Source organism: Callospermophilus lateralis, unplaced genomic scaffold, assembly GCF_048772815.1.
Source record: "Callospermophilus lateralis isolate mCalLat2 unplaced genomic scaffold, mCalLat2.hap1 Scaffold_73, whole genome shotgun sequence".
NCBI classification, from domain to species: domain Eukaryota; kingdom Metazoa; phylum Chordata; class Mammalia; order Rodentia; family Sciuridae; genus Callospermophilus; species Callospermophilus lateralis.
In genome coordinates, this window is record NW_027515346.1 from 5,364,887 (window position 1) to 5,509,065 (window position 144,179).

The 144,179-nt window shown below is 38.2% G+C and overlaps 1 non-coding gene and 1 pseudogene across 1 annotated transcript; both read right to left on the reverse strand.

Moving 5' to 3' along the window:
- Positions 1–6,264: 6,264 nt before the first annotated feature.
- Positions 6,265–115,222, reverse strand: LOC143637807 (short transient receptor potential channel 7-like; annotated as a pseudogene).
- Positions 20,653–20,755, reverse strand: LOC143640908 (U6 spliceosomal RNA). Its single transcript, XR_013155194.1, has one exon. It is a non-coding gene; the product is annotated as a U6 spliceosomal RNA (small nuclear RNA).
- Positions 115,223–144,179: the final 28,957 nt, after the last annotated feature.

A 144,179-nucleotide genomic window follows, 5' to 3' on the forward strand; every position in this document is an offset into this window, starting at 1 on the left:
TACGTCACTGCCTGCTGGAGATAATTGTTTCCTCCCCTGTTTCTCGCTCCGCACACTCCCACCCTCCTGAAATACCTCACTGCCTGCCATTTCTGATCTTTCTTCATGTAATTGCTCTAAAACTTCTTGTCCTTTAGTAAGTGCTTCCTGACATCTGCCATCTGTGAGGTAACTACGGATCATCTTCCAAAGGGGTATCACCCCACCCTCTAATATGCCCTGCTCAGAAGCAAAGTCAAGATCTGTGCCTAACTTATCCCATCTAGGTATAGTGAGGCTGCCAGAAAATGCGAACCATGGGGCAACAATATCTGCCTTCTGTAAAAATCTCTGTAAAGTACTACGTTTCACTTTTAGGCCCTTGGAACGTAACAGGTTATCTAGGGCCAGGAGAAGCGGACTTGAAGATATGGCACCCATGACACAACAAAAGACACACAACAAACAAAAGTAAAAGTAAGAGCGAAAGTACACAGTGCAGCTGCAATAAAATTTAATGCTCTCTCTGGCTTTACAGAGGAGCTGCCGCTTTAATAGCGGGTCCCAATTACCTAGGACTGATCTCCGCTTTGATAGCGGGTCCCAATTAATCTGGGACTGATCTCCGCTTTACCTGCGGGTCCCACTTACCTGGGACTAACTGGTGCACCACCCCTGACTGCTGAAAGTTCTGGTTCCCGGGTTTTCAGCACCACTTGTCGCGACCCCTTGCCCGCAAGGAAGACGCAACTCAGGAATCTTCTTTCAGCAGTTTATTCAGGCCTTGATTAAAGTATCTTTTAGTGACCTTCCTCTCTCTCTCTCTCCCCGAGCGCCCAAGCACAGCCTAATAAAGCCTCCCACGTACCAATCTTAAGCCCCCGCGTGGATCTTTCTTATAGGGTGGCAAGGGATAGCGTGCCAACTCTCCACAAAAGAATTTGTTTATCACAGGCCACAGTGGAAGCCGGCGCCATCTTCTAATGGCGGCCAAAATCTACAACAATGGCTTACCACACTTCCTCAGCTCCAAGAAACTGGAGACATAATCCAAGTTAAGTCATCCTTGGACTCTGGTGTTTACTGTCTCTTTCACTGTGAGTTTTCACTTCATAGCAAGGCTGTCTGATGATGGAGATGCTGCATAGGATAAGGTGGATGGGGGTGTGTGAGCTCTCCACCTCGATTTCTTTTCTTTTCCTTTACTTTTCTGTTGCCTTCATATTTTATTCCCTATATTTCCTGCATGCCCGAATCCTAAATAGTTCTGCCTTGAGCTAGCTAGAGCTCTCACCCGGCTTTGGGTCCAGTCCTATCTCTACCACCTACCAGTCAGGTGACCCGAAAACCATGCCATCCTACAGGAGACCTCTATGGCAATATTGTCAAATATAGTTGGCTATCGGATGAGAGCATTTTAACCCAACCTCACTCTGTGGATCTATCTTAGTAATGTATGTCCTAGGGGATCCTCAGCTGGAAGTCCCAGGGCCATTTTGAGAAATACTCATCAACCAGTGCTTCTTCTCTCCAGGCTGCCTTCTAGGGACACTGCTATGTACTCCTTGCTCAGCCTAAGGGCATTTCTACAATTCAGTCTGTTCATTTGCTGCTACTCTTCACCCAGGCTAGTTGAGCCTTCAGTTCTTAGGGGATCCCATTGGAAGATACCCCTGTTCTACTTAAACTTTTTTTTTTTTTTGGTGGTGCTGGGGATTGAACCCAGGGCCTTGTGCATGTGAGGCAAGCACTCAACCAACTGAGCTATATTCCCAGCCCCTCTACTTAAGCTGTGTCTATTAGAAGAAGGTAATGAATTCTGCCTTAATTGTTGTTCCAGTTAAATGAGATAAAGTATGTGAAAGTGCCCAGATACCTGTAAGACTGGAATTTCTAAGGGGAAGTTATCAATTACCAGTGGGTAATATCTTAATCAGCTTTCTGTCACTATAATAAAATACCTGAGATGATTAACTTATACAAGAAAAGGTTTATTTTGGCTCACAGTTTTGGAAGTTCCAGTTCATGAATGATTGGACTCAGTTTTTTGGGCCTGTGTCAAGTCTGCACAGCATGGCAGGAGGAAGGCAGTGCAGAACAACTTACTTTATGAGCCATGGAGAAAAGGGAAAGAGGCAGGGTCTGGGATCCCACAATCCCCTTTGAGGGCACATCCCCAGTGACCTAAGGACTCCCACTAGAACTCCTGTCCTAAAGATTCTACCACCTCTCAATAGTGCCATCCTGGAGACCAAGTCTTTAACACATGGGCCATTGAGAGGCATTCAACAAACTATAGCAGAGAGTAACCCACTGATTTCCTTGTGACATCTCCTTTCTTTTGCCCACCCCACTCTTATTAAAAAGCTTCTGCACAGAAAAGGAAACAAGAATGTGAAGAGGGAACCTACAGAATAGGAGAAAATCTTTGCTAGATACTGTTCTGCAGAGGATTAATATCTAGAATATATAAAGAACTCCAAAAACTTAGCACCAAAACTCCTCCAAATAACCTAATGAACACTTCTGAAAATAAGAAATACAAATGGCCAACAAATATATGAAAAACCGTTTCACATCATTAACAATTAGGGAAATGGAAATCAAAACTACACTGAGATTTCATCTTACTTGAGTTAGAATGGGGACCTTCAAGAATACAAATATAATAAAAGTTGGAGAGAATGTGGAGAAAAAGGAACACTTACATTACTGGAGGGGTTGTAAATTAGTACCACCACCAGGTAAATCAGTATGGAAGTTCCTTAGAAAACTAGGTATGGAACCACTATATGACTAGGCTATAGTTTTCATGGTGTTTATCCTAAAGAATTAAAGTCATCATACAATGATGATAAATGCATAGCCATATTTGTAGCAGCATAATTCACAATAGTAAAACTATGGAACCAGTATAGGTGTCTATCAATGAATGAAAGAAAAAAGAAAATGTGGTATGCACACATAATGGAATTTTATTCAGCCATAAAAATGAAATTTTGTCATTTGCAGGAAAATGGATGGAACTTGAGAAAATGATGTTAAGCAATACAAGTCAAAACCAGGATCATGTTAATGGTCATATGTTTTCTCTTATATATGAAAGCTCTTTTTCCTCTCAACAAGAAAAAAGCTTTTTTTTTCTTTTTTCTCTGTAGAGAGAAAAGAGGAGAAGAAATGTGGGGGTTATCTCATGAAAATAGAAGGGAGATCAGTAGAGTAAAGGAAAGGGATGAGGGAGATGGAAGAAGGGAGAGAAAGGAGAAATACTGAAGAATAATATTGACCCAATTATGGTATTATATTGTGTGTATATGCATATACAACAACGAATCCCACCACTATACATAACTATAGTGCACCAATAAAAATGTGGTGCATTTTATTTTAATGTAATGTGGTTCAATATATTTCAGAGGAGAAAAAAATCTCTTAGAAATCCACTTCTCTGTCCCAGGATCATTCTGTTCTCTACAGTGGGGCTGCAAGGTTCTCAGAGTGGGAATTCCGAAACCCATCCTGTCCTTCATGTGCTGTGACCTGTGACTGAGCTGAAGCCAGGGTTAACTGGTCGCATTCAGCTTGTTCATCCTCCCATAAGATGGCTGAAGCTAGTTTTCAGGGCAGGGCAGAGGTTCTACTAGTGTCTAGAAACAGGGTTTCTAAGTGGAGCACAGCTGACCTGGGTAGGTGGAAACCCTGAATGCAGTTTCATTAACACCTGCTCACTTGCATTTGTTAGATATTATTGGTTGAGGCATCAGGCCTGAGGATTCAGGAGTAGATCATTTTGGGGGAATGCATGGGTAAGAAATTCTCTCCTATAAATGGACTGAGTATGATGTGAAAAGTTCCTGAACCATCTTAAGCCCCTGTGTTTTAGTTATCTATTATGGGGTAGCCTATTACCACAAAACTAAGGGGTCTGAAGTAACAGCACTACTATTTCTCATGGTTCTGTAGTTGGAAAGGCCCAGCTGGGCAGCTCTTCTGTTCCACATAGCTGAATCACTCTTGTGGCTGCTCTAAACTGGAGGCTCAATGAGGCTGGAAAGTATGTGAGGCCTCTGGTCCTCTGAGGTTTCTCTCCATATGCCTCTGCACATTCAGTAGTGTAGTTGAACTCCATTACAACATGGCAGGTGGCATGCTGTAGAACATGATCCAGTGGGCATGTATTTATGAAGCCAATGCTTGTGCTATATTTGCTAATGCCCAATAAATTAAAGCAAGTCCCATGACCATGCTTAGTGGCCATGCAGGAGGAAGTGCACAGTGCATGTATCATCTCTCACTGGGGCCACAGATGCAATAGTTCAGCACAACTGTATTTTCCTTTCTTGTAAAATCATGCCAGCTCTTCACAGAACAGAATGGTGGTCATGCTGGGCACATAGAGCATCTGCTCCCAGAGAGCGAATCTCTTTTAACTGGGACCAGTGTACTGGCCCCACCAATCCTGAACTTAGAGGCCTATGGTGTGACACAGAGAGGCCACCCAAGTCCAGACTTCCCTACTCTGCACTAGTAGTGGTTTGTTCCTGTGGGTAACCATAGCTCATAAGGAGGAGACATCAAGGTCTGGGCCATGTTCAGATTCTGTGCGATTTTCTCTTTTCCATAGAGCATCCTCACATGATTCTGCCTTTTGCTCACGGTTTTCTGGTGTGCATTACAGTGAGTCCTACAGGAGTCTCTGCCCATCAAGAAGGCGAAGCCATTGACATCTGCTATATATGTCCTCAGGTGGCATCCAAGTGGGCTTATGTGGGAACACTTATGGGCCCACTTTCCCCCTCCTCCTCTTTTTTTGTGCCTCTGTGTTGGAGGCTTGGGCCCAGTCCTATTCTCACCTCCAACTCCACCTCCTTATTTCTGCCCATGCAGCAGAGACCAGAGGTAGTCAGCTACATTCCATGGGCTTGGGGAACATTTTCAGTCTCTGAGAGTTGACCTATGGCTTTCAGGCTGGGTGCAGAACAATAATTCCCTTGGTTTCTTCACATGTCTGGGTTAAGCTGTTAGCTCCCTTTTTCAGAAAGTATCCCTATGTTTTGCCTCAAGCTGAATTTTCCATATCATATGTTTGCAGGGGAGGGCAGATCAAAGGTCTTTAAGAATCAGGAAAATGGTATTTCTACCCTTTGGGAAAAACACTGAGAATCTACAGAGTGACTAGAATACTTATCTGTAGCATCCTCACACTGCATTCTTAGCACAAGGGAAGTCACTTGACTCTGAACTCAGGCTTGGAGACTAAGAGGTTCAGGGGGCCTAGGGCACAGAAAATCCTGTGGATTTCAGAAGGAGCAGGGTCATGAGATGACACTCTATAATCTTTGCTGAAGCACAGAATATGCATTCTCCTCATGCTCATGTCACCAACAATGAGAATTCTGTGAACAGCTTTATGTGAAGCTGCATCTGAAAAAAAACAGCCTGGTGTCAGAGAGACAGCATGCTCCCCTTCCACAGGGCTGGCCAGGATTCAGGGGCATTGAGGTTAGTTCTGTGGATTGGGAAGGCACCAGGGGCTCTTCCTTGCTGCAGTGTCCTTTGTGTGGTTGATTTGAGCAGAGCATAAAATCCTGGAGTTGTATTTTGTCTATCATTAAAATGATCCAAAAAGCCATTTCCTTTCTTTCTCAGGTCTGGGGTGGTCTCTGCTCTCCCCCTAGTATCTAAGTCAGTGGTATAGCTGTTGGGATTCATGCTGCTCCAAATGATCCATGCTCATGGAAAGCAGGAGAAGTTCCCAGAAATCCAATATTAGGTTGCATTTATGTAACTGAAATAGTTCCACATCGCCAAACTGAACCTAAGAAATAAAGCTATGTATTTCCTATTTATAGCAGCAACCTCACCGGCTAGAAATTGGTTATTCTCGAAGTGTTTACTGGCTATTTCTGAAGTCTCTGAGGGTTCACCCTCACCAATAAGCACAATAGCTGTGGTCACCATGCCAGCATCCTTGTCCCACCTTTCCTTTGTATTCTTGTTGGCCACATTCTTATCTGCTGCCTCCATAGCGGTGGAGAGATACCTCACAGGAATGCCCAATGTGCTAGTTCTGGATCTTTCCAAAGCTGTAGCCTGGGCAGAGTAGGAAGACTCTTCTCCCAGGTATGGAGGGGCTGTTGTCCCTGGGTCCTATAGCAGTCCTGCCAGGCCCCATGCCTTGGTTATTCTCTCTTAAGCAGTTTAACCTGGACCTCCTCATTGTCCAGAATCTCACTGCATCTCAAGACTAACAGTCCTGGCAGATTTTGGCCTTGACACTTCTAATCACAGAAGCTGAAGACCAGACCCAAGGAAAGGGTGAGGAAAAGAAGCCCCAGAATCACATCTGTGTTCATCAGGAGTCTGAGGAGGTAAGTAACAGAAAACCAATTCAAATTAGCTTAAGAAAAAATGGAGTTTATTTGGTGGTGAACTGAAAGGTCGTCTGGAACAGATCACAGGGTTTAAGAAAGATCCAGTAGGAAGCATAGCATCAGGGGTGAGCTTGACCCAGGGTCAACATTATGCTATACCCTTTCCTTACCTCTCTTTTCTTCTCCCTCCTCCTCCTATCTCCTCTTCTCCCTTCTATTTTTCCTTGCTATTTGATGTCATTTATGGACAGTCACTCTCTGGATGGCAGGAGGTCTACTGTGAACCAGATGTACACTCTCTTGTTCTGCAATTCTGTGGCCACAGTCCATGTCATTTGATAAAACTATAAGTGCTTTGAGGGATAAACTGTTTCTTAATTGTACAATTAAATCCTCCTCACTGCACAGCTGGCTTCTGAAATATGGATGGAAAGATTTAATTAGATACCTGTGTCTGGAAGATGCTAAGTCTGTAATTGCTCCCTGTGGGAAGGTGGCACCAGGGACATGTCACTTCAGCCTAAAGGAATGCTCAGGACACCTTTAAATTCACATCTGACAAGAAATGATCAGTTTGGATGAAACTCCTGATGGAGGAGAAGTGGGAGGTAGGAAAAGAATGGCCTGAACTTTTATAATCTAGTACCTGTAGTTAGCATTCATCACTAGCTCATGAGCTGGTTCAAATGAATACAGAGATTTAGCATTCTTTTCTAGAAGTAATGCAAGAATTACAAGCTCAGAGGGTTTTTTTTTTTCTCCAATTTTTCTAACATACTGGGCTAGCTGGCAGTCTAAGGGCAGGTGCCCACTGAAGACAACAATATCTATCTTGTTGCTTAAGAACCATACCTGGGAGTCATGCTGGGTGCTCCAGCATGTCCACCCCAGCATCAGTTCTTGGTTGGTTGTCCAGAATGTACACTTATCCTGTCTGCTTTTCTCCACTGTCCTGCTCACATCCCTTATGCCCAAACGACTGTCAAATTCTCTTCACTGATCTCCTGTGTCTTTTCATTAAAGCATAAATATGATTTTATCATCGCTTCTCCCAGCAAAATTCCCGTCCTGCCCCTCGGACCTTCTTAGATTACTATAATACACTCTGCATCCATAGTGGCCAGATGCTGCCTTTCCACTGCCCTCATCTCCCTCTGCTCTCTCTTCCAGCCACTAACCTATCAAGCTTCTCCAATGGATCTCTACAAATGCTCTGCCTCTGCCTGGAAGTCCTCCATGGCTGCCCTTTTCTTATCCATGAGGTCTTGGCCAAGAGTCCTCTACTTGAAGATGCCCTTTCAATTAGGTTTTCCCTAGTTTTCTCTATTTTAAACCCTATTGTTTTCCTCTAGGCTCTTTAGCCAATTTGATGGCATATCCTTATCTGTGTGTTTATTCATTAATTGTCTCTCCTGTCACTAGCCAGCCTGGAGGTGCTGTAAGTTATGAACCACATCTGTACTCTCAGTAAGCAGCACAGTACCTGGCATGTAGCAGGCACTCAAAAAATATTTGATCAGTAAAGGAAGGAAGGTAGGGAGCTGTGCTCTGAGGGCATGACATAGCCATGTGACTAAATCTGTGTCTTTGTGGTGTCTGCTCCTGCCCATGCTTAGGAAAAGGGTGGTTACCTGGTATCTGGTGGGCTTGCTGAAAGTCCTATTTGCTGTCAGGTTTTCAGAATTCCTCATGCCAGCCTGGTCCCGAGTCTTCTGGGGAAAAAAAACAAACAAACATATATACACTTATGGCAGGATTTGAATGAACAATATCCACATATGGGGTGACTCTATAGAAACTTTCTGGAAGCCGTTTTGTACCTGCTGCTTGGCTTTATAGAGCCATGGGAAATTTAGTTCTGTGGGATGTTCACAAGGGTTAAAGAATGTTGTCTGGTCAACCAGATTTGGGAAGCTCTAAGTTAAAGTTATGTGGGTATCTTTTCTCAAGGATTCCTCAGAGCTTCTGATAATGGTCATTGAGAATCTACAGGAGGGGAGAGTGGGTAGGGAAACTTGCCCAGAGACCATTCTTTAGATACTTTCTGGGGAAAGCTATTCCATTTCCAATCCACTGAAGAGTCCCTGGTCACTGGGGTCATGGCTCAGCCAGGCTGCAGGCAGCAGGCAGTGTGCTAGGTCCCCAGCAGAGCACTCTCCAAGGGAGGAGGGACAGTACTGCAGGTAGCCTCTGATGAGTTGGGCCTTTGTGGATGTGTCCAGTAGATTCTAAAAGACACTAGCCCCTCACAGCTCCAGGCTTCCCTTGCGTAAGGGGCCACTATCCAAATTGAAGATACACAATTCCCTCCCCCACCTGATGCTTTTTCTAGCCTCATAAACCAGATACTACCTACCCTGAATTTGGAATTCAGCATGCCCATTTCAAGGTCATTTTCACAGCTTTTGGCCTTAGATTTGCAGAGTTTTATGAGGCACATCTTGATTTTCATCATGAGATAATAAAATGATTTAGTATTTGGCACTAGATTAAAAGGAGCAGGTAGAGTTCTTTCAGAGTTTTGCTCGGGCAAATTTCCATTCCACGTCTGCATCCTCCTGTGGAACAAAAGGATCAATGATATGCCATCAAAGGCCAGGACCTAACAACGGAGCTCAGTGTGACAAACAGAGATACAGTCTACGCATTCTGAGTACAGACTTCTAAACAGGACTTGTGAGCTCTTGTGGATGTTCACTGTCTCTACAGATAGCATAAAGATGGGGCTTGTTCTCTCTAAGACCACCTGCATTCATCAGTCTTAAAGCTCTCCACCTACCTCCCTGAAATTCTTCATGGTGGAAGAGCCTTGGCCAGTGTATGCTACCCTCCCCTATTTCCTATGGAGTGTTTTCACCAACATTCTCCCCTTGCAGCTTACCAAAAAACTTTTCTCCCTGCCACGTCGTCTTGCTATCGATTAATTTTTATAGTTCTGTTAGCAGATTCACCAACTAGTGCAGCATCAAGGTATTTATTGATTGTTTACAGAAGTGCTGCCCAATAGAAATGTATTGTGAATTCACAATATGTAAACTGTGGAACCAACCTAAATGCCCTTCAGTAGATGATTGGATAAAGAAAATGTGGTGTATATACACAGTGGAATATTATTCAGCATTAAAAGAGAATTAAGTCATGGCATTTGCATGCAAATGGATGGAGGTAGAGAATATAATGCTAAGTGAAGTGAGCCAATTCCAAAAAGCCAAATACTGAATGTTTTGTCTAACATAAGCATGCTGATTCACAATGGGCTTGTAGAGGGGAGCATGGGAGGATTAGACAAACTCTAGATAAGGCAAAGAGGTGGGAGGGGAAAGGAGGGGACATGGGGGTAGAAAACATGGTGGAATGAGATGGATATCATTATCCTAAGTACATGTATGAAGACATGAATGGTGTGACTCTACTTAGTGTACAACCAGAGATATTAAAATTGTGCTCTATGTGTATTATGATTTGTAATTCATTCTGCTGTCATATATAACAAATTAGAATAAATTTTAAAAAAAGAATTTGAAAAAAATGTATCATGATCCATGAAAGTGAGCCATTTAAAGTTTAAATTTTCTACAGGCCTTATTATAAAAACAAAATTCAACAGGTAAAATTATTTTCACTGATATACTTTATTTAATCTAATAGATTTAAAATATTGTCATTTCAACAATTAATCATTATAGAAATATTGCTGGGTGGTAGAATGTATGCTTATCATGCCCAACAGCTGGGTGTAATCTCTGGCAACACCAGAAAAAAAAATCATGAGAGAGCTTTCCATTTTCTTTGCATACAAAGTTTTGAAATCTGGCATGGATTTTATACTTAGAGCACATCTCAGTCTGGACCAGCTTCATTTCAAGTGCTCTTTAGATAAATGTGATTAGTGAGTTACCACATTGGGCAACAAAGTGTATATTAAAAAAGCATATTTCTTATTGGTCAGAGCAGTTCTGGGGGCGGCATGTTAAGAGATCTAGCATATGTCACTCAAGGAGAACAAAACCAGACCATGGTTTGTAGGAGGTGATCCAGCTGCATTCTTTTTCTGGGGGAGAGGGTGGGTTAGATTAAAAATGAGTATTTTTTTCTGACTTGGTGTCAATCCCAGAATGCTCAGTGGCTCCCTGAAGGGTAGTGGTGTATTTTTTCCTATAGATAGGCTCCTGAAACCTCTCTCCTAAGAGAGAAGTTAAAGGACAGGGAAAAAAGGATAGGATTTGAGGTGTTTTTTTTTAAATATACATTTTTTATTTATAATTATTCATGATCTCACTCATTTGAGGATAGGGTTTAGAATCAGAAACCATAGATCTTGTTTCAAAATCCTTTATTAGCTGTGTGAATTTGGGTGAGTCTTAAGCTTGCTTATACAGAAAATGAAGACATCACAGTTTCCTCACAGGGTCTTTGGGTGGGCATACTTGGTTCCATAGGCAATAGCTACTCTCCAAAGGGCTGTGAGGCCAGCAAGTGTCCACAGAAGACTTCTGGGATGTACCATGGAGGTATGAGGTTATAACCAGTAGGCTCAACCTCTTTGCTTTTATTGAGGGTCAACACCTGGCCTAGTCTACTCAGCATCATCCTATATGGATCTTTAGACTGGAAGCTTTGTGAGGGCTGGGTCACTCGTTGTCTAACAGTATACTGGAACACCTTTACTGAGAGGATGGGTGGTATAGTGCTAAGAGCATGGGCTGTCGAATCTGCTTGGGTTCAAATCCTGCTTCTGCACCTCTCTAGCTGTGAAAAATGGCAGCTGATTCTAGGCCTCAGTTACCTCATTTGTAAAATGAGAATAATAGTACTTTACTGTGCAGTTTGCCTGGGCACGAATAACTGAGCCGCCATAAAGTCTTGTAGGTTCAAACAGCAACTACTTTATTTCAACTCTCACCGGCACTGCACATGTGCTTTTCCACCAACGCCACCCATGTGGCCCTTCCAGCAACCCCCCCAAACCGGAAATCCCTCCCCCAGCACTTCCCAACCCATGGGAAATCTCCGGGAATCTCCACGAGAACTTCAAAGTAGCGGGCGCCCGAGGCAGCAAGAGCCGCCCCATTGCCTGAAAGTAAAGGTCAAATATACAATACAATCAATCCAGCATCACAGCAATTATATATAGCTTAACTCAAATCATCATCTCAATTGTTCTCTGGCTTCACCTTTCAAAAATTCCCTCTGTCAAATGCCAACCGTCATTCTGACCAGCGATGGCTCTCAACATCTCCCCTCTTCTGTTTAATAAAACAACAAGCAATGTGGCTTAGGGACTGTGTCTGTTAGGTTGTCCAATACTATATATGGTTATTACCTGTCATCAGATGAGCTGACCTCAAGGTGTCAGCCTCCTGTCTTAGGTTTGTACCACTGCAATTGGATCTTATCTGTCACTGACTACTGGTCCAGCATACAGCCGTACTTGTGGATAGGCCTTTGCACCAGTGGGGGTGTGAGGTTCTTTGCCTCACCTCTGTTGGCCCCCAAATTTGGCCTTGGTGGCAGCAGAAGGGAAGAGGATGCAAAATGCCATGACACCAAGCCAAATGACAGCTCTTTTTGGAAGAATTGTACCACCGGTGACACCATCATCAAAGATACTACAGCACTACCACAATTTGCTGCACCAACAGATAGTTCACATTGTGTACAAGTGATACATAGTACAGGAAAGTTCTGCAAGCAGTTCAAAGCAGAGGAATCTATTAATATGTTCATTTCCTCCCAAAGTAAATTAACTCCTTGATTGAGCATCACTTGTTCAGTTACATTATTCATTGATCCATCAGTTTATACAGTTTGTTGTGATAGCTATTGCAGAAGGTGTAGTTTGGTTTTATCTTTGTCTTCAGTGGCACTGGAATGAATATAAGAATACTGGCAATGATGGCTAAAAAATTTGTAATATTCCAGCAGGCACTAAAAGAAAGCAATTTTCTAAACAATTTAGTATCCTGAATAGATTTAGATATAATGAAATGGAAAGGGAAAGTAAACAAACAGATCTGTTAACCTCCTTATTTGTTCACATATTAAAACAATCCTCAACAGCTGTTTACCCAATTTAAATTAAACCATTTAAATCACGTGAATAATAAAAATATTTGGATCCATTTATTCATGAGCATTCCTCATATATGATATATGGACGTATGCACATACAGACATACAACACAAAACACAAGTGTGTACACATAACATACAACACATAAAGCAATAGTAAAGGCCTTGTAGCTTTACACAGGTGAAATTTCCACTGCAATGTTTAAAAACTCCACACTCAAAAAATAGAACTGATCAGAAAAACATTAATCTAGGTCTGTATGAGCTCAAAAAATAAAATAGAACTTTATGATGTGAGAAAGGGCAATAATAAAATAGATATTGAAAAAGACATCCTGGTTACCAACTGGGTTTGAGCCTTTTTTTAATATCCAATCCTTTTTTCTGTAACTTGCATTTTGGGTCTGAAGGTATTCCCACAAGCAAACCCCAAGGGTTTTTACGTTTGAAATAGGCTTTAATGGTGTTCATTATTCATTAGCCTCCAGGTGTTGGAGAAACACTGTTTCAGATGTAAGAGTAGCAAAGCTGGAGCTCTGAATACCAACTGTTATGTATTTGAGTCAAATCATCTGCTTTTTGGTCTATAGAAATCACTTTAGTTAGTCTCTCTGGAACCCAAATTGGCTGCTGTTCTCCCTGTGGAAACACACAAACAGAACCCCGACTCCAGACTATCACTGGGTCAGGACCTTTCCATTGTCCTGTTAAAATATCCTTCCAAAGTACCTTAGGCTTATGTACATTTTTGGGATACATATGTCTTTCTGCAGCACTAAGCCCTGATGAATCCAAATTTTAAAAGTTTAGAGTAAAAAGGGTTATTTTAAGTTTATCTTTGGGGAATACATACCCCTTTCCAATTACCTCTTTTTGCTTTAGTAAGCACATTTTAATAGTTTGATGAGCTCAGTCCTATAGGATTGACTCCAAGATTAACTTGTGATAAAAAGGTCACACAATTTTGACATAGTTTTATTATTTGTCTACCTTGTTCCTTAGTTATTTTAAAATGCATTTGTAAAGTATTAGCATTGACATGGAACTTTTTATGAAAATTTATAACTTCTTCTATTGTAGAGAAAATATGTATGTCATGCGTAGTTTTATCTGCTAAATCATTGCCCAAATTAAGGGCTCCAGGCAATCCTGTATGTGCCCTGACATGCCCTATAAAAAATGGATCTTTTCTGTCCCAGATTAGGCTTTGTATAGTGGAAAAAAAGAGAAAATAGTAGAGGAAGGGGAGATCCTACCAGCATCTTCAAGAGATACTATAGCATTAACAATATACTGAATATCAAAAAATAAATTAAATACAGAATCGTTAAACATCACAAAAGCTTGTAATACTGCATTAGGCTCTACATTTTGAGCTGATTGTTACTAAAAATGTAAAACTTTGATCAGGGGTAACTACTGCTGCTGTACCATTACTTGTCCCATCAGTGAATATATTTGGAGCATTCATGATAGATGGTTTTCTTGTCATTTTTGGAAAAACTACAGGATATGAAGACCAAAAAGACAACAAAGGATTAGATGGTAAGTGATTATCAAATGAGACATTAGATTTACACTGATTATTGCCCAAGTATTTAACTCATTAGCTAACTCATCAATTTGATCCATAGTATAAGGAGTAATAATTTTTTGGGGAGTAATTTGCTGCTTTTATTCCTTTGCGTATTAATTGTCCTACAGTCTCAGGATAACTAGTAAGACTAGTGTTAGGAGAATAAAATAAATGTGTCCACAATAATGGACCTTCTTGCCAAAATACTCCTGTAGGAATATTTTTTGTTGGTATTACAAGAAATAATAAAGGCAAACTTATATCAATTCTATTTAAATGCATATTTTCCATATATGCTTCAATAATTTTTAATGACATTTTTGCTTCAGGTGCTAACATGCAAGGTGAATTTGGATCTGATGTGCTGGGAGCCATCAGCCAAGTAGGTATGACAAATTCCTTGCCAGCTTACTCCCATGCTGTCTAGTGAAAGGACTTCTGAAAGGTAACCTTGCTCAAGGACCAGGGCAGGATCCGTGTTTAGGGTGTTCCCCCTTTAGAATAGGGCGGTTTAGCATAATAGGAGATTTGGGTGTTCCCCTTTAGAATAGGGCAGTTTAGCATAATAGGAGATTAGGGTGTTCCCCCTTTAGAATAGGGCGTATCCTGCTGCTGAGTTCCTCTTGAGTGCTTAGGGTCAGACAGTATATTTTGGGAGACAGAAGCCCATGCGGAGTGGATTTGGGCAGAGTAGTGGATTTGGAAGTGGATTTGGGCAGAGAACGTGGATTCCCCCAGAAGGTGTTTGTAGACGGCCGGTGTGAGATCGGGAATAAAGATTTGCTGTTTGAATCTACAAGCTGTGTGGAGACTCGTGATTTGTGCCCAGCCAGGGACTGCGGCATTTGGTGGCTCGTACGGGGGAACATCTGAAAAGAAGGTAAGTGAAATTGCTCGCCCCTGAGGAAGAGCGAAAGAATGGGTGAGCATTTCAAAAAGCAATGTGTTTTTGTTTTGATATATTTTGTTTTTATTTCAAGTTGCCTGTTCCTAGAACTTTCTCAGGCAAAATGGGGAAAATGGTTGACTCAAAGTTTGAAGTTGTTCACCCCCAAGGAAGAGAAATTGTTAGAGAAAGGAGGCACCCCAGTAAGACCAAGAATAATTAGGACATATGTTGATAAAATACCATCATGGTATCCTGTAGAAGGATTTTTCTTCAACAAGAAAGAGATGGCTAGTTCTGTTTACTACATTTGTCTAAGATCTTGGTTTCTACAAAGTTCTAATTAATTTACAAAATTAAAGTGTTAAAATATCAACCACTAAATATGAAATCAAGTACTCTTTACTTATTAAGTTCCATAAGGTAATATATTAATCATTATGTGTGTTTTCATAAATTGGTGAATGGAAAAAAGTTTAATATTGCTTTGGTCTATGTCTTTGCTGAAACAAGGTTACTAAGTGTTAAGATTATATCAGGTGTAATTTACATACAAAGAGTATAAGAAGTTTCAGTTGGGTTTCAATTATGGTATTATAGTACCATAAAAAACATGAAAGTATTTCATCTTATTAAAGTGGAGTAATTTGTCTAAATCAGAAATTTTATAAGGGTTATTTCAGAATGTGAATTTATAAAAAGGGTTAATGGTTAAAAAAGAGATATAAAAAGATTCAAGATGTGAAAATATATTTTAATATAAAGGTTAAAAAAAAGAAATGTTTCTAGATGAGATAATCTCTGTGTGGTAAAGTAAAAAGTTGTAAAATGCCATTTAAAAAGATTTTGAGGAAACTAAACTTACTTTAAAAGCTTGAGAAAGGAAAAAAAAGGTATTTGTACATGGCAGATTGAGACAAAGCTTCTTAATGGAGTAAAAAAGGCCTTTGGTTGAAGGGCAGCCATGTAAACTAATATTAAGTGATTTAAACAGAGTCTAAGCCTCGTTTAAAAGAGTGAAGCTATAGGTGGTGAAAAAGTACATTTAAAAGTACAGTATAGATGATAATTAAAAGGCTTTAAAAGGTTAATTTGAAGGTGGTTAAGATGCCTTCATGACGGAGGAAAGATTGCGTCATTCGAAGCCTAGTTAATCTTATAAATTGGAAAGGGGTATATATCCCCCAAAGATAAACTTAAAATAACCCTTTTTACTCTAAACTTTTTAAATTTGGATTCATCAGGACTTAGTGCTGCGGAAGGACATATGTATCCAAAAAATGTACATAAGACTAAAGTACTTTGGAAAGATATTCTAACAGGACAATGGAAAGATCCTGACCCAGTTGATTTTCTGGAGTCAGGGGTTCTGTTTGTTTTTCCACAGGAGAACAGCAACCGATTTGGATTCCAGAAAGACTAACTAAAACGATTTCTACAGATCGAAAAGAAGATGATTTGACTCAAATCCATAACAGCTGATATCCAGAACTCCAGCTTGGCCATTCTTACATCTGCGACTGTGATTAACCAGGATGCTTTTCTCAATATCTATCTTATTATTGCATTTTTCCACATCATAAGGTTCTATTTTTATTTTTTGAGCTCATACAAACCTAGGTTAATGTTTTTCTGATCAGTTTTATTTTTTGACTGGAGTTTTTAAACATTGCAATGGAGATTTCACCTAGGTAAAGCTACAAGGCCTTTATTATTATCTTATGTGTTGTACATTTGTTTGCACATTTGTGTTTTGTGTTGTATGTCTGTGTGTGCGTATTTCATATATGAGGAGCACTCATGAGAAAATGGATCCGAATTATTTTTTTTATTCACGTGATTTAAATGGCTTAATTTAAATTAAGTAAACAGCTGTTAAGGATTGTTTTTAAAGGTGGTTAACAGATCTGCTTGTTTACTAATTTAAATCAGGTAAACAGCTGTTAAGGATTGTTTTTTAAGGAGGTTAACAGATCTGTTTGTTTACTTTCACCTTTCCTTTTCATTATATTTAATAATTCTTTTCATGTTAATGTCTTTTTAGCATCATTGCCAGAATTCCTATCTTCATCCCAATGAATATAACTCAACAAGTATGCTCAATCAAGGAGTCAACTTACTTTGGGAGGAAACGGACTTTGGGAAGAGACGGACAGATTGATAGATTCCTCCCCTTTGAACTGCTTACAGAACTTGCCTGGACTATGTAACTACGTTTAGTGCAGCAAATTGTGGTAATGCTGGCATATCTTTGCTGATGGTGTCACCAGTGATCTTTGCTGATGGTGTCACCAATGATGCAATTTTTCCAAAGGAACTGTCAATTGGCTTGGTGTCGTGGCATTTCTGTATCCTCCTCCCTTATGCTAGTGATGGCCTAAAATTTGGGGGCCAATGGCTATATGCTGGACCGGTAGTCAGTGACGGGTATGATCCAATTGCAGTGGTATCAACCTAAGACAGGAGGCTGACGCCTAAAGGTCAGTTGCCTAAAGGTCAGTTTCCCGATGACGGGTAAGAACCATATGTTGAATTGGACAACCTACCAGGCACGGTCCTTAAGCCACATTAACCTCACTCCCCCACTGGCACCAAGGCCAAATTTGGGGGCCAACAGAGGTGAGGCAAAGAACCTCACCCCAACTGGTGCATAGACCCATCCACAAGTATGGCTGTATGCTGAACCTGTAGTCAGTGACGGGTATGATCCAGTTGCAGTGGTATCAACCTAAGACAGGAGGCTGATGCCTAAAGGTCAGTTTTCCAATGACGGGTAAGAGCCATATGTTGAACTGGACAACCTACCAGGCATGGTCCTTAAGCCACATTACTTGTTGTTTAATTAATCAGAAGGGGGGAGATGCTGGGAGCCATCAGCCAAGTAGGTATGACAAATTCCTTGCCAGCTTACTCCCATGCTGTCTAGTGGAAGGACTTCTGAAAGGTGACCTTGCTCAAGGACCAGGGCAGGATCCATGTTTAGGGTGTTCCCCCTTTAGAATAGGGCAGTTTAGCATAATAGGAGATTAGGGTGTTCCCCCTTTAGAATAGGGCGTATCCTGCTGCTGAGTTCCTCTTGAGTGCTTAGGGTCAGACAGTATATTTTGGGAGACAGAAGCCCATGCGGAGTGGATTTGGGCAGAGTAGTGGATTTGGAAGTGGATTTGGGCAGAGAACGTGGATTCCCCCAGAAGGTGTTTGTAGACGGCCGGTGTGAGATCGGGAATAAAGAATTGCTGTTTGAATCTACAAGCTGTGTGGAGACTCGTGATTTGTGCCCAGCCAGAGACTGCGGCACTGATGGACCTTTTAGGATATCAAATAAAGGTCCCAACTCTCCTGTTGGTATGCCTAGATAAGGCCTTATCCAATTTATGTCTCCTAATAACTTTTGAAAGTCGTTAAGTGATTTGAGTTGATCTACTTGTATATGAATTTTTGGTGGATGGACTATGGTTGTGAATAATAGAACTCCTACATAATTAATTGGAAGATTTAATTGTACTTTATCTATTGCTATCTCTAGATTATAATTTTTTTTAAAAGTTTGTAAGTGTGGTATAACATTCTAGCAATGTGTTTTTATCTTTAGGCGCTAACAATACATCATCCATATATTGATATATTTGTAGTTCAGGATTTTGATTTCTAAGTGGCTGGATTACTTTGTTAACATAAATTTGACACATAGTTGGGTTCTTAGCCATCCCTTGAGGGAGTACTTTCCATTCATATCTCTCATCAGGACCTTCATGATTTACTGCAGGGATAGTAAATGCAAAATGTAGACTATCCTCAATATGAATTGGAATTGAAAAAAAACAATCTTTAATATCAATAGCTAAAACATACCAGGTTTTTGGCAAAACAGACAATTGGGGAATCCCCGATTGAGCTGGTCCCATAATAACCATCTCATTATTAATGGCTCTTAAATCTTGCAATAATCTCCATTTACCAGATTTCTTTTTGATGACAAAAATGGGAGTATTATGGGGAGATACAGAAGGTTGTATATGTCCCTTCACTAATTGTTGTTTGACCAGGTCATGGGCTGCTTGTATCTTTTCTTTAATCAGGGGCCACTGAGGAACCCATACTGGTCTTTCTGATTTCCAAGTAATTTTTATTGTCTCAGTGACCCATCTGAAAACCTAATCCATGTCTATTTATTCCTTGATCTATTTGAATTGGTGCTTCTCTACCTTGTTCTTGTTCTCCTAATCTTTTTCTTTCCTAGAACCTTGTCTAGCCCTAATAGTGGGTGAATTTTGATTGATGTTATTTGTTAATGTCAAACCTAATTGATCTAGTAAATCTTGTTCCCATAAATTTATAGGAAGATGATCCAATACATATGGCTGTAGAGTTACTTAACATCTCTCATGATCCTTCCAATCTAATACCATTGAACTTCTATGGGAATTAGGCCTCAAAGCATTTGAGTGGCTCGTTGTAATGGGCAATGTTTTGGCCATTCTTGATGAGATATGATGCTAAAGTCTGTACCTGTATCAAATAGCCCATTAAATTCATGTCCTTGAATATTTAGTTTTACATGGGGTGAGAATCTAAATTTAAAGACAGTGTAGCCCAATCTACACCTGTGGAGCCTAATCCCCTGGGTCCTCTTTGTACAGTAAGACTGGAATATTTTCATGCAGGTTGGGTATTGTTAATAACTGTGCTATTCTATCTCCTGGTGAAATTACTGATATACCTCTTGGAGAACTAGCTATAATTTTTATTTCACCTTCATAATCGGGATCAATTTCCCCAGGACTTATCATAAGTCCTTCTAGTGTAGAAAAACTGTCCCAATAATAAGCCTACTGTTCCTTGGGGAAGAGGTCCTTTTACTCCTGTGGGAATGATTTGAACTTTCATCTCTGGAGTTAGTACTGCTCTGGTGGAGGCGTAGATGTCCAACCCTGCACTCCCTCTGATTTCTTTGATGAGGGATCTAATGGATAATGTGTCCTGTGAACTACCCTGATGGTATTGCTGGGTTCCTCCATTGCCCCGTATATTTGTGGTTGTGGGCCCCAGAGCATTAGCCCCCCCCTGTCCATTTTTTGGCAATGGAGCCCAATGCTTTTCTCCATGATATCATGGTTAAATACCTGGTCCTTTTCTATTTTTTGATAACGGAGTACCCTCTATGGTGGTTTGAGAATGGCACTCATTAGCCCAATGTCTCCTTTCATGGAATCATGGGCAAATACCCAGTATTCTACTCCTTTGATACCTAGCTTTTTTAAACCCTCCTCCTATGGGGCAACTCCTTTTAAAATGTCCTGTTTCTTCACAATTGTAGCATGTTTTTGGCTTGGCATCTAAAGCCTGTTTTACTGCAGCTGCCAGGACTTTCCCTTGTTCATTAATGTCTCTACATAATTTGATATTTATGTGTTTAAATCTCCATGTTTCCATGGTCTAATGGCCTCCTTGCACCATATGTTTGCTTGCTCAAAGGCTAGCTGTTTAATTAATGGCATTGCTTGTTCTGTATTCCCAAATACTCTGGTAGCTGTTTGAATAAGCATATCTACAAATTCAGTGTAAGGTTCATTAGCTCCGTGTATTAGCTTAGATAATTGACCTTGTAATTATGACCATATCCTTGTAAAGTCTTCCATGCCCTAACTGCATCTGCAGCAATTTGTGAATACATAGCAGGATTATATGCAATTTGTTGCAGCTGACCATCATAAGGTCCTTTTCCTAACAACATACCTAGATTTCTCTGAGGATAACCAGCTACTGCATTTCACCTAGTTGTCTCTGTGCAAAATTCCTCATTGGTGCAGGGGCCATGCTAATCTTCTCTGTATCGTTCAAATTTTAGTATATGTGCTGCCGAAGCAAGAGGGAAGATCGGAGGGGAGGGGAGGGGGATAGTAGGGGATAGGAAATGTAGCAGAATACAACAGTCACTAATATGGCATTATGTAAAAAGGTGAGTGTGTAACCAATGTGATTCTGCAATTTGTATTTGGGGTAAAAATGGGAGTTCAAAACCCAATTGAGTCAAATGTATGAAAGATGATATATCATGAGCTTTGTAATGTTTTGAACAACCAATAAAAAAGAAAAAGAAAAAAAAATCCTCATTGGCAACCTTTCATAATAGGTATTGTCCTCCATTTAGCACAGCTTTACACATACTAGTCCAATCTGCTGGTGTCATGTTCAAGTTGGTAATGGATTCGACCAAGCTTATGGTGAAGGGTGCTTGAGGACCATAGGTTGTTACATCCCCTTTTAGCTGCTTCACTGTTTTGAAATCTAAAACATAGTGATTTCGCTGCCCTCCTGCCACCTCAAATAAAGGGCATGCTAATCTTTGAGGTCCTGTCTCATGTTCCCATCTATCAACTACGGGGGTTGAGGGCCACTCAGCATATTTTGTCTCCATTGGCGGAGCTTTTGGTTGGACACTTATGCCATCTGGTGATACAAAGGTGTTAGTAGCAGCCTCCTGTTGTAACTTTTCCCCTGATCACTTTTTCTGCTCTAAACTTTCTTCCACTTTCTGACTATCTCGAGAGGACTCCTCTTTTTCCTGATCTAATATGTCTTCTACCATAATGTGAACTGAAAGATTTGGACTAGGCAAACAAAATCGTATCATCATCCACAATGGCAATGTGCCAGCTGGCAGAGTTCCTGGGTTTTTCTTTTCCCTGTCCCTTATATCTTCACCATGATAATCCCATTGTGATATATTCAACAACTCCTCCTTAAAAAGCCATGGGCTACTTTTTTGTATTGTATCAACATATGCCCTGACTGTTTTTGGTTTTACTGGGGTGCCTCCTTCCTCTAACAATTTACTTAACATTCTTTTGGGTTTTTTTTTTGCTAATTTCTGACCCCATATTTCTGCTACAAGGATAACACAACTCAAACAGATAACTCAAAAGCAAACCAAAGCAAAATGAAACAAAAACAGAACAAAAAACCCTACCAATTTTTCTGTTTTTTTAAAATGTGTATTCGTGATCTATCTCTATCTCTTCTTCAGGCCTGAGCAAATTCAAACCTTGAGCCAAACATTTTTCCTAGTTTGCCTGAGAAAGTTCTAGGGATAGGCAGCTTGAAACAAAAACAAAACAAATCAAAAGAAGAACACATTGTTTTTTGAAATGGTCACCCATTCTCTTGCCTTCCCTCAGGGATGAGCAATTTACCTTATCACTTACCCTCAGGCATTCCCCTTATGGGCCACCAAATGCCACAGTCTTGCTGGACACTAATAACTGAGCCACCACAAAGCTTTGTAGGTTCAAACAGCAACTACTTTATTTCAACTCTCACCGGCACTGAACACACGCTTTTTCGCCAACGCCACCCATGCAGCCCTTCCAGCAACCCCCCACACCGGAAATCCCTCCTCCGGCACTTCTCCAACCAATGGAAACTCTCCAGGAATTCCTATGAGAACTCCAAAGTAGCACGAGAACTCCAAAGTAGCAGGCGCCCAAGGCAGCATGAGCCACCACATTGTCAGACAGAAAAGGTCAAATATACAATACAATCAATCCAGCATCATAGCAATTATATATAGCTTAACTCAAATCATCATCTCAATGGTTTGCTGGTATCACCTTTCAAACATTCCCTCTGGCAAATGCCAGGGATCATTCTGACCAGCGGAGGCTCTCAACACTTAATTCATAGGTATTTGTGAGATGAAGGAAATTAATACAAAAAAAGACATTTAACAGTGCCAGCCACTGAGTAAGCTCTCAGGTAATATTATTTTAATTTCCATAGCCCATCACAGGCCTAGTCTTCAACCTTCAGTTATTTAGCAAACATTTATTGAGCACCTACCCTGGGCCTGACAAGTGCTAGGGAAGAACACACCCTGGTGGAACATCTGGTATGGCCAATGGCACATTTGTTAAAATACCTTTGATGGAGAGATGTGCTAGATCAGTGGAAGGATTTCATACTGGCCCTGACCTGACCTAAGCCTGGGAAGGCTGCCCCATGGCTGATGTTAGAGCTGAGCAGTTCTCAGCCAGATTAAATAGGGATGCTTGGGATAGATAATGAGTATGAGTTAACAAGTGGGAGAGGCAGAGAGAAGCATAAACAACTCTGGAGAAGGTTGGCAATAAAGAACAGGGGAAATAAAAGCTGAGAGCTCAAAGTAAAAATCCAGGGAGAATTTTTATAGTTGTTGTTGTTCTTTTTTTAAAAAAAAGATCAAGGGACATGTTTAAATGCTGACAGGAAGGATTAGGTAGAAAGAAAGAGGGTGAAGACACAGGCCAGGCTTGGCAGATATATCATGCAGAGGAGGAATAAGAGTGCAGGAGGCAGGAGGGAGGGAGCCCCAGCCAGGCAGGGCCACTCATGGTGGAGAAGGCCCTTCCTGCTCGGATGGGAGGGTCGGGTGTCAGGTGCAGGTGCATAAGAGTTTCACCTGGAAGGATTTGCAGCTATTCATTTCATCAGAGCTAAATGTGGCCAAGAATCACTGGCATTTGTCATAGTTCAGTGAGGTAGGTGGTTACGTGTGCTCTCCCCTGGCGGAGGAGAAGTTCAGAGCTCCCAGGGGACATGTGGTGCTGCAGTGTGTTCTCTCCATCTCAGGCACCATTCATGCAAGGGAAAAGACAGCACAGCTGTGAGCTGGCCCATTACTGTGCTAAGTTGAGGGGCATCTTTCAGCCAATCATGGGAATTCCCATGCCTCAGTTATTAGGACTGAAGCAGACTTGCTTGCTTGTTAGGATGGCACATACCACCCTGTGACTACTGCAACATGCCAGAGGAGCTGCTGAACTCCACCTGGCAGCGCCAGGAATGGCTTCATGGAAGGGGTCCCCTTAGGGAGGATTTTGGAGGATAACTAGAAGGCATTCCATCCCCCTTACCAGTGTTTACACTTGACACCCAGGTGGTCTACCACTCACTGGGGAAGCAGCATGAGGAGGTAACACAGGAGCACCTATGAGCAAGGGTTTGGAGTAGGTCAACTAATTTTCTGGAGCCTTGTTCCCCTCATCTGTACATTAAGGATCCTATCAACTCAGTACTATGAGGAAGATGAAATAAAATCTGATATTCAGTGCTCATCATGGCACCTGGCACATAGTGGGTGTTGATGAATGCTTGTTAAATGACTAAATGAACACAAGTTTACAATAACCACAAGTTGGAACAAATGAGCTCACATAAGGATCAGGGTTAGAACTAGGAATGATCAGATCATGCCTGAGAAATTACTCTTAGGTTTTGTTCCCCAGGTGGTATGTGCCAAGAATGTTGCTTCCTTATTTAGCTAAGCCCCCGCACAATGTGGTGACCAGTCAGGCATGTTAGCCATAACAGCTATCTGTTCTGGCTGGGTAAGAGGCTGGGACCAAACCTGAGCTGCAGAGACTCTGCTTGCAGTCACTGGTGACCACCAGGACTTCAACTGTTTTCTGGGCATTCTTGCAGCAGAGCAGACTGGCAAAGTGCTTTTACTGCAGTTCTAATGCCACAAGGAGCAGTGTCTATCACAAATCAGCTGCCTACTATGTGTCAGGATAGTCATCCTCAAGTGAGGGCAGTACCTCTCTCCCAAGAGAAGTGTGTGGGGCTGTCTGTGGTCATCACAATAACTAGGTAGGAGTATTTCTGGGATGCTTAATATTCTGCAATGCCCCAGACAATTCCACACCATGGAAATTGCCCTGCTGAAGAAGCCAATAGTGTTACTGTTGAGAAATGCTAAGTGAAACTTAAATTGAGAAATATTGAGAAAACTAAATTAGCTCTTACACTTACATTAGCTGTAATTTTAACTACAGCCCTGTAGAGTAGATATTATTATTGCCATTTTTAAGGTTGGATTTGGGGTATGGGGTACTTTTCAGAGCCTAGTAAGTGCAGTTAGCAAGGATATTGCATAGCAATTCTTGGCACCCCAAGGGAGATGGAAGAGGAAGAATTTTATTCTTCATTTTCAAAGCTAGATTCTGTTAAATAATTATAATAATAGAGAGCAAGCAAGAAACCTTAAGTAAGGGAAGCAGGGCCACAAAGTTTCATGTAGCACATTCTAAATTACATTTGGAAATATAACAACATTATAGATTTTATGTTCTCATCAAGGCCATAACTCAAAAGTTCATGAAAGACAACAAAGGAGAACAAATTATGTGTTTTCCAATATATCTGTCACTCTCCATGGATAAGTAACACATTTGAATAACATGAAATAGGATGTGACTTCTTCTATTAAACAGACACTAAAAAGGATTTTTTCCTGCCCACCTATTTAGCATTTTCAACCTCAGCTATAACTATAAAAGCTACACCAATAATCTATTAAGATAGATTTAGCTGTTGTCAGATCCTAGTGACCAGGTCAGAACTTTTAGTGAAAAATATCCTGTCTGGAATGACCTGTAAAAGTTATAATGGGTGTAAAACAGCAGCACTATGATGATTTAGACCTAGGTGTTTTCATCTAGGAGCCATTTCCATGAAGAAAATGGCTTTATCACAACCTGAAAATTTGGGGTCTGTCTATATGCAGCTGTAGAGCTTGGAGAGAACCATTGGTTTTCTGGCCACAAGGGGGCTCTGTTCTCCCATAACTGGAGCACAAGTGAACGCTGAGAGATGCAGATGATTTTCAAGGGCATGGGGTGAACCACAAAAGCAAGGACAATAATGTGCTATGCTTTGGGTTGGGTGAGACTTAATACAATTCATAAAGAAATAGAAGTCACAAATGAACAATACTGCAGCCTGAATCGTGGCATTAAGAAACATCTCTCATCTTTCCTTGGTGAACCTTGAGCCACACGGAGGGGAAAATATACAAGCTTATTGTGTTTTAAGAAAGTCAGAATTTTCCAAATTAACAAATAGTGGTATGTGTGTGTCAGCCGGGTGGGTAGTCGAGGAAAGAGTAGATGATTTGTAATACTACAAGACTCTTCATTTCTCAATGGGGGTGTTTTCCTACCAAATTTGCACATAATAAAATTTATGTTGATAGTAAAGAGCAAATTGACTTTTTAAGTGACAATCCTCTATAGATCATTGTTGTACTGATCATGAAGATTTTGGAGAGGCAACAGCCATATGGCTTCATGTAACAGAGACATTCGACACTTAAACCCTTCAAGGTGTAGTGGCTGCCATTAAGGAAGACTTATTAAGCATTCAGCTATATTTTACTGGTGAAAATAAATAGCTGTTGTTCCTTCACTCTCTCATCTTTCTTTTTCACCATAGAAAGTATTGTGTTTGAAAAAGAAAATGACCCAAGAGAATATACTGATAAAACTATTACCATTTAGTGAAAATTTAGTATTTTTCAGGGCATAGTGCTAAATTCTTCACAGGTACTATTTAATCTTCAAAACAAACATTTTGACATAGGTTTTATTATTTCTGTTTTACATATGAGAAAAATGGAAGCTCAGAATAGTTAAGTAAACACATGTTATAGGAAGCTACAGAACTAGAATTTGAATTCTGGTCTAATACTAAAGTCTGGGACATAAGTATGAGGCTATTCACCTTGACTTTCAATTCATCTCAGGCCAGGATTCCCTGCTATACAAAGCAATCCTTTATTTCTGATTATAGTATTATTCCTGCCATGAAAACAACTTTCTTTTTCAGCTGTAAAATAGGAACAAAGAAAACAGATTAATTTTGTAGTACTATTACAAGGACTGGATTTTATGTGAGTCAGATATCTACACAATTCCTGGCCATAGTAAGTCCTCAATAAATGGATGCAATAACTATTATCATTATTATTCTTAAAATATCAATTTACTGCTTCAAACCACATGGCTTTGTGGTTCAAAGGGTACTTAGAGGACCTATATCCATGAGGAAAGAACTTTTGAACTAGCAAAGAAGGCCTTATCTTTGTACAAAGCAGTGATCCAATATGGAAGGAAATTTTTTTTTTTGGTATATACATTCCTTTTAGAACTGGATTCACATCAGAAAAAAATGTTTTTAAAAAACCAAAGCCAAAAGCCTACAGGAATACCCCCAACAACCTTTCCAAAACAAACTCATTCTTCTTAGTACAGAAAGATGCATTTCTAAGTCACTAATTAACTCCACGTTCTGTTCAGCTGGTTGCACTGAAGGAAGAAGGTATTCTGGGGGCCTCTGACCTGGCTGTCAGTCCACAAGACCCAAATTGGCCAAATTGCAAATTGCAGGCTGTGACACCGTCCTAGTCAAGGGCCAGGGCAGGGGCTCAGATGCACCCAGGCTGATCCAGACTCACCGTAGGTGAAGTAGGCCACTTCCGGCGGAAGTGAGACATTGTGCAGCATGTCCTGCACGTACTGGTCCACGTACAGCTGGGTCTCACTGGCCTTCAGGAAGCCATGAACCGTGCGGTGAAGGAGGCTACGAAGATAGACAGCATCCCGAAATCCAGGAGGTTCCACAGGTGCAACACATACTCCCGCAGCCCCTCCTCCCAGATCTCCTTACATTAGGACCAGATCATTCCTGCGTGAGGCAGAGAGGACCAGGCCCGGTTTTCAGTTTCTTTGGCGTTTGTGACCACAAGAGGGCAAGGAGGGAACCGAGATATGATAGAAAAGGTCAACTATTTGGCGCTAGGAATGTTGATGACCAGAAGCAAAGGGAAATGTGCCTTCAAAGAAAGGCTTAGAATCAGGAGATCCTTAGATTGGGAGAAGACACCTCACTGGTCCCTGTCCTTACAGACAATCCTCTTTTTTGGAAGAGAGGAAAGAGTTCTTAACCATTGATAGTTTATTGGAGGCATAATAGGGGAAATATGATTGCTGACATTTACACATGGTAGACGTCTTAAGGGATCATTCAGTCATTGATTAAATATAGGGAAACTGAATCTAGGAATTTCTTAAGGTACCACATATGACCTAAAACCCAGTTTTTCTAATTTACAGATTAGAATTCTTTCCTTTATATTTATGTAACTGTTTCAATGAGCTTTAGTATGTGGTTATTAGGTGTTTTTTGGAACCAGGAATTGAACCAAGGGATGCTTAACCACTGAGCCACATCCTCAGCCCTTTATTTTTTTATTTTGAGCCATGGTCTTGCTAAGTTGGTTAGGGCCATGGTGAATTGCTGAGAATAGATTTGAACTTGCCATCCTCCTGCCCCAGCCTCTCAAGCTGCTGGGATTTCAGACATGAGCCACCCCACTTAGCAGTTATTAGTTATTAAAAAAACAATTAATTTTTAATTTTCAGTTATTGGTTTTTGAAAAATAATTTATTGGATTTTAAAGGCATAAACTATGTTAATAGTTCCCCCATCCCTTTTCCAGTTCAGCCCTGTAAGGTGGCCTGGGCTAATACTTTGGTGGGTATTCTTTTAGATCTGCACTAATACTGTAGTGTCAGGTGACTATCTTCCTACTTCTTCTTAAGAGCTTCAAAGCTGAATTCCCACCCTGTGGAGACTGCTGTTAGTGACTATCTTGCCAGTGGCAGAAATACCAACTACTCCAAGCTGGCCTCCCTATCCTTCCCATCCTCACTTTGTCTCTCCATTGCCCAGTATTCTCTACTGCATCTCTGACTCCTCTGGCTGTCATCAGTGATCAAAGTAGTTCTGCACATCTTTCTCTGGTAGACTCTCAGATCCTTCCTGCCCTTTTGGTTTTCAGCTCCATTCTCTTACCTCATGAAGTACAGATAACATTATGGTTACCTTTCCTTTTCAAACACCTGCGATGTAGCCCTTATTTAACATCCAAATTCCAAAGCTAGACTGTTGATCTTTTCGATCTTCCTCTATCTCCATACATTCTGCACTCCAGCAGATCAGGTCTACCCATCAGTCCCCAACAGTTCAACCCCCAGTCATTTGCTTATTTACTTTTTTTCTTTTCACTACACTTCAAATGCACACACATTGACAGATACCCACATCATAATACACTGGTCTTTGAGAGTTCAGCTGCTGAAAAGCCTGGAGTCAAAGATGATGCTTGAGCAGAGAGAGGATGATGGTGGCACTACCCTAGCCAGAGTCCGACTGACTTGGTCATAGACCCAACTCTGCTCTTGTGTGAGTGATGAGCTGATTGCCTATACTCTTCTGGGACTCTGAACAGGAACTGTTTTGCCAGAATTTTTCTTTTTTCTGGTGGAAATGGCCCATAAAATAAAAAGAATTGAAATGTTTTTCTAAGCAAAAAATAATTTGAGAGCAGCTGTTTAGAGAAGAGTCATGGCATTGTGTGCTGAAGATCAAATTGGAGTTCCCACAATATTAAATATCCCAAAACACTACAGATCTGTTTACAAGACTTCCCCCAACCGCTGCCTCCCTCACTCTCCATCCCTCCACCCTGCTTTAATAAAGCTACTTCTAAAGCATACCCTCTCAAAATTTGCATGATAATTCAATGAAATAATAATTTTCTTAAAACACTGAAATATACTTTCATTTTGCCTGTCCAAATAGGTATTTTTAAAATGTTATTAGAAAAACCATTACAGGCTGGAAAACGTTTATTGATTTCCTCTACCTCCAAATTAAAATTCCTAATGTTTTAGTTAAATTGCTTTTAGCTGAGCCTTAGGAGAATCACAGACTATCACTTAGAGTGATTGGCTTTAATTTAGGAAATCCTGGAGTCAGGTTATAGCTTCAACATTTAATGACAGTGTGACTTTTGATAAGTTCCTTGATTTGCTGTGGGACCTCAGATTTTATATTTGTAAAATAAATGAATTGAGATTTTGGAGTAACTTCAAATACTTAAGAGCTATTTGAATCTGAAATGCAAATTATGTACAGAAAACTGATTTTCCTAATGGGTAGTGTAACACCTCATTGCGCATTGCAAATCACTTTCTCTGTGGTCAAATGTCTGCATCAGTTTTCCTAGATTTATATATTAACTTTCCCAGACTAATTTAAACTATTCCAAGGCCATAAGTAAAAGTAACAGGCCCAAGTGTTTGAGCAGCAGAAATGCTTAATAAAAAAAGAAATGTGTGAAATTAACTACTTTAGTGAGTGAAATGAGGCCCCCTACTTCCAAGTTACCAAGGGTAGTTTAGGATTTGATACAGGAGCTGAGCCTCAGGGCCTTTTGCCTCCAGCATGCCAATCAAAGTATCCAGAGCCCAAGAGATCAAGGGCTGTGGATACTGGGCACGTGAACCTACTTCAGGCCAAATTCTCATCACTTAGGGATGCCTAGAGCTTAGAGAACAAGGTCTGAGATAATTAAGAAGGGGACCAGGCCAAGGAACAGGCTGGGACTTGCCAGGAAGCCTCAGGGGAAATGAGTAGCTTGATGTACATTGCTTCTGAATAATGACCTGCAGGCTGTGGAGATGGAGTTTGAGAGCTAAAATAGCATTCACTTCCATCCAGGCTCAGATGGCATTCAGAAGGGCTCCACTTCGAAGTTCTGCGTGGCTTAAATATGCCCAGTCTTTAAATGGTCATTGCTCCCAGGGGTTCCTCTTCTCCATCTCAGGGCCCCACATTTGCTTTTCTGTTCCCTCAGGCCAATTTCTTATCATTGGTCCAGGATACCGAGGTTCTGTGAACTCACAGAAGGGCAAATATGCCTGAGAGTTCTGTATCTACAGGCCCTAATATCCAAACACTATCTCAATAGCCAGTCATTTGAAAATCTCTGGATCTTAGACACTTTCATGGTTTAAAAGTATCCCAAGAAATTCCTTCTCTTCTTTGTCTTCTTTTCTAATTATAGTAGCCAACAATTATTGAGTTCCTTCTAGATACCAGGTCCTGTGCTAACCACTTTATAAACACTGCATCTTCATTCTAGTTGAGTAGATAGTACTATGATTATCTCCACTCTACAGGTGAGGAAACTCATATATAAAGGTGGCAAGTGAGGTGTGCAAAGTCACACAGGCAGTCCAGGCTTCTTTTTATCCACTGTGCTGACTCCACTATGCCTTTCACTAAGTACAAGCTTACTCTGATGGGTCAGCAACTTACTTATCCATGGACCAGATGTTGACTTTCACTTCTGTGCCAGGCGCCATTCTGGGGATGCAACAATCAACATAATGGTAGTCTTTTGTAACAGTGGTTGACTTTAATTTTTTGAATATAGCCCTTGCCATTCTGCCATGGCAACTCATTTTTAGACTGGACATGTTTTGTTCTTTTCCTCTCTCCCTGCTCCTCTTTAATCTCTCCCCATGCCTAATCTTAGTTTCTGGGAAACTGATTTACCTTTCTTCCCCATTTTAGGCAGATTTATCTGTTCTTGAGTACACATCCACCATAGGAGCAACGTAATCTAGACTTTGGGGATTGCACCAGAAATCTCAGAAATGACTGCCTCCCAAATTAACAAGTGACTTAACAGAGGACACTTGTAATGTAGCCTTTTCATCACCTTTTTGAAAGGCCCTATTCCTGCTGATTAGCAGAATTGCTGTCTCTAGGACAAGAGTCCACTGTGTTTCTCCTTTGCTAGGTAAGAAATAAAACTTCTTTTTCCTCAAATCTGTGTCCTTGTTATTAGATTGGCATTGGGGACAAGGACTGAGCTTTTGATAATATTTTCATAGTAATTTAAGTCTAGTGCAGGAGACAGATGTGTCCACAGGTCACAGAGCTATAGGGTGACAGATGTTGTAATGAAGAATATTCAGGAAAGTCAACATTACAGTCAAATGACCTTGGCATACCACATATCCATTGACTCAGTGAAGGTGTGAGTCCATGAAGGGGAACTTAGGGCAAGGGACAAGTGGTTGACTAGGTGAAGGGGCAAGGGCTGGCAAAATGTTCCAGATGGTAGCCATAGACATAAGGGGGAGTGGGTCTTTCCAGGGAACTGAGGTGCTCCATAAGATTCAAGGGTTAGGCAGTAGCTTCAGGTGAAGTTACTGAAAAGCTCTCTTTTAGGCAGTGCTAAGGAAACTGGGGTTCATTCTGAGTGCCTAGGAACCCCATAAATGTGATACGCAGGGCAGCCACATGGCCTGGCTTTCTGGAATATACTTTGGAAAATTGTTTGGGATATTTTGATAGGAAAACTTACCTAGATGTAAGCAGAGTCCGTTAAAATAACTCAGTGCACATGATTTTACAGTTTTACTCTTGGTCAAGCCTAAGAGTGTGATTTTGGAGCTAAGATGTAGCACTGCCCTCAGAGTTTAAAATCCTAGGTGGGTTTGGGTGAGGCAATAGCTAGACTTTCATATTTTACAGATGTGGAAACTGAAATCCAGAGAGGCAAGGCCACTAAATAGAGGGTGACACAGTCAGGATGGGCTTCCTGACACCTGGTACCAAGCTCATTCCCCTAACACTTTTTTTGTTTTGCTACTGATCTGGACATTTACATCTCATTCCAATTGAGTGTGCAGTACTGTAGCATCTGTTTAAGAATACACTGCCAGCTTTTCTAGGAGATTGGGGCAGAGTGAAATGATTCTATTCCTATATGGAGGTATCACGTTAGGCGACGTTTCCTGACCTCCAAGACTGTAATGGCTTTCTGGGAACTACTAACATTTTATATACTCCCCTGATGAGCAGATACATGCTCCAGTTGAGAAGCTTATTATAAGTTCTTCAACTACTCTAGAGTTACTGCGTGTAATCAGGTAATAAACATAGGACACTGATATTGGGAATTCTTCAGGCTGTAAGGAGTTATAGTCTCTGGTTCACTTTATACTCTGCAAATATATAGTTCTAAAGAATATATGTGCCTACCAGTAAATTTGTCCTTCCGTACTCAGTCATGCTTCTTACTTGACATCCTTGATGTTATGTCCTCCTGGATTTTCTCCTACCCTGCTGGCTATATATTCTTAGTGTCTGCATGGCCTTAACCTCTCCATCCAATGCTTTACATATCTTGGGTTGACAGAAGTTTCTAAAATTCTGCTGATAACCATGAAAAGCATTTGGAGTGAAGGAAGAACATATTTCTAATTGGGTTTAACCATCCTGTGAAATGATACAGCAGAAGAGGAATAATCAATATGCTCAATCGGAGGAGGCTGGGAAATATTGTAGAGTATTGCATTATATGTGGCCACTGAAATAGGTCATTGAGAAAATTAAATGTCCATACGGAGAGAGGACTGCAATTAAATAGAATATGAAAAGAGCAGCTGCAAATCTGTGTGACTGCAGAAATAATAATGTTAATTTAGACAAGAAACAGTGAGCATACATAGAGTCTTTTCAGAGGTGGTAACTATTATGAAGAAAATCAGAGAAGGGAGGAAAACCAGAAGAGAAGGAAGTAGGATAGGGATACTTGCAATTTTATACAGGTTGACTCAAAAAAGGCCTTATTTTCAGAAGGGGGACTTCTGAGCAAAGACCTGAGGAAGTAAGGAGTGACTCACCCAGCTCCCTGCAGGAGGAACTCTCCAGGCACAGGGGCCAAGCCTAGTCAGGACTTCTGAGGCAGAAGCAGTGAGGCAAGGAGACCAGTGGGCCTAAGACATGGTGAGTGAGAGGAAATGTGGCAGGAGGAACCATAGAGATGGGGCAGAGAGTTGAGGGCACCATGGGCTGTGTGATAACATTAGTTTTCACACGGAGGGAGATGGGAAACTACTGAAGAGTTTCTGAGGTCAAGTGACAAGACTTGTGTACCTTTTAAATGGATCACTTTATCTTGTGCAGAGAACAGATTGAGGCATGTGATTGGGAATGGCAGAAACTGGAATACTTGGATAAGGTGATTCACCTTCCTATGGCTAAAATTTCCACCCCTGCATTGAGCAGTTTGGACTTGTTGGGTCCTAAGCTTCTCTTCAATTCTAGAGCTAATTCTGGCAAAGAGGGAACAATGACTTGGGTCTTTTCATAACCATTCTGTATGAAGTACTACAGTTATGAGTGTGATATGTCATGGGGAGAGAGGTTTGTGCAGTTGTCTTTGTAACTGATTCAAGGCGTTCTTGGCAGTGTCTGGGAACAGAATTCTAAGATGCCATCAGCAGGGGTCTGGTACAACTTTATGCTCTGCTACTTGTGAGCAGAGAGTGGATTAGATACATGTTAGATCTCATAATGGACCAGAAAAAGAGCCTTTTGTATGAACATAAAGGTTATCTCTTAAAGTTCATCATGATTATTTTTTTTCATAATTAAAGAGCTCTAGAAGATATTTAGAACAAGATAATACTACTCTTATTTATAGTTGCTTCCTTAGTAGTCCTTAATAACTAAATGCTTAATGCAAATGCTTGATAACTAAAACATATTTACTGAGAAAAATGGATAAAATATCAGAAAAGAACATCTACATGTTCCCATCACTGCATCCCAACACACCATCTGCACTATACCTTCACCCTCCCTCCTGTTACAATAAATGAAGTTTCCATGTTCCTGTTAAGGCCAAATACTCTAATTGGACCCTGGATCTCATTGCTCCACCTGTTCAGGAACTTTGCTTCCAAAGCTGATGGTCCATAGATCTCATGTTATTTGATCCATCAGCAGTGTCTGACATAAAGGATCACTCCCTGGTTCTTGATATAGTTACTTCTGGGTCACCAGAAGTCTGTGAAGAAGGTCTCTTGGTTATCCTTTTACCTCATCTCTTTTTCTGTATACTTCACATCTTTCCATACCTAAACCATTGGCTTGATCCTCAATTCATCTGTCTATATTTAAAGTGAAGGTGATCTCATATAATTTACGTAAATATACCGGTATATCCAATTTTTTGTTTCCATACTCATTTCTCCTCTGAACTTCAGACATATATATATATATATCCATTTGTTACTTGATGTTTACTCTTAAATGTCTAATACATAGATCTCAAGCTGAAGTCTTGATTTCCATTTCTCTTCCCTGTCCAAACTGATTTTTGTCTTTTCCTATCTTAGTAAATGGCTTTGTGCTATCCCATTGCTTGAGCTAAAATACTTGGAATTGTCTTTGCTCTCTTTATTTCATATCCCACATATAATATAATAGTAAATATTATTGGATTTTACCTTCAAAATATAATCACCATCCCCTGCCCCCTTAAATTAATCATTGACCACTTGGATAATTGCCGTGGCTTCCTAACTGGTCTGTTGCTTCTGCTATTTGTCCCCCAATCATCTGTTCTTAACACAGCAGTCACTGACTCTTTACTGAATTCACATGATATTATTTCTGTGCCCAGAATTCTGCAAAGCTCTTCTCCTGCCTTCATCTCTACTTTTCTCCTCTGTATTTATGTATTCTAGCCACATTAGTCTGCTTGATGTTCTTTGAACATATCCAGCTTGTTTTGGATTCTAGGCTTTAACCTATACTGTTCCTTCTGCCTAGAATGCTTTTTACCTTATCAGAGAAGGGGGATAAGTGTACCTGCTCCTATCTGCTCAATTACTCTGAAAGGTGAAATGTGAACAGAGATCTGAAGGAAAAGAGGAAGCAAGTCATGCTGTTACTTATTCAACATACCTCTCTCAATCAGAGGCATTTGTTACTAATTGGATGTATGAAGACATTAAGAAGTTTTTAATTTTCTTTTAAGTCTGATAGTGTTTTTCTGATTATGCTTTAAAAAAAACATGCTGATTTCTGTTTACAGCCACTCTGCAATAACAGAAGAAAAAAAAATTATTTTTAGACATTGGAGATAGCATAAGTCTGTGATTCCTAAGCAATGGGAACCACGAGATAAGTCATATGAGGACACTGGCTGTCTTTCTGGAAGCACATTCCAGTCTACCAGGCATAGGAGGGGGCCCAGAAACAGAGCAGGCAGTCTCACTGAGTGAAGAGGCTGAGATTAGAGCTCAGACAGAGCTCCAGAGAGAAGGGTACTGTGCAAACACAAGCAAGCAAGCAAGCCAATCAACAAAACTCCCTGAAGGAAACAAACAAAAAATTCCAGAAATTTAAAGAATTTGAATGTTCTTGAATAATAAGTCATAAAAACAAAAAGTGGATTTCAAAGACAACGGTCAGGGAGCTATAAGTTGGACAGTTTCTAGAGCTCTGACCATAAGAGCTGAGAGTCTTTACTGACCAACAGGACTTTCAGTAGAGACCTCAGAAGTGAATCTCCATAATACAAAGGTAAATAATCCTTAGCTTCTCCAGATCCACTCTAAGAACAAGTGGAAAGGAATGAAAATGATGTGCAAATATCCTTTCTGAATAAAGTAAAACCCTCTTTAATCTTTTCCCCTTGTAGTGTACTAAGGATTGAACACAGGGCCTCACACATGCCTGGTAGTGCTCCTCCACTGAGCTACACTGCAGCCCCACTCTTTAATGGAAGACAATAGCTATGATTGAGTATGGTTCAAAACTCACATGATCCCCAGTGTATTGGGAGATGGGGCCCCGTGTTAGGTATTTGGGTTATGGGGTCCTCATGAGTGAACTGATGCTTTCTCACACAAGTGGGTTCTTGCTCTGTGGGACTGGATTAGGTACTGTGAAAGTGAAGTTTCATAAAAGTGACATTGCTCCTAGTGTTTTCTCTCCTTTGTGCATGCCCACTTGCCCTTCCACTTTCCACCACAAGTTGACATAGCACAAGGCTGTCAAGCAGATGCAGCTGCCTTATCTTGGACTTCCTAGCCTCCAAAAGTGTGAACCAAAATAAACCTCTTACACAAATAATGAGAAAATTTTACCCTCTAAATTGTATACTTATATTTATTATCAAGATTTTATGTATCTGCCATAACAAAAATATTTTTAAAACTATACAATTTTCTATCCTTTTTTTAGAAGCAGAACTTTATTTCTTAAGGCTTTCAGGAGACTATTTTTAAATGATCAAAATAAGGTTTCCCATGCAAACCACTTTTCAATCATTTTTAATACATTTTTAATGACAAATACTTTACAAAAATTTCCCCAAATATTTTCTTTTAAAATTGGGAGTTATTTTACAAGCCTACGCATTTTAAACATGAGCTCACATAAAAGCTGACTTTGACTTTCTTGTTGGTCATCCACTTGCTATTTTGTCTGCCAAGAGTATATTCATGAGGGGAGGTTGAGTTGAGAAATCAGAGTTTAATAATGGCCTATTATAATTTGGGGGGGAGAATAAAAAGAAAGAGCAACTTGCTTACCTAAGACCCACTTCATGATGAGCATTTCTGCCCAGGAGAATTGTGTAGTTTTCACTCTGAAGATCTGTTTTGGGTAGTCTGGAAAGGTTTCATTGGGCAGGGTTTTAACACCTTCATCTCAGTCAGATGAATTTACCACTAACAGTCCCAAGAAGATGGTAAAAAAAAAAAAAACTGCATGGGCTACAAACTTGATGAAAGGGCTCCTCAGGGTTTGTCCTAGCTGAAAACAAAATGTGCACAAGATGTGTTAAACTGGCAGCTCTAGGTGGGTGTAGGTCTTTCTTTAAAACATTGATTTCATCAAACCATAGTTTAACCAGAGAATCTTTCATCTTAGACTACTAACTGAGCCCAGACAGTGTTTTCTCTTATATATAAATTTGAGATGCTGCTTGACCAAATCTATTTAATACTGACCTCATTTTTTTTCTATTTAACAGTCTTAGAGGGGCTAATAGAAAGGAATGGAACACAGTGATGTGTCATCATGTTACATCTGATTGCATAGATACTCTTGATTGCATGGATATGATTTTTATGTCCTTCAGATCTGGAAAAAAATTATGTCTGAATAGAACATACAATTTCAAAAGATATATTTGAGGTATATCTCTGTTATATTGCTGTTTAAGTTTTCAACCTTTCTTCTATCTTGATTAACTTTTTAAAAATCTATATATTTCCTGCTAGGTACTGCTTTAACTGTGTTCCCACAAAATTTGACACTGAACACTTTCGTTGGTAATTATGCATATTTTAAAATTCTCTTTTGATTTAATTTCCAACTTAGGTATTATTTTCTTTCCATACAAGTAGGACTTTATTTTTTCCTGCTTTCAAAAATTCTAAATTTACTATTGCATATTTACAGAACATAGACTATGCTACTATTCTAAAATTTATTGAAGTTTTTCTTATGGCCTAGTGTTAATTCTTCATTCCACATGAGTCTGAAATGGTCCAAAATTTGCCCTATTTGGGAGCAAGTTTTGGTCACATTTTCTCAGTTCTCAGGGCATCCCATCCAAAGATCACTTAGATCTTTGAGGGATAAATTAAGGGATATACATTGAGTCCTTGCTGAATCCCTATTAATAAACTTACTTGCTTTTCTTCCTGGTCACTGTTGTCACCCTCATTTAAGCACCAAACCTTAGCCCCCATCCAGGTATAATAATAATACAAGAGTTAAGAGGAAAATATTTTCTGAAGCTCAGCTCCTTCTCCAGAGAAGATATTCAGTTATAATCTGTGACTGATTAATTGATGCTCACAATCTGCCTCATTCAGGAGTCCTAGAGTGAAATGTCACACAGGAGCTAGAGTATTGGTACAACAGAAAATCAACTACGGGGGCTTATCTAGGTAAAATTTTTCTAATTATGACTATGTTCAACATAGCATTTGTAAATCAGATTCCCTGATAATGTTCTTTAAATGTGCTTCAATATGATAATCATCTTCTTTTAATTCTAGTCTTTCATTGAACTCAGGAGCACTTAGCAACTGGGGCATATACCTAACCCTATTTTATATTTTATTTAGAGACAGGGTCTCATTGAGTTGCTTACTGTTTTGCTTTTTTTTTTTTTTTTTTTTTTTGAGGCTGGCTTTGAACTTGTGATCCTCCTGCCTCAGCCTCTCAAGCTGCTGGGTTTACAAGCATGAACCACCATGCCCAGCCCTGCAATATTTTTAAGAAGCTGCTTTTATCTTTTAAAAACAACCCTATATCTCAGATCCAGACAAAGGGAATCCCTGATTATGTTAGAAGTTACTTGAGTTCACGTGCATATTGTTGTATGATATTTGAAATAACTTCAGAAATGTAAAGAGTGGCTTAGCTGATAATCAAAGACCCACAAACATCTTACAAATGAAATTTGTATAAACTATAATGCTTATCTTTATTATTTACAAAAATAGTAGTATAGTTTTGGCAACAGGCAGATGTACTAATTTCAGAAGGCAGAAACTAAATGAAAGGACTAATAAAAATATCTCACATAAATTCTGTAAATATATGAATCAATTCAAGTCTAATTTTATTTATATGATATTAGATATCCATTTTGAAAATCTCAGCATTTTAGCTAATGATGTTGGCATCTTGGAGCCCTATTTCCCAATCAGGACCATGGAATATTTTGGTATACCCAGGAGATATCCTTAAATAGTCTTCATATTGTTTCTTATTATTGTGTCAAGACTTCATTCAGGACAAAGTAATAATGGAAGATATAAAAAGACCTTAGGAGGAGAGTGGGAAAGGGAAAGAGAGGGCAAGGTATCCCCATATCTTGTATATCACAACAGAACCACAGGAATGTCAGAAAAAAAGATGGGACACTTGGACAAAGACACAGCTCTTAAGGGATTGTCAGCCAATTTTCCTGACCCTTTGTCTATGTACTCTACATAGTGTCTTCTGTTGATCTGGCGTACACCTTTCCATCTTCTCATCCAGGTGAGGCATCTGATTGAATACATTTGTGACTAAATCCAATCTGACCTTGGGATTCCCTAGAAGACCTTGGTACTAGAGATTTATGTTCCTTTTGATACCTCTTTCAAGTTGGTATCCTATGGCAGAAGATGAGTGTGTATAAATCATTAGTGCAAAATGTAATTAAAAAACCCTGATAACACCCTGTGGTGATTTGGAAGTTTACCCTGGGCTCAGTTCCCACTTGATCTAGGTCATAGTGAAGAAAAGTGAGACTAGGAATTGATTTCTTTTTCTTTTTGTTTTTCTGGGACAAATGCATCTTTTTACCTGGTAAAATTTTGACAAAGGTCAGATGAAATCCAGTTATTATAGTGGCTTTCTTTTTCTTTCTGTGTAAAATTTCTTAATTTACACATTAAGACAATTTTTGAAGCAAATTACCCTTGGAGAAAATGTTCCCCTTCACAAGACCATCAGATGGGCCAAAAGAAAAATAAATTCAACCAATATGTGCCAACAACTTTTAGTTATGGAATCATTAAAACTGGGTCAGGTCACAACTTTTAAAATGGATGTTAGAGCTTTGGAAAATGTAGTTGTTCATTCCACTTTCAGTGCAGAACCTGTGAATCTGACAACATGCTGAAAGCAGCTTAGGACCTTATGAGCTGAGAACATCACAGAAGATACATGTCTGTAGAATCTAGTCTCTGGCTTGCCTCAGATTTCCTGGGCACTATTCTTTTACTCTAAGAAATATATGAATTTGAGAGCAACTGAGTATGCCCTCGAACTCGTTCCAAACAAGTTACATTCACAGATCCTCAGGGATTGACACTTGCATTTACTGGTTGGCATAACTTTGTTCCATGCCACCGAACTATTGACCTTAACCACTAGTGTAAGCACTTGGTGGTATGGGGGTCTACTATGCCAAGAAAGTAACCTATGACCATGGTTTTAGTAGATCACAAGGAGAATGTTTCCTGTACCTCTTTCTAGTCTTTTACCACCAGAGTCTCCCTAACCAAATGTCATCCTCACTTTCAGCCAGATGCCAATGGTTTCAAGTTCAGTTTAAAAAGGCTCAGTTTATAAGTTGGAAAGTTGAACAGATGCAAACTTTGGAATCATTCCAAAAAGAAATATGTACTTCTTTACAGTTTAGTTGTTCTAAATGTTAGAAAGATCCTGGTTAAATTACTGGTAGATTCCTCAATATGCTTCTTCTAAATTCTTATTCAAAATCTAACCTATGGATTAGGAATCTCTCCTTTTGAGGGGAGTATTCATTTAGGTGTCTCTAATCAGAATATGCACACATTTTAATGTGAAGTCACAGTTTGTACTGTGGGCTGAAGAGGTGCTGAGTGATAATGGAATTTACACGGTGAGACTTTTAATGAAAGAAAGGAAAGGATAGAGTTTATCTTTTAGAGGTTTTCTTTTCTCCTTTCTAGAAAACTCCTTCCAGCTCTAACATTCCAAATCAAGTCTAAGGTTAAGATGTGCACAGTAGGCATTGAAGGTCATAATACTGTTGATGTAACCAGAAAATTATGTGTGTGCATGTGTGTGTGTGCATGTGTGTGTATACGTAGTGGCTATGGGAATATTTCTGGGGTCAGAGATCCCAGGTTTCAATCACAGCTCCATAGGTTTTTGGCAAGTTGCTTAAACTGTTAGTGTCTTAGTTTATTCAGTAAAATGGAGACAAAAGTAGTACCTCCTGCACAGGATTGATGCAAGCAATGAATTATGTATTGTATAATGTGTGTATCGTGTATCTCAACAGGTGGCCCTGAGCAGCTCAGGGAATCCCCTCAAGGGAAATTTAAAAGAGACCTGACTAACTCTTGAAAAGCTCAGCATGTTCGAAAGCTCTTTAATGACTCAATCTTTCCTTATTATGAACAATGCCACCAAGAGTCATCTTAATACCACAGATGAAGACTTGTCACTCAGCCACCAACAAGCCCCAAACCCTGAATTGAGCTCAGACCTGAATTTACAAAGTACACAGAAATGACAAGTACTTAATGATCAGCCCATGTTTATCTTGAATGCTTTAAATTTACTCTAAATGAAAGTTTTGGGAGCATCAAATATCAAAAAAACAATATTTGAACAAAGGAGAGAAAGCCCCAGTCATGGGCCAAACTTTCCTGTAATCATTTCCTCCAGAATATTCCAGTAGACTGCTACAGATCTGACCCTTATCCCCTTTGGGTGGTATCAGTTTTCTGGATTTACTGGGCCTGAGAAATTCCAGAATACCCTTCCTGTACTATATACATTTTTGGTGGGTCTTATATGCATATTTGCAAAGATTCTTCTCAAACCTACCAAAAAGCTAAAAAAAATTCATCAGCAGCTGGAATATCGGGTTTTTTTCTGAATTGTTTTCCATGCTACCAGGCAGGAAGAGGCAAATCAATTTGCTGTTGTTGACTAGTTCCAGGTTCTTGGAAGCTGTCATATTTAGCTTTGTAGCAAAGTGAGGATTGGCAGCATTTTCTCCACAATGTTGTTATTTTAATTATTGAAAAGCCTAGAATCAGTTTTGAGGCTCAGAGAGAGCATAGGCAAGTGTCTCTATCCATGCAGTCTCTGGTTAAAGGCCAGGATCCAATTTCCACTACATACTAGATGATTCCAGCATCAAAACACGTGCCTGCAACCAATGACCAGCTCTTGTCCAGCTCTAAATCTGGTTAGTTTCTTTTTGTTTTCTGAGCTTTTTTTGTCCATAATAAAATTCAGAACAAAAGTGGTTTTATCTACATATGTATTATTATTTAGAAGTACATAGCATGAGACTAGCATAGAAACAGAATTCTCAATAAATATAAGGTCAAATTCTGTGAACATTCAGTATTTGGCTTTTATTTTCAATATTGTCCATAGGAGATGGTGTTTGAGGCCTGGCCTCCCTCTATGATTCCTAACTCACTCTGAGACAGTCAAATGATTGCCTGCCTGGTTAGGTGGCCTCTTCTGCACCCCTGGAGCCTCAGGCCTATTATTCTAGACTGAGTTCTCTATAAATGGACTTGACAAGAGGGTCAGCTCACTAATGACACTTTTATTAAGCACATTAGCTGATCAAATTTCTTGTGGAACTAATATCTCTGTAGTCATATTTTCTCTTGAGTGTTGATTACCTTAATTTCTTTAAAAATCTATCACTAGATAAATGTCACTTTGGAACTTTTGAAAGCAATCTTAAACCCATGAAACATATTTTAAAATTTCTGCATGCTTTTATAGGAAAGAAAAAAAACTATATTCATAACTGGGATGAACTGTTGTTCAGTAAACTGGGTGATGGAGGGAGTTTAGGAAGTTCAACTGCTAGGCAAGATAGAAGAGTACTGTGAGACAAAATTCTTTATAATGGAAGGGGAAATGTAAGATTAGCCAGACTGGGAAATAGGACCTGAGGGACTGGAATTTGTGGGCTGCTGGTTCTTGAAACCATCCCAATTCATTTGTCCTGGTGGCCCATTTTCACCAGCCTTCATGGATAATGAAACATTTGTACTGGTTTCTGGTAATATCTCATCTAAACTTCTTGTTCCTCCTAGCCACAGGTGCATTCTGAGAATATAATGCTAGTTTTTCTGGATTTTGGAGGCATATTGGCTGGACCTTGGCTCTTATTTATTTTTAATTGGCTCATAGGCTATTATTTTTCTTTCATAACCCAAAGGAAAACCACCGTTTGCTCTTTTCTCTACTTATATTCATCCACAAGGAAGTAGCTACTGTTTTAAATTAGTCGGTTTTGGAGAAGGTACAAAAATTCCTTAACTCACTATTGAGTTTTTAAGGGCTGTTTTATGCGACATTCAGACTCATAGCCCATACATTAAAAACAGGACATAATACTTCTATGATGGTGGGTGGTTAAATACATGGATTGCTGTAGTGCTACCTGGGTTTAAGTTCTGTTTCTTCCTTAGGCTGGCCAGATGCTATTAGGTTATTCTTAGTTCTTCACATGCTTAGCTTTCCCTCTTCTGTAAAATGAAGCTGATAATGAGGATTTAATATTATAGTTTAGATATTAGATGTCCTCCAAAGCTCATTTGTGAGACAATGCAAGAAAGTTTAGAGGTATTGGGTTATGAGGTCCTTAATCTAATCAGTGCATTAATCCTCTAACAGAAATTAATGTGTGGTAATTATAGTTAGGCTGAAGAAGTTGGGCCATTGGGGGTATAACTTTGGGGTATATATATTTTGTCAATAGTGAGAGAAAAATTCTCTCTCTCTGGCTTCCTGGTGCTATGTCCTGAGCCGTTTTCCTCTACCACACTTTTCTGACATTCTCTCTTGCCTAGGACCCAGAGCAATGGAGTCATCTCTCTATAGACTAAGACCTTTGAAATTGTGAGTGCAAATAAAACTCTGTCCTCTAAAATTGTTCTTGTCATGTCTTTTGGTTGCAGCAGTAAAAAAGCTGACTAAAATATTTAGTGAGTCAGTATTTATAAAATGCTGATAACAGTACCTGGGAATAATAAGTTGTATATTACTTTTAGATAAATAAAAACAAGCCAATGGCTGTTCTTTCCTTTCCATTTTTCTTCCCCTCTTCCTCTTGTTTCTCCTTTCCTCCCTCCCACTCCCTACCTCACCTTCCTGCCTGTATTCCTGACTGCTGTTTTGTTGGCAGACATTTTCTTGAAGTATCCATGTAACCTAAGCATGCAGGTTAGGCTAGTCCTTCTCTATCCAATTCCTCTTTCCTCATCCCCCACTGAAGGTGGAGCTTGACTTATCCAGGCTATTAATTCAGAATGGGTTATTTTTTTTGATGGGGCTGTCAGGGTTACCATCAAGTCTATTCATCAGACACACTGGTACTAGCTCCTCTAATGATTATGGAGCCCTCTCTCAATGAGAAGCAGCGCAGATTACAGACAGAACCTGCAGAAAGCTCTTCTCTCCTTCTCCCTCCCTTAGAGCCTCTCCTCTTCATCACCTTAAAAGCTGCTAAGTCCTGCATGTAGCCCTTTTGGGGGGAAAGGAATAGGGCTGCCTTGAGACTATATGATTTTCATATCACTTAAGCATAGATTTTCCTCTCTGATACTAGGACTTATTTATATAGTAATGAGATGTGGCAATGCATGTTATGATAAGCTGAAGAATAACTTAGCTGGAAAAAAATTCATGAGATTCAATGCTTATAGGGAAGATAACTTTCTTTAATATAGATATGCTATCAAAGCACCCCTCCCCCGACTATGTCTCATGTAACTTTGGTCAAGATTTTCCCCTTTGCTTTTCACTAACATTAGTTATAGAAATCCTGTCTTCTGGAAACTGTCTTCAGAGGGAAAAGAAGACAGACACTCCATCAGCCATCAAGTGGTTGTTCTCAGTGCAGGGCAGGAAGTCCATATGAATTATAGCAATTGTGTGGTGTCATTTCATATTTAGAGCATTATATAGGATTAGGTTCCATGGTGCTAATATTCTTTCCTTCTTTTTTTTCTTGGCAATGCTCTCAAGTCATGGTGGTTGGGAGGAAAGAAGAGAGTTGGAAAGGTCAGTCATTTACTGGTTTATTTTGTTGGTTTATTCACTTGTTCATTCCCTCATCCACTCAACAAACCTTCCCAAGGGAATCCTCTAGTAGGCACTGTCCTCGCCACTGGGGAAAGGTTGCAGTCTTTGTCTACAGGGAACTCTTAGTTTTATTATTGGAAGTGGAGCAGGACTTAATAGCAACTCCCCATTAATTCCTGAGCAGGCCCTTCATGGTGGGTGAATGAATGAATAGCAAGTGCTCATTGGAGCATGGATCATTAGATGGTGGCATTAGTGCAATTTCTTATGGGTTTCTCTTTATTTGTTCCCCACATCTTCAGAGAATCTAGTTGCTAGAATCTAACATGTATTATCATTTCCATGTTTTAGTTGAGAAAATTGAGACTAGACTATATCAAATTAGCCACAGTGTCATGGCTAGAAAGTTGAGGTTCTAATTCTCATCTGCCTCTAAGCCTGAGCTCTTTTCACTTCACTAAATGCCACCATCCCCTTGAATATTTTTGATCTGATTGACTTAGATTTTACCCTCTGCTGGTCTTAGTTCCCTGTCATAAATAAAACAATAAAAATTAGATATTACTGAGAACTTATCATTGTTCAGGTTGAGCACTTTATAAACATTTTTTTTCACTCATTCCTTGTCATACAATGTGGTGAGAACAATCATGCCCATTTAAAAGCTGAGAACACTGTGACAGACACTATGTTGTAGAGACACTATGTTCATTACCACCTCCTTATGTTGCTTCTCCCCACTGAGGCTTCCAACATCTCCTCTGGGTCAGGCCACTGTCCCATTCTGTCCATTAGGCAGGAGAGCATTTCTGTGAGCCTGTGGATTTCAGATGTGCCACAGAGAGGCTTGTATGTTTTTCAGCCAGAGTTCTGGTTGCTTCTCTTGCCCTGTGATAGTGAACTATGTCCTTTTGGGTTGAACAGTTGATTTATGACTTTCATCTCCAGAGTAGTAGAAGTTGCTATGCTAATCCCATATCCACTTCATTTATACTGTTGTGATATATGGAAGGATAGAGATATAAATAAATGGAATTTTAGCTTGGGATAAAGGAAGTAACTCAAAGAAAATGGAAAGAAGAAAAAGAAAGAAGAACAAAGCAAGGGAAGGGAGAATGGAAGTGGGAAATAAAGTTCAAAACTTAACCTCCAACTGTTATTCCAACTTGGTTTCTACTCTTTTTCTTCTCATTCCTAGTGTCTAGTCAAACTGTGCCAAGCTAGTCTCTGAGCTTGCCATAAGCATCCTATCTCTGAGTCTCTGCTCAAGGGATCTGCTACTTTAAATGCTTTTCCTAATATCTGTCCTTGTTCAAGTTTTATCCAGCCCTGCAATTATCTTTTCCATGAAAGCTTACCAAGATTCTTACCAGTCCAGTGAGAATCTTTCTTTTCTTTTATGTAATTCTTAGTTTGTCTCTCTTACATTAAACATATGCCTGTATGACCCTCTGCGGGACAGCAGATTCCTCCTGGAGGACTCCTGTTGTGCACAATGAGTGGGTTCCATTTGAGTAAATGGCAGAGTCAGAAGTTCTCAACTTTTAGACTGCAAACCTGGTATTATCCATAGGATCAAAGTAGCCTTCTTACTCACTGTCCCTGTGGTGTGGCAGATTCTCAGCACTACTGGCTATGGCATCACATCTGGAAGAGCCACATGGGTACAAAAGGCTGAAGGTTTGCTTGCTTTCCAGGGGACATGCTGAATAAATAATGATTGAATTCAGGTCTCTGTTGAATTCAGTAGAAGTGCCAGCAGATTGGAAATAATAACAACAACTTCCTTAATTCCTAACGGCAATTGAGTTAGGAGTTTAAAGAGCCTGCCAGGAAAAAAAATATAGAACCATCTGGAGAGGAACTTTAAGAATGAGCCAAGGAGGAGGATTGAGTTGGAACTCAGCCCATGTTAACTTTTGGCTACACTTTGGGATTCTTTATTTCATATAATCTGCTTAAACACTCTGCCTGTACCCTTTTCACAGTATTGCTTTAGAATTTCTTGCTTTTTGTTTTGGTCTTTATTTTTTGGTACTAGGGATAGAATCCAGGGCTTCACGTATCCTAGGTAAGCATTCTACCACTGAGCTATATTCCCACCCTAGAATTTCTTGATTTTGGACCACTATCAGAAACATCCTCCTCACTGTTGGGAGGTTCCATTTTGATACATGTGTCAATGTCTCTCACTTGTTTCCAGCCTTCCCTGACTCCTCTCTCATGTGTGGACCCCAATCTCACCCAGTTGTGGCATGCTTCTTGGTTATTTCCACAGCTGAGAGTCGGGCCAGGCAGCTGCTCACTGAGCATTCTGGAAGTCTTCCAGGCAGCCAGAGGATATGGGGACTGCTGAAGGGTCTTCAACTCCTGCAGATACTTCATTTCACCTGAATTTTAGTTATGTAGCTCTCTCCATTATTCTCAAAGATGTATCTCTATTCCAGTTTCCCTAGCAGAATGTAAAACAATCTCTCTCAGCTGTCCTTAAACAAATCTCCAGTTTTCTAAATCAAAAGGAAATACTTATACATATGCCCCAAATTGGTGGGCTGCTCTGAGGACTAGTGACTCAGCAGCATCTCTCTCACCAAAGAAAGAATGATTATCTGAAAATCATGAACCAGCCTATTCCTCCATCTCAGAGATGCAGGAACCAAGACAAATGTCATTGGACTTCTCCCAGAGCTGTGGGTGAGCCATTTCCTGAGCACAGGTGCCTAGGCAGCAGGCCATGGATGAACTTCCTGGAGTTGGATGAAATGATGTGATTTGCAAGTGCTCATCAGGTTCTCCGACAGCAGTGAATCCTGAGAGTACAGATGACATGACCAGAGTCCTACTGCTCTAGATGATTGCCTCTGTTCTTTCACAGTGTCATAAAGAAGCTACTCTGCATACCTACCTAGCATTTTTTTTTACCCCATGTAGTGCTGTGACTTATCCTGAAACTACAGAAGTAGTAGAAGTTGCTTCTAGAAAACTTTCCTGGATTATTTCCAATTACTTCCCTTTTTGAGACTTTGCCTCTAGCCAAGTTTCTGTGAATACCATTTCCAAACATGGCAAATGTATCTAGCCAACTGTGTTCAAAGAACTTCCATTTAGCTCCTCTAACATTCGGTTCTAATCAGCCTTTAAAATCCAACTTCTTCTTTACCTCCCAGTTCCACTAAGTACCTTGATCTCCTAAGATGTCTTGGACTCCCATGGATCTAATTCTGTGGCCCCTTCACTTGTCATCATTTCTTGAGTGTGGATAGCTATACTCCTGTGTTTATATCTAGTCTTTTCTATTGTTTTACTCTCCTTGAGAGAACCAACTGTCTGTGTATGTCCAAGAGTGTGCAGTCTTATGTTTTGCATGTAAGGGGTGCTCAGTAAACTTCTGTTGAATGATCAATAAATTGAATGTTCTTCTGAATCCATTTAAGATTTGTTCCATGATTTTCCCTGTGAGTCATCATGCCAGAATAGTTTCAAAATATGAAAAATCCTCTATTACTCAAGGTCTGATGAACACTTAACTGTCTTCACGTCTTTACTAAAAAGTAGATAGGAAAGATGATGAAAACTAAATGGGGCTCTTGTCTTGTGCAAAAGATTGAAATATAATTCTAAAATAGGTGTTGAGGATCATTTCTTGATCAAATGAGGATTATTTAATTTCACTGTACATTATGTACTACTGAAAGCTTATATAAATTCAATACTTTAATATTAATTCAAATATTTATATAATAATAATAATAATTACAATGATAAGGAATAACTAATTTTTTTGAGCACTCTTCTCTGCCAGACTTTGTGCTTAACAGTCATTGTATTACCTAATCCTGTATTAGTCTGCTTTCAGTTACTATAACAAACTACTTGGTACAAAGAGGCTTATTTAGTTCATAATTTTAAAGGTTGTAAGTCAAAGCTTGGGTGGCCCCATCAGTTCTGCCTCTGATGAGGAGTTTTTGTTTATATCACAGTATGGCAGATGACATCATCATGGGAGCATGTAAAGAAGGAGAGATCACCTGGTGAGAGAGGAAGCCAGAGACCAGGGAGTGGGCCAGACTTGCTCTTTTATCACAACCCAATCTTTTGAGAAATAATTTATTCTGCAAAACCACCTTCAATCCCTTCTGAGGGTTATGTCCCCAATGCCTAATTAACTTGTACTAGGCTTCATCTCTTAAAGGTTCTACTACCTCTCAATATTGGCACACTGACAACCAAGTTTTTAGAACATGAAATCTACAGGTACACACTCAAACTATATCCAATTCATAGAAAACCCTTGCATCACTTCCTTGATGTTCATATTATTAAATATTTATTTTAAATTTGGGGCTTAAGACACAGACTAAGTACCTACCCTGCAATCAGGCACAAAATTGATTGTTTATTAAAAGCCAATTTGACTTCAAAAATAATGTTTTGAACTATTATCTGTATTTCCACAAGGGAGAAAAAACACAGTCAGACATACCAAAGCACAAAGGACCATGATTTCTTCAAGTCTGCAAAGGCAGATGATCTCACCATCCAAGATGTGTTAGAACTCCTATGTCTCTTCATTTCTACCTATTAGTCTCAGTGGAGAAAAAGATCAGGAATACACAGAAGAAAGACTCAAAGTTATTGCTCTTAACAACTCTATCCTCTTAAAAGGAGTGAGAGGTCATGCTAAAGATGAAATCCTGGGTTTTTTTCTTCCACATGTGGAGAGGAGTAACAGTGACTGATTCTGTGATGGCTCAAGTTTCTGGTTACCACTTTGTCAGGAACCAAGTTAATGTAGAGGCACCTAAGCCCAGATTTATAGCCTTGAATAGTGCAAATGATGCTCAAAAAACTTCTCTGTTGAGGGAGCAAATTAGAGTCTCAGGCCCTTTTCCAAATCACACCTGACTCTGATGTCTGACTAGGAAGAGCTGCAGTTCCAGGTGGTTCCCCAAGTCCCAGTTTTGATTGGGTAATTACTTGTTGTTTGCATAACTCTGCAGACCTTCCTGGCTGTTCTGTCCTTTGGGTAACAAGATTCATGGAGTTGAGGACATGTGGGCTCTGTGGTCAGCCTGCTCAGTCTTAGCTCCATCCCTGACTTGTGAGGGACCAACTAGCTTAAATTCTCAGTTAACTTTTCTATAAAGTGACCATAAACATGACTAACTCAAGGGAGTTTTCAAGGGCTTAGGAAATGCATATTCCTTTTTTTGGTACAAATTATGGTGCAGTTCTTAAGTAGCAATATGGTATTTTTTTTGTTGGTGGGCTATTTTATTTATGAAATAAAAATCATAAGTATAAATCACTTATATCATGCATTAAAAGTTTTGATCAATCAAAATATGGTCACTAACCAAGAACCTGTTTATTTTTCATGGTTCTTAAGTAGAGAAAGAAACTTGGTCATCAATAAAAGGAATAATTATTATTGTAGTTCAAACACTTTATCAACAAGGATAACATAAATCCAAAGTTACTGATATCCAAACAAGAAATCTACATAGGAATTTGTGTCCATATTTAATTAAATGAAAGAAGACAGAAATAGACTGCACATGCTTTCTTCAAATATAAACCAGAGCTTCCAAGCAATACAAAAACTGTAGTTCTAGGCTGATATAACTGAGAATAATATGGTTTTAAAAATGACTTCCTCAGCCACATTTGGTGGTTTATACCTGTAACTCCAGCTTCTTGGGAGGCTGAGGCAGGAGGACGACAAGTTCAAGCCCAGCCTGGACAACTTAGTGAGACTCTGTCTCAAAATAAAAAAATTAAAAGGACAGGGAATGTCGCTTAATGGTAAGAACACCCCTGAATTTAATTGCAATATTGGGGAAAAAGACTTAATTATATTATCAAATTAAAAATTAGGTGAGTTGCAAGCAGATGAAGAAATCAGAGGGCAATAGTTGGAGCTTTCTTATCTCTCTGTGATTCCAAGTTTAACAAATTATTTTTGCAGAGAATAATATATTTGCTAATTTTCCTTTTAAAAACCACATTATGTTTTATTATTAAATTTACATTTTAAAGTAATGCTTTATAATTAATTTCATCTTTGTGAATTTATATTATAATGCTGATGTATATATAACATATTTTATACATATTTTATTTTTACTTGATGTTTTATGTGCATATGCAGTTTTATGATAGAAATATACTCAAGATTTAGTGCTACTAATTTAAATATAAAATTTTGAATTTTCAAATTTATAAAATGTTACTTCTACCAGTATTTTGATCTTATGAGACTTAAAGGCTGAAATAATGCAAAGTTACTGGTTTAAGGTTAAGGAATAACACGTATAACCCCATTGTTGTAGGTCTTAGCAGCAGGTGAGAAAAAAACCTAGTTTCAGTGGTTGATAGTCATTTTTCTATTCCTCAGACACACAGTACATGCTTGTTGATACCAGGTGTGTGCCTTTGGGAATGAAAGATACTGTAAACAAGATGGTCAATGCTGTGTCTGGGAAGGATTTTAATCCCCCAAACTTGAGTCCTTCCAAACTAGATGGCAGGGAAGTTTTTTAAATTACAGCTTTCTCCTATGTTTTCACATTTGATTTAAAGTTCTCACTGAAGTCACTTTACCTATCCTTAAATATACTAAGTGCAGACATCAGCAACTCCCTTCTCATTCTAAGTAGGCCAGCGCTGCACTAGGAATAGCTGCAGCTCTTTCTATAACTTTGCTCTATTGCCCCAGCATCCCCTCTCCACTTGGTGCTTCTGTTTGCATTGAAGCCTCCTTCACAGGCTGGGCCCATATTGCTGGCCAAGTAGACCAGCCCTCAACTCTTTGCTCTGCCCTTGGGTTTTCTCCTGCAGTTCTACTGATGGGCCAGCAGGGACCCCTGTAGTGCTAGATGCTGAATTCCTTTGGACCTTGATGTCTCATTGGCCTGTGATATCTTCTTTCTCTGCAAAGCTGCCTAGATTTGCTCTCCTTTGTTCCTACCTCCAGATCTCCACTATTTGTACAGAATGACAGTCTCTTCTCATGCTTTTTTTTCTAAAGGGCAATCCTCCAACGGAATTGCTGGTAGTGATGCCCAGAGTAAAGTATGATCTGTTGTTCCATAATTTCTTCTTCCCAGGCTTCAGGCCTGCATGTTTTTGCTTTCAATGATGCCAAGTGGGGTTTTAATGATTAATTTCATTTTACCTCTATCTTACTATGTGTGGTCACCTTCCAGTAAGACTGGATGGAGAGAGGTATAAAATCCTGATGCATACTGAGTTCATCTTGGCTTATAGGAAGGGAGGTTGAGGAGAGTTCTGAGTTCAGAACCACTGTTCACCCATCCCACTTAAGTCTTGTCCAGATCGATTACTTTGGGAATTTTTCTCTCAAAATTTCCCTAAAAATTAACTTTATGTCCTGCTCTTCTACTTCCTAACACCAACCTGATCAATAAATTTGACCCAGCTCAAGTTCTTTTTCATGTGGTCTGGATTCTATGCAAATATTAGAGGAATGAACATCCCTTCTCCTCCAACAACCACCATAATTCCTCACATACATTGCTCGCAGGACACTTTTAAGGGATGTCTCCTAATTTTCTACGTCATGCTCCCTGTTCCTATTCTAATACTTTAAGAGACATTGTTACATAGACAAAGAACCTGACACATATCTAAGCGTGACACTTAGTAAATGTTGGTGGCTCCTCCTCCTCCTCCTCCTCCTCCTCCTCCTCCTCCTCCTCCTCCTTCTTCTTCTTCTTCTTCTTCTTCTTCTTCTTCTTCTTCTTCTTCTTCTTCTTCTTCTTATCCTCCTCCTCCTCCTCCTCCTCCTCCTCCTCCTCCTTCTCCTTCTTCTTCTTCTTACCCTCCTCCTCCTCCTTCTCCTTCTCCTTATCCTTCATCTTCTTCTTATCCTCCTCCTCCTCCTCCTTCTTCTCGTCCTCCACCCTCATTCTCCTCCTCCTCCTCCTACTCCTCCTTCTTTTTGTAGTGTTTGTGGGTACTGTGCCACCTGGGGTTTCTAGAATGGACAATTTCAATTGCTGTCTTCACTTTCTCAAGAAATGTGGAAATTTATCACATCCCAAACACTGGGGAACATTCTGGTGAAGGTACATCTTAGTCATGCAGATGACCTCTAGCTTTTAGATGTCAAATGAGCACATGAATATTCAGCATCCAATGCAAAGGTCCCCTAGCCACTTGGGATCGCTAGTTGAAGACTAAGTAGTTCCATTTTTCATCTAGGAGCCAGTTCGGTGCCATGATATAAACAGTACATAAAATTTATGAGTTGGATTAATTGTGCTGATATTTTAATGTTTTTTTATTAAGCTATTATAAATACAATTTCTCTCTTCATAATCATATTCATATTCTTCTTAATAGGAAACTGAGATTGAGTCTCACAAAATGTTGCAATATACTTGAAGTCACATCTGCCTACACTCAGATTTATCTAATCATTTGTGTTTCATTTCCTCAGCAGATATCTACTGAACTAGGCACTAGGAACACTAAGGTCAATAATAATGTCATGGCTCTCATGGTCCTCTAAATATAGTTAGGGAAACAGTCCAACAGGCAAATTTAATGTAGTTCATTCAGTGCCATGGCAGAATATCATGAATTCACGGAGAAGAAGAACCCAGCCCAAGCTGGGATGAAGAGGGTCAGTTAGTAAAGGATTGCTAGGGGAGGAATTTTTGTGTTGAGTAATGAATGCTATACTCAAGCCACCAAGAGAGTTGGGAAGAGCATGCTGAAAAGAAGGAGCAGCAAAGCATTTGGGCTCTAAAGGGAGACAGATTTTGGTTTAAATCTTGCCTCTGACTGTGACTGACTGATATTTAACAAGTTATGTTACCTCTGAGCTGCATCTGTTTTATCAGGCTCATTGAATGAGAAGCACTAGGCATAGTAAAGAACGTAGATTGAACACTTAATAAATTGTCATTGTTGCTACTGAAGCCTTAGAGCACAGAGTGTCAGAAAAGTTATAGGTAACTCAGGGTCCATGCAGGAATGAAAGAAGTTGGGAAACCCTGAAGGACTTGTGAGTCATGCTGAGACGAAAACTGAATGTGACATGAAAAAGCCAGGTGCCTGGGAGTTAAAACTTGTAGTAGACTTTTACGTTTTGATATATGGGTTAGATGGCCATAGTGTAGGGTTTTGTGCACCCACACTTGCCCCTGCTGCACCCTCAGGTACTAAAGAGCAGAACAACATCCTCCATTTAAATTATAGCATGAGACAGTCTTAAAAGGCTCCAGGGACACTTGTTTCATGGAACCTGCCCAGTGGACAATGATAATTTATTGCAGCATCCAGTATTCTGTTTGCAGACTCTTTAAATGTTAATGACCAATAATGTAATTATGATGGGGAAAGTTCCTGGGCCAGTTGTGGGTTTAATTTAATTTACAAAGCCATTTGGAGCTATGCAAAATTCTTTTTTACATTTTTCCAGACCAAATTTGTATGGCTTGTAGTCATTATGATATCAAGCCTATAGCAAAGGCATTACCCTCAGTCTCTGAGATCCAGAAAGGAGCATGGTGGCTTGTGGATGAGTTTACACAAGGATTGTGGTGGATTTTATAATTTCCCCTCCCCCTGCCTCTCCAAGTGCAGGGAAGGAGCATTATTTGGTTAGTAAGGATGGGTTTCTGTTAAGAACTGAGTCTCATTCATCTGTCCAAGAGGCCCGAAAAATGGCTATTTACTATGCTTAGGAAAAAAGTTCATATTTATTCCTATGTCTATAAAGACTTTGGTAATTTGGTTCTTTACATCCAGTCATTTTCCCTTTTGCTCTCTATGATCCAGCCCTACTGGCCTCCTTACTATTCCTAAAATGCACCAAGGCCCTTTCTCCCCCCTCCCTTTCTTTCTTCCTTCCTTCCTTCCTTCCTTTTTTCCTTCCTTCCTTCCTTCCTTCCTTTCTTTCTTACCAGGGATTGAACTCAGGGTCACTTGATCACTGAGCTACATCCCCAGCCCTACCCTGTATTTTATGTAGAGACAGGGCCTCACTGAGTTTCTTAGTACTTTGCTTTTGCTGAGGCTGGCTTTGATCATGATCCTCCTGCCTCAGCCACCTGAGCCACTGGGATTACAGTCGTGCTCCACCTTACCCAGTACACCAAGGCCTTTCTTGACCATCCTGTCTAAAATATAAGTTCCTCCTTTCTTATTAATTTTCTTTCTGTTCTTTCACCTGGCTTTATCTTTCATCACTTAGCAACTACCACAGTTTATTATACATTTAAAGTCTGTGATTGTTAAATGTACTAAAATAGAAGACCAAGGACCTTTTTCTTTTTGCTTACTGTATTTTATCTAGTGTCCAGTACATGGTAGCAAATTCAACAAATATTTGTTGAAAGAATAAATTCATGAATGAATCCTGTGGCTAATGTAACTGATTCCACAGTGCATTCCCACAAGTAGGAATGCTAACTTTTCTCTCCTCTGGGAAGGTATGGCATTTCTAAACATGGCAGCAATATCTCCCATTCCAATTGCTCTGGAATTCTATCTTCATGCTCTTGGAGTTGGCTTAACATTCAGTGACCTATTTTGATCAATAGAATGCTGCGGAAGTAATGCTGCAAAACTCACTAGGTAAAAGCATTAGAGATCTTTCAGCAGTTGCCATTATTCCTAGGAAAGCCTCTTAGAAGTCCAAATCCCCTGAGACCACCATGCTGTGAGGAAGCTCAATATGGCTATGCTAAGGGAGACCATGAATTCTTTGTCTTGGAAGGAGTCAGTTATTTCAGGAAGGGATCTCTAACTACCATGTAAAGAAATGTCAGGATATTTGTATACTGTTTGTAAATTTAAAAACCCATAAAATTATGATAGAATATTATATATAATATAATATTATATGTAATATTATATATATATATATATATATATTCTTTTCCCTCCCCATAGTACAAGGTCAGTTTTGTCTGGGTAGTGGTTTATTATCAGCTAAGAATCTGTAACTGGTGCTAATGAATTTGTTGAAAATTTGTTCTTGAAAACCCTCCCTAATGGGTTTTAATTTCACTAAATTCAGCCTGATAGCCATTGGAAGTATCTTCCAAATTAGCCAATACTTTAACATCTCCTTTTTACCAAGGGAATTAAGGACCTTATTAGAAAAGCAAGTACTATGTTTATTTAATTTCAAGTATCTGGGGGAATCTGGATAAGGAAGGATAGTTGAGGATCTGGTGAGTGTAATATTCTGAGGATCTCGGTGGACTGGAGAAAGAGTGTCCTGCTCTGCAGGTTCACATGTCTCTCCCCACCATGGGAATTCCTCTGGCAGCCTACATGACTGGTCCACCAGGTTAAGAACAAAACTCAGTACAGGCTTTGGAAAGAGCTGGATATGAGTTGGAGTCTCTGCTTGGCTTCTTGGACTTTAAGTGACTTGCTCCTCCTCTCTGGGTCTCAGTTGCTTCACTAGTAAAACAGAGAAAGCATGACAATGGCTGATGTGAGGATGCAGCATGTACAAGAAGGGCAGAGACACAGCTCCTGCTGGCACTTAATCAGAGAGAACCACTCAACCTCCCTTCTTTGTAAGCAACCCTCCCAAGTTCCATTTCCTCTGTCTTTGTTCTTTGCTCCAATATTTTTCCCATGCACTATGGGCCTAGGCCTTCTTTGGGTTCTTCAGAGCTCTGTGCTGTGCATTTTACCACAAAGTCCTCCAAGTTCCAAAGGGGCCTCTAATTCCCCCTGCCCTCTTACCAAAAGTATACCTCTGTTAGTGTAATTTAGGAACATGAGTAGTTTATTCTAACATGAGTTAAAGAGGAAGGCAAGAGCCAAATCATGCAGCAGCTTATAGGCCATAGTTAGTGGTTGAAACCTGAGTACTTTAGAGCATGAGGATATTGGTTTCTTGCCAAGATCCCTCTTACTAGTAAAGAGCACCCAGCCCTACATGCTGGGGTGCTGGATGCTGAGGGCTCATAGATACACTCTTTTTCAGAAATTTCCTCCAGCCAATGGGAACCACTTTGTCCAGAAATATTTATGTAACCCCCCACCCCCCGCCCTGGGAGACCTGCAACTGGTGACTGACTGATATAGGTATACAAATAGGTAATGGCCAACCCTTAGCCTTAATAACGTGCAAATTTGTGGACCTACCACACACTCCACTCTGAGGCACCTCTCCAGATCAAACTGAGGGTTGACTTCTTTGAAACCACCTCTTAATTTAGCTTCTTCTCCTTCCCCATCCTACTCTGTCCCATCAATGTAGGTTTCTCATGTGATCATGATTTAGTAAAACAGTACTTTCAAGAGCCCTTATCTTAGGCTCTGCTTCCAGTAGTGATTAGTATCAGACTATACCTGGCTTATAGATGAAAGATATAAGCTGGGACATGAAATAATTCAATTATTTAATTTTTTTCTTGGTGTGTGTGTGTGTGTATGTATGTGTGTGTGTGTGTGTGTGTGTGTGTGTGTGTGTGTTTGTGTGTGTAGGTATGTGTCTGTCTGTCTATTTGTAGGGAAAAGAGAAGAGGAAGGCAGACCTGTTAATTATACGCTATTGTCATCTTCTAGGCATTATATAACTATGGCTTAGATTACATAAAGTATCCTTATTAAACAGAAATTTTCATCTACAATTATACTTACAAAACTTGCCTTCTATCAAGAAAATGTGCAAGTGACTTTAGGCAGATGAATGTTAAAAAGAATAATGCACTTTGGCATATAATGAGATGAATATGTGAAAGTTAAAGTGCTCATTAAAAGTCTAAATCTATTTATGAGCATTTAGTACAAAAAAATGTGATAGAAATGTGCAGTTGATCTTTAGCTTAATTACTAGAGTTAGTCACGGGTCCTTGGGGGAGATTGTAGTTTCTAAGATCTGTTTAATTCTGGGATAAACGTGACAATTTGAAAATGGCTTTTGTTATCTTTCCCACTTTGGGCTAGTAAATATTTCTGACTGCATCTTTTCTGGAGGGCAGTAAGTGGGTATATGTTTCTGTCTTGAATGCTAAATAAAAATTTCTCTTTCTGATAATCCACAAATAAGGAGGTAATAGTAATCAGACTCTGACTTTCTTAACAAACACAGCACACAATGAATATAGTTTGATTAAACAAGCTAAGTCCACATGGTTTAGGAAACCTAATAACCAAGGAGAAAAACAATGCTTTGAAGAATTATCCTTTCATACAAATATTTATGTATGACAAGAACTGAATGAAAGGCAGCAAAATATCCAAAGGTAATCATGTTCTGCCCTGCTGTGACAACCCTTACTTTAGAGATCTGAAATCTCTTTTGCAAATTCACAGTGCTATCAGTGTATTAGAGAAAGTCTTGTCAGGTGGTTTGCAGCATGCCTGAAGAAGGGCAGAGAGAAAGCATCAGACTCTTTCTTCCCTTCCTCTTCACTCTAAGTGTGGTGGGATGTGGGAATGGGGCAGCAATGAAGGCTAATAAGAGGAGGGAGCATTCTCAAGATCCTCTGCATAGCACTCAGTGAAGCACTCACTCAGTGATCTGCATGCAGTTGGCAATGGAAGGACTGTATATGACAGACCCAAACTCTGGGGCCAGTCTCAAACATCACCTGGATTCTAATGGGTTTTAATCACAAGTGGGAATTACAATTGGAGAAGCAGTAAAGCCTTTGATGTCCCACTGAATAAACCAACTATTTATTTAGTCAAATTGGAGGCTTTACATTATATATAGAATGTGTATTGTTATCAGCTATCAGAGATCAAGATAAATGAAGAGAGGCCCCCACCTTGTAGGAGCTCCATCTTTATAAAATTTGAAATAATTAGCACATCTTTAGAAAATACCAGCTGCTGTGTGCCCACCCAGACAAACTGGATTAGACAGTCTGTGGCAGTGGCATTTTTAACAAAGCTCCCAAGTAGTTTTCTTACTTGGAATTTGGGCCCATCATTTGAGAGCCACTGGTCTTGAGAGATACAATATATTCCATATAACTACAATCCCTGCCCCCAGGGCCTTAAAGTTAAGGGGTCATGGCCTAGATCCTGAAAACTAGCCCAGAGGTTCTCAGCAGGGAATGATTCTGGCTTCCCAATTTCCCCAAAGACATTAGAGATAGTCTGGATGGATACTTTTTTGGTTGACAAAATTGAGGGGAGGGTGCTATTGGGTAGAGGCCAGGGATTCATCTAAAACTCTTGTAATGCACAGAAGAATCCCTTGGCAAAGAATTATATGGCCTAAATATCAGTAGTGCTGAGGTTGGGAATTGCTGATTTAGTCTTAAAGGTAGTTCTCTTATAAAACCAAGATGCCAAACAGCTTCCTTTATCTAATTTATTATGTACTTACCATGTCTTAGGGACATTATGTGTGGTAAGAAACATTGACCATTGTTTATTAGGTACTATAATTTGTTCCTGTTATATGGATGAGAAAATCGAGGTGCAGAAATTAAATAATTTATTCAAAGGCACATAGCTAGTAAGTAAAAGACTTGTAACTCAAACATGGGCAGTCAGGCTCTGGCCACAACAGTTTAGCACTGCCCAATAGGTTCTATTTTTCTTTGGGGAATTTTTCCAGGCAAAAGGGTATCACAATTACATAATATATTTTTTCTTTTGTTTTTCAGGATTTTTTGTTGGATGAAAACAAAATTTCCTCATGTAAAAGATAGCCCTTCTGAGCCAGGTGATTAATAAACTGATCATTTTTATGCCACATGACCAGGCTAGAGCCATGAAAGTGCTCAGAGGAATCCCCAAAGAGGATGATGATTGATGCTTTTGACACTAACAGTGTTTGGCAGCTACTGGCATCATGCAGCGCAGTTGGGGTAGTGCCTGACCAGCCAAACTGTCTGTGACAGCTCTGATCTCCTTAACTCTGAGCATCTGTTAGAATGATACCTCAGCAGGACAACACAGTGGGGAATGTCTGCTCAGAGCATGTGAGTGTCTGACTGGTCCCTCAGATTTCCTCTAGAAAGGCCTGATGTCCCCAGGTCTCTTGTGCTCACTGGCTCTGCCTTGTGCTTTGTGCAGACAGAGGAAATGAAACAGGACCCAGCAGAAGTCATTTACCCTCTCTCCAGTGTCCTACCCATGGTCACCACACTAGGGAGAGGATGTATGCCAGTTGTGTATCTGCTCCTGGGCATCATTCTGTCTCTGAGAGGCTCTTTAGGGTTACAGAAGTGCCCGCTCTGTCTGTGAGGCATTCAGGCTAGCAAATGAAATGCCTTGTCTGAAGCCACGTATCTACTAAGTGGGAACTCAAGCAGCCAGGCTTCCAGCCATAACACTATACTTCTACTCAACAAATTTTGCTTTCTACTAGGAGTTTTCCCAAGTAGAAAATGGGGCCATTTATGGCATGACTGTAAAGTGTGCAGAAGATGATCATTTGGCTCAATGTTAGACAGGCAATATAGATGGAAATGGTCCTTCCACCACTGCCCTCCCTCCTTGACATTCTTCGCTGAGGGAAACCTTCCATGGGACACATTTTCTGTTCTTCTGGCTCCAAATGTATAAAAATAATCTTGAAGTTGGCATCAGGAAATAGAAGTTTATGGAGAACACTGGCTTGGCATGTTACCATCCTTTGTGGATTCCTTCCATTTCTATTAAGAATGCAGGTGACTGACAAAGGATTACAGTCTGCAGTCTTATTCAGCTCTCTCTTCAGTATCCCACAGAACTTTTCATGAACATTATTTTCTTTTTACTTTCTCAGTCTGCCTTCTACCTCAGGTGGTGATTCTGATTCTTACTTAGAGAAGTTGAAGCTCTCAGTATGAATTCCCTCAGCTTTTCTCCTGTGGTGATCATTACTGCTATTTCCCAAATTGCTCTGTTTTTCTCTCCATTAAAATCATGGCATGATTCTACTCCGTGATCCTTCTGGAGGTAGTGTAGGAGGTCTGACTAATTCTTCATAAAGTGCACAGGAACAAAGAGTGCCACATCCAGGTAAAAGCATGTGATTGTTGGGGTGAGTCTCTAGGTCTAGGCTCTAGGTTTCTACCTCTTGGCATAGTGGAAACATTTGACATGTTGGCTCTTCTATCGGCTTAAATTCCTGGAGTGGATCCTGTTCTAAGATGGAAATAGGATAAACAATGAATAAATATTAATTTGTTGAGAAGTCACTGCGATGTTGGTTTTCTTTGTCAACACAGCACAAGTTAGCCTATCTTGACTAATATCCTGTCCCTTTCATCCAACAAAATGCTGTATCCACATCCATCCTTTTTTGTTTTAAGACTTTCTCAGAGGATAAGCTGTCTCCCTGGATATCCCAATCTTTAAAATCACTCTTGATTAACCCTCAAAAAATAAAATAAAATAAAATAAACCAGAAAACAAAAAGCAAACACCCAACAACAACAAAAACCAAAACAAAAATAAAAACCAAATTATTTAGAACTTTGCATTGTCTGGAAGGCTGCATTGTCTGGCCTGTCTTTAGCCTCATCCCACACCTCACTTCCCATGCCCTCTAACTTGGTCACATTCTCTTTCTTTTGGTTCCTCTTACTTGTTTTCTTTTCACCTCAGGACCTTTGGATATACTTTAAATATGATCTTTCTGCCAGAAATGCCATCCCCACCACTGGTTGACTGTTTATATTCTTTTGCTCTTGAAGTATGAGTTCCTTAGAGAAATTTAATTGACTTTTCTACTTATGTCATATCTGCTTTTAGAAGCTCTCATAATTTCATGTTCTTCATAATACTTACAATTGGAGTATTACAGGTTATTTGTGTGATGCTTCGATTAAGGTCTGTCTTCCCTCTTGATGGCCAAGATCATGCTACTTTCATTCATTACTATGTCCCCAGTGTTTGGTAAATCACACTTTGTAATCATTCAGTAAAAGCCTGTTGAAGGTACAAATGAGGATACACAGCCATGCTGTACAATTTGGTAACCACAGGCCACATGTTGAACTTTGAATTAATTAATTTATAAAGATATAAATAATTATTCCATAATCACACCAACCTCAATTCCAATGCTAATTAGCCACATGAGGCTTATAACTCCCATATTGGAAAATAGAAAATAGAACATTTCCACCATCATAGAAAGTCCTGGCACTATCAAGTTCAGGAGACAGTACCTGGCATGAATGCCTTCAAGTGTCTGGTTCTTGGCAAACTTTCAGCCTATTTCTTTCCCTGTAATGATAAAGCCACAGGGAAGGATCACTCCTCTAAACACATTACCTGAACATGCTTCTCTTTCTCTGGAATCTGTGGCTTTTTACTTTTACCTCTCTCTGCCTAAATTGCCATCCTATTTAGCACTTCCCATTCATGAAGCCTCTCCCACTGCCCCCCGCCACAGATATTTCTGTGAAACTATATCATTGGGAAAATTTTACTAAGGTCCCAAACAGTGATAGCCAGTATTTCCTTTGGCCTCTATATTGCACCTTTCCCATTCCTTTGTGCCCTGCTCAGACAGGATTGTATCATTTGTTCACTATTTCTGCTATCACTACATGAGCCCCTCAAGAGCAAAGCCTGGGCCTTGGTCTTCCAGTGTGATGAGCACAGAACTGGTGATATGTAGACATCATTGAGTGTTTGTTAAATGAGGAATATGTAAGTGAATGAAAATCATAGAAAATACTATTTCCTTAATTCAGTAGCATGAGGAAAAAGGGAAGTGTGTTATTGAGGTAGAGACAGTAGGGCCTTCCCAGGACCCTGTGCACTTATCTTCCTCCCCATGGACATGTATCAGACCCTTATTTTGTGTGAGAATAGCTTCTGAAATCAGGAATAACCCCTAAGTTCTTGGGTCTTGAAGACTTTGGAGCAGTGAAACTGTTTCTTGAGGAGAGTGTGAGCCTCTCAGCTGAATGAAAAGATGGCTCATACCATGATCAGAGTCCAAGCCAAGCTGCACCCCACAATGATAGAACTGGGAACCAGCTGGAAGTCTGAAACAGAGATTAGACAGTGAATTTAACTTTTCTCAGATAGTTAAGTAGTTAAGGGACTCCCTCCTGTGCACAGGTTGCTGCTGTTAAAGTCATGGGATATTTGTCCCAACTCACTAGACTGATAGCTTACACACTGTCTTATTCTCCTTGGGTTCTCTAGGAGGCTGAGGTCAGTGTCTGTAGATCCTATGGGTGGTGGCTAAAATGATTGATTAGATGGAAATAATTACCCTTGTTGGAATTGCTGCATGGTAACAGATATGCTTTCTGTTCTGATAATAATCTATTTTACCAAAAATATTTTCATGTCTTCTTGTGATTTTTTTCAGTAGCAGGCTTTTACTTAATTATGTCTATCTCCTTTTAAGATAAAGTTATACCTTCTGTCATGCAAACAGGACATTCTGAGTTTCTTTGCTCCATCCTCCTTGAACAATTGAGCCTACAGGACTAATGACCACATAGTTCTCTTGTAGTGACTAGGATATTCACCTGATCCTAATTAAGGCAGACTGGAGGAAGGAATGAGAAGAGATGATATAGGGAAAGGAAGGGAAAACATCATTATGGTAAGTCCAGAGATGGAGAAGCAACAAAGAAGACTGAGACATGTTGTCCAATAGACAACTGGTCCATTGAACAAGTTGAACAGGACACCAAGACCTGGGTCTTGATGTCTGTGACATGTCACTGAGCACAACACACACTGGGTTCACTTTAGGGGTACAGCCTGGGTCCGAATGAGCCAAATTGGGATCCAGACTGGGTCTTCATAATTGGTGGGGCTAGAAATCCCCTATGCATTTATTTAGAGTCAGTTTATGTTATGAGAAGAAGGCCTTTGAGAAGGAGATTTAGGTATGATTTCCCGGGGCTAAGATAGAGAGATGGAGAATACTGTTATCCAAAATAGCCCTGGATGAGGAGGTCTAGAGTAGTGATGTACATTAAGGACTCAATAATGTCTTTAAGCATAGAAATCTGTTTGACTATGTTAATTTAAGGTCTCCAAATCTATTTGAACACAACACATTTTCTTTCACTATCTTTTTCTTTTTAAGGTACCACCTTATTAGCAACTCAAGGAACTGCCAAGATAAACTAGGTTATTTTTTTTTTTTTTTGATACTGGATTAATGGGTTGATTTTTACATCATGTAGACAGAGCCATAGGAATTTTTTATGGTTTAATACTCTAGCTTTATCAGGTATAAAAGGCAGTATATTTGTAATTAGGCCTTGGTGCTAGTTAATTTATAACTCAAATATCCAGGTTAGATTGTGTCTACGCAAGCATGGTAAAGTTAATAAATTAAAAATGGAAGTGCATTATAATATTAGTATGCCTTTTGGTATTATATATTTTCACCAGTAATTCATGATAGAATAAATGTGAAGGAAAGCTTCGAGTCTGCCTACTATTTCATAATGGTATACATGGTTTGAAAGAATTTATCCCCTGGAAATGAGCAAGGCTGGCATTTTATGCTGGTCATTGATCATCTTTCTGCCTATGGATGACAACAGACATTTGACATTCATGATGGATATTTCCTGAGACCTTTCTGACTCTCCTAATTGGAAAATACCCCTAGAGCAAATAATTTCCCTCATGAAACATTTTTATTCTGAACTAAACCATCATGCTTATGGAGGGCTTCACTTTTTCTTGTCATTAATTATCAGGGCCATTTGTACTTGGTAATTGACAATGAGAGGGAACATATAGCTGTGAGGAAGTGGCAAGACTTCTGGCTTTGCTGTGCACTCTACCATTGGTGACAGTTTTGCTAGACTTATTTTATGTTTCAGAAAAATGGCTAATATCTGCATGCCATGGACTCTTGAAATTGTTCATGAATAGCTGAAACTGTGACTGTAAATTTTCAAACATCAAGCATCATCTCCTGTTCTCTGGCTTTTCAAAGACATCTTCACTTTTCCCATGTGCTAAGTGGCAAAAAGACACTCTGGCTTGGGGAGGGAAGAAAATATTTGCAGTTTTGGAAATTCAAGCTCACCTTTACTAGTGCTGTGCAGCCTCTACCGCAGGTTTATGTGAACTCAAGGGCATGGATATCTCAGCAGTTTCAGGAAGTGATTGCCATGCTTTAGTAAAAAACATCAGGGAGTTCTTAGCTTAGTTTAAAAAAAATGTATTTCCCTGAGCTTAGAAAATATTATTATACTTGAAACCACAATCTGACCTTTCCAAGCACCGCAATAAACTCTCTGCTTTCTAATATGAATCTCAAGGCTACCTTTTCCATGGTTTATCAATATGATCTTTGGGACTCAGAGTCTTGGAAAAAATCAATTTTTTTCTTCGGATTTGTGACTATTATTGAAATAAAATGGCAGAAAGATTTTATCAAACTTGGAAGCTCTTTCTAGATGAATCCCAAAGATCCATGTCATTTCTTGAAGACTGGTTGACCTCACACAAAGTAAGATAATCAGGGGAGAGGAGACACTTCAAGTGGCCAATTTGTGAGGTATTAAAAATACTTTTTATGTTTTACATGTGAAATAGCCACCCCCCCCCAAATTAAAACAAATCCTCAAAGACAGATCCACTCTGCCTTGCTCATATAGAAAGTCCACTGACATTTAATCATACAAGTTTTTGGAGCTTTCCAGTTTTCTGTAGTAAGCCATTGTTGTAAATTGTGGCCGCCATTAGAAGATGGCGCCGGCTTCCACTGTGGCCTGTGATAAATCAAATTCCTTTGTGGAGAGTTGGCACGCTATCTCTTGCCACCCTATAAGAAAGACCCACGCGGCGGTTTAAGATTGGTACGTGGGAGGCTTTATTAGGCTGTGCTTGGGCCCTCGAGGAGGAAGAAGAGAAAAAGAAAGGGAGTCACTAAAAGATACTTAAATCAAGGCCTGAATAAACTGCTGAAAGAAGATTCCTGAGTTGCGTCTTCCTTGCGGGCAAGGGGTCGCGACAAGTGGTGCCGAAACCCGGGAACCAGAACTTTCAGCAGTCAGGGGTGGTGCACCAATTAGTCCCAGGTAAGGTGGGACCCGGGATTAAAGCGGAGATTAGTCCCAGGTTAATTGGGACCTGCGATTAAAGCAGAGATTAGTCCCAGGTTAATTGGGACCCCGGTTAAAGCGGAGATTAGTCCCAGACTAATTGGGACCCGCTATCAAGGCGGCAGCTCCTCTGTAAAGCCAGAGAGAGCATTAAATCTTATTGCAGCTGCACTGTGTACTTTTGCTCTTACTTTCACTCTTGTTTGTTGTGTGTCTTTTGTTGTGTCATGGGTGCCGTATCTTCAAGTCCGCTTCTCCTGGCCCTAGATAACCTGTTACGTTCCAAGGGCCTAAAAGTGAAACGTAGTACTTTACAGAGATTTTTACAGAAGACAGATATTGCTGCATCGTGGTTTCCGTTCTGGGGCAGCTTTACTCTGCCTAGCTGGGATAAGTTAGGCACAGACCTTGACTTTGCTTCTGAGCAGGGCATATTAGAGGGTGGGGTGATACCCCTTTGGAAGATGATTCGTAGTTGCCTCACAGATAGCAGATGTCAGGAAGCACTTACTAAAGGACAAGAAGTTTTAGAGCAGTTACATGAAGAAAAATCAGAAATGGCAGGCAGTGAGGTATTTCAGGAGGGTGGGAGTGTGCGGAGCGAGAAACAGGGGAGGAAACAATTATCTCCAGCAGGCAGTGACGTATTTCAGGAGGATGGCAGTGTGCAAAGCGAGAAACAGGGGAGGAGGCGATTGTCTCTGGCACGGAGTGAAATATTTCAGGAGGAGGGGAATGTGCAGAGCGAGAAACGGGGGAGGAAACGCTTGTATCCAGATCTCAGTACACTGCGCACACTCCCATGCAAAAGTGGGTCAGAAGAGGAGGAGGATGAACAGGAGGAGCTCGGGAGACTGTCTCGGCAGCTAGGGAGTTTAACTATGGGAGAAGGAAACAAAAATAAACAGGAGCTCAAGAAAAATGATCCTCCGGACCCGCCACCATACGGTGAGGGTGTTTCGAGGAGAGCTTTCCATGCCCAAACATGGAGGGCTGTTAATGCTGAGATGGGTCTTGCTTATCCAGTTTTCCAGGATGACAATAGGGGAAGATTCCATGAGCCCTTAGATTTCAAAATTGTGAAGACCCTGGCAGAGTCTGTGCGTACTTATGGGGTGGATGCCGCCTTCACATTAACTCAGGTGAAGAGTCTGTCTAGATACTGTATGACTCCATCTGATTGGGCTAGCCTTGTTCGGGCTTGTGTTTCTCCAGGCAAATATTTGGACTGGAGAGCCTTTATGTTAGAGGGTGCTGTAGAGCAGGCTGCCCAAAACTATGCGGCGGGACACCCCCATTGGGACAAGGAAATGCTTTTGGGACAAGGCAGATTTGCTAATCAACAAACAGGATACCCCCCTGAGGTATATGAACAGATCAATAACATTTGTATCCGTGCATGGAAATCACTCCCAAATAGAGGAGAAGTGTCTGGCAATTTAACAAAAATCATGCAAGGCCCCACAGAACCTTTCTCGGACTTTGTTGCTAGGATGGTGGATGCCGCAGGAAAAATCTTTGGTGACCCTGATAGAGCAATGCCCTTGATTAAACAACTTGTTTTTGAGCAATGCACCAAAGAATGTAAAGCAGCAATCGCTCCTTATAAAAACAAGGGCATAGAAGCTTGGATGAAAGTGTGTAGAGAGCTTGGAGGACCTTTAACTAATGCAGGTCTTGCAGCTGCTGTCCTTCGGATTGCAAAAGGGGACGGTCCTGGTGCTGGAACATGCTTCCATTGTGGTCAATCCGGCCATTTCAAACGTGACTGTCCCAAAAAAGGCAATTTTACTGGACTTCCTTGCTGTGGCCCTTCTAATGGCCCTCGTCAACCGGGGCTGTGTCCAAAATGCAAAAAGGGGAAGCATTGGGCAAGAGAGTGTAGATCAGTGAGGGACGTCCATGGACAGCCTATTTCAGCTGGGCCAAAAAACGGCCGAAGGGGCCCCCGACCCCAGGGCCCACGAATATATGGGGCAATGGAGAATGTCACACCCGAACCCGAGACATGGCCTTCTCTGCGCCATCCCACGAGATGCAGAGAGCCACTACAGGTGCAGCGGGATTGGACCTCTGTTCCACCTCCAGACTCGTATTAACACCTAAGATGGGAGTCCAATTGGTGGAAACTGAGTTCAAAGGGCCTTTACCCCCTGGCACTGTAGGTTTGTTAATTGGACGTGCATCCTCTATCCTACAAGGTCTTCATGTTTTCCCCGGAGTTGTAAACCCTGATACTGTAGGGGCAATAAAGGTTATGGTGGAAGCCCCAAGGGGCATTGTGTCTATCTCCCCAGGGGATCGGATTGCTCAATTGCTAATTTTGCCTAGTTTGCATAATCACTTCCCTGCTGACTCAAGGTCACGGGCAGGAAATCAGATTGGTACCACCGGAGGAAATTGTGCCTATTTATCACTGGATATGAGCAATCGCCCCACTTTGGAATTAAGCATAGAGGGTAAATCTATTGTGGGATTGCTGGACACAGGAGCAGATCGTAGTATCATAGCCCTTAAGGACTGGTCTAGGGGATGGCCAGTGCAGGCTTCTGATCAATCCTTAAGAGGACTTGGATATGCCCAAGCCCCTCAAATCAGCTGTAGACATCTATCTTGGAAGGACTCGGAAGGACACGATGGTACCTTTCAGCCTTATGTACTTGATTTACCTATTTCTTTATGGGGCCGTGATTTGATGAAAGACATGGGGTTCACTCTTAGTAATGACTATTCCCCAGTGTCTCAACATATCATGCAAAATATGGGGTATAAGAAAGGTCTAGGACTGGGAAGGCACCTACAGGGACGTAAGCATCCTGTGCAAGGTCATCAAAAGCTTAACAGGTTTGGTCTGGGTTTTTCCTAGGGGCCACTGGGGCTCAAATACCCATAACATGGCTCACTGAGGAGCCTGTTTGGGTGCCTCAGTGGCCTCTTCCCTCGGTTAAACTGGCAGCAGCCCATGATCTAGTCAAAGAACAACTTGATTTGGGTCACATCCAACCTTCTACTTCTCCATGGAATACTCCCATATTTGTCATTAAGAAAAAATCAGGGAAGTGGCGCCTACTGCATGATCTACGAGCAGTTAATGCTCAGATGCAGCTTATGGGGCCCATTCAAAGAGGGCTGCCTCTGCTCTCCTCTGTTCCTCAAGGCTGGCATATAATTGTTATTGACATTAAAGACTGTTTCTTTTCCATTCCTTTGCATCCTAAAGATGCCCAACGTTTTGCTTTCACCCTTCCCTCGTGTAATCATGAGGAACCAGATCAAAGGTTTGAGTGGGTGGTGTTGCCACAGGGGATGGCTAACAGTCCCACGATGTGCCAGATGTATGTGGGGAAGGCACTCGCACCTCTCAGACATAAGTATTCCTCCACCAAGATCATTCACTATATGGATGATGTGTTATTGGCCGCAAAATTAGAACAGACAGTTTATGAGGCTTATAAAGAACTCGTGATGCTGTTGGCTCAACATGGACTGCACATCGCACCTGAAAAGGTTCAAACGGGAGATTCTATCAGGTTCTTGGGAGCGACAATTGGGTATGACAAATTAAAACCACAAAAAATTACCATCAGGACTCAAGATCTCCGAACTTTAAATGATTTTCAAAAATTGCTGGGAGATATTAATTGGATAAGAGGATATTTACATATTCCTAATATTGTGCTCCAGCCTTTGTATGCTACTCTTAAGGGTGATCCAGATCTTGCTTCCCCTCGTAGCCTCACTACTGAGGCTAGAGCGGCCCTTATAAAAGTAGAATAAGCTATACAGCATGCCACTCTATGCAGGCTCCAGAGTGATAAACCTTTCCAGTTATGTGTGCTTGCCACTATGCGACAGCCTACTGGAGTACTGTGGCAAGATGGGCCTTTACTATGGATCCACCCACATGTATCCCCAGGAAAATCCTTAGAATATTATCCTGATGCTGTTGCAGCATTGGCACTTAAAGGGATTCAACAAAGCATTCAATTTTTCGGCCAATCACCTTCTTCTCTTATCATACCCTACACTAAAGCTCAACTTAATGTTTTATGTGCTACTCTAGACAACTGGGCTATTCTGTGTTGCTCGTTTCAAGGGAGTATTGATAATCACTACCCTTCTCATCCATTACTCCATTTTGTTAAAGAACATCCCATCATTTTCCCTAAGGTAACTTCATCCAGTCCAATTCCGGGGGCTGTTAACATTTTTACTGATGGTTCCAAGTCTGGAATGGGAGCCTACGTAATTAATGACTCTCCCCCTATCCAGCATCAATTTGCTCCTGGAAATCCACAATGGGTAGAACTACAAATTGTTATTGAAGTTTTTAAACAGTGTTCTTTTCCTTTTAATCTTATTTCAGACTCCAGCTATGTGGTACAAGCACGAAAAGTCCTGGAGGCCGTGGGAACTATTAGTGATGCCCACAATGTGTCTGTTTACTTTACTCAGCTTCAACAGCTTATCTCTAACCGCACTGCTTCTTTTTATCCAATGCATATCAGGGCTCACACCTCTCTTCCTGGTCCGTTATCCCAAGGTAATGCCTGTGCGGACTTAGCCACTAGAAGTCAATTGATATGCTTGGCTTCCTCCTTAGAGGGGGCTAAGTTGTTTCACCAAAACTTCCATGTTAATGCATTAACGCTGCGCAGGCGTTTTTCCATTTCAAGAGCGGATGCTCGGCAGATAGTATTGCAATGTCCCCATTGTGTCACATTTCTTCATCCCCCTAATTATGGAGTAAACCCACGGGGATTAAAGCCATTGGTGTTTGGCAAATGGATGTGACACATATACCTGACTTTGGTAACCTTAAGTATGTGCATGTTTCCGTTGATACGTGCTCTGGAATTATCCATGCTTCTGCTTTATCGGGAGAAAAGGCACATAATGTCATTACTCACTGTTTAGAGGCATGGGCAGCATGGGGTGCACCTGCATCCCTTAAGACTGATAATGGACCTGCTTATACTGGCAGACAATTTACAGCTTTTTGTTTTACTATGGGAGTGCAACTTACTCATGGTTTGCCTTATAATCCTCAAGGACAAGGCATTGTTGAGCGTGCTCATCGCACCTTAAAGGAAACTTTACAAAAACAAAAAGGGGGAATAGGAGCTGAACACACTCCTAAAGAACGCCTGTCCTTAGCTCTCTTTACCATTAATTTTTTGAATTTGGATATTCATGGTTGCTCTGAGGCCGATAGACATGTGTCCCCTCAGCCCTCTGTGATTGGCTATGTTAAGTGGAAGGATGTTCTTACGGGCCAATGGAATGGCCCTGACCCCGTGCTGACATGGGCACGAGGATCTGTATGTGTTTTTCCCCAGGATCGTACGGAACTGTTGTGGGTCCCTGAACGCTTGACAAGAAGAGTCTCGACACCAGCTGACCAGCAACAAGAGATACCACAACAATCCTGTGATGAGGATCTTCATTCTGCTAAGTGCTCTGGCTCTGGTGCTGGTGCCGATGGCACAGGCGACACCAATGCGGTGGTGGGCAGTGGCACGGGCCTGGCCAATGCCGATGCCGGTTCATGGTAATTCTAGTGTCCTCCCCACTCTTTTTTCTACCTCATGTGAGATGTCTGCTCCCTGTGCCTCTCCTAGAGGGGACATGGAGAGAATTTTTAATCAATCTCAAGTTAATCTCACAGGAGTTTTTTGTTTCAGCCTTAGAAACGCTAATTACATTAGCCTTAAGACCAAAAATTTGACTAACTGGGAGGACCCATTGCGGTCCAATCAGGCCTCAGGAAGCATTATCAGTGCTGTATTGAGCAAAGTAGCTTCGGGGAAGCAATCAGGCTCAGGGACCCCCGCAAACAGCAGCTCTGCTCTTAACATAACTACCTTGGCTATTATCTCCGAGGTACTAATCCCAGTGCCTCCTTCTTCTAGTAGTATTTATAATGCCACTCATTTTAAGGCCTCTCTTTACTGTTCCCCTAATCTTGGTTTCCCCCCAACATTTACGCCTTGTCAGGATCATTCTTGGGAGAAACATCAAGTTGCTAAAGGTTTCTCCCTTTCCCCCTCTCTTAAGAGGTATGTTTATAACTTTAACAATAGTGCCAGCTCCTCTACAGGAGTAGGTTGGTCCTGATTTCAGTGGCTGATTTCCAATGAAAAGGGGGCTTCAGCCGATATTTCTGCATTGGCTCAGTTGCTAGGAGCCAAAAGTTGGCTGGCTAATATTTCTGGTACTGTTAGGGAAAGTGAACAAGGTAATAGACTTACATCTGTTTCATTCAACTCTCTGTTGTATAATGCCACATTGCCTCCTGCAATGGTCTGTGTCCAATCCCCCTTCTTATTCCTTTTGGCTGAGGCCACCTCATCAGGGATGCTGGATTGTTCTCATACTACCTGTCTCTTATCTGAGTGTTGGAATGGTTCCTGGACTGTAGCAGTGGTTATGAAAATTCCAACTTTCGTCCCAATCCCGGTCACTGCGGATCCTGATAAATTCCCTATTGTTGAGCTACTTAGAGTCCGCAGAGATTTTGGGATCACAGCGGCTATCGTGACAGCCGTGGCGATATCTGCTGCTGCAGCGGTTACCGCCGGAATGGCTATGGCCAATCAAGTACAAACTGCTGCCACCATTAATCAAGTTGTCCAACAAACTTCCACTATACTTAAATCCCAAAATACAATTAATCAACATATTTTGTCAGGGATTTTAGCTGCCAACCAAAGAATAGATTTACTCCAAACTCAGGTAGAAGAATTGGCTGACTTAGTACTTTTGGGTTGTGTTGACCAACGTGCACATTTATGCATAACCTCTGTCAGATTTAATGATTCCAGGAATGCTTCCCGCATCATTGGCGAATATTTGGCTGGAAATTGGTCCATGGAAGCGGAAGACATGATCCAGTCTCAACTAACCCAGATAGCTGTCTTAAATAACACCCGTGTTGATCCCGTGACTTTGGGTCAATTCACCGATTGGATATCTTCTGCTTTTTCCTTTTTTAAAGAGTGGGTGGGGGTAGGCATTTTTGGTGCAATGTGTTGCTTCGGTATGTTTCTCTGTTTGTGGTTTCTCTGTCGCCTCAAGGCCCGCAATGCTCACGATAAGGCTATGATCATCCAAGCTCTTGCAGCTTTAAAAAATGGCTATTCACCTCAAGTCTGGCTTGCGCAGCTTAAACAGTAAATCTTTGACATGGTCGTTGCACCCCAAGTTGTTATAACATTGCACTGGGATCGACATGTCTTTCCTCGTTATTCTCTTGGTGTTGGAAAGCCCTTGCACTCTGCTGGTCTTGCTGCCATTGCACGCAGGTGGGTTTCCACACTAATGCTTCTCTATCGCCTTAAAGTCCGTGCCTTTCTTTCAGGGTGCTGTCAACTCGTTTGTCATTGTGTACAGCCACAGAACAGCCTCAGCTGTCCCCCTTCGTCCACCTTCATCACGATGCAGGATGCGAGGCAAAGCACTGCACTTGAGTGATCCCTCAACGGACCTCAAGGAAAGCATGTCCTATTGCATGCGGGTTTGACGTCCACACCCCCGCCCTACGAAAAAAGGCGTCGGCTGATATGGGGTCAGGTCTGGGGAAGGCGCCTCCTTAGGACTGAACCATACATTGCAGCCACTTCTGCACAGTAGGATAGGACCTCTACTTTCGCCTGCATTGTTTTATAAATTAGAAGGGGGAACTGTAGTAAGCCATTGTTGTAAATTGTGGCCGCCATTAGAAGATGGTGCCGGCTTCCACTGTGGCCTGTGATAAATCAAATTCCTTTGTGGAGAGTTGGCACGCTATCTCTTGCCACCCTATAAGAAAGACCCACGCGGCGGTTTAAGATTGGTACGTGGGAGGCTTTATTAGGCTGTGCTTGGGCCCTCGAGGAGGAAGAAGAGAAAAAGAAAGGGAGTCACTAAAAGATACTTAAATCAAGGCCTGAATAAACTGCTGAAAGAAGATTCCTGAGTTGCGTCTTCCTTGCGGGCAAGGGGTCGCGGCAGTTTTCATCAGGACGAATAATGTCAGCCAACAGAGCAGATTCTACAGACTTAAAATATATATAAAATGGAAATACAAGTGATTTTTGCTCCTTAGGACCTAATCTGATCAGACACTACGATGCAAGGGTTATTGGGTGACAAGAATCATTACAGACATGTTGATATCTATTGAGTAGGTGGAACAAGCTTACTTTTGGGAAAGTCTACTTAAGCTTCCCACTAAGGGATTTCATATGACTTTGAAGTAAATTTCTCTAATCCTTTGAGGACCATGGATGCCACAAATCCTTTACTCTAAACCATTTTCAACACAATAAATGCTATTGAAAGACCTGAGTTATTTGTTTCTCAAGATTTGGAACTGGCTTTCTAGTAATGGGATTCCTCACTGTGACACTACTGCCAGTAGTCTGGAGTCTGAAAATCTCTTCTGTTCTCCAGGTTAAAGGTCTAGTCATGGGCTGAGTCATGATTCGTCTCTCTCTATTTGGAGGCTGGGAATTGAGGTGGGAAAAGGTGGTGGGATCTTAGCAGCCCTGTGAGACTGTCAGATCCCTGTCTGGAGAGAATTTGGGTGTAATCACAGTCACTTTACAGGAAAATAAAATATGAGCACAAAGCTAGGCCAGCTGCCCTGTGAAGTGAGGCAGGAAGGCCAAGAAAGATGGGAAATCTTACCTTCTTGACTTCATATTTAATGGCAAGTTTGATCCGGCTCAAACTTGAATGGTGGTAGTTGGACCAGACTTGGAGGTTCACATCACCATTTAAAATCACCTCTACCTCTTCTGTGTCTCAGCACAGGTCCAGCACACCCACCACAAAATCCTTGCATTGCATAGATAACTTCCTGTAATCATTCTAACAAAATAAAGAAAAATCAGGGGTGTGTCACACTGAGCCCCACAGATAAGCTTGTCCAGAACAGCAGTGTCAATCAGCAATTGTCCACCAAGTGTGAACTTAATGGAACACATTGGAACCAAGGGCAATTGCTGGATTCAGAAGACAGGGATGTTTCTCTTGACACACAACCTAGAGGACATCTTCTCTAAGTCAGCACTTGTCAGAGTGTAGTCCACAGATCACTTGCATTAGAGTTACTTAAGATCATGCTAAAATTGTAGAATCCATGGGAATGAGGCACAGGAATGTATTTTTTTTTAAGTTTGCTCTTTAAATGATTTGAGTACCCACCATAGCCCATCCAGGCTTTTTCAAAGCAGCAAATATTTGGGCCTAATTACTAGCCAATTGTAAGGGAGGAATAATAAAGAAATAAACTTTTAAGATGCTAGAAATAATACCTTACTCATTTAGCACCAACCTAAAATAGTGACTGCTCTGCATAGGAATTTACTAGAAAGATAAGGCTGACACACTGAAGTTGGAAGAAATTTATACACAGGTATGATTTCTATATGTGCTAGAAAATTGCTTGTAACTTACACATTTAAAACTCCAATGCATTTTACACTTTACAGGATTCTTTTTTATTACAAATCCATTTGTATGGCAAATCATGGCTCCTTAAATTACTTGACTGATGAGTAGACACTTTTCGTCTTGAACTTTTTGTTGTTTCACTTTTTTAATGAGTTTTCCCTGGTATACTCTTTTCCTTCCCCTAGGTATATCTTTCCAACTATCTTTGAGAAATTTCCTCCCTTCCTTTCTTAGCAACACACCAACTTCTCTCCCTCCCAAACACACAGCTTAATTTCTAGATAATGATCCAAAATGTTGGAAAAAAGAGTGTTTCATGTCACTCTCATACCACTACTTTCCTCCAAATATATCCTCCTGAGGCTTCCTTATTGCTTTCTTGGTTGAAACCAGTCTATTTAGAAACTACATAAGGACCAGATGTCACTTTCAATGTTAATCAATGTCAACAATCCTCAGACTCATAAATAGTAGTTGGCAATAGGAGAGAAGTTTTGCTTATTCGGAGCCCAGATTCTTCAGCAAATAGGTGGGAGCCTGGCAAACTGCAGGAGCTCAACTATTTTTCTGAGTTAATGTTTTTTGTCTCCTTCGAGGGCTGCTGCATTAAAATGTCACTTCACATTAGAGAAAGAGGTAAGTAAATGCTTGCTTTCTGGGAAAGGGAAAATGATCATGAAAATATTTTCAGATGAGAATGGATACCTTTCATTTTTATGTATAATTTAGGTAGGAGAAGGAAATTTGAAAATTACGAGTAGAAAAAGGACTGCTCAGCTTAGGCAGATTGTGATGGAGAAAAATTGGGGTGAGATACTTAGAGTGTCCTAGGTTTGGCCATCTATTGGGTGGTGGTTGGGTGGTGACATGAAGAGCTGTAATTCTGTGCTTCTCCATCCATTCACATTCATTCATCATTGAGGAGCTACTGTATACCAGACACTAAGTTAGCAGAGAATGAGGTCAATGTGATTTCTAAATAGTGAGGGCTGAAGGAGGCTGGGGATCCATCCTTAGGGTCCCATAAAGGGTAATGCCAAGTAAAACTTGCACAAAGTTTGTCCTGGTTAAAACATTTTGCAGAGTGCCAATGAGCCAAAGTTGGGAATCTCAACGTATAATACACTGGGCTCAGCAAAATGGAGAAAATGGTTCACCTCACCACATTGACCCTGACCCATTCAACTCTGGCAGTCCCTCTGTTACAACTGACTTTTCCTGAATCTCCTTGCCCTGAAGCATCAACCTATTGCCTCTTCAATGAGAACCAGAATTGTCTTTGAATGTTAGTTTTCCTGGTAAAATGGAACCTGTTGGATAGACTATACATCAAATCTTGGTGGAAACTCCTACCTGTAACTGAATGCATGAATGGGTAGATTAAGTAGAAAAGGCTTGCCTTAGCCCTGGTCTAAGCTCCCACACTGGGAACAAGTCAGGCTATATGGCACTATACATGTTTGGTTTCTGCAGAGTTTGAAGCAGGAAGTGCTCCTTCATTAGAAGCTGTCAAATTCCTGGGCTCTTTTACCTAGCCTGCCCATCAAAAAGGAGAAACCAGAGCAGCCAAAGTGTATAAATACATTTTTGTCTTCTTAGACACAGGCTGTATGTCAATAAGGGTGGTATCTGCAGGTAGCTGGAGGAAAAAGAGAGAACTCAGGCCTGCCAGAGAGGAGAATCTATGGTCATGTATGGTGGCAAAGGGTTATAGGTGAAACCTCTAAAGAATTATGATGAGTATGCTTAATTGGGCCAACCCTGAGCTCTTGAGCCTTACAAGACATACCCCTCACTGTAGTTGAGGTAGCTGAGATACATGTTCAAGACATCAGACATGCTCTTTAAATTTTTAAAAAAATATATTCCTATATTCTGGGGTTCCCCAGTCCCAACGGGTGACAGGAGTATCATCTAGCTCAATTCTTATAAAAAGTCATGATGGAAAGACTATCACCATTTTCAACTTAAAGATGAGGAAACTAAGACAGAGAGATAAACAGGCTGAATACACTTCTCTTTCTTGTATTAGTTACTGATCGGGTCACTCTCTCACCTTTGGTGATTTGAACTCCTATCTCACTCCCACTGTCCCTTCATTACTGCCTTTGTTATTCTTGGCAGTTTCAGTATATTGAAAGATGATTTTCCTAATACCCTGTCCTCTCACTTTCTTGACAGATCCTTTTCCAGTGAGCTCATCTTAATCCAAACTCAGCCACTCAGTGTGTTAGTTATTTCAGTAGTTGTGTATCATCCATGACTGCAACTACAAATATCTTTCTTTCCAATCACCGCCTCCCTATATATCCAGCTCACTGTTTCTGGGACCCCAATTAGTAATCTTTTAATTTCACCAGACCTACGAGCAATTGACCATTATCTTTTACCCTGATTTATACTCCCCTCTTTAGGTTACTGTTCTCCTCCTTAAAAAGGTTATATTTCAATGTTAATTATATGATAACCTCTGTACACATCATCAACTTTTCTGGGCTCCACTTTATTTTAGCCTTCACTTGATAAAAGCCTGGTCTTAGTTGAGTCTAATTGTCTACCACTCTGGTCCTGCCTCTGTACAGTAAATGTGTCTGAGAAGAGACAACTGCCCTGATGCATCTTCCTGTTAACTGTCTCTAACCTCAAGTAGTCCTTAGTGCTCCTGGCAATTTACTCTTTTACTCTTAAACAAGCATTTCATACCTTTCCCCCCTACACCTTCAAAAATCTCTACTTCTTCCTAACTCGTGGATGAGGACCTTGTTTTCTATTTATTAAGAAAAGAGAAGTTATCAGCAGGGAAGCTCCCCATGCTCACACCATCACATATATGTACCCACACACATCTGTGTCCATGTATTCTGTTTTCCCTCTTTTTACTTTGGATGAACTGCCTCTGCCCCTTTCTAAGATCAACTCCTCCACTTGCATTCTGGAAATCATCCTCTTATGCTTACTCAAGGACGATGCTCCTACAACCTTCCTTGTTCTCTCCTGTGCTGTTAACTTCTCCTCTCCCTACTTGCTCAGCACACAAACATGTGGTTATTTTTCTTTTCTTAAATAGAAATTTATCCTGACCCCACTTCCTCCTCCAATTGCTACTCCAATTTTCTGTTCCATTCTACACCAAAATTCTTCAATAGAGTTTTCTACATTTATTGTCTTCAATTGCCCTTTTTGTACTCTTTATTGTTCCATTTAATAAGGCTTTCCTACCCACAGAATTTACTTTGACTCTTCTCGGTAAAGTCATAAAGGATTTTCATGTTCCTAAATTCAACAGTTGGTTCTCAGTCCTCATTTTACATATCAAGTGCTTTGATATAGCTGATCACTTCCTCTTACTTGATATACAGTTACTTGGCTTCAAGTATAACATATATTTTTGTGTTTATTTTTCCTGAATTACTACTTTTATTTTCACTCTTTGTTGATTCATACTCATTCTCCTTATGTCTTAATTTGGGAATACCCCAAAGATATGTCCAGTTCTCAAAAGTCTCCTTTTATCTATTGACACTCATTCCTTTAGTGATCTTATCTAGTGTCATGGCTTTCAGTAATGTACATATACTGATAAATCTGAAATTTATATCTTTAATGCAACCTTCTCCCCTGAACTAAAGATTCATATATCTGACTGTTGACTTTATATCTTCACTCAAATGTCTAATAGGCATATTTCAAATTTAACAAAAATTTTGAATTGAGTCTTTATCTTATTTTCTTTCCCCCACAGTTTCAGTTATTCTAGACAAACAATTCTTAAATCTAGCCTTGATGTCAATCTTTCTCTTATAACCTGGAAACTTAGTGAAACTTTGTATAAAAATGAAAAATAAAACAGGGGTGGAGATATAGCTCAGTGGTAGCATATCCCTGGATCCAATTTCCAGAAAACAAAATCAAGGAAAGATAATGGGGAGTTGAGGAATGCTATGGTTTGGATCATGTGTTAGACTTAGTTCCAAGGGTGGTAGTAAGGGTATGCCCCCAAATTACCTCAGGACCTTCTACTAGGCCTCACTTCTTAAAGTTATTACCACCCTAGGGACCAAGTCTCTAATAAAATCTTTACCCCTCATACATCAGATAAAGCACTAAATTCTAGGGTACATAAAGAACTCAAAAAGCTAAACACCCCCCCCCAAAAAAAAAACACCCAAATAACCCAATGAATAAATGGGTCAAGGACATGAACAGACATTTCTCAGAAGAGGATATACAATTAATCAACAAATATATGAAAGAAATGTTCATCATCACTAGCAACTAGAGAAATGCAAATCAAAACCACTCTAAGATTTCATTTCACTCCAGTCAGAATGGCAGCTATTATGCATACAAATGATAATGAGTGTTGTCAAAGATGTGGGGAAAAGGGCACACTCATACATTGCTTCTGGGACTGCAAATTAGTGCAGCCAATATGGAGATTTTTTGGAAAATTGGGAAAGGAACCACCGTTTGACCCAGTTATCCTTCTCCTCGGTCTATAACCAAAAGACTTAAAAACAGCATACTCTAGGAACACAGCCACATCAATGTTTATAGTGGCACAATTCACAATAGCTAGATTATGGATCCAACCTAGATACCCTTAAATAGATGAATGGATTAAAATAATGTAGCATATATACACAATGGATATTACTCAGCAATAAAAGACAATAAAATCATGGCTTTTGAAGGTATGGATGAAGTTAGAGAAGATAATGCTAAGTGAAGTTGGCTAATCCCCCAAAACCAAGTGCTGAATGTTTTCTTTGATATAAGGAGGCTGATTCATAGAGGGATAGGGAGAGGGAGCATGAGAGAAATAGGCAAACTCTAGATAGGGCAGAGGGGTTGGAGGGAAAGGGAGTGGGCATGGGGTTATTAATGATGGTGAAATATGATGATCATTAATATCCAAAGTACATGTATAAAGAAAAAAACTTATTTTTTTTCTCTGTTTAACATCCACTATATGTTTCTATCACAATTTATATATTCATTCACTGATTGATTGGTTGTTTCCAGTTCTTGGCAATTAAGAAGAAGGCTGCTATAAATATTCACATATAAGTTTTTGTGTGAAAATTAATTCTTATTTTTAGAAAAGCTATATAGGAGTGGGATTGTTGAGTATATGGTAAGTGCATGTTTAACTTTGTAAGAAACTACAAGTTTGTTTCTGGAATAGATATACTATTTTACATTACCACCATCAAATTATGAGAACTCCCGCTACTGCATAGTTTGTTTTTTTTTTTCTTTTTTAAAGAGAGAGTGAGGGGCAGAAAGAGAGAGAGAATTTTTAATATTTATTTTTTAGTTATTGGCAGACACAACATCTTTGTTTTGTATGTGGTGCTGAGGATGGAACCTGGGCCACACATATGCAAGGTGAGCGTGCTACTGCTTGAGCCACATCCCCAGCCCTATTTCATAGTCTTGCCAGCATTAGCTATTGCCAAATTATTTTCTGTGTCATGGTATTTCATTGTGGTTTTAATTTGCATTCACTAATGGGTAGTGATGTTGGGCATCTTTTTCTGTGCATCGTTACCACCTCTGTATCTTCTTTGAGGAAAGATCTGTTCAAATTCTTTGTCCTTTTAAAAAACTTGAATTGTTAATTTTCTTATTGTTGAGTTTTGAGAGTTCTTTTTATATTATGGATATAATTATATATTTATATAAGAATTATGTAAGTTTTCAACTCTTTTTGTCTGTGACTTATTCTCTTAACAGTAACTTTCAAAAAGCAGATGTTTTTAATTTTGGTGAACTCTATTTTATCATGTTTTCTTTCTATGATCATGCTTTTGATGTCACAACTAATAAATATTTCCTTAACAAAGAAAATTTTTCTCTAGAACTTTCATAGGTTTATTTACATATTTAGCCATGACCCATTTGTGTTAATTTTTATATAATATGTGCACATAGATTTTCACTTGTTCTAGTCTCATTTGTTGAAAAAAAATCCTCTTTCCATTGAATTGCTTTGACACAATTGTCCAAAATTACTGACTATATTAATATGTGTTTATTTCAGTCTCTCGATTCTGTTCCTATACCCTATCTTTTCCTACGTTCACTAATACCCAGTGTCTTTATTTTTGTTGCTTTCTGTCAATTATCAAAAGTAAATACTTTTAGTCCTCCAACTATGCTCTATGTTTTAAAATTGCTCTGACTTTTTTTCATTCCTTCCATTTTTATATAAATTTTTTAAAATAAGATTATTCATATCTAAAATAACTTACTCTGAGATTTCTTTTTAAAGAGAGAGTGAGAGTGAGAGTGAGAGAGAATCTTTTTAATATTTATTTTTTAGTTCTCGGTGGACACAACATCTTTGTTTGTATGTGGTGCTGAGAATCGAACCCAGGCCACACACATGCCAGGCGAGCGTGCTACCACTTGCGCCACATCCGTAGCACACTCTGAGATTTTTAATGGAATTTTATTGAATATATAAATCATTTGTGGGAAAATTGACTTCTTTGTTGAGTCTTTCAAACCATTAACATGATATTTATCTCCATTTACTTAGGTGTTCTTTGATTTCTTTCACTGATGTTTTGTGGTCTCAAACATATGGGTTTTACATATGTTTGTAAGATTTGTATTTGAGTATTTAATTTTTCAACTACTAAAATTTACTTTTTTCTTTTATATTGTTCATTAAATAGTAATATGATTAACTTTTGTTTGTTTTCCTTATGTCCTATGACTTTGCTAAATTCACTTATTGGTGCTTTGTTGGTTTCTTGAGATTTTTCCATATGAACAAACATATTTTCTGAAAATATTGATTGTTGACCTTCTATGAACACATAGTTTAGACACATTTATTAATATGACTGATAAAATGCTCAGAATGATTATTTCACATTTTTTTGACTTATGAAGTATTGTTTTAAAGAAGAAAATGTTGTCAAAGAATGTTTTTTGTTATCTTTCAATTTTTAATATTTTTTAGTTGTCAATGGATCTTTTTATTTTATTTATTTATATGTGGTGCTGAGGATTGAACCCAGGGCCTTGCACACGCTAGGCAAGTGCTCTACCACTGAGCCACCCCTCATCCGTGTTTTTTGTTATCTTTCAACTCAAACTTATTAGTTTCATACTTTTTATGTAGTCAACACATTAAACGGTTTTAAAACTACTCACCCTTTATTTCTGGTTTTCTGTTCAACAGATATTAGCTGAAATTCTTTGGTTCTTAGTAGCCTAGAATTTCTTTTCCTTTCTTTGTGTTCTTAAATTTCACAAGCTTATTTATTACTGAGATGCATTTCTAGTCCTAATACAAAGGACAAGCTGAAACCATCCAACAAGGTAAATTGATATCTTGAACTTTTGGTGCTGAGGCTATGGTTTTGACAGCATCAATTTAAGGAAATGATTAGTTTGCTTGATTTTGGTTAAAAAATTCCAACTCTACAATTTTGTAATAGCTATTGACAAACTTAAAACAAAAGAGGGAGAGAAGCTCATTACACTGATGGGTCAAAAGTGAAATGATTTTCTCAGAAGGATGCTGTAGAGACACCCACACAATACAGAAAAATTAACACTCATTTCTCAATGGAGACCTTAGAAATTAGATTTTAAAAGAGTGTGGGCTTCAAATACATTCCCCCACCCCTCCCTTAAGGAATGTAGTTATTTGAAAGGAATGTGTATGGAAAGCTTCAAGTGAAATATAAAAGGAGGTAAGTCAGTAGATGTGTGTATGCTGTAAAACCTTGGAGATGTTTCTGCTTTTGACATTAAGGTTAAGTTTAATAAATGGTTGTTATGACAATAATTAATAATAAATATGTTCTAAACATTTTAGTGTGTTACTAAACAGTCACAAGTGTCTTATATAGCAGATAAGGCCATTAACCCTAAAAAAGAAAAGTGAGAATTGACTAAAATTGAAGGTCACTGGTTACCTTGACTGGAGTACTACTGGGAGAATAAGGGGCATCACCAGTAGATTAAAGAAGTATTAGAGCCAATAGTTTATACAGCCCTGGTGAGAAATTTTATTGCAAAGAGAAATGAATTAGTAGCTGATGTGAGAAGTAGGGTCAAGAGAAGCTTTTCTTTCCTTTCTTTTCTCACTTCTTCTTTCATCCTCCATTTCCCCTTCCTTTTTTCCTTCCTCCTCCTGATGAGAGAATATTTTTTCATGCTGATGGAAATTTTTCAGTAGATAATTATGCTAATCATTGCCTATGATATTAGTAGATCATTATATGAATCCAGTAGGCTTAGCAATTTAGAGCATTGAATGTAGTGTATAAGTAGAAGAATAAATTTATATAGAATCACATATGGTTTATTTGTAGTAACAGGAGGGAAAGTCAATTTGTAGGTGAGGAAGCTAGTAGGGTTAATTCATGAATGAGGAAGATTACAGATACTTTCTTCCTATTGCCTTAATTTCTTTCAGTGAAATAGGACTAAGAAGGATTAGTTGAGATTGGAAATAAAGAAGGTTGTAGTAGAAGTTCAAGGAGAGGAGGTCTGATATAGGTTTAGGAGAACATAAAAATGCAAAGATTGGTCAGTTAGGATATGAATATGGAGAAAAATAAGAGCCCATTTGAGAATGATGGTCCTCAATTTAAATAAAGTCAGTCAATGTGGTGATTTATTTTCCTACCACATTCATTTTCTTGGGTGCCAGCATGGAATAGATAAAGATTTTACCAGGGTTGTTTTTTGTATACAAATTAAGAGAGGGGCTGAGAAGTTAAACAGTATATGAAGGAGTGCTTATGACTACAGTCATGGAACTGAAACTGGCATGAAGAACTTTGAGGGGAAGTTAAAAAATGAAAGAAGGGTTATGTGAGTTTGGGGTACTGGAGGAGATAAGAGACTGACAGAACTGGTGTAGTCAAGGAAGATGGAAACATTGGAGCTGCTATTCTGAGAGTGTGATTGGTGATGCTTAGATGATGGAGGATTTACATTCATTGATCAGAACACGTGTAGGCTCAAGTAAGCTGCTGATGACCAACAGAAGTGTGGAATATGAAGAGATGAATCCAACTGAGTCAGGGTGTTGGAAGAACAATCTATGTGTATGTTAAAATGCCAAGAATTTAAACAGATGGAACTGAAATTATGGGGAATGATTGGGAGTGACCCATTATTGCAGACTGTACCAAAAAGGGAAGTGGCAGATGTACTCTAATGAAATATGGCTCAAAGATGGATGCTCTTAGGGAGGAAAGATGGAGAAAGGTATGGAGAGTCAAGGAATAACAAGGGGATGCCCATCCCATTGCCAGGCCCAGTGCTATGAAGACTGTGGGAACAAAACCAGCCCCAGTTATGAGGACTTCAGGGGAGACTATGTCATTAGGGGTAGCCAATCTTTAGAAAGAGTAACAAGGTGGAGTATTTCTCAGGGAAGGAGTCAATGACAAGGGTCCTTTGCTGAGGATGGACTACGACTTCTAGTGGATGAGGTGAGAGGGTATCTGGGAATGAAGAAAAAGGCAGGTATTAGGGTGGAGTATGGGAAAGGAGGAATCTTCTGGAGAATCCAATACAGGTTCCAAGAGTGATCTGGGACACAGTGGCTTCCTATGGCAATTACATGGAGAAGCTTAGTTATGTGATGTCTTAAGGATTTGTGAAGTGAGGTAAATAAAGCAGGAAGCACAGTGCTGGACACACAGGTCACACACAGTAACTTTTAGCTCACAGGACTTCAGTGCTGCATCCTACCCTAGCACACTCCCTTCTGCACATCCCCTCACTTGTTTTGTTGATGAGAAAACTCTGAATGCTAATATTTAACAAATATGACTGAATTCTTATTAATTATAACTGGAATCATTGAAATAATTAATGAAAGTAAAATGCTGGGTAAGAATCTGAGCCTGGTGCTCATTTTTGCAGATGAAAACTGAAAAGCTTCAATCCATGTTTTATGTTTCATGCATACAATTAATTGTTTCATTAACCTTCACCATATCACAAAACTCATAATCCAAAGGATCATCAAAGCAAATACTCTTCAATATTTAAACTCCACTTAGGAGCACAGATCTAAAGAATGTGGTTCAAATTTTGTATATGATACACAAATCCAGTACTTCTCGCAGCTTTCTCAGGGAGATTTAGATAACTCCTTGGTTCTCAGCATCCAGGGTTCTGCCCTGAGGGTGGGGTCAGGTAGACCTAGGTCCTTGCCCAAGACCCCCATAGAGGCTCTGCCATTGCTTACTCACTGTCATCCTGAGTTGATATGCTCTCTGCAGGAAGTCTTCTTTTGTTCACCCTAAATGTAGTCCCTGCATTTTCCAAATGCATCTCTGTGCATCAGGGTTTCAAGATCTGGGAAAGAGTAGTGTGTGTGTGTGTGTGTGTGTGTGTGTGTGTGTGTGTCTGTGTCTGTGTGTGTGTGTGTGTGTGTGTGTGTGTGAGAGAGAGAGAGAGAGAGAGAGAGAGAGAGAGATTGGTGATTTTGGAATTTTTACTGATTAGTTTTTTTCATGAGAAGGATTGCTGGATAGTTAGTGTTCGGGTTCTAATCTCAGCTCTGCTGCATGTGGCGTGTATATTTTTGAGTACAAAATTTCACCTCAGTATTTTCTAGTTAAGTCTACATAACAGGGATGATAAGAATGTCTACTTTGTAATTCGTTGCAAAGAGAAAACTGAAAAAGATAATCTAAATAAATTTCTTAACACAATAAGTGACAACTGGCCAATATTACAGCTATCTGGACTTTCAGGTTAGCAATATGGCTAGTTGTCAACTTGAGTGCCTTTTCTAATACAGCTGACAAATCCTCTTATTGGATTCACTCCCAAAGTTTACTCTGTGTGAGTCCTTAGGTAAAAGGTACAAACAGTTGGACAGAAGATTAGAGTATGGAGATTGGGGCAGAGTTCTGCTAACTCACAATGCAGGAGCAGCACCCAGATACTGAGCACTGAATATGCAGGGCACTGTGTACCACCTTCTTCTGCCAAGCAGAGTTGACAGTGCCTCTGTAGACACTTCAGTTTCCCACCTGGTTTTTGGTTTACTTAATTGGCAGCTACTGACATTGTAAGCAGCTCTTAGCACTTCAAAATGATATTTGTGAATTCCCAGAAGTAATGGATTGTTCTCCTTGTTGATTTTTTAACAAGTCCCTTCTGTTGGATTCAGAAGCTTGCCTAAGAACATAGGCTGTCTTTTAAGGAAGCATCTCAGGTATTTCATTAGCAACTCAGGTATAATGTCTACTGATTTAGCACACACAGTGCTGGGCTCTGGGGATACAGATCTAGATAAAAGACAGTCCTCACCCTTGATGAGCTCAGGGTCTTCCTGAAGAGGATAGAAGCAACCAGATGAGAGCCACAGGTTGATATAAGTGCCTTGGGGAGAAAGACAGGGTGGGGACACACTAGCTTAGGTACAGATATCAGGGGCTTCAAAGAGAAGGCAGAGTGTGAACTGACACCTGAAATGAGTAGATGTTAGTGGGGCTGAGGCAAGTGAAAGAAGAGGTAGCAGAGAATAGATATTCCAGAAAAAGGGAGCTCCCAGTGAAAAGGTTCCATGAAGAGAGAATATTCATACATGTATGGCTTAGCTGACTTTAACCAGAGCATGGTCATATGCACAGTATTCAATATTTTACATAATTTCTCAGAATTAAGTGAACATCAATATGCTATGTATCTGGAGAGGAATTTGTGTACACTCTGTACATACTTATCCGGATTAAAGATGCTGCTTGTGTCTCTTATGGAACTTTCAGAAGTACCTCTAAGCTTTCTGCTCTTCCTGCTAGAACCACAGTGAACCCAAACTGGGAAGAAGGTCTACCTATGGGAGCTTTGCCCCATGCTGTTACCACACATATCTCACTCTAGCCAACATAGGTATGTGATCAATGGCAGAGTGACTCCTCTAAACTGTGACTTAGGAAATATGCCATGACATGTAAGTTGAAAGAGGAACCTCCAGCAGTCCTGTGGTTCACTTAAATAGAAGCAACTCCACCTTTTTTCAGGCCTGCCTCCACCTGGGTTGGCCTAAGTATGATTGATTGGTCTCTGCACTTCTCACAGTGAGAAACTATGGTTTGAATGTTTCCTCCAAAGTTTATGTCTTGGACATTTAATCCCCAATCCCTAGTGTTGGGAGATGGGGTCTAATAGGAGGTGATGAGGTTATGAGATCTCTGCACTCATGAATGGATTAATGTCATTATTGGGGGAGTGGGTTAGTTATGGCATGGGTGGGCTTGTTATAAAACCAAATTCAGTCTTTTCTTACTCTCTGGCACTCTCTTGCCCTTCTACCTACCACCATGGGATAATGCAATCAGAAGGCCCTCACCAGATGCTGACACTTTGACACTGGACTTCCCAATCTTCATGGTTCTGAAGAGAACCATGAGAAATAAATTTCTTTATAAGTTATCCAATCTGTGATATTCTATTATAGGAACATAAAACAGGCTAAGAGACAACATTAAAAGATATGAATAGTACTATTGTTGCTACTATTAGTTATTATTTATTGTTTACTATGTACAAAGCCTTGAGCTGATTGTTTTACATATTTAGCTCATTAAATTCTCACGGGAAACCTAGGAACTAGTTTTTATCATGTTTCTTCTGTGTAGACAGGGGAACTAAAGCCCAGAGACTTCAGTAGCAGCTGAGATCTGAACTCAGGTATGACTGACTCCAAACCCATGATTTTAACATTGGTAAGTACTTATTTGATAAAAATATCAACTGCCCTACCTCATGACCTGAATATGACTCTGCAGGCCAGGGTGTGATAGGGGTGTTAAAGGTCCTTCCTGATGAAAAGAAAGAGAAAGATGAGGGACTATTGTTATGAGACAAAAGTACTGAATTTAATAAGGCAATCCCTTTTTTGATATACCTAAGAGATGGTTAGCGAGGGGAGGCCAGCTGAATCCAGGGATCTAAGATTAACCTTCATACTCTTAGGTTACCAGTAGGTATGTTTATGATCAGAAAGACATGGGATAGAAGCTGTCCCTAATAAATAGGCCCATCCTATTGTTCCCAAGGCTCTAAGCCTCTGAGAAAAATGTCCATCTGTCCACTCCCCTGTACCCTCTTTGGTCTCATGACTCTTATCAGAGTGTTAGTTACTTCTATTCTGCAATGAGTCTTCCAGTTCCATCAGTGGTGGTGAAAAATTATGGAAATAGATGGGGGTAAGTAGAGGGATTGCTGAGGTCCCTCCTGATGTGACTTGGGGAATCATGGAGCGCAATTCTCAGGCACACAGAGAAACAGCATGGTAGGATGAGACAGCATTACTTATGTTACTTCAGTCCGTCAGGGGGCAGCATGGTGACTGTTGTTCGTGATGCACTGGCTTCTAACTGGCACATTTGGGGGTCAGTTTGCTCTACTGGGCTAAAGCATACAATCTAGTTTCATAGTGGTGCTAAAGTAGAAGATTTCTTCATCCTGGATCCTTCCAAATTTTTCATCCACAAAGCACACAGCTCAGCCACATCAGTGCATGGATTGGCTCATGGTAGACCTCATGTATAAATTCATTCATTTAATCATTTATGGGATAAATACTATGCTGGAGTCCTGACAGTGCAATGGATAGTGAGGCAGGCATAGTTTTGCTCTCATGGATGTGGCAGACTTGAGGGCAAGGTAGACAATGAGAGTCCAGTTATGAAGTGGCATGGTGAGCTCTCCTCTTTACAATTTAGACCTGAGTCCCTCTATATCCAGCCTCACATTTATTTATTAGGAAGACATTTCCTTCCAAATAAACCCAATTGCTAAATTGCAGAAACTAGGAACGAGTCTGTTAGCTCAACGGTTTGAGTGACTTCTAGGAGTCACCCATATGGAGACGTTCTGCTCTATTCAACATGGGCTTACTGAGTCTCCTGTGTGCCAGAAATTGTGCCTTGCATTGGAAACAAAAGGAGGAGTAAGATGGCATTACTGCTCGCCCATGAAGTTATTGCACAAGCGGATCTCTTTAATATCATGTGGTGAGTGCTAGTCATTCAGGCAGCATGTGGTCATTAAGTAACCATTTTGTGCCAGGAGCTGTTCCGTTTTAGAGGTACAGTGATAAGCAAAACATATAGCCTCTACTCTTTGGTACTTTTTATTTTATAGGGGAGTAGGGATTGTAGAGAGGGGATCACTATTTTATATAGATGGTGAAACAAGAACTCCCTGGGGGGACTTTTTTTGTACCAGGGATTGAACCCAGAGATTATTAACCACTAAGCCACATTCCTAGCCCATTTTATATTTTATTTAGAGCCAGGGTCTTACTGAGTTCATTATGGATTCATTAAATTTCTGAACTCTCAATCCTCCTGCCTCAGCCTCTGGAACCACTGGAATTACAGGCCTGCACCACTGGCACCTGGTCCTCAAGGGGATTTTGAATAAAGAGTTGAAGGAGGTAAGGAAGGTAGTAAAACAGATTTATGAGATGTTCTAGGCAGTGACACAGTCACAAAGGGAGAAGAGTGTAAAGGGAGAAGAGGGAGAGCTTTTGGAGTTCGTTAGAAATAGCTGGGGGGCTGGTGACTGGGGCAAAGAGGGCCAGAGTAGAAAAGGAAGAGATGAAGCCAGGAGAGCAGCAGGGAGGAGATGGCCCACACCCTAATAGGTACTTGTCAGGACTGTAGTTTTTCCTCTGGTTAGATGGGAGTGTCATTAGAAGTTTCAGGAAGTGAAGCTTACATGATCCGATTTATGTTCTGAGAGAGGATCACTCTCGCTGCTGGGATGGAGTAAATTATAGAGGCAAGACTAGACCAGAAGGACCAATTCTAGGGCTGTTGCAATTATCCAGAGGAAAGAAGATGGTGGCTTGTATCTGAGAAGTGAAAAGTAAATAATCAAGGAGATGAGGAGTGTACCATTCTAAATGTCTTTTAAAGAGTAAAGAGGATTTGTTGATGGACCACATATGAAGTATAAAAAAAAAAAGAAAGAAAGAAACAAGGATGAATCAGAGGTTTTGTGCTTGAACAACTAGTAAGATAGAGTTACCATTGAAATGAGCAGTAGTATAGGTTAGATAATTGTTTGGCAAATTTTTCCCTCCTTCCTCTCTGTCTGCATGAGAAGGATCTACATTGATGTTGGCTTTGGTCATAAGACTTGCTTAGGCAAATGAAATGTGGGTGGAAATGACGGTGTGTGGGTTCTTGGCCTAAGAAACATCATGGATTTTCTGTTGTCCCCTTGAGAGCTGACTGCTGCCAGGAGAATATGTCCTAGGTAGATATCCACTATCTACTGGGCTCCACAATAAGACTTAATACTGGCTCCTTTACTAACACTAGAATTTCAATTATAAAAATAAATGTTAATTTCGTAGACAACTGAGTTTTGAGGTCGTCTGTTACATAGTATTAGTGTGGCAATTACTGACTGATAAAAGGGACACAGCTTGGCTCCGTTCTTTCAGACGTCAGTATCAAAGACAGGTTCTCAGCCATGTCTGTGTCCGGGAAGTTGCCCTGGAAGAAATAAAGCCATTGCTGAATCCTAAAGATTCACTTACCCAGTGTGAGAGGTGGAGATAGCCAAACTGAGGGCATATCACAAGCTGAGGAGCAAGTAAATGTTGGTATGTGGCTAGAAGAAAATTGACCTGGGTGCAATAAAGCAGTATAACTTGGCTCAAAACTATGATCTTGAAACCAAAGCTGGCTGCTAACAGCCATTATGTTATGCTTAGATGTTTGCAGTGACTTTCTAAAAGTCCTAGAGAAGGCAGAGGTGAAAAATGAGTAAGGATTGCTTTTAAATAAGTTTTAATCTAATTAGGAAAATGAGATTTCATATTTTTGCTTTGAACTGATTTATTTAATGAAAGACTGGATAACACTTGGAAGTAGTTCTTATAACTATTGTGTAAACTCAGAGACTGAGGCTTTGACATGATTTAATTTATTTCCACAGTGTTAGTGGTCACTTATGTGCTTATTCCTAGGCTTTTACCTCCAAATCCAGACTGTATATTTTAAAACTATTTTTAAAATATTTATTCTTAAGCTTTAAGTGGACAAATATCTTTATTTTACATTTATGTGATGTTGAGGATTGAAGCCAGTGCCTCCTGCGTGCTAGGCGAGCACTCTACCACTGAGCCACAAAACCATCCCCTCCAGACTGTATTTTAAAGATCAAACTTGTGTATTCAACTGGAAAATGCTCATCTACACTTGTAAGTCCTGCATGCAAATGGATATTCCATCTAATACCAAAACCAGATCTTCTGTTTCCTGTTTAAGGAAAGAGTCCCTATATACTCAGCCTCTGGAGCTAGAAATTCTGGGTTTATGGTATCTCTGACAGTTACTTGCCAAGATGTATGTATTCTTATCCAAATTATCTTTTTTTTTGTTTGACATCAAAACATCATACTCACACTATTATGTCAAATTCTCACCATTTATTGTCCAGACATTTGTACTAGCCTACTAATTGGGCCACTTACTAACAAGAGTTCCTTTTGCTATCCAGATGCTAAAACACCACTCCCTTGATTCAAAAGCTACAAGAGCAAATTTGGGCCTTTTATTATCACACATTATTAACATCAAGCTCCTTCCTGTAACACAACTTCCCTTCAGCAGCACCTATCCTCCATAATTACTAAGCCTATTCATGCCTTTGTACATACTCATTCTTCTACCTTTATGCCTTTCTTTCTCTCTCTCTCATTCATCAAATAGAAGGATGCCACTTTTCATCCTTCAAGAATCACTTCAAACTACTATCTCTTCTGAGAAGGCTTCTCTCATATTGCCACGTAGCTTGTTGCACTCTTTTCTTTTCTCCTAGCAGTTTGCTCATGTTACCCTATAGTGATGGTCTTGTTACAGTCCAGTCTCTCCCTTTCTTTGGGGTTGGGGCCTGGAGTTCATTCGTACTTGGTATTCCTAGGACCTAGCACAAGGTTGGGCATGCAGAGGTAAGACTACCTTGCTAATACTATTCTAACCATTCTTATTCTGTTTCCTCATCTGTAAAACAGGAATGATAATCTGTTTCTAAATTTCAATTTAGATGTTGTTATGGAAATGTTCTGCTGGAGTTGAAGAAAGGGCGGAAGAAGTAAGGAGTTAAGGGATTATTTAATCCATGCATTTGGCTTTATGAATGAGGAAGATGTGCTGCAGAGCAGTGAAATGATTCAGCAAACCTCACACAGAAGTTCATGGCAGAGCCTGGATCTCCTGACTCAAGGTCTTTTTATTCCATTTCTCTGCTTTTGGAAACTTCAAGGACATATCCTAGTATTGTCCCAAAGGACAGAAAGGAAGTTTTAAGTGCATAAAATATGAAGTTTCTGATGTCCTTTGGGAAAATACTGGGTAGATTCTTTAGAGTATAAACAAAATAATTACCAGAGAAGAGAAATTGTCATCAGAAAGACTTTTTGTCCAGAAGTCCTAAGTGAGATGGAAAAGGGCTCAAAGTACTATTTTCAAAGAATGTGTGTGTAGGAGAAGCTGTTAACTCAACAGTAAAGAACATTAATTCACATCATGCAGAATGTTGGCAGCTGCAGGCTACTGCTCCTAAGAATTAAAACATGAACGCTGACCTCCAAGCAATTGCATTCTGAGTAATGATACTGGAGATAGAGAGGGAGAGAAAAAGGAGGAGGGAGAGAGAGAGAGAGAGAGAGAGAGAGAGAGAGAGAGAGAGAGAGAGAGAGAGAGAGAGAATATATGAATATATGAGGAGGGGCAGGGGGAAGAGAAAAGAGATGAAGTGCTTAGCATTTCAATGTGTCCCTTCTGAATTTTTAAAGCTTTTGTCAATCAATAACTAGCAATCTTTATGTGAAGTCAAGAAAAGCAGGCTATTATTATTAATTCCATGATATAGGTATGAGAGATGGAGAAATCACAATAATATGAAAAATGATCATGCTACCAAGAATTTGGGTAGCCCATTTCTATTTGAGAACTGATAGTACTTAGAAAAATTTAGCTTTAATAATTATTATATTCCAGTAATTTTAGTAATATTTACAATCTAAATTTTCTTGATTTTCTATATCTTATACAACATGGCCTCAACTGTTACCTGAGCATGTACCCCTACTCATCTACAATTCTTGGCCTTGAGGGGTCAAGAAAAGAGTGTATATGGTACCACACCACCTGATACATTTTATTTGGTGCTGATAGAAAAGTGTATGACCTTCTGTTGCTCAGGCAGTGCATATTTTGAAAGAAAGTCTGTGCCAGGATATTAGAAGACTTTATTTCAGAGTTATTTATTGCTACACTGTGTTTTAATCTGTGACATCTATGGTATATATCAATCACATAGTTTGTAAGTGGTAAAGAGAGATACACTTAGTTGATCAATCTCAGGAGAGATTTCTGGCTTGTTACATCTGAGTGATGGAGATTTTTTTCACTTTTCAGTTACTTGCAGTTATCTCACTTTTCTTGATTGGCATTAAATAGTACTATACCGTGGGTCTAGAGGCTGCAGTGGCATTCAAGAGCTTCTTATAACTCATGGGCTGATGGGCAAAGAAAAGAACTATGACTTATTACTGGTACTGCACAAATACCAAACACTAAAATAATCTAAAGCCTGAAAAAAATGTTAAAAATGAACTGAATAATGCTTTTGACTTCCTGTTTAATATTTGTGGATGAAAAGAAATTTCCTAAAAATAATGAAAACAATTTTATTCATAATAGTCCCCCCCCTAAAAAATACCTGAAAATAAATCTAATAAAGATTTTTTTGATTTTTTTTTTATATAATTGGGCTGTGGTTGTAGTTCAGTGCTAGAATGATTACCTAGCATGTGTTAGGTGCTGGGTTCAATCCTCAACACTACATAAAAATAAATAAAAAAGGTATTGTGTTCATCTACAACTAAAAATATTTTTAAAATTTTAAAAAATATTTTTAAAATTTAAATTTAAAAATAATAACAATGAAAATTATAGAACACTAAAGAAAGAAATTGAAGAAAATATTAGATGGAAAGACCTCCCATGTTCTTAGATAGGCAGAATTAATATTATTAAAATGGCCATATTATCAAAGCTGATAAACAGATTCAACTTAATACCTATCAAAGCACCAGTGACATTCACAGAATTGGATAAACTAATCCTAAAATTTATATAGAAGATTAAATGATCAAATAGTCAAAGCAATCCTGAGCAAAAATAGCTGGAGGCATCACAATACAGAATTTTCTTTTTTATTTTATTTTATTTTGTTTTATTTTATTTTTTTCATTTTTCATATATTTGATTCAAGTGAGTTATGAACTTCCATTTTTACCACAAATACAAATTGCAGAATCACATCAGTTACACATTCACAATGTTTACATAATGCCATATTAGTGACTGTTGTATTCTGCTGCCTTTCCTATCCCCTACTATCCCCCCTCCCCTCCCCTCCCATCTTCCCTCTCTACCTCATCTGTTGTTGTTCAGTTCTCTCCTTCCCCCCCCCCGCTTTCCCCTCATAACCTCATATATGTGATTTCGTAATTATACTACAGAGCTACAGTGAGAAAAACAACGTGATATTGGCATAAAAACAAAATGTAGACCATGATTAATTAGGATAGAGGATGTATATGAACCCACATATATAAAGTCTTCTGATTCTTGACATTGTGCCAAAAAAAAATGCTGGAGAAAAGACAGCTTTTTCTTTTTAACAAGTTTTGCTGGGAAAAACTGGACATCCATATGAAGAATGAAACTAGATTCCCATATCTCACACATAACAAAAATCAACTCAAAGACATCGGAATTAGACCAGAAACACTGAGTGTATTAGAAGAAAATTATCAGGTCAACATTTCAACAGTTTTAGGCATTGTATTTCTCAATAAGACTCCTCCAACTCAAGAAATAAAATGAAGAGTTAACAAATGTAATGGCATCAAATTAAAAAGCTTCTCCACAGCAAAGAAAACAGGGTGAAGGAAGAACCTACAGAACGGGAGAAAATATTTGCCAGCTACTCTTCTGACAGAGGATTAATATCCTGAATACATAAAGAGCTTGAAAAACTTACCACCAAAAAAATAAATTAAGACAACCTTATCAATAAATGGGCAAATGAACTAAAGAGACATCTCTGGAAGGAGGAAATGTAAATGGCCAACAAATATATGAAAACATGTTCAACATCTTTAGCAATCAAGGAAACGTAAATCAAAACTGCACTGAAATTTTATCCTCTCCAATTAGAATGGTAATCATTAAGAATACAAATATTAATAAATGCTGGCAAGGAAGTGGAAAAAAGAAATTATTATACACTGTTGAGATTGTACAACCACCATTGACATTAGAATGGAGGTTCCGTATCCCAGTTATACCACTCCTTAGTATTTATCTAGAAGAAGTAAGCCAACATCCTATAGTGATATATGCATATTCATGTTTATAGCAGCACAGTTCACAATAGCCAATTTATGGAACAAATCAAGATGGTTTAGATATTAGGTGTCCCCCAAACGCTTGTGTATGAGACAGTACAAGAAAGTTTAGAGATGAAATGATTGGATTACAAAAGGTTTAACTTCATCAGTGTATTAATCCCCTAATAGGGAGACACTTGTTGGTAACTGTAGAATGGTAGGGTGTGACTAGGGGAGGTGGCTCCTTGGGTGCATGCCTTTGGGTGTTATATGTTGTCCTTGTTGAACAGAGCTCACATGATCTTTCTCCCTTTCTCTCTGTCTCCTTCTTGGGTGACATATTTCCAATTGCTTTCCTTTGCCACACACTTGTGCCATGATGTTCTGTCTTACCTCATGCCCAAAGAAATGGAACCATCTGTCTATGGACTGAGATCTCTGAAACTGTGAGCTCCAAACTAAACTTTTCCACATTAAAATTATTCTTGTCAGGTATTTTGACCACAGCCACAAAGAAACAAGCTAAAACAGTATCCATCAAGAAATAAGTGGATAAAAAATATGGATAAAGAAAAATACACAATGGAGTTTTGCTCAATTATGAAGAATACAATCATATAATTTGCAGAAAAATGGATGGAACTGAGAATGTGATAAGTGAAATAAGCCTGACTCAGAAAGTCAAGGGTCATATTTTTTCCCATATATGAAAGTTAGAGGGAAAAGGGGAAAAAATGATTGCATAAAAATAGAATGGAGACCAACAGAGTAGAACATGGGGACTAGGGGAAGAGAGTTGTGAAAGTGAAGGGGAGGTACTGGGAAATAAAATAGACCAAATTTTGCCATGTACAGGTAGGAATATTGTTTTATTTAGCTTTGTCACTGCTGTGATAAAAAGACCTGACAAGAACAACTTTAGAGGAGGAACAGTTTATTTTGGAGCTCATGATTTCAGAAGTCTCATTCCAAAGAAAGTTGGCTCCACTTCTAGGGGCTCAAGGTGAGGCAGAACATCATAGAAGAAGAGTATTGTGGAGGAAAGCAGCTCAGGACATGGAAATCAGGAAACAGCTCTTGCTCACCAGAGACAAAATATATACCACAAAAGCATATCCCTAATGACTCACCTCTTGCAGCCACACCCTACCTGCCAAAAGTTAGCACCAAGTAAATCCCTATCAGGGGATTAGTGTACTGATTAGGTTAAGGCTCTCATAACCCAATCATTTCACCTCTAAACTTTTTTGCATTGTCTCACACATGAGCTTTTGGGGACACATAATATCTAAACCATAACAAATATATCACAATGAAACCTACTATTACATATAAATATAAATCACAAATAAAAATATTAAAAATTATTTGTGAATTAAAGATATCTGTGCTTTGATTGGCAAATTAGCAGTCCCTTTTATTGGTATCCCCCTTCATTCTTCTTAACTAAGTTCCCTTCCCTGATCCTCTTAAAGAATATCCTTCCCCGAATAGATTTGTCTCTGCTTTAGCACCTGGGGCCCACCCTCACCCTAGCCTGAGACAGAAATGTCCTAGGGTAGGAAGTTACCACAAAGTTTTATTGATTACAATGTAAAAATTTGACAGGAACTGGTATTTATCAAGTGTTTACATAACACAGGGGAAATGCCAAAGTTAAAATATTCAGTGAGAAAAGTAGGATTCCAAATTGTCTATATTGTCTTGCCATAATTGTAAAAGACAAACAAATCTTTTCACAGAAGGAAAAAAAAAGCCCTGATTCTTCCTACTTGGTTAAGGTTATAAAAGAATCTAGAAATGAAACTGTAGGAGTAATACTTATACTGAATACTGGAATGGAATAGAAATCCCAGAAACAGAAACTTGTGCATTTGGGAATTGGTCTTTAATGAAGGCGACTTTGCAGATGAGTGGAGAAAATTTGGATTATTTAATAGATGATGCTGGGAAACTATGTGGAACAGAAAACCTTGTAAAAACTTGCTCTGTAAACAAAAGGAAATTCCAATTTGACTAAAGACTTAAATGACTGGTAAATCTATGAAAAGAAAAGAAAGGAAAAAATATATGTCTTTATGACTTTGGGCGGGGAAGAATGTTTCAGCAAAACTAAACACATAAAAAATTTCAAAACTAAGGGCTTCTGGAGCTGAGCTTGCCTAGCACCTGTGAGGCACTGGGTTTGATCCTCAGCACCACATAAAAATAAATAAATAAAATAAAGGCATTGTGTTCATATACAACTAAAACTATTTTTTTAAAAAAACAAATATTACAAAAAGATAAGGGTTTCTGTTCAAGAAATGATGCAAGATGTTTATCAGAAGTTAGGGCTAAAAAGACACTATCCCAAAAGACTTTGAAGTAAAAGACATTGGGAGGACCTCAGAGGCAAGAATGACATCAGACCTTCCCCTCTCTCTGTGTAAGAGCTGCCATCAAGTAATTTCCTGCCCTAACCCACCCCCTAAAATTATGTCATAGACCCTCATGTCAGAGGGGTCCTACCTTATATTAAGGGGAAGGAATGGTACACAAAAGAGGTCACAGAGAATCTAGAAAGACCTTACTATTACTATTAGATATTATTCTTGTTCAGTCATACTTTCCATTCTCCAATGAACCTAAGCATAAAAGTAGAATGGTTCTCCCAGGTCTTTGAGTCTACATTTAGTAAGAATCCTATGACTTGTGAAACTCTGTTAAATAAATTTGTCATGCTTTTCTTTTATTTTCCTGTCTTATGTTACAGGAATGTCAGCTGTGACCCTTGTGATAGGTTAAGAAGACATGACACTCTTTTTCCTCCAAAACAGATAAGTGACAGACTATAAGAAGATATTTGCAATGTCTGAAATAGGCCAGGAAATATTATGTAGAATATGTAAGGAACTCTTGCAAGAAAAATTTGAATACCCCAAGACAAGCTGGGTGTGATGGTGTATATCTGTAATCCCAGTTACCCCATGGGCTGAGTAGGAGGATCTCAAGTTCAAGGTCAGCCTAGGCCACTTAGTGAAACCCTGTGTCAAAATAAAAAGAACTGGTGAGGTAGCTCAGTGGAGCACCCCTCAGTTCAATCCCCTATATTTCCAAGAAAAAAAATACTGCAAGACAGAAATAATGTTGAAGAGTGTTAAAGGGCCCTGCACAAAACTAAACTCAAAGTGGATCAAGGACCTCGGCATTAGACCAGAGATCCTGCTCCTCCTAGAAGAAACAGTAGGCTCAAATCTCCATCATGTTGGCTTAGGAACCAAATTTTTTAACAAGACTTCTAACCCACCCCTTAAAATTAAATCACAGACCCTCATGCTAGAGGAGTCATCCCTTATATTCAAGGGAAGGAATGGTACACAGAAGAGGCCACAAAGAATTTAGACAGGCCTTACTATTACTATTAGATCATATTCTTGTTCAGTCATACTTTCCATTCTCCATTGAACCTAAGCATAAAAAGTCATAAGAAGTCAAATCAGGAATCAATAAATGGGATGGTATCAAACTAAAAATCTTCTTTATAGCAAAGGAAACAATAAAGAATGTGAAAAGAGAGCTTATAGAATGGTAGAAAATCTTTGCCACATGCAGCTCAGATACAGCATTAATCTCCAGCATATATAAAAAACTCAAAAACTTAACAAAAAAGCCCAAATAACCCAATTAATAAATGGGCAAAGGAACTGGACAGACACTTCTTAGAAGAAGATAAATGATTGGTTAACAAATATTTGAAAAACTGTTCAACACCACTAGCAATTAGATTTAATTGTCAATTAGAAATGCAAATTAAAATTACACTGAAGTTTCATCTCATTTCTGTCAGAATGGAAATTATCACGAATTTAAGTAATAATAAATGTTGGTGAGAATATGAGGAAAAAAAACTACACTCGTATATTGCTGGTGGGACTGCAAATTGGTGCAACCACTCTGGAAAGCAGTATAGAGATTCCTCAGAAAACTTGGAAACACCATTTGATTCAGTTATCCCACACCTAGGTTTGTTTATTTATTTATTTATTTTAAATGTTATTTATTTGTTTAATATTTTTTTCATTTGTTATACTTAGTTGATCATGACAGCAGAATGCATTTCAATTCATTGTACACAAATGGAGCACAACATTTCAATTCTGTACATGATGTAGGGACACACAATTCGTGCAATCATATGTGTACCTAGGGTAATGATGTCCATCTCACTCCATCATTTTCCTACCTCCATAATCCCTTCTCACCCTCCCCTTTGCTCAGTCCAATGTTCCTGCATTATTCTCATGCCCCACCCCCATCATAAATCTGCATCCACTAATCAGAGAAAACATTCAGCCTTTAGTTTCTTTGGGATTGGCTTACTTCACTTAGCATGATATTCTCCAACTCCATCCATTAACCTGCAAATGCCATGATTTTATTGTCTTTTAATGTTGAATAATATTTTATTGTGTATATATGCCATATTTTCTTTATCCATTCATCTACTGAAGGGCATCTAGATTGGTTCCACAATTAATCTATTGTAAATTGTGCTGCAATAAACATTGATGTGGCTGTGTCTCTGTACAGTAGGCTATTTTTATGTCCTCTAGATATAAACTGAGGAGTGGGATAGCAGGGTCAAATGGTGGTTCCATTTCCAGTTTTCCAAGGAATATCCATTTTGCTTTCAATATTGATGGCACCGATTTATAGTCCTACCAGTAATATATGAGTGTGCCTTTTTTTCCCACATCCTTGCCAACACTTATTGTTGTTTATACTCTTAATAGCTGTCATTCTGACTGGAGGGAGTTAACATCTTAGAGTATTTTTGATTTGCATTTCTCTAACTACTTGAGATGTTGAACATTTTTTCATATATTTGTTAATTGATTATATATCATCTTCTGAGAATTGTCTGTTCAGTTCATTGGCCATTTATTAATTGGATTATTTGGGGGTTTTTTTGATGTTAAGATTTTTGAGTTCTTTATATATATCCTAGATATTAGTGTTCTTTCTGATGTGTGTTGGAAAAAATTTGCTCCCATTCTGTAGGCTCTCTATTAAACTCACTGATTGTTTCTTTTGCTGAGAAGCAGCTTTTTAGTTTGGATTTATCCCATTTATTGATTCTTGATTTTATTTCTTGCACTATAGGAGTCTTGTTAAAAAAGTCAGGGCCTAATTTGACATGATAAAGATTTGGGCCTTTTTTTTCTTCTATTAGGCATAGGGTCCCTGGTCTAATTCCTAGGTCCTCGATCCACTTTGAGTTGAGTTGGTGAGATAGGAGTTTAACTTCATTTTGCTACATATGGATATCCAGTTTTCCCAGCACCATTTGTTGAATAGGCTATCTTTTCTCCAATATATGTTTGTCTAATATGAGATAACAGTGTTTATGTGGGTTCATCTCTGTGTCCTCTACTCTGTACCATTGGTCTAGCAGCTTTTTCTATTACCATGAGGAATATCATTAAGATTTTGATTCGAATTGCATTAAATCTGTATAGTACTTTTGGTAGTATGGTCATTTTGACAATATTAATTCTGACAATATTTATTCTGCCTATCCAAGAATAAGGTAGACCTTTCCATCTTTTAAGGTCTTTAATTTCTTTCTTTAGCTTTCTGTATTTTTCATTGTAGAAGTTTTTCACCTCCTTCATTGATTCCCAAGTATTTAATTTTTTTGAGGCTATTGTAAATGGGGTAGTTTTTCTAGTTCTCTTCTAGAGGATCTGTCACTGATTACAGAAATGTCTTTGATTTATGGGTGTTGATTTTATATCCTTCTACTTTGCTGAATTCATTTACTAGTACTAGAAGTTTTCTGGTGGAGCTTTTTGGGTCATCTAGGTATAGAATCGTATGGTCAGCAAATAGTGCTAATTTAAATTCTTCTTTCGCTATACATATCCCTTTAATTTCTTTTGTCTAATTACTCTGGCCAGAGTTTCAAGAACTATGTTGAATAGATGTGGTGAAAGTGGGCATCCCTGTCTTGTTCCAGTTTTTAGAGGGAATGCCTTCAATTTTTTTCCATTTAGAATGATGTTGGCCTGGGGCTTTACAATGTTGAGATATGTTCCTCTTATCCCTAGTTTTTCTAGGGTTTTGAACATAAAGCTGTTCTGTATTTTGTTGAATGCTTTTTCTGCATCTATTGAGATGATCATATGATTCTTATCTTTAAGTCTATTGATGTGATGAATTACATTTATTGATTTCCATATGTAGAACCAACCTTGCATCCCTGGGATGAATCCTACTTGATTGTGGAGCACGATCTCTTTGATATGTTTTTGTATTCTATTTGCCAGAATTTTATTGAGAAGATTTGCATCTATGTTCATTAGAAATATTGTTCTGAAGTTTTCTTTCTTTGATGTGTCTTTGTGTGACTTTGGAATCCGGATGATATTGGCCTCATAGAATGAGTTTGAAAGTGTTCCCTCTTTTTTATTTTATGAAATAATTTGAGGAGTATTTGAAAGTCTTATAGAATTCAGCTGTGTATCCATCAGGTCTTGGGCTTTTCTTCGTTGATAGGCTTCTGATGGCATCTTGTATTTCAATGCTTGAACCTGAATTTTGTAACTTGTATATATCCTCCTGATTTAGTTCAGGCAAGTAATATGACTCTAGAAATTTGTTGATGCCTTTGATATTTTCTATTTTATTGGAGTGCAAATTTTCAAAATAATTTATAATTACCTTCAGTATTTTTGTAGTGTCCGTTATGATATTTCCTTTTTCACCATGGATGTCAGTAAACTGAGTTTTCTCTCTTCTTCTCTTCATTAACATGGCTAAGCATTTATCAATTTTATTTATTTTTTCAAAGAACCAAAATTTGTTTTGTGAATTTTTTAAATTGTTTCTATTTCATTGATTTCAGCTTTGATTTTAATTATTTCCTGTCTTATACTGCTTTTGGTTTTGATTTGTTCCATTTTTCTAGGACTTTGAGATGTAATGTTAGATCATTTACTTGTTGACTTTTCCTTTTTCTTCTCTTAAGAAATGAACTCCATGCAATGAACTTTCCTCTTAGTACTGCCTTCATAGTGTCCCAGAGATTTTGGTATGTTGTATCAATGTTCTGATTTACCTCTAAGAATTTTTTTTAATATCCTCCTTAATGTCCACTGCACCACATTGTTCTTTTAATAACATATTATTTAGTCTCCAGGTGTTGGGGTAGCTTTTATTTTTTATTTATCTTTGATTTCTAATTTCATTTCATTATGATATGATAGAATGTAGGGTAGTATCTCTACTTTTTTTTGTATTTGCTAAGAGTTGCTTTGTGGCATAATATATGATCTATTTTAGAGAAGGATCCATGTGCTGCTGAGAAGAAAGTGAATTCACTTGTTGATGGATGACCCACTCTTAGGTTTATATCGAAGAACGTAAAATCAGCAAAATATAATGATGTAGCTATACCAATGTTTATAGCAGCTCAATTCACAATAAGCAAGCTATGGAACCAACTTAGGTGCTTTTCAACAGATAAATGGTTAAAGAAAATGTAGTAAATATACACATATTACTCACTTATAAAGAAGAATGAAATTATGATTTTTACCAGTAAATGGATGGAACTGGAAACTATCATGCTAAATGAAATAAGCCAATTCCAAAAAGCCAAAGTCCATATGTTTTCTCTCATATGTTAATATTGTCTCACAATAGGTGGGGGTGAGGGGTTGAGAGGGGGGAGGTTCACCAGATTAGACAGGGAGAGTGGGGGTAGGAATGGGAAAGATGGCAAAATGAATAGAACATATCTTTCATATGTTCATATACGATTACATGACCAACGTAACTCCACATCATGTACAACCACAAAAATAGAAAATTATACTCCATGCATGTATGATGTGTCAAAATACATTCTACAATCATGTATAACTAAAAAGAACAAATAAAGAATTTTTTTAAAGTGAGTGAAGGAAAGATGGGAAGAGGCAATTCATGGTAAGGAGAAATTCACATGACTAAACAGTCTAGGAAGTTCTCAGCTTCATTAATGATTAGAGAAATGTAAATCAAGTGACTTCACATTGCTCAAACTGGCAGACAATGGAAAGCAGAATAATACTCAGTGCTGGCATCATGTGGCAAACTGCAGCCCCAAGAGAGTGTAACCAGGGCAGGCCTTCTGGGCAGCAGTGTATTTGGTGAAGTTAAACATGGATGTTCCTTCCTGAATCTGGAGTACCTTAATGAGATTGTAAGAGGGTACAGTGATGGCTTTGCAGCGTCATTTGTGGTAATAAGAAGTTAGAAGCAATGTAGGGACAAGAAGAAGTTAGAAGCAATATATGCTATCCCTGTGGGAAGGAATAAGTTTAAGACTGTACAGAGGATGAAAGACTAGATGGTAGACAGAAGAAATGAACCATTTTTACCCACAGCAACATAGAGACAACAGGGGAAAAGGCACTGGGTGACAGAGAATAAAAAGAACAACTTTTTATGCCATAATACCCTTGTATGTAATTTATAAACACACATACATACCCAATCAACAGTTATTTTTCTGTAACCTGCAATAAAATATAAACTTCAAGAGGGCAGAGATGATGTGGTTTTTAATGATCTTGAGGTATTCACAGTATCTAGAATTTGAGAGTACTGTAGAGGCATCAGATATGTTCCTTGAATGAATGATACATATCAACATTCTTAAATATATAAATACATTGCAATGTTTGACTCTTTTAGTATGAGAGAATGAGAATGAAGAGAAATTATGAAGGGTAACAAAAATATTGTGGTAATATTCCATCATCTGATTCACAGTAATAATTCAAATTTTGCACCTGGGATAGGAGAAACTCTAGGCAGAACAATCTGAAACATGTAATATTCTTAGGTGCTGGAATTAGTGCTCACTTCTTTGTCCCCTCTGACATTTTATATTTTCTAAAAATTCTAGAATTAGTAGTATTTTATTTTTATTACCCCAAAATCGAACACTTGAAAATGCCTTCCTCAGGCTGGGGCTAGCTCAGTGGTAGAGCGCTTGCCTAGAACATGTGAAGCACTGGGTTCAATTCTCAGCACCACATATAAATAAATATAACAATGGTCTATCAACAACTAAAAAAATATTTAGAAAAAAAGAAAATGCCTTCCTCATACTTGAAAGGACCAATGCCCTCAATACCAAGTTTCCCTCCATTGCTTTTGTCCCTACCTTCCCACCTTTTATCCACCCTGCCTCCTTCCCCCAGCACTCCCACCCCCACTCACTTGTATGGAGTTGTAGTATAGCATCCTTGGCTGTGCTTGTGTCTCTGTCAATGAGTGGTACCAGCAGCCTTACCCTTTTCTTTCAGACTGACCTCCTAGTGTAGGACTGACTTTGGTTATCCAGAATAACTGATTTATGACTTTTTCTCTTCCTTTCCTTTGAAGATTTGCCTTGTTTCCTGGTCTCAGCCTTCTCTAATTCATGTGAACCTGGTACTTCTCCCAGTGTATTGCTCAATAGTGTCCCATACTCTAAGGCCTATCCTTAGTAGAAATTCAGAAGGTGATCTTATTTGATAATGGGGTAGTTACAGGTATAATTAGTTATGATGGATTCCTACTAGAGTAGGTGCCCCCTTAGTCCAAAATGACTGCCACCCTTATGAGAAGAGACATAGAAATACCCAGGAAAACCACCACATGCTGACAGAGGCACAGACTGGAGGGATGTGTTGATGAGATAATATTAGTGGCAACTGCCAGAAACTAGGAAGAGGAAAGGAAGGCTTCTCCCTGAGAACCTTTGGCAACAGCATGGCCCTGCTAATGTCTCACCTTAAATACTGTAATACAATAAAGTTCTCTTGTGTTACATCACCAAATTTTTAATAGTTTGTTATGGTAGCACTAGAAAACCAATACACCCACCCTGACTAAACTGGGATTTTGGTTGCTCAGAAAGCCTTGCCCATATTCTGTCCCCTTTTAGTCTGTCACAACACCAAAAACCTCAAGGGGAAAGGAGGAGGAAGAAAAGCTCTACTCCATGCTTATATTTATTCTAAAATGAACTCCAGTTTAACACAAATTATAGATATGACTCAACAATTTCTCTCACTTGAATGAAAAATTAAAATGGGACAAAGATGTATTCAGAGTCTGAAACATGCAGTGCAAAGATTAAAAATCAGTGGGATCCTTTCAATACTGGGATTATCACTTTTGATTCCACCTTCCAATATCTCTGTGCTGCCAATGCTTTGCAGAGAATAATTTGGCCAAGTCTGGAAGTCAACATCTTTTTCCTTCAAAGGTCAGGGTGGCAGATTGGGATCTACCTTACTCTCTTGCCCTCTTCCTATTCCATTGGGCTTCTGAATTAGAGGAGAAGTTAAAGCCCTGGTATATTCTGTTTCCTTTTCCTGTGTTTCTCCACTGCCTGGTGCACCCCTGTGTAGCCCCAATAGATACCAGATATGAGAGAAGCAGGGCCTTGGGAAGCTGATAACAACAAAGATGTCTAGGAGGCAATCACATCCTCTAACTGTGCTGTGGGTCCATCTGTGATGATTCACTTACTGATTGAGATGTGCTAGTCCTTCTGGAAACTCATGCCATTCACCATCGTTCAGGGGTGATCTCATCTTCCTCAGCAATCTTTAACTTCTTCCTTTCTTTTCCTCTCTAATCCATTTTCTACAGTAGGCAGATCGGATCTTTCAAACTGTACATGTGAGTCACTTTTTCACCTGCTGAAAGCTTCCAATGGCTCTCCAGATTCACCTTACAATGAAGTCCAGCTTTTTACATGGTCACTAAAGGTAAAGCCCTGTCTGAGGTCCTGGTCAGCATCCCTATCACCTGCTTATTTTTCCTTTTATTCCCTGCAATGAATCCATACCATGTAACCTGCAATTTTCTGAATGAGCCTCCTTTTTACTCTCAGCAGTGTGTTATTTCATGTAACTTTTCTATGCCCAGAACCCTCTTTTCCATTCCTTGATGTCTGTTTTATTCTTTTATGCCCTTGGGTTTCAGTAAAACATTGCCTTCTTTGAAAATCTTCAAATATGTGCATGTAAACACACACACACACACACGTGCATGCACATGCACACATACACACACACACACACACACACACACACACACATCTGCATCACTGACTCAACTCTCTGAAAACTATAGAGTTTATAGTTTTATGGTTTATAGTGTATAATTCGTAATGCTGTGTTTATTTTTGTGGTTGTATGAAGAATGTCTGTTTCTTCCATTAGACAATGAGCTCCTTGATGGTGGGAACTTTACCTTCATTATTTATTTGAGCACCTAACCCAGAGGCTTGCTTAGGCTAGAGACTTAAAATGAATCTGTCATGGCTGGGCACGATAGCTCTTGCCTGTAATCCCAGTGGCTGGGGAGGCTGAGGCAGGAAGATTGTAAATTCAAAACCAGCCTCTGCAACTTAGCAAGGTCTTAATAAACTTAATGAGACCCTGTCTTTAAATAAAAAATAAATTGTTTGATGGTTAAGCACCCTGGGTTCAATACTGGGTACCTAAAAAAAAAAAAAGAATTTATGGCATGAGCGCTTGGGTTTCAGACAGCTCTATAAATAGGGTTCATCTGGTTCTGATACTCTGTGAGTCTATAGACTCTTCCCCTCTCCCAACATCCTGACATGTATCTCCCCATTTAATCTGAGTGTGAATTTATTGCTAATTAAAATGCATGCCTCCATGCCAATGATAAGTGCAGCATACTTGATTAATGCTACCCCCATTATGATTAATTTATATAGCATTGTGACTTTTCTCTTTCAGAGAAATAATCCTTGTGGTTTTTTAATTTAATTTGTGCTACTATTTATTGGCTAATTTTCTTGAAGAACCATCTCCATTTTTCTCTGTATCTCTGATAATTCATACAGATAGTTTCACTTGTGTAGGAAATGATTTTCCCCCTTTTTTAGTGTGTGGTGATGAATCTTTTCCACAGATATTTTTTAAAATCTCTGTTTGCATTTGTCAGGAGCTCTGCCTGCCCATTTCCTCCCCCTCTCTTTTGCTTTTCTATCTTTCTAGCCCACATCACTTCTTTTCACAGTAATATTTGAGCAGCATTCTTAGTTTATTTGGTTTTAGTGGTCTGCATTTTTCCAATTGGAGAACATCTCCCTTGGCCTATTTTTAACCACAGAGCTCACACGTACAACCTAGGTCTTTTCTTTTTCTGAAAAGCTCTGCTGAGGGGTTAGGAAGCTTAGCCAAAATCAAAAAGACCCTATGAATAGAGGAGGTGCTGAAATGTAAGCTGTATTAATGGTAAAAAAAAAAAAGTTGCAGTGCTTACAATTCAGTGGGCTTTGGGAAAGGAATTGCCACTGAGCTCTCTAGTGAAAAATTAATAATGCTTATTATGTGTCTAGTTCTCTTCACAGATATATTCTTGATCTCATTTAATCCTTACCAACACACAGAGGCTATTATTCATAAATTTACCAACTTATTTATTTACTGAGCACCACATTTGTGCCAGCACTTTCTTGAAGTTAAATGGGATGATGTACACAAAGTTTTAGTAAATCATGGCGTCTCTGGGATGAGCAGATTAGGGTAAGAGAAAATGTTTGGGTGGGGGAAGAAGCAATCCATTTTGAAGAAGTTATGATTGAAGTATATAGTCCTTCCCTCCCATCCTTCATTTTTGAAATACGACAATTAGCTTCAAGTAGTTGTCCAAAATTACATGACTTGTAGGAGATGAAACCCAGGTCTGACTGGCTCCAGGGCCAAGCTTTTTGCTCTCCACTCTTCTGTGTCCAGGAAATGAAGCATGACTACACTGTGTGATCACTGGAGCCTGACTCTACCTATGTTTTAGTTTAATAGCTTCCTTCATCTCACCTGAATACCTCTAACACAATTTTCACTGTCTCCCTGTATTTCAGAGGCTGATACTCTTGGCAGAAAGCTAGAAGAGCATTCTAATTTTAGGCATTATTTGTGATCTCAAAAAACTGTCACTAAAGGATACATTAATTAGCTAATTTTCCTGTTATGACTCTTTAATGAATGCTCTATCAAAAGTGCTCCTCCAGATACTTAGGCAATGAAATAGAAAGACAAAGCTACCTTGGGCAGAGTCACCTTTATCCCTTTTCATGAAATAAGCCAGTCTTCTCAAGTACAGGGGCCTGTGACCATAGCCCCAGGTAGACCAACAATAGAGCATACCTCATTGCATGTGCTTAGTGAGGGCCAGGCCCTTCCACTCATCACCTGCCTTCTGTGGTCATTCTCTCCTCTGCTCATTGTGCATCATTAGATGTTCAAGCACAGGCCTAGAGTGGCCTAGTCAGATTCCTTAGTGTATCAGGGATGATACATAAGTGAGTGCTTTGAGGGCTTTTCTGCCAGATTCTCTTATACACACATACACCACACACTTGCACATTCACAGCTTGAAAAATATTTCCCCAGTGGAAAAAGAAATGATTTTCAAATCATTTCCTGCATGCTAAGCAGGCATTTTTTATACTACCAGCCAAACTTTCAAACTTCAAGGAAATATATTTTCCTAGGGTGTTAGTCTATAATATTTAAAAATCCTGAATGTATTCGAACCATATGAGAAACTAGTACAAACACTGGAGGGTGGGGCATAAGACTTACTCAATTTTGGGGACTGCTTCCAGCCTAGGCTGGGCCTTCACTCAGCTTTTTGTCTTCCTAGCCCCAGATGGCCAGAGTTCAAGTGTACTCTGAGCACTCAGCACCAAAATTCAAAGTAAATCCTCTTTCTCTCCAGCTCTTCCCTTTTCTGTGTTGATAAGTTTGCAAGCAGATTACAAACTGCCATCTCAACATCTTCACCTTCCACAATGGGATCTCACTAAAATCATAGCAGGTGGCAAATTGGCCTGATTTATCATTATTTGCATTTTTAATTTGTGGTATTTCAGGCCTGGAGGGTTTTTATGGGTCTTAAAATGACAGCACAACATCAATATATAATTTATTATCTATTTTTCATAATATCCGTGGTTAACTATCCATTGAAAAACACAAAGGTCATTAACACTTAAGGAGAATCAGTCATAACATTAGCTTTCTTGATTCCTCTCTGAGGTCTGTCAGAATAAATTGCTGTGACTGAAGCACAAGTCTCCATGCTGCTCTTGTGTCAACAGGAATATCTTTCTCAGCAGCAGCTTTTCTAGCCTTCAGAATGGGCAAACGTTAAATAAATGAGCTGCACTGTTTGTTGGGCTTCCACAGTTCTCTGACTTGGTGACAGTAGATGCTTTCAAATTGAAGCAAAATTTAAGGGAGCAAGAGGGATCCCTCCATCCCATCCTCCTTTCTTTCCTAAGCCCTGCAGTATTCCCTTGTCATTCTTTTCTTCCTCATCCCCTACCCTGCCCCTAGGGCACTGCTGTCACCTACTCTAAAATGGAAGAAATACTGACTTCTAATCATTTTGAAACATCATTTCCACAGATGAGCAACACATATAGACAAATCGCCTAGGAATGCATTTAGGAAGATATCAACAAAATAAAGGGGTACCTTGAGCAATTTTATAAGAGAATGATCAGCAAAGAAAACCAAGCAGACTAATTCAGGAAAGATACAGAGGCCTCTATATTCTTGGTGGCAGGAGTTACAACCCAACCGAGATAGACATATTCTTTATTTTTTCTTGCTAACCCAGATGCTTCTACACAGAGAGAGCCCATTCCACCAGGGTAAAGCACCCTGAATAGTCCAGATCACACCAATCTTCCCTTTCTCTGGCTCCTAGTGCATAGATAAACCAATCAATCAAAATGTCAGTTTTGGGCAGTGCTCTCAAACCCTATTTTAGGTAAGACAAAGAAGACACACAACATATGATTAGTCTTCAGTCATTGAATGTGAAGGTTTTATCCCTGGCTACCAGCTGTAGTCTTCTTTAGAACTTTCCCATTTCACCATGTTCATCAAATACTACTATGAAATCCATAAATGTATTAAGTTTGAGCCATAGATAAAAGTAATAATTTGCTTCAGCAGCTGGAATGATTATTCTTTTAGGATTTATTTCATTCCTTTCATCACGTATTTCTGGAATGCTTACTAATTTACTGGGTATATTTAAGGCACTGGGATACTCCACTGACCGGTTGAATTTTAATATCTTTCTAGACCCAAGAATATAAGAGAGACATATGCAATCCTTGAACAACTACACAATTTCCCCACCAAAAAATATGGCTTTCTAGTAGGCATCTGATTCCAGACACAATTTACTGGAAACCTTGACATTGGCTGCACTTGTTGTGAATGACTAGCCTCTATTCTGGTAGTAAATTAAAATGACTCCCCAAATTCAAGCTTATCCTGGATGATATGTACTAGTCAGGACATGTCACTCCAGAGTGAGCATTTTAGAAGATATGGAGGATGACGTGTAACATATTTCCAATGAAACACTGATAGTATTTTACATAATTGATGACACTAGATCATCTCCATAACATGTGACAACAAGCAGCCACATGTAGTCCCTAGAAAGCAGAACAGACTCATCAAGAGTGCAATTATAACACATTCACTGGTTCTTTATTCTTTCATGACAGTTTGACTTCTTTCCTGCTAAACTGCTCTCTAAGAAGATTTATAATGTCAGGAATGAACAAACAAGGATAGTTGAATAAGTAATAAAATTCTAAAGGAACTGTTATGTTAATTTATAATGCACCATTTGTCAACAATCTGAAAAACATTATTTCAAACAAACGTTACTAGGTGGATGTTAACAGCCAGCAAATGTATTTATGCTAGCTCTTATTCTGAGTAAATGACTGCATTATAGAAAGGATTTGCGATTATGTTAGTAGTGTTCTTAATTGTTCACAATTTCCATAATTTACTTTTGAAATCATAGAAAATTATTTCAACAAACTTCCAGTTTTAGATATTATGTACACTAAAATATGTCAGACTTTGGGTTTTAGTAAATGAAACAAATGGCTCAGATGTGTTTACAAATGTTAGCATAGCATTGTTTTATTTAGGGTGGCATGATCCCAGATGTGAGATAAGTAGAGAATTGTGCAATTATCCAGATAATCTAATCCAAAGCACATTTTTTGCTTGTTTTTTTTTTCCTTCTTGGCCAGAAATATCTGAAGTAATTGGCTTAGCTGTTTCTTTTATAGAGCCTGTTTAGGATTGGTCTGAAGGCTGGGGAATAAGAAAAGTTCCAGTAGCCTTGCTTGGGAAATCATTGCCCTTGGTGTGAGAAAAGAAGAGACAATAGCTATATTTCTTTGGAGTTTCTTTGGGTAATCTCGGCATCAATAGCCACCATGTTTTCTAGATGAGGCCATGAATAATGTTAAGGAATTAGATAAAATAAAATGAGCTTAATTATAGGGTGTTTTATCTATTCACAATCTGTGGTGCCATGCTACCTTCTCTTGGCCTAGTTTATCTATCCCTAGCTGGTGGGACAAGCCTTTTCTTTCTGGCTTTATGTATGCATTCCTGAATTTCTCCTCTCTTTAGTCTTAGTGCCCCACCCAGTCCCAGTCCAAATCCTCCATTTCATCTTAGGTTAATAAATTTCCAAAACTCTGGTTTTCACTACTTAGTACCTGAATCATCAACTTTTAGTGGCTTTCCATTTCCTCCTACAGAATAACATTCAGAGTGCTCAGCCTTACATGAAGAGCCCTCTGAGATCTGCCCCCCACTTCATCTCTTCAGCATTCCTCTTGGGTGCCCCAGCAAGAAGTCGGTATTTTGGTCACATGGAGTTCCTCATCTATCTCCTCCCTGCTCTGTGCTTTGTTGGGCCTCATCTTCATTTGTTCATCCAAATGCCACCAGATACTTCTTTCCCCCTGGGTCCACCTCCTACTGCTCAGTAAGACCTGATCTCATTCCATCCTTTGAGATCTCCATGAACAACATGTCCCAGGAGAGCCTTCCTTGCTATGAAATGGTACACATCCTTGGTCACCTAATTGTATTCTATGAAGGTATAGCTCTTGCATTGCATCACTTTTGGATAATGAAATTTTTACTTGCAAATGACATCTTTTCTAAGTTTGATGGCCAGCCCCCATGTGATGCCTTTTTGTGTGTTCCATAGCCAAAAGGGGAAATAATGAGCCCAATTGTAGTTACTACTCTTCCAGCCACACCTGGAGTGAGGAATCCCTTCATCATTCAGGTAAAGGCCAATAAAATTTTGAGAAGCTCAATGTATGAACAAGACCTCTGGCACAGGTTTGCTGGAGTGACTGAATCAGCTCTGGATGCCTAGACTAGAACAATGGTTTCATTACTTATTTACTGTGTGCTTTCTGTCTACTTCTGTGCTCTCATACAAAATGGGGATAGTAGTAGTACCCACAGCATACTGGTTATTGTTAACCAAGATAAAAAAGTAAGGCAGTTAGTGCATGGCATATAGTAAATGCCCACTAAGTGTTGTTACTTTTATTAAACATCATGTCAAAAGAGTTTCTTACATTATGTCCTAGTCTTCTCTTTCAGGGGAGTGTCAGTTGACAGTAAAAGCACAGGACCACTCTTAAATAATGGACTTTGGAAATGAGTATCCATCCTTTGGCCAGATAGGTAAGGTGCTCTCAGGGTGGCTAAATTGTAGGGCTTTGCCCTAGACCATTTACTGGAATGACAAGCAACTGTACAATTTTATTTGCTTTTTCATGTGATGCCATCTCAGCCCATTGACAAGAAAATAGCAATAGCTGGTGAGGTTTAAGAAAGGCGATCCTGTGTCTTTTAACATTGGGCTGAGACTGAACCTAAGATTAGCACAGTTCAGCATGGGATAGAGATGTGAATGAGACAAATCAAAACCATGCAGATGAAACAATCATGAAGTCTAAGACCAGACCAGGAAATAACCTTGGTATCCTAGACATTCCTAAGTGACCATGGATAGGGCTGAGGTGTCTTCCCCAGCACCACAAATTCCTTGTTTTTTACCATATTGATTTGTGCAAAGTCACCTTTTATTTACATTTATGTGTTTGTTTGTTTTTTAATATTTCACCTAGTGGGCTGCTTTTCCCTCAGTTCTACATCTGATCCAGGTGAGATGTGTAACCCTTTCCCTCTGTGAGCCTGAATGACAAAAGCCTGATGCTTTCACCCTTTCTCAGACCAGAAGACAACCCATTTTGATACTGGGCACATGTAGAAGAGCCCACTGGGTCATCTGCCCTCAAGAGTGGGAGAGTTACCTTGAATTCAGTCTCATTGTTGGCTAGTCTGGCTAATTCGTTGCTTAGCTCCAGTGCGGTGAGGATGGGGTCTTCGCTAGACAGTGACAAATAGGCAGCGCTTGCCAGTCCTTTGTAGGCATTCATGCAGGAGCGCGAGTGACTGAAGGAATCTTTCCGCTGCTTCTTGGTGCACTAGATGCACTTGCAGAAGTAGTCGTGGGGCCGCTTGATGCGGGTGCCCTTGAACAGCAGGATGTGCAGGATTTCCTACTCCTGGCAGTGGGCCGCCAGGATGATGGGCGTGATGTCGTGAGAAAAGCGTGTGCCATCCTCATCATAGGCGTAGAAGTCGTCGTCCTGCAGCTCCTGCTCCAGTGGGCTAAGTGTCAGGCGCTGGCACTGTGCGAAGGCCGGGTGGTTGAGAATGGCCTCCACAATGTGCACGTAGTTCTTGCTGATGGCCAGCAGCAACGCAGCCCGCACCCGCGCCAAGTTCTCTTTCATGAGCAGCAACTCCGTGATCTCCAGGTGCTCGTTGCCCACGGCCAGCTACAGCGCATTCTGTCCCATGTAGTCCATGCAGTTGAAATTGAGGGTCTTGGACCCCTCCAGCAGTTTCCTGACCACTGTAATGTTGCCATACTCGCCTGAGTCTAGGAAGCGCTCTTCCTCAGGCGTCAGGCACGTGCCCTTCTAATTGAACATGTAGGCGGGACCCCGAATAGCCTACCGGGGGCCCTTCTCCCTCAAGGTCGTGTGCCTGCGCTGCATGTTTTTGAAGGTGCTGCTCCCCAACCTGTGGGACAATGAGGCAAAGAAGTTCAGTTACATTCCCAGAGGCCTGCAGATTCCTCAGAGGCAGAACAAACAAAAATTGTTGAGATTAAAAAAAAAATCATGATTGGAACGTTATTACAAACTATGAAATCTAATTAGAAATCATAGTCTTAAACACCCAGATCAAGACAAATAGTTGCCTGAACTTTTTTTTTTTTTTTTTTTTTTTCAAATGGAGAATCTTCAGTTATCCAGTTTTTCTACCCTTGGGTACAGGAGTCCAGCAGAGCTGTATGTGGGTTGATGTGGAATGTAATGGGAGATGGAGGTAGAGTGTGGGGAGGGGGAGGGGGAGGGGTGTGGCAAAGGCCTGTTTCATCCATTTGTGTAGTCAAGCAAGTCACTTGTTTCCCCTGTACTTTTGTTTTCTTATGTACAACATAGAAAACTTTCTGCACCATAGGGTCCATGGGGGGATTAAATGAAGTAATTTGAATGGAGAAAGTAGGCAGTATTACTTTTATTCTGTTCCTTTGCATCTACCCCCATTCTACAAGGGTTGTGTCCACCACAGTTACTGCCACATTTGCCTCAAATGTCTTGCCCCAGTACATTGCCATACTGCAAGTATGATCACATAGGCCTGCTTATATATTTCTCCATGAAAATGAAGCATCTAAGAGAAAAAAAAATGTGACAGGGAGCAGAACTAGAGTCATTGCCACTTGCTGATGGCTGTAATCAGCCCTCCTGAAGGAGTTCAGTTGTAACTTCTTAAGACTGAACCTGGAGTTTTATATGGGGTGGGGGGAATAGATCAACTTAAATGTTGGGTTCACTTTTAAATATTCTTTCTCACTGTTGTGTAATATAGAGGTTAATATTAATAACATTAATCATAGCAGTTAATATTTATTAAGTACCTATTATGTGGCAGGTGCTATGCTAACATATATAGGTGCTAACTTCACATATATTAATGTGTTAATTCTTGTATCAAACCTATGAGGAAGGCACCATTATTATCCTCATCTCGAATAAAGAAGGTGAGTGAAGCTAGGCTCAAAGACAGTATTTGAAGTCAGAAGGTTTAAAGTAGGAATTCCAGCTCTGCCATTTGCCAGTCTGTGACTTTAAACAAGTTACCTAAGAAATTAATAAGGTTTTAAATGGCAAATGAGATAAACTAACAGCTATCATGTAATTTGAGCTCAAGTCAGTATGTTCCATTTCCAGCTAGCCTTGAGTAGAGAAGAAGGGGCCTGGGCCAGATGATCCCTCAGCTTCCACTCAGTTAGACATCTTAAACTTTTCTGATTCTCCAGTTGACCCTTCCTGAATTTTCTATTCCCTTTCTTCACTCTGCTTCCATGGACACTATTCAAATAATATTGAACAGCATCCATTTTAACAAGACGTATCTATTCTAAAGATAATTTCTTAGGAATTTGTTTCTAAATTATTTTTCATGATCCAAGAAAATTATCTTTTTGTTATCAGTTATGTCTTAATGCATAAAGAATACTTAGTGTTTCACTTAAGCCATTTTTAATATTTTTCTAGTTGTAGGTGGACACAATACCTTTATTTAATTTATTTATTTTTATGTGGTGCTGAGGATTGAACCCAGTGCCTCACATATGCTAGGTAAGCACTGTACCACTCAGCCACAAATCCAGCTTAACAAGCCATTTTTAAAAGTAATCACAGAGCAAGACTTTTAAATTAAACCTAGGGTTTTGAGGTTTTAAAAAACTATTAATTAATCTTACGAATTTTTTTAATTTTGGGCTTCATGTAGTTTACTTCTCATTTTACCTTTTGACCTATGCCAGCATGATTTTTGGTATAAACCAAAGATTGGAGGCCAGAGCTTAGACCTCTAATTCTGCGTATAGCAGAGTCCAAGGGAAAAAGCTGCTAAACTATGTGGTAGAAAATATTCTTTATCTGCAAAAAATAAAAGGAATAATTATGGGCAATTCAATCTATTTGGTTTTTCATGGCTTTCTCTTTATTTCCTAAGTCAGGGTTTCCCTTATTTTTCTGTCCTTATTTACTCTATTCCCTAATTTGCTTACAAACCATGTCATTAAGAGCACAGATTTTTGACCATAAGGAATGGTTTATTTCAGATCCTTATAAAAGCTAAGAAGCATGAAGGCCAGAGAAGTAACTTTGACAAGGTTTCAGTTAGTGGCAGAGCTGGAACTGGTATTAAGTTCTTTAGATTTCCAATTTATGTTCTTTTTCCATAGTATCAAGAAGTATTTTAGAAATAACTAGATCAGACTTAGTATTTGCTTTTGAACTCATTCTTGTTTTTTTATTTTCTTCCTTTAACATTTAAAGGAATTTTTTTCAGTATCATGCAGAGGCACTTAACCACTGAGTCACATCTCCAGTCCTTTTTTGTTGTTTATTTAGAAACAGGGTCTCATTAAATTACTGGGGGCCTCACTAAGTTGCTATTGCTTTGAACTAGTAATCCTCCTGCCTCAGCCTCTCGAGCTGCTGGGATTACTGGCGAGTGCCACCATGCCCCACTGAAAGGAAAACTTAAAGTATAGTTGAATCATTAAAAAGCTCATTTTATTCATAAATTTGATTTCAGTAACAGACATTTAGATTTGTTTTAGACATCTCTGTGAGATTGAGTTAAAAATTGTTTTAACCCTTTATAGTTACCCTATTAAAAAATGTTATACATTTGTAATATTGTTGAAATGATAAACATGGTAAACACTGAAAATTAACATTAACATTATGCAAGCTAGCACATTGGTTTTGTAGGTTATTAAATATATTTACCTTTTTATTATTTAAAATAATTCTTTAAATCTTCTAAGTTCTCTGTGGTCTTTGGCTAATTCTAATTTTTAACATTTGACTTAACATTTTAATGTAATCTGTTCAAAATTATAAAAATTATTTATTTTGTGACTAGTCCAGGTACTTTTTTTCCTGTTTTTTTTTTTTTTAACCTCACCATTTAATCTTCAGCTATTTAATTTATCAGCCCTTAAGGAAGGAATAGGGTAGGATATAGAGTTGGTGAAACTCAAAATTGTCAGTTTGTTTTTTGTTTTTGTTTTTGTTACCTTCAATAGTAAAAAAATATTTGAAAATAGGCAAAATGTATTGAAATAATGATACATGTTTAGGACCCTCTTTGGAGTTTGGTTTTCCATAACCAAATGTTTACTCTATGGGAAAATAGCTATAATTCTGTTGAAATTCAGTGGTGTACCAGAAGACCACGCAGGGGCTTTTGGAAAGAAGACTCCTGCTGTATCTTGGAGGAGGCCTGCCTCGGTGGTGAACAGATGGAGCCATTCAGCATGGGAAATTCTAAGCGGAGCTAGCCTTGGAAGAGAGGGTAGTGCCTGAAATGTGATGTATATTCTGGGTAGGCAAATACTTAGATAGACATTATAAGAATACAGTACTATTCAGGTCAGTGGTAGCATTTTCTAGGTACTTTTGGATCTTTTCTTTATTATCCCCTATATCAACATTAACTAAAATTTGGCATTCATAAAATAGTAATACAACATCTTAATTTACCCCCTTTTGAGTTACCTGAAGACTATTAAAAAGTATATAAATGTAATCAATTATGCTTAATCATACATTTATACTTTCCTTTAAAAGAAAATTTAGAACTGGTTTGGAAAATCTTGAATGTATAATTGACAGATTTATATCTAGCCTTTTACTATATGTATATTTATACACATGAATATACACATACATACACACATGCATATCTGCACACCCACACACACTCTGTGTGTTTCTTCTTTTACTTGTTTTCTGGCACAAGTCCAGACTGTCTTCCCCTTATAAGGTATATTGTCATAACCTTCTAATCAATCTCCCTCAGAATTGTACTGATCATTTCAAACTCAGCCTTCAGTCTTAATAAGAGCTCTAAATCATCCCTTTTGACTTGTATTCTTCATCATAGTGTTCAATTTACTGTCTTCAAAAAACCTCTTTCTATCTAAAAAGGAAATTAGTATCACACTTTAAATTAATCATCATCCCCACCTGCATCTTTCACTTCTTTTAAAGTCATCTTCTCTCACTATTTTAAGAAACTGCTCACTTCTGACTATCCTGGTTCAAACCATTTCTCTTTGTCTTCCCTTTTCGTTCTTTTCTCCAAACTCCTGTTTTTATACCCAGTAACTCACAGTGTAGCTCTTTATTCTTTGGTATATAGAGAAAAGATTAGATGAGAGACTTCTAGGATTTCATCTTTCTCTCTCTCTCTCTCTCTCTCTCTCTCTCTCTCTGTGTGTGTGTGTGTGTGTGTGTGTGTGTGTGTACACACTCAGTTCTTGTTAGATCAATAGCAGGCACTCAATTAAAGTGTATTGAGTGAGTAATGAAGGAATAACAGCTAGAAGGTAGTGTAGAATCCTATCAAGGTGGATAATTGTTTTGTGGGATATGGTATTTCAAAGTTTGAAGATTTTCTAAGCAAGATAGGGCAACTATTTTCTTTGCAGTGGAATTTTAAGATCAGAAGTCATGGTAAACAAGTAACTTTTGATTAGTTATTCTAAAGTGCAAAAAAATATGTTCATGGTGTAAAGTTTTATCTTCATTTAAGATCCTGGAATTAACCTGAGAGTTGGAAAATTTCTCATGGAGGTAAGTATTTGGGAAGAAAGAAAATCTGGGAAAGAGAAAGGGGGACCAATGGAAGATTCATAAATGTATCTGATTATTAGTATCTAAGGAAGGAAGAAAACTAACCAGTAATTATGATTGTAGAGTCCTAGAGAAGTCTAGTTTGAACAGCTTTCTCAACTAATTCCATAATTTAGCTGATGAGTGACAGAGTGGTGGCATTCAACTTGTAGTTTTATTTGGTCATACCTTCCACATTCTTTCTCCTGAGGAAATGCCCAGACATGTAGATTCTGGTGACAGCAAGGCAGTTAAATAATCTGGGGAATGAATTTGGTTTTATTTTATATCCCAGCAGCTATAAAATCTGTGAAGAAAACTCTGATTCTTTTTTTCTCTATGGAAAACTGAATACCTTCTTTATATTTCTTCTTTGGTGTAACTCTGAATTAAAATTTTCATTTAGGGATTACTTAATTTTTATTGTTTATCTTCAGCAAGAATCTTGAAGCTTTTTATAACTGTAAAAAAGTTGCAATTCTCTTGAGCTATTGCCAATAGCTTACAGTGGTGCCAAAATTTAGGAGTGGGAAAGTTGATTTCAATGAGGGAAATTTAGCTGAAGTTTAGCTAAGAAACTAGTGTTTTGCTGCCAAGCAATTATTTGCATTTCTATAAAATGACTTATACTTTTAACCAATGCTTTCTTTCATTGTAGAATAATTACTTAAGTAGTTTATTATCAGTAGTGGTATATATTCTATAATGGAAACTATATTCTTGTTTAATTTGGTTAAGCTTAGTCTTTTTTAAAATACGTGATTTGGGTACTTCCATTAAACATTGCCTAACATGCTTAAGGCCATGGGTTCAATTAGCACCATAAATTAAAAAGTAATAATAATAATAATAATAATAATAATAACAACAACAATAAAACATTGCCTTTTGTTTAAATGAAATCCACAGGAATTAAATCAACACCTAGAAAAAAGAAAAAAAAAATGGAAGAATGTGAAAAAAGAAAGGTAATTGCTGAAGAAAAGCACAAGGAATGGGTTCAGAGAAAGAATGGACAGGTAAAAAGAAAAAAAATGCATATACATATTCTAACATCTCTTTTCAAAGTCTTTCTTCCAATTAGTTCTTAGCTAGCTAATTTTACCATGTGAATCAAACATAATTGTTGTTTTTCTAAGAATGTAAGATACTGCTGAGTTATATATGATATATACTCACTGTTTTAGTTGTAGTACACCTAATCAAATTATTTTTGAGGAAAAAAATCTTTTGGAGTAAGTGGCTTGCCATAACATAAATCATTAATTATTGAAAGCAAGATTCCATAAGGTAGAAAATGACTCAGAGATGAACCCTGAAAAATTAATTTACCTATTCTTCAGCATTCTTGTACAAGTTAAAGAATAATCGATCCCTCCTTTTTTTTCCTTAAAAACTATCAGATTTTTTAATTAAGCCTTAGTTACATTTACCTGTATTTGTAAAGACTGCTCTCCTGGTTCTTCTCTTCGTGTCTGGCATCTAGCTTTCTGTTTACATTTCATGGTGTGTGGTCCTCTGCTGCCTCCAGCTTCATTTTAGTTGTATCTTGGGCTGCTATTTTCTCTAAGTCATTTTCACTGTGTTTTATCAAAAAATAAGACAAAAAGAATTTATGTATACATTAGTAAGATTGCTTTCTTCTAATATGACTGTAAATTGTGAAATCCTTTTAAAACAAATGGTTTATCTCATTGAGTACACTTAATATTTGTGTTGTTATGCTAATTTATTTTCCAAATTAATTTTTTACACATTAATACAAATTTTGAAAAAGGCCTCTACTTTCAATGTTTTAAAAGTTATTTAAAAATAAAATTGTTTTTAATTCTCAAAACACACTGATATTTTACTTGAAAGACTTAATTCAAATCAACAAGGTGTATGATTGATAACACTGTTATCAGTGTATTATTCATACTTTCAACAAATGTTTACTTAGCTTTTTATATGTGCCAAGTAGGCCCTATTAGAGGAATTAAAATAGAAACTCAAAAACTTTAAGTAGCCAGTTGTTCATTTCTTTTACTTGTAAGAAACAAAGTTTCTTTCAGGGCACCATTTTAGAAAAGAAAGATTGCCGCAGTCTCTGGCTGGGCACAAATCACGAGTCTCCACACAGCTTGTAGATTCAAACAGCAATTCTTTATTCCCGAACTCACACCGGCCGTCTACAAACACGCTCTGGGGGAATCCACGTTCTCTGCCCAAATCCACTTCTCCCAAATCCACTACACTGCCCAAATCCACTCTCTCCCAAATCCACTCTCTGCCCAAATCCACTCCACATGGGCTTCTGTCTCCCAAAATATACTGTCTGACCATAAGCACTCAAGAGGAACTCAGCAGCAGGATATGCCCTATCCTATTATGCTAAAATGCCCTATTCTAAAGGGGGAACACCCTAATCTCCTATTATGCTAAACTGCCCTATTCTAAAGGGGGAACACCCTAAACATGGATCCTGCCCTGGTCCTTGAGCAAGGTCACCTTTCAGAAGTCCTTCCACTAGACAGCATGGGAGTAAGCTGGCAAGGAATTTGTCATACCTACTTGGCTGATGGCTCCCAGCATCTCCCCCCTTCTGATTAATTAAACAACAAGTAATGTGGCTTAAGGACCGTGCCTGGTAGGTTGTCCAGTTCAACATATGGCTCTTACCCGTCATTGGAAAACTGACCTTTAGGCGTCAGCCTCCTGTCTTAGGTTGATACCTCTGCAACTGGATCATACCCGTCACTGACTACCGGTCCAGCATACAGCCATACTTGTGGATAGGTCTATGCACCAGTGGCGGGGTGAGGTTCTTTGCCTCACCTCTGTTGGCCCCCAAATTTGGCCTTGGTGCCAGTGGGGGAGTGAGGTTAATGTGGCTTAAGGACCGTGCCTGGTAGGTTGTCCAATTCAACATATGGTTCTTACCCGTCATCGGAAAACTGACCTTTAGGCAACTGACCTTTAGGCGTCAGCCTCGTGTCTTAGGTTGATACCACTGCAATTGGATCATACCCGTCACTGACTACTGGTCCAGCATATAGCCATTGGCCCCCAAATTTTAGGCCATCACTAGCATAAGGGAGGAGGATACAGAAATGCCACGACACCAAGCCAATTGACAGTTCCTTTGGAAAAATTGCATCATTGGTGACACCATCAGCAAAGATCACTGGTGACACCATCAGCAAAGATATGCCAGCATTACCACAATTTGCTGCACTAAACGTAGTTACATAGTCCAGGCAAGTTCTGTAAGCAGTTCAAAGGGGAGGAATCTATCAATCTGTCCGTCTCTTCCCAAAGTCCGTTTCCTACCAAAGTAAGTTGACTCCTTGATTGAGCATACTTGTTGAGTTATATTCATTGGGATGAAGACAGGAATTCTGGCAATGATGCTAAAAAGACATTAACCTGAAAAGAATTATTAAATATAATGAAAAGGAAAGGTGAAAGTAAACAAACAGATCTGTTAACCTCCTTAAAAAACAATCCTTAACAGCTGTTTACCTGATTTAAATTAGTAAACAAGCAGATCTGTTAACCACCTTTAAAAACACTCCTTAACAGCTGTTTACCTAATTTAAATTAAGCCATTTAAATCACGTGAATAAAAAAAAAAATTCGGATCCATTTTCTCATGAGCGCTCCTCATATATGAAATACGCACACACAGACATACAACACAAAACACAAATGTGCAAACAAATGTACAACACATAAGATAAGAATAAAGGCCTTGTAGCTTTACCTAGGTGAAATCTCCATTGCAATGTTTAAAAACTCTATAGTCAAAAAATAAAACTTATCAAAAAAAACATTAACCTAGGTTTGTATGAGCTCAAAAAATAAAAATAGAACCTTATGATGTGGAAAAATGCAATAATAAAATAGATATTGAAAAAAGCATCCTGGTTAATCACAGTCGCAGATGTAAGAATGGCCAAGCTAGAGTTCTGGATATCAGCTGCTATGGATTTGAGTCAAATCATCTTCTTTTTGATCTGTAGAAATTGTTTTAGTTAGTCTTTCTGGAATCCAAATCGGTTGCTGTTCTCCTGTGGTAAAACAAAAACAGAACCCCGACTCCAGAAAATCACTGGGTTAGGATCTTTCCATTGTCCTGTTAGAATATCTTTCCAAAGTACTTTAGTCTTATGTACATTTTTTGGATACATATGTCTTTCTGTAGCACTAAGTCCTGATGAATCCAAATTTAAAAAGTTTAGAGTAAAAAGGGTTATTTTAAGTTTATCTTTGGGGGATATATACCCCTTTCCAATTTATAAGATTAACTAGGCTTCGAATGACGCAATCTTTCCTCCGTCATAAAGGCATCTTAAGCACCTTCAAATTAACCTTTTAAAGCCTTTTAATTATCATCTATACTGTACTTTTATATGTACTTTTTCACCACCTATAGCTTCACTCTTTTAAACAAGGCTTAGATTCTGTTTAGATCGCTTAATGTTAGTTTACATGGCTGCCCTTAAACCAAAGGCCTTTTTTACTCCATTAAGAAGCTTTGTCTCAAATCTGCCATGTACAAATACTTTTTTTCCCTTACTCAAGCTTTTAAAGTAAGTTTGGTTTCCTCAAAATCTTTTAAAATGGCATTTTACAACTTTTTACTTTACCACACAGAGATTATCTCATCTGGAAACATTTCTTTTTTTTTAACCTTTATATTAAAATATATTTTCACATCTTGAATCTTTTTATATCTCTTTTTTAACAGTTAACCCTTTTTATAAATTCACATTCTGAAATAACCCTTATAAAATTTCTGATTTAGACAAATTACTCCACTTTAAGAAGATGAAATACTTTCATGTTTTTTATGATACTATAATACTGTAATTGAAACCCAACTGAAACTTCTTATACTCTTTGTATATAAATTACACCTGATAGAATCTTAACACTTAGTAACCTTGTTTTAGCAAAGACACAGACCAAAGCAATATTAAACTTTTTTCCATTCACCAATTTATGAAAACACACATAAAGAGTACTTGATTTTATATTTAGTAGTTGATATTTTAACACTTTAGCTTTGTAAATTAATCAGATGTCTGTAAAAACCAAGATCTTAGACAAGTGTAGTAAACAGAATTAGCCATCTCGTTTTTGTTGAAGAAAAATCCTTCTACAGGATACCATGATGGTCCCATTGATATACTTAATAACTTGTCTTTAAAAAGCCATGGGCTACATTTTTGTATTATATCAACATATGCCCTAGCTGTTCTTGGTCTTACTGGGGTGCCTCCTTTCTCTAACAATTTCTCTCCCTCGGAGGTGAACAACTTCAAACTTTGAGCCAACCATTTTCCCCAGTTTGACTGAGAAAGTTCTAGGAACAGGCAACTTGAAATAAAAACAAAATAAATCAAAACAAAAACACATTGCTTTTTGAAATGCTCACCCATTCTTTCGCTCTTCTTCAGGGACGAACAATTTCACTTACCTTTTCTTCAGATGTTCCCCTTACGGACCGCCAAATGCCGCAGTCTCTGGCTGGGCACAAATCACGAGTCTCCACACAGCTTGTAGATTCAAACAGCAATTCTTTATTCCCGAACTCACACCGGCCGTCTACAAACACGCTCTGGGGGAATCCACGTTCTCTGCCCAAATCCACTTCTCCCAAATCCACTACTCTGCCCAAATCCACTCTCTCCCAAATCCACTCTCTGCCCAAATCCACTCCACATGGGCTTCTGTCTCCCAAAATATACTGTCTGACCCTAAGCACTCAAGAGGAACTCAGCAGCAGGATATGCCCTATCCTATTATGCTAAACTGCCCTATTCTAAAGGGGGAACACCCTAATCTCCTATTATGTTAAACCGCCCTATTCTAAAGGGGGAACACCCTAAACACGGATCCTGCCCTGGTCCTTGAGCAAGGTCACCTTTCAGAAGTCCTTCCACTAGACAGCATGGGAGTAAGCTGGCAAGGAATTTGTCATACCTACTTGTCTGATGGCTCCCAGCAGAAGATTAATTATTGTCCTCTGTGATATAGAACCAGTGTGCTAGAAAATCTGAAGCCACTTAATGGCTGACTGCTTTCTCATTAGCAGTGACTATTCTGACTGCCTGCTGTGCAATGTTTGTTTGTTTGTTTGTTTGTTTTCTACTTACCTATGGGATCTGGGTGAGCACGCAGCAAGTAAATACCAATACAATGTTATAACAATTTGTTTTGATGAGTTGATTACCTCCTGAGAAGTCAGTCTCATTATTGGTCAAAAAAATAGTAATTTGAATCTGGTTCTTTATGAAGCAATCTGAAAGTACTTTATTTTAAAGACAGAAACATTTTGGTTAAGATTTTGGGAATCAAGCTCAGAATCAGTTTTCAAAGGATCAGTTAATTAGGCAATTTGATATACAAGAAAATGATTCCCCCACAGAGAAGGTTAATGGATTTTTCAGTGTAAAATTATTTGCCTAGAACTAAGTCCTGACTAAAATGCCAGATATAAATGGATAACAAGTTAAATACAAAACACAGAAACTAACAAACTTTTTTTACCCTGCAGGGAAATAATATACTTTGAAGTAATATTTAATCAGTATGTGGAAAGCACAAATTTTTTCCCCATGGATCTTTTAATACATTGAAATTCAGTAAATTAACAAAATATATTATTAATATGAATATGTTTCACATATGCAGAAAGAATCTCTAAGTAGAGTACAAAGTAATTTTTAAAAAACTTAGGTTTAAGAAAACTTATTGTAAGCATTCTTATTTTATGTGGAATCAAAACTGGATTGTAAAAGCCTAATAAGAAAATGAAGCTTAATAAAGGAACTTGTGGATACCAGAATGAGGTTGGTGTTAGCAGTGTAAGGGAATTTCAAGGTACCTTTTGTGTCCTTTGTGGATGGGATCTATCATACCTACAACTGAAGTTACTATAAATGTTTTAAATGTCACAGAACTTCATGGTTCTTGACGACAACCTTAAAATGCCATAAGGTTGACACAACATGGAGGACAAGAGCTGAACACTGACATCCCCCGTGAAATGGTGCAGTAAAGTTCAGCTTGGCGAGGTCCTCCCCTGCAGCATGCCTTGGGGATGCTGTTCACTCTTCTCTCTCCGCCATCTGCTCCAGAGCCTGGATCCTGGTTCAGGTGGCTCTAGGCCTCCAGAGCCATGTGCTACTTTGCAGACTACACAAGCAGTGCATCGCCTGCTGTTCAGGTTCATAGAGTTTACAGTATTAGAACTATCAAGAAACTAACCAAGGATATTCCAGAACCTTTTGTTTTAAAGTTATTAGTAATTTTAGTATCTTGTTTAAAATGTCTGGTATATAAACTCAAATAACCCCAGCAGCTCTGGAAGCTGAGCCAAGAGGATTGCAATTTCAAACCCAGCCTCAGCATCTTAGTGAGACCCTAAGCAACTCAGCAAGACCCTATCTCTAAATTAAATATAAAGAAGGGCTTGGTAGTGACTCAGTGGTTCAATTTCTGGTATCATCATCATCATCATAATCATCATCATCATCATCATCATCATATTGAAAAGTAAAAAAGGGAATGTTGCTTCTCATTTTATTTCTCTTCCCCAATGTGGATAGATAATAAATTTGGATAATAGTCTGCTGAATAAACTTGGAAATGCTAAAGAGTTGAAATAATGTAAAATAGTGACTAGAAACCGAGGCCAGAAAAGTTCTCCCTATTGCACCAGAAATTGGCAAAGAAACTTGTCCTCTGCTGGAGACCCTCCCCAGAAAAGAATCATTAGAGGTGGGACATAGACTCTCGCCATAAGCAGGTGTAAAGTCTGGATTTTCATTGCTCAAATAGGGAGAAAATCCTGACTGGGAAATTAACATGAAAGAACAATCAGGGCCTCTGGAGTCCTAAAAGAGGAAAACTTAAGTGCACTTTGAATACATGTTCAGCCCAGCGTAAATGGGATTCACTCTCCACCAAATTACATCAAAGTTGAAAATTATAACACACACACACACACACACACACACACAACTACCATCAGGGAGTATAAACAAATAAAAAAAAGGAGAATTAATACCTAAGAACTAGAACTGAATCACTTCAAACACTAAATGTAAGTTAATTTAAGATATTTAAAGAGATAAAAAGAACATTCATAAATTGCATAGGAAGAATGATAAATATGGGAGGAAACAACAACAAATAAATTTAAATTTAAAAATTGAGGAAATTACTAAATAAGAAAAGTATAATAATTCAAAGTAAAAATATCAATGGTCAAGATAATTACAAATCAAATACTTATAGGAAGAATCAGAAAACAGAAATAAATATTTAAACAATTTATCCATAACACCACAGAAATAAATGTGGAAATGGAAAATATGATAAACCTTTGAGAAATAAAACATTTTAATATAATGAGTTGTTGTATAACAAAATTGAAAGATGTTTTTTAAAAATCTGATATTATCATGGACAGTTAATTCATAGAAAAACAGAAACACTTATCCAATACTGGTATGAGCATAAATTGATGTGATATCTTTAGATCTCAAGAGAATGATTTGAGCCAAATTTGAAGACTTTTTATTCCACTTGGGTCAGAATTTTACTTCTAGTTATACTCCTTTTAGAAATGTGTGTTAACAAGGGCTTCAACGGCCTTTGTATAGAAAAGTTATTCAGTAACGAAAACAATCATGCACAATACAGGGTATTTAAAATTCCTGGCTCCTGTGCAGAAGGTATCAGTGCCACCTCTAGATCTCATGCCAAGTGAAAAAAATGCTTTCATATATTTGGATAGTGCATCCCCTAATTTAGAAACATTATGCAGATTCTTGAGAAATTTATACATGTATACAAAGAAGCAAACTGGAGAAATTTAACAATGTCCACAAAGTTACACGTATAGGGTCAGCATGCTTCCCTTCTCCCTCCCCTTTCATGGCAGCTGTGGCTGGGGACTTTCCACCTGGCTGAGGAGACCATAAATGGCCAATCAGAAGCTGACTTAGCAATGGATCCCAACCACCATGAGATCTGCCGGCTGAAGCAATAGCCCAATCAGCTCACATCAGCCTGACCAACCAGTGACATGCCCCTAAACTCGGCTCCACCACCCTGCTGTGAATAGCTGTAATTTAGATGGCCTAGGCCCTCCTACCTCCAGCTTACCTTATTAGCATTGTTCTTACAACAACACTAAGTATAAGTAGCAGCTAAGTTGACTGGAGTAGATGTATGTTCATTTATATGGCTACATTTGTGAAGAATAAAATAAATGAAAAAGAAACTTTCCTAATTGTATGTACAGTATGATACCATAGGTGTCCATTTAAACAAACAAACAAACAAACAAACATGTGCATTATTATAGGTCTATCCTTGACTCTGAAAACTGTGGAATGAAAAAATATAACCAACTTTAGCATAGTAATGGCCTCCAGAAAAGGAACTGGAAAAATAAGAACAGGGAACCTAACCCCATTCTAAATTTTTTTTTAAAAGCACAAATATGGCAAAATTGTGACATCTGCAAGTAAGAGTGAATATGTTAGATTGGTTTGATTATTTTCTATAATATTCTTTATGTTTGAAATATATCATGATTACATTTTCTTTCAAAAATGTTTGGCAGAGATTAAGACAGATGGAATCTTAATCAAGAAGATCACTCCAAGAGAACAATCTCAAGAGTCACTAAAAGGACAAAAAATAAATAAAAAATAAAAAGATTTAATAATAATAGACAACACAAAGCACTTCTTCAAAGTAATGTCTTCAAATCTTCATGAGAAATGCGTATCATCCTACAAATGTACAACTTGCTGAAACATCATTTAAGAATGAGCATGGATAAGTGAGGATCCTAATAAAAAAAAATTCAAGGAATTGTTTCAAAAGGAGGGGATTGAATCCACAAGAAAGAATAGAATTATAAAAAGTGAAATAAGTAAATACAATGGAAAATAAATTGGTAAATCTAAAAACCCCCTTGACTTTAAAAGCCAAACTCAGGATTTAAATACCAGGTAGAACTAATATCCCAGAAAAAACAGACAGTATAATCAAAATGGAATGGAGTGTGAAAGGATTAATAGCACAAAGGTTTTCCAAAATCTCAGGCTTGCTAAAAAAATAAAATAAAATAAAATAAAATAAAAATTTAAAAAAAAGCTAGATTTGCTGATTAAACTTAGACTTTGCTGGACAAAATGCATGTTAAAAATTGTATAGACTATAAACAGAATCCTTGAATTCCATTTCAATAAAAAGTAAGAGAAAAGCAAAGGGATGGAAAATAGCAAATATTCACAGAATGTTTCCTATTGCTATGCATCAAGCCCTATTCCACATACTGTTACTATAATTTTTACAACTCTCTGAATGGTAGTCCCACTTTTCAGATGAGGAAAGGGTAAAAAGGAGAAGCTGAAATATGGGATCAAAGGTTGTACATTTCTATGTAATGAACCTGGAAGTCTTAAACCATGGCATTCTATCTCCAAACACCATTCTCTTTCTTGTAATAGGCTACCTAATTTGGACAGTTAATAAAACTTGCAATCCAGTAGAAATCAGTAAGGCAGAGGTAATTAAGTATTAAACAAAAACTAAGGGAAAAAAGAAAGTAAAAAGTGTAGGAAATTTAAACATAAAACAAGGTAGCAAAACAAAGCTAAATATTCTCAGATCCATAGTAAATATAACAGCAAACGCACCAAATAGTGGATAAGTGTCTAAGTCTGAGTTTTCCAAATACAACAGCTATATACATTATACAAGAGACAGAACTAAAATTCTATGACACAGAAATACTGAATATAAAATGACAAAAAGTTGTGTGTGTGTGTGTGTGTATGTGAGTGTGTGTGTACATACTGTGTTTTGTTATCTAGCATTTAAATCCTACTTCTTCTGCTGACCATATGATTGACTTTGTCCACATCATTAGATTTCTCTGAGCCTCAGTTGCCTCGGCTATAAAATGCATTGATATGACTTACTCTATAGGGTTTTTATGAAAATTAAATATGATCATTCATACAGAAACCTCATATGCTGGCTAACCTGCAGCAATGCTGAACATATTATCAAGAAAGTTAAAATTGTAAATTTATTTTTTATAAACATCGCTATGAGTATGTTAAGACTATAAATTACAATTTAGATAGGAAAAAATTAGTCAATTATAATATATAAAATAAGTCATTTTTACCAGTTCAGCAAGCTTCCTTATTTTGCATAAATTTAATTAAATTCGATTTCCTGTTTATACTTATATATACATATATTAATTATATAATACTTAAATGTATTAAGGAAACTGTCATAAATAAACTAAGTTGAGGGTTGTACCTTAACTTTAATTCAAAGTTTCATAGAAAACTATCTGCTAATGTAACATAGCCTCCAATTAATAAATGTACTTTGTTACTATAAATTGTCAACATAGGTGGCAATTTTAATGTAGAACTCAATAAAAAATAAAAGCAAAAATTTAGGTATGTAAAAATCTCAAAATTTGATATATTAATGTAAAATTTATTCATAAAATTGTAAAAGCTTGAATATATTAAATTTTATATTACAAATTTTTTGTCTTTATCTGGTTTTGGAGTCATGCCATATAGGTTCTACAGTATGAGTTATGAGGCATTTCCTATTTCTATCTGTAGATATTTCTATTGCATTTTTTAAAACGTGTCTTGATGCATAAATAGGAAATAGAATATTTAAATGTTTCTTAAAATATTATGTATTACTAATTATATAATCTCTCTTTGTCTTTGATTTAAACTTCTTCCTTTATTCAACTTATTTTCAAATTTAAACCCATAAGAATTTTCTGAAACTTCAAACTTCTCATTTATTCCATAGAACTTTTGTTTTGTGTTGGTATTGATATATACCATTGGTATATATCATTGGTGCATCATTGGTGCATCATCAAGAATATGATTACACAAAAATAAATGAAACCAAAAGTTTGTTTTGTGAAAATATTATCAAAATTAACAAAGTTCTAGCTAATCTGATTTAGGTGAAAAATGTGAAGGCTTAAATAAATAAGATCAAGAATAAAAAAGGGATCATCAATTCAACCCTACAGAGATAAAAAAAAATTGAAAATAAATGTTCTGAACAACCTAATACCAACAAGTTAGATAAATTAGAGTAAATGGACACATTCCTAGAAACAAACAAATTACCAAAACTAACTCAAGAAGAAACATAAAATCTGAACAGACCTATAAACAAGTAGAGACTGATGGTAATTTAAAAATAAAAAATAAACTTCCCACAAAGCTAAGTACTGGGCTGGGGCTGGGACTCAGTGGAAGAGTGCTTGCCTAGCATGCAGGAGGCACTGGGTTCGATCCTCAGGACTACATAAATGTAAAATAAAGACATTGTGTCCACTTAAAACTAAAAAAATAAATATTTTTTTTAAAATTTAAGTACTGAGAGCTTTATTGGAGAACACTGTCTAGCATTTATATAATTAATACCAGTGCTCCACAGACTCCACCAAAAAAATATGAGTTGAGAAAAATGCCTCATATCTCATACAATGTGGCATGAATCAAAAACCAGATGAAGACCAAAAAAAGGAAATAAATGACAGGTATCTCTTATGAACAGAAAAATCCTAAACAAAACACTAGCAAACCAAATTCAGAAACTTGTGAAAAAGCTGTATAGGTTACAAAAGGGATTTATCTTAGGAATACAAGAAAATAAATAATTCAATCAATAAATGGGAAAATTAACTAAACAGACACTACACAGAAAAATATGATCAATCAACAAATATATGAAAAAATGTTCAACATCTCTAGCAATTAGAGAAAAGCAAGTTATAACTACACTGAGATTACATCTCACTCCAGTTAGAATGGCAATTATGGCATTATTAAGAATACAAGTAACACTAAATGTTGGTGAGGATTTGGGAGAAAGAGTACACTCATATATTGTTGGTAAGACTACAAAATAATGCAACCACTCTTTAAAGCAGTATGGAGAATCCTCTAAAAACTAGTAATGTAACCACCATTTGATCCTACTCCTTAGTATATACCCGAAGGAGTTAAAATCAGCATACTACAATGACACAACCACATCAGTATTTATAGTGTCACAATTCACAATAGCTAAGCTATGGAACCAATCTATATGCTCATCAATAGATGAACGGATGAAGAAATTGTGACATATATACACAATGGATTATTACTCAGTCATAAAGAAGAATGACTTTATGACATTTGACAGTAAATTGATGGGTCTGGAGACTATTATGCTAAGTGAAATAAGTCAATACTCCCCTGAAAAACAAGATAAAATGTTCTCCTGATATGTGGATGCTAACACACAATAAGGGGGGAGGTTAAGAGTAGAAGTTCCATGTATCAGACAAAGGATAATGAAGGAAAGGAGGAAGAATAGGAATAGGAAAAACAGTGGAATGAATCTGACATATCTTTCCTATGTAAATATATGAATACACCACAGTGAATCTCAACATCCACAAGACAGAAATCCTAATTAGAATAAGATAAAATCCAGGCTTGTATTAATATACCAAGAGTCTACTGTCATGTATAACTAAAACAGTGGAAAATTACCACAAAGCTAGAGTAAACAAGATAGTGTAGCATTGTCATAAAGACAGACATACAGATCAAGGAATAAAATTGGGCTTCCAGAAATAAAAGCCTTCATTTATGCTCAGTTGAGAAGAAGAGTGCCAAGCAAATTCAATGGAAAACAAAATTCGTATTTTTGAAAATTGGTGCTAGTACTACTGGATTTTCACAAAACAATAAAATTAAACATATTCTTTCCACCATACACAAAGATGAATTCAACATGATCATAGAACTAATTGAAACTATAAAACCTCTAAGGAAAAAAAAGAATTTATGTTTAGCCATGTGGTCCTATGTGACAGATGGGTGGATGGGGAGCCATTTGTGAAGTTGAGGGTACATGGGCTTAAGATAGCAATCCAATCACAGGACTGTAGAACACATCCCTGTCTCCAATGTCTTACTATATTACTAAAGACATATTTACAGAAGTTTCTTGCTTTTACCCAGTAGATCATATCTGGCAGAGAAAAAAATTACAAGATATGTTAAAAGGAAAAGCAACATCAAAACCCAAAACCCAAGGAACTCAGGAGAGAGAGAGAGAGAGAGAGAGAGAGAGAGAGAGAGAGAGAAGGAGAGTAAGAGAGAGAAAGAGAGAAATGGGGTTCTGGTGAGCAAGAATCAGAACCAGATTCTGATATGGAAGGATGTTGTTATTATCAGACTGGGAATTTTAAAAATATATAAAGGCTTTTATGTATAGCATAGACAGCAGGCAAGAACAGATGGTCAATGTACTCCTGAAGGTGGACATTCTACGAATCAAAAATAAATGCTAGATATCAAAAAAAACTGTCAGAGAAATAAAAAATATCTTTTGTGGGCTCACTGGTAGATGGTGCATGACTGAGGAAAGAATATCCAAGCTCGAAAAATATAATAAAATTTTACAAAATAAAGAAATATAAAAAATATAATAAAATTTACAAAACAGAAAAAAAGCAAGGAGGAAAAAAAAAACAGACTAGAATATCCAAGAACTGTGAAACAACTCCAAAAGGAACGTAACATATGCATCATGGGAAAAACAGAGAGAGAAGAACAGATGTAATATTTGAACCAATGATGACTGAAATTATTCTCCAAGTTAATGTCAGACAATAAGCCAAAAACCCAGGAAACTCAGGGAATACCAGGCAGACTAAATATCAATAAACCACACCTAGGCATATTATATCAAATAGGAAAAAGTCAAAAAACAGAAGAAATCTCAAAAAAAAAAACAGGAAAACAAAAAGTTCCATAGAAAGAGGAGAATAATAATTCTATACAACTTTTTAGAAATCTGGTAACAAGAAGAAAGTGAAGTAAAATATTTAAAGCTTTGAAAAAGGAAAAAATCCCACTGGCTTAGAATCATGTAACCTATGAAACTGTCTTTTAAAAATGAAGGAAAAATACTTTCTCAGACAAAAAAAAATTGAGGAAATTTGATCGATCTTTCAACACATTAAAAGAATTTTTTCAGAGAAAAAGAAAATGATGTAGATCAGAAATACAAAGAAAGGAAGAGCAGTGGAAAGTAAATAAGTAAACATAATATAAAAATTCTGATTTTTCTTAGTCTTAAATGATCTAACAGATAAGTTCATTCAAAATGAAACAGCATACAGAAACAATCAATGAAATTATGTATGCTTATCTATGTTAAGTGTATATGTATATATGCTTATGTACATTTAAACTGATGACTGTAATGATTCATGGGGTAAGACAGAGGAATTAAGATTATTTTTATAAGACACTGGCATTTCTCATGATGTAGTATGGTATAACTTGAAAGTGAGTTAAATAGCCATAAATGTACATTGCAAACTAACAGCAACCACTAAACAGAATAAACAGAAGTACAACTCATATGATAAGAGAGGAAAAAAATGGAAAAACATAAAATGCATTCTGCTGTCACATATATCAAAATAGAATAAAATTTTGAAAAGGAAAAGGAAAAACCCATAATTTTTTAATATAAAAAGAAAAAAAACCCAAGTGGTAGAGACTATTTTATATGTATTCATCAATATGTCAAAATAAACCCACTATTGTAACAATAATGCACTAAGAAAAACATTAAAAATGGAAAAAAGAAGAAAATGATAGTCCAACATTCTTAATGAACACATGGTAAAAATCCTCAATAAAATACTTGCAAAGCAAATTCAACAGTACATCGAAAAGATCATGCACCATGATCAAGTTGGTTTTATTCCAGGCATGCAAGGATGGTTCAACAACAACAATAACAACCACATATTGAAAAACGAAGGAAAAATAAAGAGGCAGATAAAATGGTAAAGACAATAATAAGAGGAACAAAGAACACAGACAACAGAAAACAAAAATAAATATGGTAGATATTAATTCAAATACCTCAATAAGCACTATAAATATCAGGGGTATAAATATCAGATGGAGATTGCCAGAATAGTCAAAGAGTCAACTATATATTTTCCATAAGAATTTTTCTTTAAATATAAAGATGCATTAGGTATAATAAATGGATAGAGAAAGATAGACCATATTAACATCAAACAAAGAGAGAGGCAGTAAGTACATTAACTTCAGAGAAACAGAAGTTATCAGAAAAAAGAAGGGCATTTTATAATGATAAAGGGATAGATTCTTCAAGAATTCATAACATTTCTTAATGTTTATGTCACTAATAAAACAGGATCAAAACATAGGAGGTAAAAACTTATAGAACTTCAAGAAGTAGACAAATTCACTATTACAGTTCAAAATTTTAATATGATCATCACCATTACATTTCAGAAACAATACCAACTGTCATATCATTCTGACTCCTAATATATTCTCATGATATAACACTATACAGTCATGATTTATCATGCATAAAAATTAATATTTTGTTTTCTAGAAAATGTGCAGTAAAATGCATAGGGATTAAGCATATAATTCTATGAGCTTGCATAAATTTATGCATCAAGATAGAAAATATTTCCATCACCCCAGAAAATCTTCTTGTATCAAGTCAGTCCCTTATCTCTTATTATGATTTCTACCACCATAGATTATTTTTCCTGTTTTTAAATTTCTTGTGATTAAATTAATATTGTATGTAATCATTTGTGTTTTTCTTTTATTCGACATAATGCTTATAAATGTCTTAGGTCAGTGTCCCATTAAAAATAACATAGAGTTTCTTAACAGAAATTTATTTTCTCACAGTTTTTGGGGCTGGAAGTCCAAGATCAAGGTACCAGCAGAATCAGTGTCTGGTAAGGATTCTCCCCTTTGGCCACCTTTTCACCATGTGTGCATGAGGAAAGAGAGATTTTTTTTTTCTTCTTTTTGTTAGAGAGAACACAAATCTTATCTGATTAGGATACTACCCTTATGGATACATTTAAATTTAACTATTTCCTAAAAATCCTCTCCCCTAATAAAATCACATTGGGGTTATGGTGTCAACAAATGGACTCCTGGGAGACACAGTTCAGTCAATAGCAATGATATTCCTCCATTCTGTTACCTGCATTAAGTACTTAATTCACTTTTTACTGTTGATTGGTATTCTATAGTATGAATATACCATGATTTCTTTAGGTTCTTCTGGTGATGAACATTTGGATTGTTTCTTATTCAGGTTATTATTTTTAAGCTGCTTTCTTATACAAATATTTTTATGGGAACATGTTTTATTTCTCTTGGGAAATTATGTAGGAATTATTAGCTCATAGGGTGAGTACATATCAAACTTTATAAGAAACTTTCATACACTCCTCCAAACTCTCACTAGCAACATCAGAAAGCTCCCATTATTGCATATCCATGTGAAAATTTTGTGTTGAGTCTTTAATTTTAGCCATTCTAGCTGACATGGAGTAGTATCTCAGTGTTGTTTTAATTTGCATGTCCTTGATGGCTGATGATGCTGGAAACACTTCATGTGCTTCTTGCCCATTTTCTTATATTCTTAAGTGTTTATTGAAGTCTTGTTCCTATGTTTTCAAGTTATTTGTCCTTTAAAAAAACTGATTTATAGAAATTCTGAATACATCCTAGATCCAGGTTTTGTCAAATATACTGCATATATTTTCTCCAATCATGCCTTTACATTTTTTTTCTTATTTTTTAATTTTATTTTTTGAAGAGGAAATTTCAATTACAAAAATCATAATTTCAGTAGGTTCCAATTTATCAAAATTTTCTTTATCTTATAATTTTTAGAAATCTTTGCTTGCTAAAACATTATAAATTTGAAATTTTCTTCTAGATGTGTTATAATCTTTGTTTTTGTTTGGGCCTATAAGTCATCTGAAAGTAGTTCTTGTTAATAGCATAAAGCAGTTGGTCAGATCTAAACTTTTTGTTACCTTTACCCATTTGTTCCAGCACCAGAGGTGAAAGTATTTTCCTTTTCCTATCTATTTTTTTTTATAGGAAAAAGTGTGCCTGCGTGCCTTTGTTGAAAACTAAGTGACCACATATGTGTGAACCTTTTGGACTTTAATCCATTCCTCTGATCTGTTTGTCTGTATGTTTTATGTCAACTCTATGTTGTCATGACTACTTAGGGGAGGTAAATATTGTATTCAGATGCTGTAATTCCACCAATACCTTTCCTCTCCTCTTCCACTGCCTCCTCTTCCTCCGCCTCTTTCTTCCTTCTCCTTCTTCTTTATTTTTTCTTTTTAGGTCATTACTTTCATGTAAAATTTGGACTTAGTCATTTTCTTTTTCTAAAGTCCACTGGGAATTTTTTGATTATATGGGATCATAGGAATTTAATTTAATAATATTTTATTAAGAATATATAATCTCTGTTTATGTGATATCACTTTGCAATTTTATTTTCTTGTCTAGTTATTATCAGCTATGCTGGTTTCCACACAATCTCACAATAAATAGTCCCCTCTTCTATATTTTCTGACTGTTTGTTACATTTTGACATTATTTTTTTTCCTAAATATTTATAGACTTCATCAATGAAATCATGTGAGCTTAAAACCTTCATTTTGGGAAAGATTTAGCTTGCAATTTCAACTTCTCCAATATACATAAGAATATTTAGATGAACTATTTCTTCCGTTTTCTATTTGACATGGTGTGCTTTGACAGAATTTTTTCCATTATTTGTAAGTTGTCAAATGTGTTGGCATAACATTGTAATTATCTTTTGCTGTCCTCCATGTCTATATGATTTGTGATAAAGTCTGGTTCTGTCCTTCATTGCTGATATTGGAAATGTGTTTCTTTATCTTTTTCTTTAACAATGTTACTCAGAATTATCCAGTCTGGTTATAACTAATAGTCTGCTATGCTTTTTTTTCTATTTAATTGATTTAGCTATAGTTATATTATTTCCTTATTTCTACTTATTTGTATTAATCTAACTTACATTCCTTTTTTAAAAATAGACAAATATCAATGATTTTAAAATTTTCTTCTTTATAATGGATTTTTTCTTTAAGCACTGATTTAGCTATAATACCTCATTCCCCAATTTCCAGTGTTATAGTTTAATTATTATTTAGTTTGAACTATTAAGTTCCCTTTTGATTTTTCTTTATCTAATGTGTTATTAAGAAGTGTTTGATTTCTAAATAATTTGTCCTGTTGTTACTGATTTCTTGTCTTTCTCAAAATTTGGTAATAATATATAAAAGTCAATCTAGCATGTTCTATTTTGATGAATGTATCACCTGTACTTAAAAAGTACATGTGTTTGGCAGCTACTGGATGTAATGTACTATTAATTGTAATTGACAATAAGATCTGGTAGTGTTGTTCAAGTTTCCTACAAATCTACTGATTTTTGTCTACTTTTCCCATCAAGTATTCAGAAAAATGCAATTAAAATATCCAACTCTAATTACTCAGTTATATTTTTGATTTAGTTCTGTCAGTTCATGCATTTTGAAAACCTGTTTTAAATGTACACCCATTTAGAACTGCTATCCTTTTCTGTTGAATACACTCTTTTATCCTTTTGCTACACTAACTTTCTTGTGCCTAGGTTTTGCACATAAAACTTTTTCTATATTTACCTTTCAACCTATCTGGTCTTTAAGCTGTGAATCTTATTGTTTTCATAGGAGTCTTACTTGTTTATCCATACAGACAATCTCTGATAATTTTTATATGCAATCTACTTATAATGAGCATAATTATTAATATGTTTGAATATAGGCTTACCATCCTTCCCTTTTCTAACTTCACAACAGCTTTGGATTCCTTTGCTATTCTTTGTTAAATATATTGTAGTATATCATTTTATGTCCTCTATTAGCTTTTTAGGTGAATCTCTTTGTATTTAATGTTTTTTTTTCCTTAAAAGAAAATTTTTTATTCAGTATGAAGCTATTATGTCACAATCAACTCTAACTTGAAATTGCAAAAACATTTTATAATGCCCAACACATCTTCTCTCTCATTCCAAGGCTAGTCCATTTGACAAAGAAATACAAATACTCTTAATCTTTTCTTTTTCCATGCAAAGCAGAAAGATCCCTTAAAAAGTATTCAATTACATAATGGAAAGAGACTGAAACAGAAGCAAAACTGCTGGTTTTAGGATATTAGGCATCTCTGTGTATGTATTTAGCTCTACAAGATCTAATGTAAAATATCTGCATTTATTTTTATTAGTCTTTGATAGTAACTTTTTACAAGAACATTTCACTATCTTTGATGACAGCATCAAAGGATGGTGTTCTTCTAAAATGGCTAATTTTCTCCATAATAGGATAAATGAAGTAACAGTATTAGGAATAATATTTCATAATTTCTTTTCTTAAAGCTTTATAGTTATTCATAGTATTTGGGTTCATTCTGACAAACTCATGCATGCATGGAAATTGAGATCAGTTCATGATCCTCCATTTTCCCTCCCCTTCTCCTTTCTCTAGTAGGCTTCCTTTCACTCATCTATTAATGTAAATTTGATTGTTTCTGGTTCTTTATGTAATCTTATCCCTCTCTGCCCCTTTTTTGGATTTATTTTTAATTTTAGTGATTGATTGTGAGATTAAAGAAATGCATTCCCAACATTATAGTCTGTTTATAATTACTATTGCACCACTTCTTATAAAATGTAGAAATTATAATATTATATATAGTTCCATTTATTTTCATCCTTTGAGCTACTCATCATTTATTTTGCTTCCTTATATAATATAAACCCTATACTACATTGCGTGTAATTGTGTTTAAAGCAATTATTCTTTTGAATAATTAACAAATTATCACCAACCCTAAATGTAGTTTGCTACGCCTGACATTTTCTAAACTTCCTATATTACAGGTAATGTTGTTCACCAAATTCAGACCCCCAATAAATACATATTTACTCATCTATTTACCAGTTATGATAGTCTTGATTCTTTCCTAGAGTTCTGATTTTCCATGTAGGATCATTTCCCTTTATCCTGAGGGACTCCAAGAAATTCTTCAAGTACAGTCTACTGATAACTGATTCTTTCAGCTTTTGTTTACTGAATTTTTTCTTCTTCATTTTTTTTTTATTTTTTGGTGCTGGGAATCAAAACCAGTGGCAGTGCCTCAGGCCATATCTCCAGGCCTTAAAGCACATTTTTATCACATTTTTACTAGTTATAAAATCTGGAAAACATTTATTTCTTTCAGCACCCTAAAGCTGTCATTCCTTTTCTTTTGACCTTTATTATTTTTGATATGCTGTTCCACTATTAATACTGCCTTCATTCTGCAAATGCTTTTGTGCTTGTTAAAATTTTATTATATCCTTTCAGCAATTGGATGGTAATATGGCTAGGTTTTTTTCTTTTTTGGAGGGGGGATTCTGGAGTACATGTGAGGCAGGCACTGTACCAACTGAGCTATATCCTCCCCAGCCCTAGGTGTAGTTTGCTAAGCCTGGCATTTTCTAAACTTTCTATATTACAGGTTATGTTGCTCACCAAATTTAGACTAGAAATAAAAGAGGATAATATTTCTTAAAATATGTTTTTCTCTTATTGTTTATCCCTTCTTTCTGAAATTCTGATAAAATATTTTATATTGTTCCACTGGCCATTGAAGTTCTTCTCATTTTGTTTTCCTTTTTCTTTTTATCTTGGGCTCTTCCATTTAGCTGTATTGCTTACTTATTTTCAATTTTCTTGATCCTTCCTTTTATATTATATGTTATATTATTATATGTTAGTAGTGATATTTAAACCCTCAAATATTGTACTATACAGTTCTAGACATCCCTTTGGTCCTTTTTCTAGTTTTATTCTCTCTGCTAATATTTCCCATCTGTTTACAATTATGAATGCACAAAATATGGATAATATTTTCCTCTAAATGCATAAAATATGTATAAAATTTTCTTTAAAAAATCTTTTGTTATCCAAATTTTACCCCCCCTCTCTCTGTCTCTCTCTCTCTAGAGGGAGAGAGATAGATATAGATATAGATTTTTTTAGTGATGCTGGGGATCGAACCCAGGGCTCACATCTCTCTATATTAAATTCTGTCTTTATTGGTAGATTTTGGGTCACACTATCCTTCTTTTCCTAACTAGTAATTCTGTATTATATGGTAAGTATTGTGGCTGCATTTTAGTATGAAGGCTTGTCTTCTCTAAGGGTTGCTCAGTTTTGTTCTGTCAGGAATTAAATTAATGGCAGATCTACTTCAACTTTGTAGTTATAATTTCTGTAATAGTTAACTGTCTCTATTTAAATTTTACCTCACTCTTAGGAATAGCCTTCAATATTTGACTTTCCTAGGTCTCCTCTGAATGCCCAAGGAATTCCTGGAGATTTATTCATTCTCTCAGATGTGGAATTCAAAGGAGTCCTAGCTTAATCTGGTCTCAATTTCTCTATTCACTTGCCAAACACATAACGCCCTCCCTCAGTTCTTTTAAAATTTATAAAAACTGCTACAAAAGCAGACCAGTTTTCAGCCAAAGGTCCAAGGGGAACATTCTTATGACAGCATCTTCTGTCAGCCTTCTTCTCCTGGCACTGTTCCCCAAATTCCAGCCCCTTCAGAGGCCTCAGACTGCAGGCCCAAGCCCTCAGCTCTGTGAGAGCCCCACTCTTCCCCAGAACTGCACTGTCACCTCCGTAGAAGCTGGTTCTGGATGTGATATCATGAAAAAACTGAGGGTGAAATTAAGGACTCAGATCACTCATATCATTCTTCTGGAGGATGAAGTCTTCTGCTGAGTCTTTCATCAAGTGCCTGAAAAGTTGATTTCATATACTTTGTCTAATTTCAAAATTGTTTAATGGAAAGGGACAAGTCAGTCATTCTGTTGACTAGGTGCAAATGTTAACTTCTAAAAGTTTATCATGAGTTTGTTTATCATAACAACTTTGCTTATCATATATGTGTATTTAATGTGCACTGTTGCATAGTTAGTATTTAATCATTTAGGTTTAGCTAACTGATTCTTTAATAACAACTATGTAACATGGGTAAATTTTGTTCATCAAGGACCTTTTTCCTTGCCTGTGTCATAAAGATAAAAAGATTGCCTGCTTGATGGCATTTTTGTGATTGCTAAATAGGGTACAGAAAGCACCTAGTATAGTGAATAGTGTATTAGAAATATTAATGTTATTTTATATTCATACTATATTAAAAATCTAAAAACATCACTAAAACATGAAGAATAATTATTACATGGTAACATTTATTTGTTCATTTTTTATATCTGTATTTTCATGCTCTTTAACATGAATAGCTGTCTTTTAATAATCAAAACTAAACTGTATTTTAAAGGAAATTTGGCCCCAGAAATTTTGATATTAAAAAGGCCTTCAAATTAGCTTATAATAACTTACTTATGCCAACAGTTTGGCAACAAAGCATAAGTTATTTGTTCAAATTTCTAAAAGTTTTTGCTGTCAAGAAGGTAATAAACAATAAAATCAGCCAAGTAGCATGATGTTTGCCTGTAGGTGGCTGAGGTGAGAAGATTGTTTGAGGCTAGAAATTTGAGATGAATCTGCGCAATGTAGACACATACAGCTTCAAGATAAAGAGAGAGAGAGAAACCAAACAATGAAACCAACCTGATTGCATAAGCATCTGAACACTGGAATGCAAAGGGTACTAAGAATGTTAAGATATTAATGCTATTAAAAGATTAATAATAGGCACATATAAACATATAACTTTTCTTGCTTTGTTTTGTTTCCTTCATTTTTTATACTGAGGTATTACCAATCCCTGGTTACTAGAGAAAGCAATAATGTATGTTAGGAAGTCAATAAAAAATTCATAAATGTATACATTATAATGGCATTATTCTTTATGGTAAGCAAGAGTGTTTTAAGAAAGACAGCATTTCTAAAGAAACAATCATATTTGATTCTTGACTGAAAAAGGAATAGTTCCATTAGCAAATAATCTAAACTTCATTGGAAAAGGAAATTGCTTTGGGGATTTTTATTTTATTTACTGTCTCTTTTTTTAATGTATGCTCTTAGGATTTTCTTTCTCTTAGTTAAAAAATTTTATGTGGAGAATAACGCCTCCCACATTCTTATCAAAACTGAGATGCTTAGAGCTTATTTGGCCCTTTTGTATTAGGCAAAAAGAGATATGTTTCCTATCTTAAATTAATTTCTATAAAATATGTCCTCAACTCAGCCACCAAAATACTAACAATGCTATTAAAGAAAGTTTCAGATCATAAATGTCAAAAGTCCATAAAGAGAAGATAAGAACATCAGATTGAAACTTGAAAAAAGAAACATTCTGCCTTTTTAATCTCTTGATACTTTTGATTACATTAGAGGGTACAGATTCTCTGTATTGTCAGAGGATGAAAGAATGCCTTATAAAATCAAAAACAGTACATAGCCTGTACAGCTTTGGAAAATGTTACTTCTCTGAGCTAATCTTGCAATACTGCAGTTCTTATTCCCATTATAAGTTGGGATTCATGGAGCCTAGAAAGTCTCTATGATTCTACAAACCAGAGACCATCTTCCCAATGACACAGTACCTCAGAGTATCCATGACTATTAATCAGAGAAGCCGGTAACCT